Source organism: Haliotis cracherodii, unplaced genomic scaffold, assembly GCF_022045235.1.
Source record: "Haliotis cracherodii isolate W230 unplaced genomic scaffold, xgHalCrac1.p SCAF_3, whole genome shotgun sequence".
NCBI classification, from domain to species: Eukaryota; Metazoa; Mollusca; class Gastropoda; order Lepetellida; family Haliotidae; genus Haliotis; species Haliotis cracherodii.
The window spans coordinates 15523584-15647312 of record NW_027266286.1 but is presented as its reverse complement, the minus strand read 5'-3'; the positions used below and the strand labels follow the sequence as shown (position 1 = coordinate 15647312).

The window sequence follows — 123729 nt, the reverse complement described above, 5'->3', positions numbered from 1 at the left end:
TATATATACAGAACCTACGATCTCACGTCTTGCACGCCCTCCCGTCAAGCAGCGAGTGCTAACACAAGTGGGGCGCACGGTAATACTGATACACTAACGACTGATGTTCGTTCCGCCAAAAGCGGACTTAAAACACTCACATATGAGACCCATGCATGCAACACTTTGAATAACAGAGGGGAGTGTGTTCCATGCGGTGATTTCTCTCGGATTCCACACCCTCGGTAGGCATTTTTTTAATAGAAAAATACCATCTCTATTTCCTCACTTCAGAGAAATTATATCAGTGTATTTTAACATTGAATTCAATGCAAAACTGTTCGTTGTCCTGTGTGAATCTTATATGGGACAAACGTGGCCCAGTGGCCTCACCGGCTCAGCAATTAGTTGTAAAGATTTGCCTCCCTTAGACGTGTCAGGATTCGCAGCTTGTGATGTGTCTCTATTTGGCAGCACCACACCCATGTTCGTGAGTTTTACTAACGCAGGAATTTCCTGCTTTGTTTGAGCTTCACTCTTACATTGATCTAGGAATATTCACATGATTTATATCTCCTTAAATGTGTTCATCTGGACGATTTCGCCCTCAAAGGTATCGTCAGGATATAGTGGGTTTCCAAACTTTCATGGTATGTATACTAATGCAGCGTACCTAATTAATCCTCTAATGTTAATCTCATTGGCTTCATCATTATGATGTCATCCTCCCGAGGCAAGAGAGTTTAAGATAGTTAACTCATTTGCATCGGGAATGATGTTATCTTATATCCCATCGACTTTGTCATTATATTGCTATCGTTGTACATTTATTCCACCTTAGTGTGTAAAAATAATGATATATAGTAATCTATGCACTTACTCAGCATTCACCTGGTAAAGGAACAAGAAGTAGCTCTGAATTGTCGTATACAGAAGAAAAGAAGTTGCTATCTATAATAAAAAGTGTCATGCATTCATATACTAATAGTCGAATCCCGTTGTATCGAACTCGGATGTGTCAAAGCCCTGGTTGTGTCGAACTCACAATCCGATCCCGTTAAACTATACTAAACTTACTTACTCTCACTGTAGTCTCAAGGTTTCGGCATAGGTCAAACTCAAAATGTTTGGAAATACACAACCCAGCAAAAGTTACGGCGTGTTGAGCCATGCGTGTGTAGTTACGAAAAATGCTTCAGTTTTTATTGCTTATGGTTTCTGTGGCCTTGTGCCTAGATCAGACGGCAAATAGAATTAAGTCGGATGTGTCGAATCCCGGATAAGTCGAACCTTTTCTCCGTGGTCTTGTGGTAGAGCGTCCGCCCTGAGAGCGGAAGGTCCGAGGTTCGATCCCTGGCTGCGTCATACCAAATGACGTTAAAGGATGGTACTTGTTGTTACCCTGTCTGGCGGTCGGCATTAGGGGCTAAAACAAGGACTGGTCAACTCGGAGTCAGTATACTGTGTCTGAGTGGGGTATTCATGTTAAACTGCGGCATGGTATCTCAGTGAGCTAGCACTATAAATCGGCATCAGTCCGGACTAGTACAAGCAGCCACACAAACACACACACGTACATGCACGTCGCTATATAAGTGCAATAATCTTGGACGCGACGTTAAACCCCATTTCACCCCACCTCACCTGGTCCCCATACAGGAGTTCAGGGGTTCAACTGCACAGGCACATAGCATACACAAACATCCTTGCTTCCCGGATTTTAAAAGATTTTCCCCGTTTACGGCTATAACGGAAAGGGTTTTATATATGTTGTAATTAATACAGAAACACATATTATTTAATACACAATAGCTATTTAATTACACAACAGTTCCTATTTACGTGCTTGACGATATTGTAAGTTTTAGTTACAGACGAGTAAATCTTTGATACCTTATTACGACATTACTCGGAAGGGAAGATAACTCTAATTTACAGCCTTGACAAGCAGCTGCAATCTCAGGTGTACATCTCAGTGGTGAGCGTGTATTCATTCAGTTTCCTCGATTAAGATGACGATTCAGGTAGTATGTTTCACACATCGTGTCGTCGCAGATGCACAGACTGTCATTGGTAAGTGACAACCATGTAAAGTTTGAGTGCAGAATACTCGTGCAACGTAAAAAAATTGCTTGTCCACCCTGTTATCAACTTATCTACGATTCGACGACAGCTGTCGACTGACGTAGGTTTATACGTGGACAGCGAAATATTTCAATCTATTTTGATAATTTTAACCAACTATGCAAAAGATATTTGTATTTCTACATGTTCTAGATAACTTTATACAGCTCTGATAAAATATTCACGTAGGATTCAAATCATTGGTCGGTATAGCTAGTGGAAACACGTAATTTTTTTAAACATAGTACACAGTGCAGTGGTTTTCACTTTACAGTCTGGGAACATGAGGTTTGAGATCTGACACTTGTGCTGCCGTTCCTTGACCTTGACCCTGATCAGCTGACCATGGTGTCACGGGACTGTCCGGACAGCGCCATCTCCATCACCTACCGATGCATCAACATCTCATGGAGGAAAGTGGCCACAATCTTTGCAGCTTTTCTTCTCATGTTTTGGTTTTCATTTTCTGTTTTTACAGAGATGAAATTCCACAACAAGAAATGGTATCAGTTTTCCGCACCATGCAAGACGGACACTGGTGTTATGAACGACATGAAAGAGTTGGTGTTCAAAATCCACGAAACTCTCAACACTCTGTCTGTCCCTCATGCAGTGTGTTACGGAACTCTCTGGGGGACGTTACGAAATCAGCAGATCCTCCCATGGGACAACAATGTGGACTTCTGTGTGAACGCATTAGACATTATGAAACTTGACAGGCGAAAAATGGCAGATTTGTTTCGAAGAAATGGCATGATCATGTCATATAACTCCAAGCAAGGGGTGTATGAAATAAAGTATAAGAGTGCTGAAGGGTTGATCACAACGTTCCTGGCTAATATTGACGGTGAAATGTACCGGACTGGCTGGTTTCATAACATCATGTGGTTGTTCGAGAAAAAATCCATCAACTTTCCCTTACAACTTTTGGAAGCGCCATTTCCTACAGCAAAGCTTTATGGGAAGGATGTTCCAGTTCCGCATGAAAACATCGAAATACTTAAATACCTGTATCCCAGTGATTGGTGGCTAGAAGTCAAGCCGCCAGGATGTTAAGTACAGAGCTCCAGATAAGCTGCATATCTGCGTGAAATACGCATCAGAAATGCAGAAATACGCAGTAAAATATAAACCAAGCGTATCAAATACGCAACGAACATTACAGATACGCTACAAAAATAAAACGTGTGCGTATCATCAAAATATTGTGAAGTACCCTGCGTATTCGATTAGCAAATCAGCAACTTATTTTGAAATTATAAACGGGCATTCCGTCAACCTTGCCAAACTCCACGATGACAGTCACATCATGATCATTTGCCATCACACTTTCTTGTGGAAGTATCGTAGTATTTTTGAGTCCTATAAAGCTCTCGAACCCACACGACACCAGTTTGCAGGGACTAAATGAATAGTGTTTTTAAATATTTGACTTAAATACCCACATGTGTAAAAACTAGTGGGTAACAGAAATTTGAATACGCAGATAGAATTACTGATACCCAATGATTTTAAGATGCATGGGTAAAATACCCACAACACCAAAAGCTTATCTGGAGCTCTGTAAGTACCAATACTGTGTATAGTATCCAGTCCTCACCATATTGATTACTCATCAGATGAATCTCATTACCATTTTTTAATTTGAATTATTATTTGAAATTTTTCTTTGATAAATTAAGCTCGGAGTCTGTGTTGTTTGAATCGTGTAGATTATGGATTAGGTTGCTATGTTGAAACGTTTATCAGAATTTAGGCCGAGTTTGAGTTTTATATCATTGTATAGGGTTGTGTTTACTCTCAGGGCTTCAGGGCTGAAGGGTAACAGCTGAGTCTATTTCATTAATTGATTTTGTTATCTTTATGATCTTTACCATGTTCAATGTTTTCCTATTTTCTTTTGAAAATATCAGTCGATATTAATTGTTGCATTACTATATTTCTATATTTAATCTTTTATGCGATGACAGGTTCCCGGTAACCATAGTAATATGAAAGAATTGTGTTGTCCTTGACATTTTGTGAGTAGCATATGTGTCATGTGTTGTCATAATTACTTTTGATATTATTTTAACAATCTGTTATTGAACTGTTCATGGATAACAGATTGATCAGATATTTCATAAAGTGACTTAATGTTTTTCGGAGCAGTGGACAAGTGATAGCCCAATCACTGGCAGATCTATTAGGGGCATGAACCCATTTTTTGTGGAATCATACATGTTTTTTTAAACCTGAGATGTGCTGCTGATATCTGCTGACCTTTTATGTGGTGATATTTCATCTGTTTTGATACTCAAAGACTGAAATCTGTGTACTACACACACTATTTATACAGCATTAGAAATTGGCACAAGTCCTGTAGTCCTTGTCAAACTGCCTGATTGTTGAGGTAGTAGAAATTTGCCCTTTTTTAGGGTTTTGTTGTCATTATAAGGACTAGTGGACCCAAACTGTTAGTTTCTACCGCTGTTTATTTGGAAAATAATAATAAGAAGGGCAATATGAACCACGTATATGATATAGCGAAAATGGCATATTTCGCACAACGATACTCATTGATCCCTCTCGTGTGTGTGTGTGTGTGTGTGTGTGTGTGTGTGTGTGTGTGTGTGTGTGTGTGAGAGAGAGAGAGAGAGAGAGAGCTCTTGCTGACAAAATTTGGTGATAAATGTTATGAAGTCCATCTTTGAATGCGGTCATTCAAATACAAAGTTGAAGTAAACGACAAAAGTAGGCAATAATAGTCAAATGTTACGAATAAAGAATGAATGTTACAAATAAAGTCATTGTTTTCATACAAGTTATGAATTCAAAATAAAAAACAATACTGCATGGAGCAGTGACGATGACAAGCACGGATGGATTGTACGGCGGTGTGGTCTGTGTAGTAGATGAAGTAGTTGTCATTGACTGAATAATTAACAAGACACACTGATCGGATCAGTTCATGTGCTGAGCTTGTCTTCATGTAATTAATGAAGCTATGGGTCAACATGATGTTATCTAGTGCAATATCATCAGCAATATCAGATCTGGAAGACCTTAGAAACCATCTGTGATGACCTGTAAACCAACTCTGGATCAGAAAATGTCCCCAGAAATATTTTCTTACAAAGAAGTCATTGATTTCTTGTGATGATTTTTATGAGTTTTGCGCCCCATAAAAGTCTAGTGTTAAATTATCTGTATGTTCTGGTACTTACTTAATTACTGAAACAGTCCAATATGATGGGACTGATGACACTTAATATGATGCGGAACTTACTTCATGCCACAGTGGAGCAATGATATGTGTATCTGTCTCCTGGCATTATAGAGTGGCGCCTTATCACACCCAACTCACAATAATGTTAACTGATGATATTACGGTTGAACAGTACCATAAAATTACTCCCTGAAGCCACTTCTAGATGAAATAGGGATCACGGGTGGCCCAGTCGTCTAAGGCGCCGCGATTCATTGTGCAGAGTTGCTTCCCTTGGGCACGCCAGAAACCTATGATTGTGGGTTCGAATCCCGGTTCGCCCCAATTATGTTTCTAGGTTTGTCAGCACCATACCCGTGCTTGTGGGTTTCACGTCTGTGGTAAACGTCTGAGACCTGCATCACTTCTGGCTTTCCTTCCACCTTAAGCTGACACGCCGCGATATAACTGGAATACTGTTTAAGCGGCGTGAAACCCAACTCACTCACTCACTCACTCTAGATGAAATATTATCTAGAGGCAATTATATATAGAAATGTAATCTAGAGGCACTTCTATAGGTAGGATAAAGCACGTCTGAGGGTTTATATGGTATTTAAATATCATAAAAATAAAAATAAACTTAAAACAACATTTATCAACATTTTTGTTTAAAACATACTTGCCATGAACCTCAGGAAACGGGTGTAAAATATCTGTTGCTGGCGGACGGTTCTGAAAAAAGACATTCTTAAAAGCATTGTGATTTATCAGCGCCTCTATAGCCTAGTGGTACACTCACTGGGCTACAGATTCGAAGGTTGTATGTTCGATCCTCGGGAATATAAAGAAAACATTTGTCATTTGATGTTACATTTCGTTACATGTTACAATCTGAATGGAAAATGTATTAAATAAATCCCCAGGATATTATAACACATTATATAGCAAATATGCCTGGAGTATCCTATAAAGTCCTGGGGATATTATATAAAATCCCCAGGATATTATAACACATTATATAGCAAATATGCCTGGAGTATCCTATAAAGTCCTGGGGATATTATATAAAATCCCCAGGATATTATAACACATTATATAGCAAATATGCCTGGAGTATCCTATAAAGTCCTGGGGATATTCCTACATCCCTGTTTATGAGATTTAACCCGACTGGAGAGCAATAGGATGACGTCACCGGAGGTTTATAAGTAGAAATGTAATCTGAAGGCACTCTACACAGAAATATAATTTAAGGCACATTTGTATAGAAATATGTACTTGAGGGTACTAGCTATACAGAAATATTACCTGAAAGCACTTCTGACTAGAAATATTTACCGGAGGGCACTTATAAATACGGTTTGTGTGATACATTATTTGTTCAATGTTTTGGGATTCATGTATACAAAGGTTATTGTGTTTTGCAGTACTCATTATTTCTCAACGGCCCACATTTATTGACATTGAGATTTTATTTATTACTTATTTATGATATTGTTGATTTGTTTTATTCTTATTTTCTTTGACCAGGTGTGAGAGTTACAGATTTATTTCTTACCTTTTAAGTTTTACACTCACTTGTAGTGTTCCCTGTTGTGGTAGTACTGAAGTTCGTTCACTCACTCACTCACTCGATCACTCACTCGCTCACCCACTCACTCACTCACTCACTCACTCACATACTCGATCACTCACTCACATGCTCGATCACTCACTCACTCTCTCACTCACTCATACTCACTCACTCACTTACTCACTCACATACTCGATCACTCACTCACTTACTCACTCACTCGATCACTCACTCACACACCCCCTCACTCACTCACTCAATCACTCACTCACTCACTCACTCACTCACTCTTGATTCGTTGGTTATGGAAAATGACGATGTATTCATTGTATTAGAAGAAACACAGTGTACACAACTGTGAAACATCGAGGGAGCTTGTAGTGGAATGGTCCTACATATAATAATATGATGATATTATGGCTGATGAGCTTGCTTGTTTTAATTGGTGTGGCGCTATAGATTCCAATACTTGTAATAAACAAGTGCCATGTTCTGATGTTACTGGACTAGTCTCAAACCACAAGAGCTTGGTGTAAAAGTAGCTCTTGTGTCTCTGTGTCTGCTGAATCTCACATCCCCCAAGATGGGCCATCCTCATCTGTGGTATGTGTTATATAGAGGATTCATCACGAGTGTTTTTTAATATGGGAAATATCAACCGAGTCTTAGTTAGTCTGTATTTGCCGAGCCTTTGGCGAGGCAAATACCGATTAACGGGACGAGGTTGATATTTCCCATATTAAAAAACACGAGTGATGAATTCTATTTATCATTTTCACATTTTTGCTTCCAAATTAAGGAATAATTGCATTAAACATTAACATCAGCAACTTGTCGAAATCTTACGTATAGATCGTGCGTAGTGATACATATTTTCCATAGCCATGTAAACCAAAATAAACAATTCACTGAGAAAAAAAGTTCCTCGGATTATTTTAAACATAATACTTGAACAGACTTTTGCAAATAATTGAAACTTTAATAACGGTAACAACAACGATTCTGTGTAATCTGATTATATCTCTGGAGTAACTTATAATATATAGTTTCAAATCAAACCGCTCCCTCTTCCGGTTATCTAATTTGCATATCTAATTTGCATACTTATGTCATTGGGGTATGACATACATGTTTTTATGTCATAAGCTTATGTCATGGATAAATGCTTAAGTTAAATGATAAATAGAGAATCTCACCCAAGTGTCTTTTGATATCAAATATATCAACACGAGTTGATAAAAGTGGAAAAATTATGAGGCTTGCCGAGGATTTTTTCCACTTTTATCAACGAGTGTTGATATATTTGATATCAAAAGACACGAGGGTGAGATTTTATTTATCATCCAACATCATTCTTCCAGCTTTTTCAATTTGTAGACAGTAATTAGCAGTTAGCCATTAGTGATGTCATTTGATAGTGACGTCATGGTAACCAGTGACGTCACAATGGTCTGCAAAGCATTGTGATGTAATTTCATTGCAGCGATATCTACAGTGTAGATATCGCTTGATCTAATCCAAGCGATTTCTCCTGTGGGAGCCAGGTTTGGATGATAAAGTGCCATTCTATTATCAGAAATACTCTAGAACTCTGTGTTTTGTATGATGGCATGGAAATATCTCAATGATGAACCTCGGCAGCAGATAGTTCCAATATCATCTCACTGTGAATGATGATCTGAAAAGGTGTTAAGTGTTAGAAGTCCAAACAGATTATTTTAATCCTGAGTCTTCAGTGGGATCTTTTTGTACCACAAAGTGGATGCAGTGGTAGATTATTTTCCTTAGCTGTAGATAGGAATGATGGATTACTATATTCTGAGGACAACTTATGAAAACTTGCTTTTGTCTTATATTATTTTAACTTAAAGAAGAGGTGAAAATGTGTACCATGGCAATATCAGGACTATTCGTATATCTCCAAGCAGTCCGTCACATTCAGCCTCCACAACGACAAGGTTGGGTACCGGTAGTATATTTTCCACTCAAAGGAAGTTAATGAACACCCAATTCTTTCTTATTACTAAAGTTAATTAAACATGGCATAACAGATTAACTGTAATATGAAAGAATCAGGTGTTCTTAATTTCTTTTGAGTAGTATATTTAATTTGTAACAATATTACTTTACAATTGCTCTAAAAACAGCGCCTTTGTGTTCATATATTCAAAATATATCATCAGTTACAAAGCTTAAAAGCAATATTTCTGTTTGTGTTAAAAAGGTTTGGTAAGGTGACTATAGATAAATATTTATGTATATTTTAACATCTTGGTACAAACATCTTTACATCTTCCCGAGGCAAGGGTTTGAACTGACTATAAAAGTCCAGTTTCAACCCTTGCTGAACTTGGCAGGAATTTCCAGGCTCAATCCTAGCGCCACCAGTGCTTTTACGAGTTATGTCCATCTCTGTCCCTGACCAATCAGATTCCATCTCTCATATCACTTGCATTTGCTTCAAACAACATGGCAGCGCCCAGTCAAGACGATCTGATCGGTAATCAAGATCTATGTTGTAATAAAAAAGGTCTTACCCGGTGAAGTGAATCAAATCACTTGAAAACCTTGATTAAAAACATGAAACAAATTGCAAAATATCTGTCGACGCCAAGCTGGCGGTACACATGCTTTGCAATCCTGCAGTCAACCGAAATCTGCACATTTAAGTCCATGTTGTTTATGAACGGGATGTCTTGTTCATTACGTGAGTTTTATTGGACTATACATAGACTCATTAGTCCAGACAAAATGTAACTCCAGTATTCCAGCCTAGTTGGCAAGGGTGGAAACTGGACTTTTATAGTCAGTTAACTCCCTTGCCTCGGGACGATGACGTTTTCCTCAAGTGATGCATTGATGGATGAGAAAATGCAACATTCAAACAGATGCCTTTGTGGAGGAGTCTGTAGGAAAGGGGTGTGTCATTATATACCGGTATGCTTTCTTGTATTTATTCAGTTTCTTGAAACTGGGAGGTGCTATTGTTGGTGATGGGGTTATCCGATTTCTAACGGTTTTACTCATGTTGTATTGTGAAGGCTCGTTTTGGATATGCTGCTATGCAATTGTTTTATTTTGAATGTATTTTGTATGTTAAGAAAAAATTAACTCTTCTTGTTTCTGTTTTTATACTGAATAGAAGGGAGGGATCATGAATATATTTATGAAATTGTATGCTCAGTTTTCACAACAAAAATATCCCCCAAAATATTCATGATCCCGGACTTTTTTTGTTCAGTATATATCAATTAACTATTTCTTTTTACTTGGCTTTTTGAGAATAAATATCAAAATAGGTTTACACCAGATGTCTTAATCAGAATGCCAAGTGACAACCGTTACACATTCTGATTAATAGGCTTGAGAGGCATTAAAACAATCAAGTTTTTCTAAAGACTATGTATCTCAAACACAAAAATCTTGGAATTAAAGAAATCTTGATCAGAGATCAAATGGATGGCTTGCAATAACTGGCCCATTTGAACAAAACTGCCCAACATAATGGACACACTTATTGCAAAGAGAGGTAAGTAAGAGGTGTTGTTTTCTAAGCTTACACTATGAAGATGGGAGTCTTTATGTTTCATATTTTTTTGAGAGATACTCCCAAATGCTCCCTATGATGCAAAATAGCTGAAGTGGTTTGAAAATCAAAAGAATTAGTAAGTAGCTTCATAGTGTGAATTTTAAAAAGTTGAAGTGACAATTAATTATGTTTTGTTGTTGGAATGACCAAAATTTCTGCAGACAATCTTATTTCTTGCTTTACATATGAGCCCACTTAAAAGTTAAAAAATTTGAAAGAATATCAATTCAAACTGCATCTTTTACAGGTGTCTTAATTATCTCTTTGTTTGTACTTTTTCCTTTGTTTATCTTTCTTCAGAACATTTACTTCAACCCAAGATTGAAGAATTGGTCTTGCTTTATATTTAAAGTAATATATTATGAAATGGCCTGGCCTCATAAAAAGTCATTTTGTAGATAAATATAATAACATGTGCCTTACCATAAATCAACCACAAGAGAATATTTGAAATTGAATGTCCCTCCAACTTACCTATCGGGTTCCACCTCTCGCATTACAAACAAAATGGTAGTGCCCAGTCAAGGCGATCTGGTTGATAATCATGATCTATATTGTAATAAAACAGGTGTCCCTTGAGCACCTTGATGTAAAACATGAAAAGATTTGCAAAATATCTGTCGATGCTAAGTTGGCGGTACACATGCTTGGCAAATCCGTCAGTCGACCGAAATCTGCGCCTTGAAATCCATGTTGTTTGTGAACTGTATGTCTAGTTTGTCACACAATTTTGATTGGACTATGCATAGACTCCAGCCAAAATGTAACTCCAGAATTCCAGCCAAGTTTGGCAAGGGTGGAAACTGGACTTTTAGAGTCCGATAACTCCCTTGCCTCGGGAAGATGTCAAGAAACTAATTATGTATTTGTGTGGCCTTATATGATCTCTAAGACTCTAACATGGATGGATGACAAGTTCTTGATTATTAACCGCTTCTGAATTAAGTTGATGTCCATATTTACATGTATTTGTTTCTCTACGTGTGTATTATTTGACATCTGTTGAACACAAGTGTGTTCAGGTGTCATTGTATTGTCTGTTTCATGTTTTGAATACTGTTTTTTTCTATGCAGTGCTAACTCTTGCAGTGGAAGGTTTTGTCTCATGCAAAGTCTATTATTCTAACTATTTCTACATGTATATATTTTGTTGCTCACAACAGTATTTTAAGAATAAAGTACTTCAAAAAGTATGAGTTATTTTTTTATTTTGCCAGGAGAAAAGTGTGTTGCGTCCAGATTCAAAGAATTACTTTAATCAAAATCTGCAAATTCTTGTGCAAGCGACTTAAAAGTTCTATTCACAGTTAAATACCACATCCCCTTGGCATTCACAGACATGAAATGACAAACTATAATTTTAATTTTAAAACAAGACTGTATAGTGGTTGTTATACAAATAAAAAACACATCCAAACAACTGAATCAACTTTTGTGAAAGAAAAAAAAGATATTTTCATTTTCTTATGGTGATTTGAATTTATCTAGTCATTTATAATTGAATTATATCAAGAATAAATTTTCGAATTGTATGATACTATCTACAATACTATGTAAAACATATGCAGCACATCAAGCCAGTACTAAGTATGCACAAAGAAAAAAGTTAAGCACACCCCTATTTTTGAACCATGACAAATGGCACACATCATGGCATGAGATGACTGACTACAGGACCTGGGCGACATCAATGTCATCGAATAGAACAAACATTTGACATCAAATAAAGAAGATATTGGTGAGTTGTGATTGAAATTTACTGAAAAAACATCATGGTAACACAGGTACTGTTTTTGACCTCAGACAATACCTAAAAAAGGTATGGAGCTACAGGATTAAGTAAACGAGTTTCGTTTGATGTTTCATGTGAAAATGTTCCTTAAAGTCTCTACTTGACATGACACGTGAAACAGATCAGTAGCGGGTATAACCGCCACGTGCCCGGATGACACATTCCACCCTACGTGTCATTCCTCCAGTCAGACGTTGGATCTGTTGATGGGTCAACAACAACCACTCCTGACGCAATGCTGCTTCCAATTAGGGTAAATCTTATACAGGGGGATCTCGTGCCTGTATGCGCCGCCCCAGAATATCCCAAACATGTCCAAGGGGGTTCAAATCTGGGCTCATTGCTGGCCAGGGTAGAGTCGTTATTGCATTGACCCTCATGTATTCCACGACTGCATGCTAACGATGAGGCCTGACATTGTCATCCATGTACTGAGGTCGGGTAGAAAGAGGGTGGTTGTCAAAATGAGGAACGACGACTGGCCTCAAAACGTCCCGGATGTACTGATCCCCTGTTAAGTTGCCCCATATGGTGACCAAATCCAACCTGTAATCATGAGAGATACAGCCCCAAACCATTACCGAGCTCCCGCCGTATACAACAGTCGGTTTAATTTTCCTGGGGGTGTAGGCCGTGTTCCGGTGCCTCCTTACTCTCGTTCTTCCATCAGTGATGTGGAGCAGAAAGCGACTTTCGTCGGACCCATGGATCCGTCTCCAAGTTCTCTGATTCCAGTTCTGTCGCGCAATACGCCATGCTAAACGAGCAGCTTTATGGTGATCTCTCAACAAGGGACACTTTAAGACTCGTCTTGCCCTCAGTCCTGCTGCTTTCAGCCGGTTCCTGACGGTTCTGGTGCTGAAACGCCGATTGGGCAACCACAGCTGTTTCAGACGAGTACTTGTTAAAAAGGGTTCTCGGCGTATGAGACGAGGAAGGTCCCTGTCTTCGCTATGGTTCGTCACATGAGGACTTCCGGATCTGGGACGGTCCTCCACATCACCGGTCTGAGCATGTTTCTCGACGAAACGGCTTACGACCAATGGCGTACAAGACATTCCTTCGTTATGCATGCCGATTATTTGCCATCTTGTGGCGTTTGATAATCGCCTTCGTGCCATGGTCACACAATGGCATGGAATAACTGTTTAAAACCGAGCTTAAGAAAGCAATTTTAACGTTTTAACGAGGGATTCTGCAGTTGGTAACGCGAGCGCCAAATCGAGGGATTAGCCGTGGATGCTAACCGTTTTAGGATTATTAACGAGGCATACAGAAATACATAAGTAGAAATATTAGAAACATTGATATCAATATTAGCATTTTAACATTTTTAAATTTTAACCTGACATGTATAAATACTTTGCAAAGTGATGGTCAGTGGTTATTGCATGTTAATTAAGTTATAACCATGTAAGCCCAACGGTTAATTGCTGAAGAAGTTTCAAATATAACTTAAATAGAAACAGCCTAAATACTTTGTATAACTCATATTACCAATAGTCGAATACTGTAATCTAATCTGGAACAATTGTACTAAGTGCCAAGAACTACTATTGCAAACACAACAATTAGATGTCTTAAAAACCATATGTGGATCTGTTAGAGGAGTGAGTCACAGCACAATATATAATGAAACGGATCCAACATACACTCCTCAAAAAAAGAAACGCACTGGTAGATATTTTGTAAATTTATTGTACCTAATAAAGTCGATATATTTAATTTAATATCATAGATACAAATATGAAATTTTGGAGCTCGATAGTCACATGTTGTTGTTGTACAAAGGCATTGAAAACTGTTCATTGTCATGTCACATAAGGCCACAAGGTTGCGCTGAACTCGTATCTCGTGTGACCGCCCCGGGCAGCAATCGCGGCTCTGCATTTCCTCGGCACTGACTGGATAAGTGTACGAGTTTTGTCCTGCGTTGGCCAGGTGTGGGAGTGTCTGCGGCGTGTTCTGACGTTGACGTACTCGTTGATCGAGTTCATCCCGGAGGTGTTCGATTGGGTCGAGATCTGGAGATCTCGACGACCAGGGCAAAACGTTGATGCTGGCATTATGAAGGTAGTCTACCGTGACACGAGCTGTGTGCGGTGGAGCGTTGTCCTGTTTAAACAGTTACCTCTGGCGGTCAATGATTGGAAGAAGGTGAGGTTGAAGAATTTGATTCATGTAGCGATTTGCTGTCAAATTTCCCTGAACCACAACCAAGTCAGATCTCGTGGTGTAGGATATGCCCCCCCCACACACACACACACCATGACACTACCGCCACCGAATTTGTCGAATTCACGTACACAATGTGGGGCAAAACGCTCATTTCGACGACGACACGAACACGTTGTCTTCCATCTCGCCGGTGAAGAAGAAATTGTAATTCATCGCTAAACCACACTCGTCCCCAGTTTCTCAAATTCCAAGGCTGTAAGGTATAACACCAACGCAAGCGTCCCTGTCGATAGATCTGTTGCAAAACAGGGACGATAACTGGTCTCCTGGGTCGATTTCCAGTTTCGCCAAGATAGTTCCTGACAGCCTGGTCCGATATCCTCCTCAAACCCGGGATGCGTCCTGAAGTATCCGAAGCTGTGGCATTGCGATGATGTAGGTAGAACAGTCGAATGTAGCGATCTTGTGCAGGGGTAACTATTGGTCGGCCGGTTCTCGGACGGTCTGCATTGGAATTGAACTGTGTGTATCGGCCACAAAGGCGGCAAATGGTTCTGGCGTGCAACAGAAGACTGCGATTCCCCTCTTTGGATACGTCCTATGGCGATGTTCCGATCGGCAGCGCTGAGACTCGGCATTTTCGAACTTGAAAAATGTTGACAAATTGTTGGCTTATACTTGCCTTTTTATAGCCACTACCACGAGCTACAAATGCCATGACTTGCACGTGCAATTTGCTTTACTGTTTTCCTCCTCCAAGTGTGAAAACAATGCCGTTTAAGACATTGCAAATCAACAATGGCTGCGTTTTGACGCACCGTTTGTCGAATATCAGGCCACCAACATTTTCCAATAACGTATATCCAATTTATATACCGGATTTTGTGTGTGTAGTCAGGTAGTCAGGTTCAGAAAACCCGTGCGTTTCCTTTTTCGAAGAGTGTACTTCAAGTACCTATGGAAACATCATTTTTGACACCATCATTGCATGATTGGAACATGGTGGATGGCACTTTAAGATGTAACGAATTGTTATAACCATCATGTAACAAATATTATCAGCAGTGTACGAACTTTATTTCAGCGTTATGGTACTGGAAAATGCCAAATCATAGAATGTGAAATCAGACTGAATTGTAGTGACGTAAGTTTGATCGTTTTAGTGTCAATGGCCGCCTCCGTGGTCTAGTGGTAGAGCGCCCGCCCGGATAGCGAAGGTGTGGGTTCGATCCCCGGCCACGTCATACCAAAATATGGTACTTGTTGTTACCCTGTCTGGCGCTCGGCATACAGGGGCTAAATGGTCGCCTCGGGGTCAGTATACTGTGTCTGAGTAGGGTATTCATGTTAAACTGCGCCATGGTATCTCAGGGAGCTGGCACTATAAATCGGCATCTGTCGTACAAGCAGCCACTCACACACACACGTGCATGCACGTCGCTATATGTATTCAATATTCTTGGACGCGACGTAAAACCCTATTTCACCTGACCTATTCTCACCTTTTATCTTTGTAGTTGTGGTTATTATTACGAAGATAATCTTCATTATTATATTTTAATTATGAAAAAATTACGGACATAAGATCAAATTATTTCTTACATATAGAACGCTATGATGGTAAAACGGTGTGGTTCGTCCCCTGAAGCAAATATTATCTAACAGAATCTGTTCATGAATATTTTACCCTAAAAACCTAAAAAAAAGCCTTTAATGTATACAGAGACCATATATTATATGGTCTCTGATGTACATTAGACATTTCTTGTGCATTTTTATTTTTTTGATATTGTACCTTTTATCATCCACTGTGTGTTGTGATATTTTGTGTATTTTTATATCCGAGCACTCGAAATAGGCCTTATGGCTGAAGACCGATCCGTTTTGAAGAAAATAAAATATTGTTTAAACCACATGCATAAGTACCGTCACGAAAGTGATGAGAGGTACTCCTTTGTTCTCGCCTGGTACCGGGGGCACCAAATCCCATGTCATTGAACCATGTCTGAGCCCTTAGTAGTCCCGGGGACGTCAAGAGGAGTTTTCCTCCTATTAAATAGCAAATGTGGAACTCCCAGCCCGACACCCTTGGAGCTATAGCCCCACAATGCACATAGTGGTCTCTGTGCTCTGTTGCGTTGCAAAGTATTTAGTCTGCTGATATTGTGTTTTTTTAATCCCGTATTCGTCATGATTGTGATCCTTAGTTTTTAATCACCGTAACGACACACCTAAACCTCTACTACCCACATCACGTCGGTGTTTCCTCCCACATCAACCATCAGCAGGTTGAACACAACTGAAATTGTATTTAACTGGCTTCTTAATTTTTAATACCATATTGTTATCTGTTATCTTGTATAAGTGAGTGAGTTGGGTTTAACGCCGCTTTTAACAGTATTCCAGTTATATCAAATCGTGTCAGTTTAATATGGAAGGAAAGCCCGAAGTGACGCAGGTCTCAGACGTTTACCACTTCGGTGAAACCAACGAGCACGGGTATGGTGGTGACAAACCTAGAAATATAAAGAACCGGGATTAGAACCCACAGTCATAGGTTTCTCGCGTGCCCAGGGGACGCAACTCTGCACAGCGAATCGCGGCGCCTCAGACGACTGGGCCACCCGTGCCCCCTCATCTTGTATAAACATATCATCATGTATACATATTAACTCAATACACTTACTGTGTATTCTCCGGATAAAGGGGCAAGTGGTAGCCCCGAAAGGTCGTTACAAAGAATAAAAAAAGTTGTTATCTAAACAAAGTTACTTGTCCTCATGAAATGACAACCCCTGAACCCAACTAACACACCATAAATCGGGATTGTTATATATTTTGTTGACATTTATTTCCTTTTATGTTGAGGAAATTCCTAATCTCTCACACAAAATGTACACAACGAGGTGAAAAAATACACTGTATTTCACTTACATAGCACAACATATGTATTCACCATTTACGAACATTAAAAACAGAATCCATAAATCATGGGCATGTATAACAATTATAGTTTTACATATACAATACTTAACATTGGAATAAACCCGACATTAACGATCAACAAGAAATAGAACAAACGTAGCATATCAATTCGGGAATAAATTGTACAAAAGAACGATGCATTCTTTTTGTCCAAAACAAGAACTAAAACTCGCGAAATCGTGTCCACCGGAAATGCTCTTCAAAAGGTCAACAACAGCTGACATCATATGAACCGAGTCTTCTGGGATCAACAAGAAATTGAACAAACGTAGCATATAAATTCGGGAATTAATTGTACAAAAGAACGCTGTATCCATTTTGTTCAAACAGAGACCATATATCGGTATATGGTCTCTGGTTCAAAACAAGAGCTAAAACCCGCGAAATCGTATCCACCGGAAATCCCCTTCAAAAGATCACATGGCACGAGTCTTCTGCAGCACATGTACTGGGTACCCGGTGTCCCACCCGGATCAGTACCCGTACCGTTGCATGGGCTCACAGCTGTCTACTGCTTCCTTCACCTTGTAGTAGCAGCTTGTCAGCGGTTCTACATCGTCCTCTGGAAATACACGGGAGTCATTGTCACTGCATATATGTTATAGCATGAAACACCCAACTTTAAAACGTGGGCCGGACAAGCAACTCTACATACGTCCTGCCATTTAGTTCTCCACATATAATAATAGCAGTGTTTCTTGAACATAAAACGTTAAGGTCAGAGAATATCCAATCTTCGTTATCCGCCGAAACAGATTCTTTTGGGCGCAAAATGAATAGAGCGGTGAAAATTATATGAACTTATCAGTGAAAATCAGTGATGACACCAGGTGTTCGCGAAAATGGTAAGCATGTCCTGCTCTATTGGAAGCACCCGCCACTCGAACTGTTTGCATAATGAGTTTGTTGTCTGACACCTCAATAGGCACTCCTGAAGAAATTAATTGTAATGATCTAATACACGACTGGGAATTATTAATTGACCATTCATCTGACATGGCCTAATATCCATCTCCTTGAAATCCCTTTGGAAATTTTAATACGAAATAAACGAAGTTTACAAATATGGTTATAAACTAAAAAATCAATGAAAAATAAAGCTCTGTGATAAATTTCTGCGGATTTGTCTTATAAATAAGGGAGGTGTAAGATGAACGCGTCTCGAAAAAAACTCGAGAGTGGTCGATGTATGTTTGTTTGTTTGCTTGTTGTTTAACGCCACCCAGCAATATTCCAGCTAAATGACGGCGGGCTGTAAATAATCGAGTCTGGACCAGGCAAACCGGTGGTGGATATTATGGCTCAACATCTTACGCAGTGAAGCTGGCCGCCGGAACTGACCCATTGCATTTAGTTGCCTTGAAAGACAAGTATAGGGGGCAATATGCACAACTGTGTAAATATATACGTGGTCAGTGTGAAGAATGATCGACGAAGTTCCATCTTCGAACACTGCATCCCGTAGCTGTGAAATCGTTGCTGTGTACTTTTCCGCTGTTACTATCCGCTGTTACTGGGCGGTCGGGTAGCCTAGTGATTAAAGCGTTCGCTCGTCACGCCGAATACCCGGGTTTGATTCCCGACATGGGTAAAATGTGTGAAGCCCATTTCTGGTGTCCCCCGCCGTGATATTGCTGGAATATTGCTAAAAGCGGCGTAAAACCAAACGCACTCACTCACTATCCGATATGCACTGTTCGCTTATAGGCCCGTCAAGATTCCGGGGTAGAATAGGTCTTCAGCACACCATGCTTGCCGTAAAAGGTGACTATGCTTGTCGTAAAAGGCGACTAACGGGATCGGGTGGTCAGGCTCGCTGACTTGGTTGATGCATGTCATCGATCCCAATTGTGTGTCTCGATGCTCATGATTTCAATCACTGGATTATCTGGTCCAGACTCGACTATTCACAGACCGCCGTGATATAGCTTGAATATTGCTGAGTGCGGTGTTAAACAACAAACCAACCCACCAACTGTTCGCTAATATATTACTATTTTTCAGCGACCAGTGCATTTCGGATGGTAAAAGTGGCGCAGTACATAGCCACGACTGAACAGCTGAGCTGACTTTGGTGTAAAACAACATTCACTCACAATCATGAGTGATTGCACAGCAGTCCTTGTTCCCGAGGCTGTCAAGAAACACGTGCACAATGCTCACCAAAATCCTCCACGACAGAATCACTGTTCCATGGGGCGTTGAGTTCTACCATCTCGTCTGACGCCTCGAACTCCCTGTTGTTTCTCTCCTCCCATCTCTTCACGACCCTGTTCTCATCAATCACCGCCCACTTCCACTGATGTCGTGTCCCCTTCTCCACCACGGCCCGGGCCACCCACCACCCCGACCCCAGGGGGTACTCAACAGCCACCACCCCACAGAATGGATTCCACTCTCCAAGGGACGGAGTGGAGCCCAACAGTGCCAAGGCGTCCGAAGGGGTGTCGGTCTTGTAGTTTGTTGCAGCGAAGAGGAGGCATTCAGACTGCTGGAATTTACCCGGGCTGTTCCAGTCACAATCCACCGTTCCCCCGATAACCCCTAGTTCGAGTCTTCTGTTAGGGCACAGCTCCCAAACAACACGGCCTTCATTTCCAGTAACCATCGCCCATTTCCATTCATGGAAGGAATACACAGGGAGGCGTTTTTCCACTGACCAGAAATCCAGTTTCTTCAGGAATCTTGCTCTGGTTCCGTTTTCAAGTTTCCATAGCCCTAAATCTGGACTGCTGCCCACAAGCACTGGGACAATGTCGCCTGTGTTCTCAACATTCCACAGTCTGAACTCAACATATAATAGCGATTTTCCCGTCATTCTGCGAAGTGTATAAACAGCTGATTGCCTTCCACGATCTATGCCGAGGCCACAGTCTGTGACGTCATCACATTGTGACGTCATTCAATGGACCACAGAATAGCTGAACGTAAGATTGGCCAACTTTTCCAGGTTTGACGGAAATAGCCGAACGTGAAAATGCCACGCCGTGGTCTGAGCAGAATTAGCAGATGTAATGGCGAGTCGTGCAATAAGAATTAAGTATTCATATTATGGCTGCATCTTAACTATGTCCCGATGGGACTCAACCTAAAAGTACTAGAATCTTTACTTTACTAAGAGGTGAAGTGAAATTGGGTTTAACGTCGCGTCCAAGATTATTGCACTTATATAGCGACGTGCATGCACGTGTGTATGTGTGTGTGTGTGTGTGTGGCTGCTTGTACTAGTCCGGACTGATGCCGATTTATAGTGCTAGCCCACTGAGATACCATGCCGCAGTTTAACATGAATACCCCACTCAGACACAGTATACTGACTCCGAGCAGACCAGTCCTTGTTTTAGCCCCTTAATGCACAGCGCCAGACAGGGTAACAACAAGTACCATCTTTTAACGTCTTTTGGTATGACGCAGCCGGTGATCGAACTCCCGACCTTCTGCTATCCGGGTGGACGCTCTACCACTAGACCACAGAGGCGGTCACTTTACTAAGAAAGTGTTATCCAAAATATAACATTCGTTATGTGCGGCTTAGTTTGAACTACCTGACATCTTCTGTATTTTCCATTATACATAATTATTGTGCACCGGACTTCACAAACGCCGTCAATGTACGAGATAAAGACACACACACACACACACACGCACGCACGCACGCACGCACGCACGCACGCACGCACGCACACCATTTCCAAAACCATTCCCTTTAAATGCACCGTAAGACTATCGATACAGTTTGGTGAGTACTGAAATATGATTTTTGTTTGGAGAGAGAATTTTGTTACGGCTTCATACAAGCAAATCATTTTCCTATGAAAGGGGGAGCCGACATTGTTTTCAGGACATCCAGCCTTTTGGCCAACCTCGTCCCTTTCCGTAATCACAAAGAAGGTCCAATTTCACCGGAAATAGCCGATTGGGTTCAGATAAGAAATTTAGCAAGTCCAACGAACAGTATTATGTTATTTGGGTAAAACTTGAGGACAATTTTGTTTCAAAAGAATTCCTCAAAGTTTCGAAAAAGTCTATGTTAAAGTATGGCAGCTACAAGTACCGTGTCGTCAAAATATCCCTTTGTGTGATGTATCCATTGTTTTGTGTCATTCTGAAAATTTGGGTTTTTAATGCAGACAGTGAATTAGAAATAAATATATCGTATTCTCCACATTCCAAGTTGTAAACACGCATTAAAGATGACAAGAAACACACACACAAACACACACACACACACACACACACACACACACACACACACACACACACACACACACACACACACACATATTCTGAGCATTGTCACCTTCGGCTATTTCCGCCAAGCCTGGATGCCGTTGTACAAAGCGATCTTAGCACTAAGGTGATCGTAGCTCCTATACCATAACATAGACTTACGACAGTCGTAGCGCTAAGGTTGTTTTGTACAAGGGCACCCTGGACTGGTTAGTGTCGTAGGTCCTTGGACCTACACATGCACACAATGTGATGACGTCACAGACCTAGGCACAGATCCTGGCAATCTCATTAAAATCAAATCTTAGTTCTCGCTCCCGCTAAACAAAGATCTGAGGAAAGACATCCCATTACGGGTCACGTCAGACCGACCTTGCACGAACTTTGACCGGCCAATTGATTGACCAATCAGAAAGGAGCTTTCTCGTGCTGTACGGCACTAATTTCAAATTGGCGACTACGCTTCGAAACATATTTTGACAAATTCTCGATTACAAATTTGAAACCTGAACAAAAGAACAATCTGGAATGGCTAATAGATGGTATGGATTATGTGGTTTCACCCGTAACTATCGTTCAGAATACCCCGTGTTAAAGTTTTCGAGTTTGCATGATTATAAATCACATTCCAACTGTCACTTTCATAATCAGGTAAGCGAAGCTCTGATTAGTCGGATGAAAGGTCGTTCTGACGTGACCCCCAATGGGATGTCTTCAGATCTTTGTTTAGCGGTAGCGAGAACTAAGATCTGATTTTATTGAGATTGAGACCCTGGAAGACAATCAGCGGTTTATACACTTTGCAGAATGACGGAAAAATCGCTAGTATATGTTGAGTTCAAACTGTGGAATGTTGAGCACACAGGCGACATTGTCCCAGTGCTTGTGGGCAGCAGTCCAGATTTAGCGCTATGGAAACATGAAAACGGAACCAGAGCAAGATTCCTAAAGAAACTGGATTTCTGGTCGGTGGAAAAACGCCTCCCTGTGTATTCCTTCCATGAATGGAAATGGGCGATGGTTACTGGAAATGAAGGCCAAATTGTTTGGGAGCTGTGCCCTAACAGAAGACTCGAACTAGGGGTTATCGGGGGAACGGAGGATTGTGACTGGAACAGCCCGGGTAAATTCCAGCAGGCTGAATGCCTCCTCTTCGCTGCAACAAACTACAAGACCGACATCCCTTCGGACGCTTTGGCACTGTTGGGCTCCACTCCGTCCCTACGGGATAGAATTATCATTAAACCGCCCGCATGTTATCAGAAATGAGCGGGCCACTGGATAATGCCCTCATATTGCTTGACGACGAGCCATTATCACGCCCGTTGTTAGGTGACGACATAGGATAGGGATAGGTGACGTTACCAAGCTCCTCACAGCGATAGTACGTTCCCGGAGCTCTCTATACTATCGCTGACACCAGTCAAAACTCCCCACTGTGAATAGAAGGCCACAACCATGCTTGGAGTTGAACTCGCAACCGAATGACCGTTATGTGTACAAACAAGTGACGACTGTCGTGACGCCGAATACACTTATCGCTGCTAAATTACTTTCTTCGTTTGTCAATTAGAATTTCTGTTTCATTAAAACTATCATGTTATTGATATAGTAAGAATGTAAGGGAAAAGTTGGTTGATTTTCCGTTAGTCTGCAATCTCGAACCAATTTCATTATCAAAACAACAAACTAAATTTATCTGGAAAACATGGTCAGTCGTAAACCTTTTCAAACTGAAATATGATGGCATTCCCAAAGACATAAACAAAAGTATAAACGTTACTACATATGGGGTTGGAGGGCAAATTTCAAGATTCTTGAAATGGCCGCGCCCACACTGGTGGCAGCGATGTTACCGAGAGTGTAACGAAAGTGTCACGCGCTGGGAAGGAGCTTGTGACGTTACGTTGAATAGTGACGTCATCTGGTTTGTTCTATGACTTTTCCATATTTGTAAAAATGGGTCAGTGAAATGTTTCAAAAGTACATGTTTCAAAACCGATATTGTTGTTTCTTTTTATTTAATAACAAATTCCATCCATTTCAGCCATGGTAACGGTAACGCTATTTTTAAGGGCATTATCATTTGCAGAAGCCCTTCGTCGGGCATTTAATGGAAGACCTCGGGCTTCTGCAAATGATAATGCCCTGAAACATAGCGTTACCCATATATTATATGTTGATAACTAAACGGCAGGAAGTTCGGAGAGTTGCTTTTCCGGGCCACGTTTTAAAGTTGGGTGTTTCATGCTATATAGATAATCTCATCCGAGTGTCTTCTGATATCAAATATATCAACTAGTGTTGATATATTTGATATCAAAAGACACGAGGGTGAGATTTTATTTATCATCCAAAATCCTTCTTTCAACTTTTTCATTTTTTAGACAGTAATGAGCAGTTTCTAAGTGTAAAAAGTACCGATAATAGCTTTAGTAGCAGAGCCATTCGTGATGTCATTTGATTGTGACGTCATATAACAATGACGTCACAGTGGTCAGCAAGGCATTGTGATGAAATGTCATTGCAGCGATCTCTACTATGTAGATATTGCTTGATCTCACTTAAGTAATATCCCTGTGGAAGCCAGTTTGTGATGTATTCTAATGATAAAACACACATGCAGTGACAATGACTCCCGTGCATTTCCAGAGGACGATGTAGAACCGCTGACAAGCTGCTACTACAAGGGGAAGGAAGCAGTAGACAGCTGTGAGCCCATGCAATGGTACGGGTACTGATCCGGGTGGGGCACCGGGTACCCAGTACATGTGCTGCAGAAGACTCGGGCCGTGTGATGTCAGCTGTTGTTGACCTTTTGAAGAGCATTTCCGGTGGACACGATTTCGCGAGTTTTAGTTCTTGTTTTGGACAAAAAGAATGCATCGTTCTTTTGTACAATTTATTCCCGAATTGATATGCTACGTTTGTTCTATTTCTTGTTGATCGTTAATTTCGTGTTTATTCCAATGTTAAGTATTGTATATGTAAAACTATAATTGTTATACATGCCCATGATTTATGGATTCTGTGTTTAATGTTCGTCAATGGTGAACACGTGTATTGTGCTATGTACGTGGAATACGTTGTATTTCTTCACCTCGTTGTTTTCATTTTGTTTGAGAGATTAGGAATCTCCTCAACATGAAAAGATGAAATTTGAAAATTTTGGTAAGTTAATGTCAACGAAAACTATGACATTCCCGATTTATGGTGAGTTTTTTTGGCTTCAGGGCTTGTCATTTCATGAGGACAAGTAACTTTGTTTGGATAACAACTTCTTTATTCTTTGTAATGACCTTCCATGACTACCACTTGCCCTTGAGTTAATATGTATACATGATGATGTGTTTATACAAGATGGCATTCGTTTTCACACTATAAGTTGGGAGCATATGGGATTCAAACAGAGAAGTCAATTAAAATACAATTTCAGGTGTGTTACAGCCTGTTGATGGTTGGTGTGGGAGGAAACACCGGCGTGGTGCGGGTCGTAGAGATTTAGGAGTGTTACGGTGATGAGGGTACGGCTGATTCACACCATAGGACCACACTGATCCCAATGGCTAAACCTCCACACATATACACACAAGTGTCTAACACTTCACACTGATACACACAAGTGTCTCACACTTCACAGTGATACACACAAGTGTCTCACACGTCACACTGATAACCATAAGTGTCTCACACTTCACAGTGATACACACAAGTGGCTCACACTTCACACTGATACACACAAGTGGCTCACACTTCACACTGATACACACAAGTGTCTCACACTTCACATTGATACACATAAGTGGCTCACACTTCACAGTGATAACCATAAGTGGCTCACACTTCACAGTGATACACACAAGTGTCTCACACTTCACAGTGATACACACAAGTGTCTCACACTTCACACTGATACACACAAGTGTCTCACACTTCACACTGATACACAAAAGTGTCTCACACTTCAAATTGATAACCATAAGTGGCTCACACTTCACAGTGATAACCATAAGTGGCTCACACTTCACAGTGATAACCATAAGTGGCTCACACTTCACAGTGATACACACAAGTGTCTCACACTTCACAGTGATAACCATAAGTGGCTCACACTTCACAGTGATACACACAAGTGTCTAACACTTCGCATTGATACACACAAGTGTCTAACACTTCACATTGATACACACAAGTGTCTAACACTTCACATTGATACACAGAAGTGTCTAACACTTCACATTGATACACATAAGTGTCTAACACTTCACATTGATACACACAAGTGGCTCACACTTCACACTGATACACAGAAGTGTCTAACACTTCACATTGATACACATAAGTGTCTAACACTTCACATTGATACACACAAGTGGCTCACACTTCACATTGATACACATAAGTGTCTAACACTTCACATTGATACAAACAAGTGTCTAACACTTCACATTGATACACACAAGTGTCTAACACTTCACATTGATACACATAAGTGTCTAACACTTCACATTGATACACACAAGTGTCTAACACTTCACATTGATACACAAAAGTGTCTAACACTTCACATTGATACACATAAGTGTCTAACACTTCACATTGATACACACAAGTGGCTCACACTTCACATTGATACACATAAGTGTCTAACACTTCACATTGATACAAACAAGTGTCTAACACTTTACATTGATACACACACACAAGTGGCTCACACTTCACATTGATACACACAAGTGGCTCACACTTCACACTGATACACACAAGTGGCTCACACTTCACATTGATACACATAAGTGTCTAACACTTCACATTGATACACACAAGTGGCTCACACTTCACATTGATACACATAAGTGTCTAACACTTCACATTGATACAAACAAGTGTCTAACACTTTACATTGATACACACAAGTGGCTCACACTTCACATTGATACACACAAGTGGCTCACACTTCACATTGATACACACAAGTGGCTCACACTTGACGCTGATACACACAAGTGGCTCACACTTGACGCTGATACACACAAGTGGCTCACACTTCACACTGATACACACAAGTGGCTCACACTTGACGCTGATACACACAAGTGGCTCACACTTGACGCTGATACACACAAGTGTCTAACACTTCACACTGATACACACAAGTGGCTCACACTTCACACTGATACACACAAGTGGCTCACACTTGACGCTGATACACACAAGTGGCTCACACTTGACGCTGATACACACAAGTGGCTCACACTTGACGCTGATACACACAAGTGTCTAACACTTCACACTGATACACACAAGTAGCTCACACTTCACACTGATACACACAAGTGGCTCACACTTCACAGTGATAACCATAAGTGTCTAACACTTCACATTGATACACATAAGTGGCTCACACTTCACAGTGATAACCATAAGTGGCTCACAATTCACAGTGATACACACAAGTGTCTAACACTTCACAGTGATACACACAAGTGTCTCACACTTCACACTGATACACACAAGTGTCTCACACTTCACATTGATAACCATAAGTGTCTCACACTTCACAGTGAAAACCATAAGTGTCTCACACTTCACAGTGATAACCATAAGTGGCTCACACTTCACAGTGATAACCATAAGTGGCTCACAATTCACAGTGATACACACAAGTGTCTAACACTTCACAGTGATACACACAAGTGTCTCACACTTCACACTGATATACACAAGTGTCTCACACTTCACATTGATAACCATAAGTGTCTCACACTTCACAGTGATAACCATAAGTGTCTCACACTTCACAGTGATAACCATAAGTGGCTCACACTTCACAGTGATAACCATAAGTGGCTCACACTTCACAGTGATACACACAAGTGTCTCACACTTCACAGTGATAACCATAAGTGGCTCACACTTCACAGTGATACACACACGTGTCTAACACTTCACATTGATACACACAAGTGGCTCACACTTCACACTGATACACACAAGTGGCTCACACTTCACATTGATACACACAAGTGGCTCACACTTCACATTGATACACACAAATGGCTCACACTTCACACAGATACACACAAGTGGCTCACACTTCACACAGATACACACAAGTAGCTCACACTTCACACTGATACACACAAGTGGCTCACACTTCACATTGATACACACAAGTGGCTCACACTTCACATTGATACACACAAGTGGCTCACACTTCACATTGATACACACAAGTGGCTCACACTTCACACTGATACACACATGGCTCACACTTCACACAGATACACACAAGTGGCTCACACTTGACACTTATCCACACAAGTGTGGATCATTGTGGTCCTATGATGTGGATCAGTGCGGTCCTATGGTGTGGATCAGTGTGGTGTTATGATGTGGATCAGTGTTTTCCTATGGTGTGGATCAGTGTTTTCCTATGGTGTGGATCAGTGTGGTCCTATGGTGTGGATCAGTGTGATCCTATGGTGTGACTCATTTTGGTCCTATGGTGTGGATCAGTGTTTTCCTATGGTGTGGATCAGTGTGGTCCTATGATGTGGATCAGTGTTTTCCTATGGTGTGGATCAGTGTGGTCCTATGGTGTGGATCAGTGTGGTCCTATGATGTGGATCAGTGTTTTCCTAAGGTGTGGATCAGTGTGGTCCTATATTGTGGATCAGTGTGGTCCTATGGTGTGGATCAGTGTGGTCCTATGGTGTGGATCAGTGTGGTCCCATGGTGTGGATCAGTGTGGTCCTATGGTGTGAATCAGTGTGGTCCTATGGTGTGGATCAGTGTGGTCCTATGGTGTGGATCAGTGTGGTCCCATGGTGTGGATCAGTGTGGTCCTATGGTGTGGATCAGTGTGGTCCTATGGTGTGACTCGGTGTGGTCCTATGGTGTGGATCAGTGTGGTCCTATGGTGTGGATCAGTGTGGTCCTGTGGTGTGACTCAGTGTCAAGTGTGGGTCACTGGTGGAGATGAACATCAACCAATTGTGGTTGTGATACTTGATGGAAACCACTTTCATTCACTACACTGTGTAACATCCAAAAAAAAATAATACAAGGGTGTTACAATATAGAGTTTTTATTTTCTATATCTACAATCCAAAACACAGTGTTATATAGATCTGACAAGACTGCAAATGATTAATGTCTTGCTGCAGCAGTGTTTGCAAGCTTATATACAAAGAGCTATTTCCTCTTTCAGGCAAAATAGAGATGGACTTGTCTTAACCAATTTCAAGCTAGTTCATATATATTCAAGTTGCATAACTGGTACTCTGACCAATTGAGACATTTCTTCTTTCAAATTTCTGTCCTGTTACCAGCACGCAGTTCCAGAATTTTTGGCAAAGATGAGTTCATTTCTATAGGGACTGATTCAGTTACATGAAGGCAGTTCCAGAAGCTTTGGCAAAGATAAGTGCATCCCTACAAATACTCAGGAGAAAGACAGCCCGAAATGTACAGTAAAATTACACCAACGTCCATTTTGGTCTGGTCTATTTCACAGCAGTCCTAGACCGGTACAGTCAGATCAAAAGCAACAAGTCACCAGAAATGGGCTTTATCAATTGTGCCCATGTTGGGAATCGAACCCAGACGTTGTATGCAACATCATGACTACGGAGCGGTGCACATACACGAGGAAGACTCTTCCAAGAATAATCAGAGACCAGTATACATGTACTATGTCTTAACATTGGAGTCCAGCGTGTCCTCAATCTCTCCATGTACAATACTAGTCAGGACCATCATATGTTTTACCATGAGATTCAGCCATTTTCTTCCAGCTGCTCTGACCCCAGTCAGACTGAGAATGCTCGAGCAACAAAAGCAGGTTTTGTCTCTGTTACATACATGCGTGTCACAATGCAAAGGGGTGTAATATGACCATTGGTTGAGTAGGATGTTTGGTGCATGCATCATATTTAGAGTTTATGTAACTGTGCCCATGCAATACATTAGTTATCAGTTACTGGACCTACCTCGAGCAACAGCATGAAGTATTCACCTTTTGCAATGGACAATGGACGAAAACAGCATTGTGCCATTGACATTAAGGTCAGTTAGTGCTTAAAATGCCCTCTACCATCCCATGACAATATAGAAAATGGCTATGCTTGTAAATACCTACACATAGGTGTGTGATGATTTTATAGACAAACATTGCCGCAAATAATTCTGCACTATATGATAAATGGGTGCAACTCATTCAAACAGTGCATTCATACTCGGTTTCTTCACTGAGCGAAATTATGTCTTACACATGCACTCTTCTAAATTATTTTAAGAATGACATGGGATAAAGAAACTGCTACCATGACATGTTTCTGTATCACCAACAAGGAATCCAACAGATGCATGATGCTTGCTTATCTAAATTACCTGAACATACCTCTGCACCAGCTGCTATTCAGTGGTAGTCCTTGTGATTTCATTGTAGTTAATGCGGACATTAAGTGTGAGTGAGTTGGGTTTAACGCCGCTTTTAACAGTATTCCAGTTATATTGCGGCGTGTCAGCTTAATGTGGGAGGAAAGCCCGAAGTGATGCAGGTCTCAGACGTTTATCACTTCGGTGAAACCAAAGAGCACGGGTATGGTGCTGACAAACCTAGAAACATAATCGGGGCGAACTGGGATTCGAACCCACAATCATAGGTTTCTGGCGTGCCCAAGGGACGCAACTCTGCACAGCGAATCGCGGCGCCTTAGACGACTGGGCCACCCGTGCCCCCCGACATTAAGACAAGGATTTATCTAGACCTGCTCAGAGGCCGATATTTGGCTCCAAGTCTGAAGCAAATGAGAACAAAAATTCCCAATTTGAATTTACAATTCCCATTTCTAAGAATTGACAAAAATAAGGACATAATTAAAATCCAATTTTAAACAACAGTATTTGACATACTAAGCGCCCACGGCGATATTTGCTAATCCCAATAAGCACCCCTTCCGATTGATCAATGTACACAAGACTTATTTATTCGTGTATAATATGCACATGTGTGTTATATGCACCCTTAATTATGGGCAAATACATTCTGGAAAATGTATCTGTCGGGTATAATACGCACAGACTTTTCTTTTGTATCATTTCAGGCTTACAGCACAAACCACGAAATTTATGATCTTCCAACTCTGTTTTCTTTCTCACCAAAATCATATTCTGATAAGAGCCCCCTATTTCTAATTTTGAGAGTGCCCTAAGCGCTTTTTACGTCAAATATGGTATTACAATTTTTTTTGCCATTTTGTCTGGCAGGTGCACATTCTTTGGAATTCGAGATAAATCCCTGTTAAGACACAAAGATTGTATATCACAGATGTCATGCATTAACAAATAACAAGCATATATAATTGACAAAAACATTTCTGAATATACATATATTTTGATCAGGTTCATACAGTTTCTGTTGCTGATAATAATGCATTATCTCAATCTCATTAAAATCAGATCTTAGTTCTCGCTATCGCTAAACAAAAATCTGCGGACATCCCATTACGGGTCACATCAGACCGACCTTTCGCGAACTTTGACTGACCAATGGAATGACCAATCAGAGGGCAGCTTTCTCGTGCTTTACGGCACTAATTTCAAATTGGCAACTACGCTTCAAAACATATTGTGACAAATTCTCGATTACAAATTTGAAACCTGAACAAAAGAACATTCTGGAATGGCTAATAGATGGTATGGATTCTGTTGTTTCACCCGTAGCTATCGTTCAGAATACCCAGTGTTAAAGTTTTCGAGGTTGCATGATTAGAAAACACATTCCGTCTGTCACTTTCATAATCTGGTAAGAGACGCTCTGATTGGTCGGATGAAAGGTCGGTCTGACGTGACCCGTAATGGGATGTCCTGAGATCTTTATTTAGCGATAGGGAGAACTTAGATATGATTTTAATGAGATTGGCATTATCTGGGAGATGTACCACCATCGCTGGGTACCAACAACCTCACTGTGAGCAAAGGTACAGCAAGTGATACTGCACTCACATTACATGAAGATACTCGGCAATGCAATGCTGTAAAGAATATACCGTACAGGACCATAGATAAGCCAAATTTTGAGGACCAGAAAAAAGATTCTGCAGAAAAGTGTCGGCTTATGTATCAGTTACACTTTCATCGAACTCTTTTTCTGTTTGTAAAAAATCTACATCGTATCGTTTCAGTTGAATGAAAAATGCTATAACAAACTTTGTCAATGAACATGTTGAAAATGTGGAATTTGCGATTAAACATCACTAGACATGATGATTTACCATAACCGACTTATCTTTGGTCATATACGGTAGTGAAATGAAATCACGGAGTTGTTGAAGCAGTTTTCACATCACTATCAATATCAAATCCCAAACTGGTGTATTCATTGTCCAGTCATGACCTTAAATTCAGAGCTCCAGATAACTTTTTGAGCAATTGAGTTTTTACTCTGAGGTTTCTATTTTAATTGGGTTACCCCCAATGGTATTACATTTTTCATTGCATAACCAATATTTTTTCACTCATCTATTCATCACTCTATTGGGTTTTTCCCAAAATTAGTGAACATTTAAGATTTAAAAAAATAATAATGTTTTTGATGTACATAACTGTTCTAAATATATGCTTGACTCGGAAAGTATTTTAGCTTGTAACTGTGTTTCAGAAATTAGTTCCGCTGTATGCATGCCGAAAAAGCTTCATTGAGTATGTATTTGCAGGTTTTATATACATTTGAGTTTTTCGCTGAATGATGTGCTTCAGTACGCAAGTTAATTGAAAGTAATTGGGTTTTGAATATTTTTAGTGGGTATTTTATGCAGCTTATCAGTAGCTCAGCTTTCACTGAATGAACATTTTACTCTTTCTTCAGGAACTCATGGCACAGCTTAGTATTTCATGGAAGGTTGTATTGCCTTGACATGACATGGCATTCTATCATGACACATGGCCAGCAAACATGACATTCTATCATGACACATGGCCAGCCAACATGCCATTCTATCATGACACATGGCCAGCCAACATGCCATTCTATCATGACACATGGCCAGCAAACATGCCATTCTATCATGACACATGGCCAGTGAACATGCCATTCTATCATGACACATGCCTAATGAACATGACATTCTATCATGACACATGGGCAGCAAACATGCCATTCTATCATGACACATGGCCAGCCAACATGCCATTCTATCATGACACATGGCCAGCCAACATGCCATTCTATCATGACACATGGCCAGCAAACATGACATTCTATCATGACACATGACCAGCAAACATGACATTCTATCATGACACATGGTCAGCAAACATGACATTATATCATGACACATGGCCAGTGAACATGCCATTCTATCATGACACATGACCAATGAACATGACAGTCACAAGCCTCTAAAAAGCACTAAATGTATCATCTTGTGCTATTTTCCTAACCACACATAAACTTGATGTTTGTCTGTATTTTACTAAAATTGTTTCTGTCATGGATAGAATAACTATTGTGATATGAAAGAAACTCGCCTTATACACTGTGATATACGGTAGTTTAAGCACAGACATCAGATCCTGCTACATCAATGGTATGTTTGAGCTCAGTCACAACTGAAATGTTATGAATTGACCACAATGGGTACGAATACAAAGAATAACATTATAAATGCATAACAGGCTATATACAACTTTTCATATTTACATTGCAGTAACCCTAAAGTAGCATGACTATGAAATAACAAAAGCTGCTGCAAAATTAAACTACACAATGACACTATGGTTCGGGTGAGCTAAAGGACTTATTGCCCTATAAGCTTCGTATGTGTGGCCATCTGTGGTGTGTTTGTAATATTGGCATGACTGGATGGTAGTTAATAGCTGAAAGGAAGAAGAGGCCATCTAACTCACATGAAGCCATTACGGTGCAAGCATAAAGACAATACCCCTATGCTAGGCCCCCGAAAAAGGTATTGTTTCTGGTCCCTGCCCTTGTTCTGCCTTTTCATTTAACCAAGGGCAGATTACTCTAACCTGCTTTAATGACAATGAAAGTGCAGTCACACAATGGAACAGGTGCCTTTAGTCTGTATTTTTTTGAACTGACAATAAACATGTGTTCATTGACGTATCATTTTAGGTCAAACCAAAAGACCAGAGACACAATCTGTTTTTTGTGTGGCCTTACATATGTCTGAGCAAAGTTGAGGTGTGGCTCCTTGTGATTGTCTGTGCAACATGGTCGACAACTGTTCAAGGGAGTCTGGGAGTGTGGTGTGGCATAGAACCTCTGCATTTATTTGACAATCCATTCATGTTATTTAAAAGTGAACATGTCCTCAGGAGAATCCGAGACCTCCTCAGATCCCTCCAGAACACAAACTGGTGGTCCGGCCCAACTCTACACACACCAGTAATTCCAAGGTACTGCCTCCAAGACCTATTGATGCTGTCTAACAAGAAGGCATAGCTCTGTAACACTCAAGGAGAATCCCAGGCCTCCTCAGATCCCTCCAGAAAAGAAATTAGTGGTCCTAACTCTACACACACCAGTAACTCCAAGGAAATGCTTCCAAGAACTTTTGATGCAGTCTGACAAGAAGGCACAGCTCTGTAAAATCCTTTCAGTAGTGTTTGATTCAGGTCAGTATGTCCTCCCCACACACATGTTGTTCTCATCTGTCCTGCCTGGTCTCAGTGCTGGCAGTCAGCGTCATTGTCAGCATCTGCTGGATGTGCTTCAGAGGGTGCCGCTTCAGAAGTCCCGGCTGCAGGAAAAGGTTTAGCATGACATCATTACAAAAATGGCTTCAGGTTGGGTGGGGCGAGGTGAAATGGGATGAGGACAGACGGGGCTGAGGAGAGGTGGGGAGAGGAGAGGTGGGGTGAGGAAAGACGGGGTAAGGACAGGTGGGGTGAGGAGAGGTGGGGTAAGGAGAGATGGGGCGAGGAAAGAAGGAAGACAGGGAGAGGTTGGGCAAGGAAAGATGGAGCAAGGAGAGGTGGGGCGAGGAAAGATGGAGCAAGGAGTGGTGGGGCAAGGAGACACGGGGCAAGGAGAGTTGGGGCAAGGAAAGATGGGGCGAGGAAAGAAGGAAGACAGGGAGAGGTGGGGCAAGGAAAGATGGAGCAAGGAGAGGTGGGGCGAGGAAAGATGGAGCAAGGAGTGGTGGGGCAAGGAGAGACGGGGCAAGGAGAGACGGGGCAAGGAGAGGTGGGGCAAGGAGAGACGGGGCAAGGAGAGGTGGGGCAAGGAGAGTTGGGGCGAGGAGAGGTGGGTCAAGGAGAGGTGGGGCTTGGGAAAGGAGAGGTGGGTCAAGGAGAGGTGGGGTGTGGGAAAGGAGAGGTGGGGCAAGGAGAGGTTCGGCAAGGACAGATGGGGCAATTTTTTATAGTGCTAAACCAATGAGATACCATGCCATGATTATGATATGAAAACCCCATTTGAGACACATTAAGTTAGGTATTTCCCGCATATTCTCAGAATCCTCACATCGGTCACTCTACCTTATCTGTGTTGCCAAGCTACATCTATAGGGAACAACTTACTGGACACTTCCCTCTCAAAAATAACGTTGTCCAATATATGACGTCATCAAACATATTCGAATCTCCAGAAGTGACATCATGATAGAACAATGTTTTATCGTGAAATACACCATGCCTCATTCATCAATGTTCTTTGAGATATATCTGAATTACCATGTACAAATAAAGCAGGAGACCTACCTGCCAACACGCTTGAAAAATATCTGGCCACCTGACGAGGTCCTTGGCTATAGGCGGCACCTTGCCTTGAAGCTGTAAAACAGACATGGCAATTGTGTCAAACCTCAGACTAATAATAGGACAGTTAGAGTGAAAGAGTGAGTTTGGTATTACGGCGCTTTTAGCAATATCAAGACCGGGGACACCAGAAATTGGCTTCACACATTGTACCTATGTCGGGAATCGAACACTGGCCTTCAGCATGACGAGCAAATGCTATAACCACTAGCCTACCCCACCACATAGGACGGTTAGAAATAACTAAATAATCTTGAGTGTGGCGTTCTCCAGATAAAAATGATAAGCGGCCACTCTGAACACAGGACAGAGATCATTGCTGAGGACAGACCTAAGTTCAACATGCACCTATGTTGAAGTGTCTGCTCGGAGTCTGAGCTTGAGTGAAGATACTTTTTCACCAGTCCAATATTCAAGGTAGAATATGGGCGGCAGTCTGCCTGGACCAGACAAATCCATGATTGACAATACACAGGGATGCTAACCCTAATGGAGTGAGTGAGTGAGTGAGTGAGTATGGTTTTACTCTGCTTTTAGCAATATTCCAGCCATATCACAGCAGGGGACACAGGAAATGGGCTTCACACATTGTACCCATGTCGGGAATAGAACCCGGGTGTTCAGTGTGACGGAGCGAACGCTTTAACCACTAGGCTACCCGACCGCCCCTAACCCTATGGAAGCTTCAGAGTAATCAGTGGGGTGAAAAAGAGTTATAGAAACAGTCCCATGATGCAGGTTTGGGCTTCATTTTTGGTTAAGGCCTAGACAAAAGTGAAGTAACACATGGTAAAAGCTCCACACATTCATAGGGGCGGTCTGGTAGCCTTCAGATCTGATTTAAATGAGATTGTGGTACACAACAATTTGCTCTCCATGATATTTTAAGCATGTAAATAATTTCATGAAAAAAAATTGGGAAAGGGCACTGACAAAATCGGAATGTTTGGTGTCATTTTGCCACAAAGATCAACGCTAACGACAAGCAATTGACCAAGTCACTGAGTCTGACCACCCAAACCTTTAACGACCAGCATAGGGAACTATATAGGGCTGGGACGAGTCCAAATTTACTACCCGGGTACCCATCCCCCTATTACCCGACCCTACCCAGGTACCCACTGTAGGTCTCAGGTGATGTCTCAAACTGTCCGATTGGGAACTTTTTTAGCATAGCCCTGGCAACACGTTTTTTTGATACATGTATTAAACAATCTGGTCATGCATACACTGAAGTTGACTTAAGTTATATCTTTATTCAACCATATGAGAAATCAGAAGGAATGGGTGCATAGTCAGAAAGAAAAATGAACATTTGTGACTTGTAGTGTAACCATGTGGTTCCAGATAATTTTAGTCATTAGGCAATATATCACGTGACTAACCACGGGTCTGGGTAGTCCTGTGGGTACCCAGGTCCTACTCAGTACCCACCCGACCCGGGTACCCGAGTTACCCTTCCCAGCCCTAGAACTATTCTAAACCTAGCATCACTAATTACATCTGTAATAAAGGTTCCTAATTTTATTCACATTTCCTTGAACTCAAGTTTATTCTGGGTTCATTGTACAAAATGAACATTTCCTTGACAGACCACCAAGATTTGTTGCAGCCACAGGTCAGAAGACACTGCCGCTGATAATGACTAACAAGGATCCATGTCGGCGAGGTTGTACAAAATGCTGTACCTTCTTCCACACGGCGTCCCTAGTTTCGTGGCGGTAGCGGTACCAGATCTTGTGTCCCATGGTGAGTTCATGCAGCAGACAGCCACAGCCCCAGGAGTCCGACAGTGTGCAGACACTTGGCACTGGCCCCAGTAGCTGAGGGAGAGAAACATAGTCATAACTGCTGGAATAGGGTATCAGGCATGAAATACTCATATCGTTCACCAATATGACATGTCTGGTTGTATGGAAGGCAAGAAATATTGTATGGTTTTCAAGATCTGCTCCGGAAACGAGTACTACTGCCATTTTCTGTCTAAGTCGAAGTTGTTGCTATGGAAACTCGGAAAATAAATTTTTTGACAATCCCAAACTATCCAAAGGCACCAGTTTACCACTAGACCTATCAATGTGCCAAGTTTGGTGAAGAAATATTGCATGTTTTTCAAGATACGCTCCAGAAACGGGTACTACTGCCATTTTCTGTCAAAGTCAAGTCATTGCAATGAAAAAATGAAAATCATTTTATGTAAAAATCCAAAATCATCAAAAGGCAACAGTTTACCACTAGACCTATCTATGTGCCAAGTTTGGTTAAGGTATCTCTCATAATTTTTTAGTTCTGCTCCGGAAACGAAACATGACGGATGGAGAGAAGGACCGACAAACAGGACCCATTCCTGTATCCCCCTTCCACTTCGTGGCGGGGAATAACAAACTCTCTCTGACACAGACATATTATCACGAAGATGGATTTCCATGACTGGTTAAACGAGGGTCATAGGGCGTGGAGTCTTCTCACAGACTACATCCATACCCTGTCAGCTTGCTCACAGGGTTGTTCTCTTTGGGCATATAGACAAAGCATACAAACTCAGATCAGAAGGTTGGTGGTTTGAATCCCATCACAAGGCTCTCGTCAAGCTCCTTCACAGCGCATGACACTTTCGTTACACTCTCGGTAACAATGCTGCCACCAGTGTAGGTGCGGCCATTACTTGAAATTTGCCCTCTAACCCCAAATGTAGTGACGTTCATAATTTTGTTTATGTCTTTGGGAATGCCATCATAGTTAATTTTGAAACGGTTTACGAATGACCATGTTTTCCAGATGAATTAACTTTGTTGTTTGTATAATCAGATTGGTTCGATATTGCAGAATATCAACTAATTTCTCCCTTACTATATCAATGACATGATAGATTTAATGAAATAGAAATTCAAATTGACAAACAAAATAAGTAATTTAGCAGGGGAAAGTGTATCCGGCGCCACGACAGTCATCACTCGTTTGTAAACATAACGGTCATTTGGTTGCGAGTTCAACTCATAGCATGGTTGTGGCCACCTATTCACAGTGGGGAGCTTTGACTGAGCTCCCCGAACGGGCTATAGCTGTGAGGAGCTTGGGCTCTGCTATTTTATGGTCGCTACACAAGCAAATATTCAGATTTCCTTATTCAGCCTAGATGGGGTCTTTATGAAGTCACATGACCAAACCTCAGCCTCACAGTAGTTTATGGTCTAATAACTACAGTAAACTACATTTATAACAAACTGGCTTACGAACTGATGGACATAACAAATTTATTTTTTGGTCCCGGCCATTTGCTGTACATATGCTGTACATATGCTGTACATATGCTTATAACAAACTATGGCTTACAGGATAACTATGGTTAAAACAGTAGTTCACTGTATATTGAAAATGATTGGTTAAACAACCCATTGCCTTTGTGTTTGTTTCCAAAACCTAAAAACAACCTTAGGCCAGGCCCACTAACAGACACATGTTTCTTGATTGGCTGATAATAGAATGGGTGGGACTTGTGTTTCATTATTGTGCCGATCGATGTCACTTATTTCGTATTGTTATCAGCAGTTTTTTTTTGTGTTATGAGTAAAAAATCAGACTGTGCAGTTACTATTGTTGACATATTTACTTATAAGTATTGACTTCAGAGATTTACATAGAATGCACACCAGGTTTTACGTTTATACCTCCATAAATACAAAAAATATTGAAATGAATTCTTAATGGGGTCTTAAGGTTCTACTACACCAAATCAGTACCAGTTTGGACAGTGCGGTTTTCGTAGGGAGCCTTCAGTGCAGATCGAGAGATATCTGCAGGCTGTGATTGGAGGATATTCTGTAAGATTTTTATGTCTTTCAAATGTACATCCATCCAGTTATTAAAACTGACCATGTTTTTCTATATTTAGTACTGTCTTTTTCAACATGACGACTTATGCTGAATGTGACCACAGCTATTTTCAAGTAGGTGACATTTGGTGCGAAACTGGGGGTGGTGTGTTTAGCTTCCTGTACTCGGAAAAGGAGCTGGCTAAGCTAGTCATTTTTTATTTTTTTATTGCTGCTCTAAGGCCGAACTGTGCACACATGTACAGGTAATAGCTGTTGAATGCTTAGTTATTTAAAAAAAATATATAACGTTACTATAGAAATCTATGGGAAAACATTTGGTTGTGTGTAACCTTAAGGGCAATTATAGCTAAAATGGTTAGAATTATCATTAAACCACCCGCATGTTATCAGAAATGAGCGGGCCACTGTAACTTGATAATGCCCTCATATTGCTTGATGAGGGGCCATTATCACGCCCGTTGTTAGGTGACGTCATAGGATAGGGATAGGTGACATCACGTTCAATCGTGACGTCATCTGGTTTGTTCTATGACTTTTCCATATTTGTAAAAGTGGGTCAGTGACATCCGTGTTGATTACAGTAAATGTTTCAAAACCGATATTGTTGTTTCTTTTAATTTGATAACAAATTCCATCCATTTTAGCTATAATAACGGTAAAACTATTTTTCAGGGCACTATCATTTGCAGAAGCCCTCAGTCTTTTCAACAGCCCTCTTTCGTCGGGCAGTTAATGGAAGACCTCAGGATTCTGCAAATGATAATGCCCTGACAAATAGCGTTACCATTAGAGTAAAGTCCACAAGGCAACTTTGCCGATTTCAATATTTTAGGGCATACTCTCATCACAAATGCTTGACCAAAATAAAATTTGAAAAAAGTAAATAGCGTTAAAAGGATGAAAATAACCTTAATGCCAAATTCTAGGCGGGGAAACAGGTAAAATGACGAGGTCTGGGATAGAACCACCAACCTTCCTCTCTCTGGGCACACACTCTATCCATTAGACCATTAAGGCGTTCCCGGGTTTATTACCCAAAGACGGCTAAACTGTGAAATTAACGGACAGATGAACGCTCATATGATCACACAATCTCTTCTGGTCGATGAACAGTTAAGTCAAAACATTTAACCAATGGAAGATGTCTTATTGAAACTAGCAAGTTAGATCCTACCTCTGGTGGCAAGATGGCTGCAGGCAGTGCATTCTTCATCCCTCCATAGTCCACAGCGTGGGACTCGAGGTTCGCTGACACTGACAGGTTGGACACCTTGGCCACCTGACGTGTCTCATCCAGCAAAATGTTGCAAGCTGAAAACAAACATTGTTTTTTCAGCAATATGTGTAAACAAGGGTTATTTTAGTTAACTAAAATGGGAGTAGTCTCCCTTGCCCTGAAGGTTGTTATCTGCCACAGGCTTCAGCATTCATCACCACACGCGCCTTTCCGTAACCTGCGAGGAGACTCATCCCCCTGTCGGTGAATTTTATGTGCAAAAATACAACAAACCAATCAGAATGTGCGTATGATTTCAAGTTCTTCTTCAAAGAACCCTCAGAAATAATTTTTGATTTGACATATATTTTGCATCTATCAATATACCTTAGGCACAGTGAAATGTGTTCAATCATAGTGTATAATTCCGCATGTCCAGATGTGCTTTAAATTGCATCTGAAATATATATAATATATTGGGAAATATATGTGACCTATTACGCAACGAGTTGACATCTGTTTCAGGTATGCCTGTTTGCGCTAAGACGGAACCCGGTCTCAAAAATGGCAACGAGAGGGGCACGAGGTGCTATTTGGCTTGTCACAGAATAACACGAGTTGGTCACGAATTAAGCTACAGTTCTCTAGTACCACCCATTGCTACAAGAAAGTGCTTTTACATTTAGCCATTGACGTGCTCGCGTGCAAGCAGTTAAACTTTGCCTGAAAATAACCCTTTAGACTGAACATATTACTATTAGTCCTATATTACTTGTAAAGACATGAGATTGATACTAAGAAAACACAGTTGGGCACAATACCCATTGATAGCCGGCATGGAGTGGTTGTACAATTAACATACAACATGATAAACTCCCAACGCCAACTATAGCAAAACTAAGAAACCTTAAAGTTTGAAGTAAAACAACAAAGAAAGTAACAGAGGTCATCAGTAGATGACAAATCCCCTTACAATAGCATAACGCACTTCCACCCTTGTTAATTGTTACATGTACCAAGCTTGGATGAAAACTGTTTCACCGTTTTGCTCAAGATGATGACTATATCCCCCCCCATTATATGCAAGGGGGGGGAGAGCCAAGTGTAGTAAAGAGGAGGGTGAAGGATGCATAGCATTTTGGGAACCTCCTGCAAGTGTGTAACCCCGCATCAAGTTTGTGGCTACCATACTTGTTTGGTCTTCAGCAACCCATGCTTGTTGCAAGCTGCAACTCATAGGATCCGGTGGTCCACTTGGGGTAGATGTCTGTCTGTTACCGTGACAACACCCCCCTACTGACGTGTCCAGTTGATGTAGGCGATCTGTCTGTCGTGCAGTGCCAACACTCCCTACTGACCTGTCCAGTTGATGTAGGCGATCTGTCTGTCATGCAGTGCCAACACCCCCCTACTGACCTGTCCAGTTGGTGTAGACGATCTGTCTGTCGTGCAGTGCCAACACCCCCTACTGACCTGTCCAGTTGATGTAGACAATCTGTCTGTCGTGCAGTGCCAACACTCCCTACTGGCCTGTCCAGTTGATGTAGGCGATCTGTCTGTCATGCAGTGCCAACACCCCCCTACTGACCTGTCCAGTTGATGTAGGCGATCTGTCTGTCATGGAGTGCCAACACCCCCCTACTGACCTGTCCAGTTGATGTAGGCGATCTGTCTGTCATGCAGTGCCAACACCCCCCTACTGACCTGTCCAGTTGATGTAGACAATCTGTCTGTCATGCAGTGCCAACACTCCCTACTGGCCTGTCCAGTTGATGTAGGCGATCTGTCTGTCATGCAGTGCCAACACCCCCCTACTGACCTGTCCAGTTGATGTAGGCGATCTGTCTGTCATGGAGTGCCAACACCCCCCTACTGACCTGTCCAGTTGATGTAGGCGATCTGTCTGTCATGCAGTGCCAACACCCCCCTACTGACCTGTCCAGTTGATGTAGACAATCTGTCTGTCGTGCAGTGCCAACACCCCACTACTGACCTGTCCAGTTGATGTAGGCGATCTGTCTGTCGTGCAGTGCCAACACCCCCCTACTGACCTGTCCAGTTGATGTAGGCGATCTGTCTGTCGTGCAGTGCCAACACCCCCCTACTGACCTGTCCAGTTGATGTAGACAATCTGTCTGTCATGCAGTGCCAACACCCCCCTACTGACCTGTCCAGTTGATGTAGGCGATCTGTCTGTCATGGAGTGCCAACACCCCCCGGATGATCTGCTGCATATAGTTGACTGTTGTCTTCCAGGCCAGCTTTTTCTTCGTCTCTCGTAAAACCTGCCGCAGACTTCCAGCTGTAACGTGAAAGACTTCGTGTTAGAGGGAGCCAAGAGAACACACACAACCTAAATAAGTCCAACATTGACTTAACAACTTAAACGTATTGATGACTTCAGCTAGTTTCGTCAAAAGTTCGAAGAGAGTCCCTCTAAAAGATGTAAACCTGTATGACATGTTACAGTTAAAACACTCCTCCTCGGTTTAATTGAAAACGCAAAACCTTGAGCAAGGGAAAAACATGGAATTTAAAGCATCTTGACTACATTCGAGGTTGAACAAGGCCTCGTTAAAATAATAGAATGACGTCACTATAGGTTCACAAGGTAAACAAACTAACACTGTAAATATCATTCTAGGCATTGCTCCACATAACAACAGCATCTTTTGTTCCATACAGCAGACACAGTGATGTAGATTGTTTATCACAGCACTTCAAGTACACATAAATAAAGTGCTTCCCCAAAAAACTCTTATATTTAACATAAATAGGGCATGTCTCCACGTATTTGATACTATTGAGTGGAATGTGAGGTGTAAATCATTTTAATGTTCAATCTCAGTTAACTCAGGGAGTTATCTAGGCCTGCTCAGAGGCAGATATTCAGCCAAAATCTGCAGCAAATAAAGGTAAAAATTCCCAAGTTGAATTTAGAATTTCCAAATTCCTCAGAATTTATGAACAAAAGAACATAAAAACACCCAATTTTGATCAATATTACAAATATTACAGTCGTTTCGCCAAATTGTCTACCAAGGGTACTTAGTTAAGACCTGAGACAAGTCCCTGAAATGATGACTGGAGGCCAGCCCTTACCTCCCATGAACTGTGTGCAGATGAGGAGGTCCCTCCCTTGTTCCATGGCCCACAGGTGCTCCACCAGGTTAGGGTGAGACAGACTCCGCAGCTTCTCGTACACATGCCACTGGTGGTCCTGCTCCAGCAGGGGCATCTAAACACCAGTATACACCCGTTATACACCATCACAACATCTAAACACCAGTATACACCCGTTATACACCATCACAACACCAGTATACACCCGTTATACAGCATCACAACATCTAAACACCGGTATACACCCGTTATACAGCATCACAACATCTAAACACCAGTATACACCCGTTATACACCATCACAACATCTAAACACCAGGATACACCCGTTATACACCATCACAACATCTTAACACCAGTATACATCCGTTATACACCATCACAACATCTAAACACCAGCATACACCCGTTATACATCAGCACAACATCTGAACACCAGTTATACATCACCACAACATCTGAACACCAGTTATACATCACCACAACATCTGAACCCCAGTTGTACATCAGCACAACATCTGAACACCAGTTGTACATCACCACAACATCTGAACACCAGTTATACATCACCACAACATCGGAACACCAGTTATACATCACCACAACATCTGAACCCCAGTTGTACATCACCACAACATCTGAACACCAGTTATACATCACCACAACATCTGAACACCAGTTGTACATCACCACAACATCTGAACACCAGTTATACATCACCACAACATCTGAACACCAGTTGTACATCACCACAACATCTGAACACCAGTTATACATCACCACAACATCTGAACACCAGTTATACATCACCACAGCATCTGAACACCAGTTATACATCAGCACAACATCGGAACACCAGTTATACATCAGCACAACAAGTGGGAGAGCGTTGTGTTCCATACAGATATAAGCATCAGGTCCTGTACTCCTACATTTTCATGGAAGTCCCCAACACATAGAAATACAAATAAAACCATACTCCCTCATTCACTCTCCACATATGAATGCTGATTACCAAAGTTATGACCGAAAGTGAGCTGGAAGAAGCAAGGAGATGTCTTACCTTCTTCAGGACACTTGGAGCCCTAGAAGTGGGAAAGATGTCAGAAATTAGGACCACGTTGTGGGATTTACTGAGTGGCGATAACACCATCCAGTCTTCTCCTTCACGTACTGGGCTGGTGTACTGGCAGTTTGGACTCAACTGAAACATATGGATTATGTAGGTCTGCATGAATGTATTGCCACTACAGTGAGAGAGTGGCACACCACTGGGCCGGTGTACTGGCAGTTTGGACTCAACTGAAACATATGGATCATGTAGGACAGCATGAATGTATTGCCTCTACAGTGAGAGAGCCGTACTGGGCCGGTGTACTGGCAGTTTGGACTCAACTGAAATGCATGGATTATGTAGGTCTGCATGAATGTATTGCCTCTACAGTGAGAGAGTGGCACACCACTGGGCCGGTGTACTGGCAGTTCGGACTCAACTGAAACATATGGATTATGTAGGTCTGCATGAATGTATTGCCTCTACAGTGAGAGAGTGGCATACGACTGGGCCGGTGTACTGGCAGTTCGGACTCAACTGAAATGCATGGATCATGTAGGTCTGCATGAATGTATTGCCACGGTAGTGAGAGAGTGGCACACCACTGGGCCGGTGTACTGGCAGTTTGGACTCAACTGAAATATATGGATCATGTAGGTCAGCATGAATGTATTGCCACTACAGTGAGAGAGTGGCACACTACTGGGATGGTGTACTGGCAGTTCGGACTCAACTGAAATATATGGATCATGTAGGTCAGCATGAATGTATTGCCACTACAGTGAGAGAGTGGCACACTACTGGGATGGTGTACTGGCAGTTCGGACTCAACTGAAATATATGGATCATGTAGGTCAGCATGAATGTATTGCCACTACAGTGAGAGAGTGGCACACCACTGGACCGGTGTACTGGCAGTTCGGACTCAACTGAAATATATGGATCATGTAGGTCAGCATGAATGTATTGCCACGGTAGTGAGAGAGTGGCACACTACTGGGATGGTGTACTGGCAGTTCGGACTCAACTGAAATATATGGATCATGTAGGTCAGCATGAATGTATTGCCACGGTAGTGAGAGAGTGGCACACCACTGGGCCGGTGTACTGACAGTTCGGACTCAACTGAAATATATGGATCATGTAGGTCAGCATGAATGTATTGCCACTACAGTGAGAGAGTGGCACACCACTGGACCGGTGTACTGGCAGTTCGGACTCAACTGAAATATATGGATCATGTAGGTCAGCATGAATGTATTGCCACGGTAGTGAGAGAGTGGCACACTACTGGGATGGTGTACTGGCAGTTCGGACTCAACTGAAATATATGGATCATGTAGGTCAGCATGAATGTATTGCCACGGTAGTGAGAGAGTGGCACACCACTGGGCCGGTGTACTGACAGTTCGGACTCAACTGAAATATATGGATCATGTAGGTCTGCATGAATGTATTGTCACTGCAGTGAGAGAGTGGCATATGATTAAGCCTGTCATACTTTAATGTCTGAACCATTTTAGGAATAGTTTTATCTTTGGTGATACAGGGTTTCGAAGGAAGAGAATTTATGGATGTCAGCTTCTTTACAATGAGAAACCCAATGTTTCTGAATACCGGGTATGCACTTACTCGATCAGGTGAAAGGATTTCTGATAGCATTATCATTTAAAAGCACATATCAAAATGTAACATATTTGTACACAGTACTACACACAAATTTGTATGGATACTGTACTGGGACTAGTACTCAGTATCTGCTTATTGCGGCGGAGACAAAGTGAGGCATGTACTCACGCGGAGGAATCGGCCCGGCTCTGTGCTGGTGTCTGTCATCTCCAGGATGATGTCCAGCTGCTGCCGGATCCGGGAGATGGCCTCCATCGGATCCCACGGCTCCCTGCAACATCAACACACGGCATACAAACATCTAATTATATCGTGGGTCAACCATTTTGCTAATTTCTCTGTCAATTACCAATAGGTCTAAAAGGACGATTATACCCGTGAAGAAGTGGGACAGAATAGATCTTAAGCAACAATGCTTGCTGTAAAAGGCGACTATGCTTGTCTTAAGAGGCGACTAACAGGATCGGGAGGTCAGGCTTGCTGACTTGGTTCATGCATGTCATTGTATCCCAATTGCGTGGATCTATGCTCATGATGTCAGTCACTGGGATGTCTGGTCCAGGCTTGATTATTTACAGACCGCTGTCATATAGTTGGAATATTGCTGAGTGCAAGGACGATTACCATTGGTTCATGACAATGGTCTTCAGCTTAGAGACTCTTGCATGAAATCACCCCAGAGTGTGGTTTTGGGCCGCTTTTAGCAATACTGTAAAACGTGAAATTAATGCGTCTCCAAAAGAATGTGACCGCTGGCCCCTAGCCAAAAATGCGACTCAATATGAATGCGACACCCCCTCCTCTCAAGCTTCAGTGGATTTATATCTAAACAAAATGTCCTGTCAGGTTTACAGGAGAATCCTCACCTTAATCCAACCTTACATTAATCCAATCACACACCAAATAGCACCGCTTATTAGCTCTGAGTAGAGTACTTCGCTAAAACAATACATGCATGCTGGCTTGTGTTGGCCTTTGACGCAGTCGCAAAGTACAAAGACACTGTGTTGGGTGAGTGACAATTCACAGGATGTAATTAGTGTTTGAATGACATTGTTTATATACTTGTTACAAGTGCTGCTCAATAAACAGTGATGTGGAATACATAGTTGTTTGTTTTCAGCATATGTCTAAGTTGGTATTTCTGCTATCCAAAATGTCTTATTGTTGATATAAATATGATGTTTAATAATGCGAGCCAAGACCACTCGCATTTTTCGCATTCAATTGACGCTCGCGTTGATTTCAAGATTTACAGTATTCAAGCAATAGCATGTCAAGGACACAAGAAATGGGATGCACACGTTAAACCCATGTGTGGAATAGAACTTGGCCTTCGGATTTACGAGTGAGTGCTTAACCCCACTGCCCCGCAATGCTTAAGGCTACCTGCACATCAATTAGCAAGGTACAGTATGGCCAGGGACTCTTTTGGTCGGAGTAGGGGGAGGCTGGGTTTGTGTGGCAGAGACAGAAATAGTTTTGGGGCAGTGTGTCATAACATACTTTTTTTTCCTTTAAGCCAAAGATTTATTTTTTACAAATCACTGTTTTATGCAAACATATACTTTTTACAAAATCCTTTTATATGTGACTTTTTTTTAATTTTTAAAAAATCCAAACCCCTCCTCCCCGGAATATCAAAAGGTTGGTCCCTAAGTGAGTGTTACAATGGTTACAACAGTGAGAGCTACCTACACATCAATCAGCAGGGCACAGTATGGCATAGGGCACTTGATGTTGTCACATCTTTCTCCATGACATCTCAAGGCCAGCAGAATTGTTTCCTGCTCCTTGTCGAGGCTTGCCTGGAACTGGATGTTGTTCTCAAACATTGTCAGGATTTTCTTGGACTGAAAATAATCAGAGGCAATCAGCAAATGACAATCCAAACACTGTGGACCAGGAATTTGATGATATAGTATGGGAACATATATTGTTTGCTTTCCTCACATCTTCCATGATATCATTCGCAAGAAATTCCAAAGAATGAATATTGAAATGAAATGGGTCAATTCACCAAAGATTGTAAAAGGTCTCACTGTAACAGCCTCTGTCATGACATACCTTAACATAGCCTCTGTCATGACATACCTTCATACAGCCTCTTCCATGACATACATTCACACAGCCTCTTCCATGACATACCTTTGCAGTCTCTGTCATGACATACCTTCATACAGCCTCTTCCATGACATACCTTCACACAGCCTCTTCCATGCCATACCTTTGAACAGTCTCTGTCATGACATACCTTCACACAGCCTCTTCCATGACATACCTTTGAACAGTCTCTGTCATGACATACTTTCACACAGCCTCTTCCATGACATACCTTCACACAGCCTCTTCCATGACATACCTTCACACAGCCTCTTTCATGACATACCTTTGCACAGTCTCTGTCATGACATACCTTAACACAGCCTCTGTCATGACATACCTTCACACAGCCTCTTCCATGACATACCTTCGCACAGTCTCTGTCTTCACACATATCTTCTTGGCACCGTGACGCTCTCTCGAGTCTTTCCATGAGTTTATCTCTGAATCTCCAATCAACAGGCGACTTGTCATTCTTGGACACTTGATGATCAATGACCTCTTCCTGTTTCAGGGGAGATAATCCACATATCAAATGGAAATGTTTATGAATATGAAAACAGCTTACTTATTGTACTGTGACCAAAGTAATTATCAAACACCTATCCAAATTTATCAGGCTGAAATAAAATATGGTGATTGAAAATTTCAAAACAATTAATAGATCACAAGTTGAGTTTGTTGAGAGGGATCTGAGTCCACAATGTGGCTACTCCCTAACACAGCCTAGTCACAAAGTGGGGAGGGGTTCAGAGACGTACCTGGGAATCAATGTGGCTACTCCCTAACACAGCCTAGTCACAAGGTGGGGAGGGGTTCAGAGACGTACCTGGTCCTCAATGTGGCTACTCCCTAACACAGCCTAGTCACAAGGTGGGGAGGGGTTCAGAGACGTACCTGGTCCTCAATGTGGCTACTCTCTAACACAGCCTAGTCACAAGGTGGGGAGGAGTTCAGAGACATACCTGGTCCTCAATGTGGCTACTCTCTAACACAGCCTAGTCACAAGGTGGGGAGGGGTTCAGAGACGTACCTGGGAATCAATGTGGCTACTCTCTAACACAGCCTAGTCACAAGGTGGGGAGGGGTTCAGAGACGTACCTGGGAATCAATGTGGCTACTCCCTAACACAGCCTAGTCACAAGGTTGGGAGGGGTTCAGAGACGTACCTGGTCCTCAATGTGGCTACTCCCTAACACAGCCTAGTCACAAGGTGGGGAGGGGTTCAGAGACGTACCTGGGAATCAATGTGGCTACTCCCTAACACAGCCTAGTCACAAGGTGGGGAGGGGTTCAGAGACGTACCTGGGAATCAATGTGGCTACTCCCTAACACAGCCTAGTCACAAGGTTGGGAGGAGTTCAGAGACGTACCTGGGAATCAATGTGGCTACTCCCTAACACAGCCTAGTCACAAGGTGGGGAGGGGTTCAGAGACGTACCTGGTCCTCAATGTGGCTACTCCCTAACACAGCCTAGTCACAAGGTTGGGAGGAGTTCAGAGACGTACCTGGGAATCAATGTGGCTACTCTCTAACACAGCCTAGTCACAAGGTGGGGAGGGGTTCAGAGACGTACCTGGTCCTCAATGTGGCTACTCTCTAACACAGCCTAGTCACAAGGTGGGGAGGGGTTCAGAGACGTACCTGGTCCTCAATGTGGCTACTCTCTAACACAGCCTAGTCACAAGGTGGGGAGGGGTTCAGAGACGTACCTGGTCCTCAATGTGGCTACTCCCTAACACAGCCTAGTCACAAGGTGGGGAGGGGTTCAGAGACGTACCTGGTCCTCAATGTGGCTACTCCCTAACACAGCCTAGTCACAAGCCGGGGAGGGGTTCAGAGACGTACCTGGGAATCAATGTGGCTACTCCCTAACACAGCCTAGTCACAAGGTGGGGAGGGGTTCAGAGACGTACCTGGGAATCAATGTGGCTACTCCCTAACACAGCCTAGTCACAAGGTGGGGAGGGGTTCAGAGACGTACCTGGGAATCAATGTGGCTACTCCCTAACACAGCCTAGTCACAAGGTGGGGAGGGGTTCAGAGACGTACCTGGGAATCAATGTGGCTACTCCCTAACACAGCCTAGTCACAAGGTGGGGAGGGGTTCAGAGACGTACCTGGGAATCAATGTGGCTACTCCCTAACACAGCCTAGTCACAAGGTGGGGAGGGGTTCAGAGACGTACCTGGGAATCAATGTGGCTACTCCCTAACACAGCCTAGTCACAAGGTGGGGAGGGGTTCAGAGACATACCTGGTCCTCAATGTGGCTACTCCCTAACACAGCCTAGTCACAAGGTGGGGAGGGGTTCAGAGACGTACCTGGGAATCAATGTGGCTACTCCCTAACACAGCCTAGTCACAAGGTGGGGAGGGGTTCAGAGACATACCTGGTCCACAATGTGGCTACTCCCTAACACAGCCTAGTCACAAGGTGGGGAGGGGTTCAGAGACGTACCTGGGAATCAATGTGGCTACTCCCTAACACAGCCTAGTCACAAGGTGGGGAGGGGTTCAGAGACGTACCTGGGAATCAATGTGGCTACTCCCTAACACAGCCTAGTCACAAGGTGGGGAGGGGTTCAGAGACGTACCTGGGAATCAATGTGGCTACTCCCTAACACAGCCTAGTCACAAGGTTGGGAGGGGTTCAGAGACGTACCTGGGAATCAATGTGGCTACTCCCTAACACAGCCTACCCACAAAGTGGGGAGGGGTTCAGAGACGTACCTGGTCCTCAATGTGGCTACTCCCTAACACAGCCTAGTCACAAGGTGGGGAGGGGTTCAGAGACATACCTGGGCCTCAATGTTGCTACTCCTTAACACAGCCTAGTCACAAAGTGGGGAGGTGTTCAGAGACGTACCATGTCCGCAGTGTGGCTACCTCCTCACACAACCTAGCCACAAGGTGGGCAGGTGTTCAGAGACGTACCTGGTTCTCAATGTGGCTACTCCCTAACACAGTCTAGCCACAAAGTGGGGAGGGGTTCAGAGACGTACCTGGTCCTCAATGTGGCTACTCCCTAACACAGTCTAGCCACAAAGTGGGAAGGTGTTCAGAGACGTACCTGTTCTTCGATGTTGGACAGAACCGGGTAAAAAAATTTGGACCCATCAGGGCTTGACGAGTCTGAAATATTCAAGAAATCAATGACAACCACAAGACTAAAATCCATTTGTATGAATATGTATCACCCCAAAATTATCAACATAGAAAATATCATCATAGATGAGGTTTTTGAAATTCAAATTAGCTGACAAGTAGTCTCCACTTTTCATCACATGATGTCCAAAGTGAAAACTGAATCAGATCTCAGTAAGAAAGTTTCACCTATATAGATCCTGCCATTACAATGAGTAAATGTGGTTTTATGGCCACACTGTATCACTATATTTGTTTGTTTGTTTGCTTCATGTTTAACGCCGAACTCAACAAAATTCCAGCTATAAGACGGTGGTCTGTAAATAATTGAGTCTGGACCAGAGGTGAGGTTGAATGGGGTTAAACGTTGCGTCCAAGATTATTGCACTTATATAGAGACGTGCATGCACGTGTATGTGTGTGTGTGTGGCTGCTTGTACTAGTCCGGACTGATGCCGATTTATAGTGCTAGCACACTGACATACCATGCCGCAGTTTAACATGAATACCCCACTCAGACACAGTGTACTGACTCCGAGCCGACCAGTCCTTGTTTTAGCCCCTTAATGCCGAGCGCCAGACAGGGTAACAACAAGTACCATCTTTTAACGTCTTTTGGTATGACACGGCTTGGGATGGAACCCCAGACCTTCTGCTCTACCATTAGACCACGGAGGCGGTAGTCTGGACCAGACAATCAAGTGATTGATATCATGAGCATCGATCCACGCAATTGAGATACGGTGACATGCAACAACCAAGTCAACGAGCCTGACCACCCGATCCCGTAAGTCGCCTCTTACGACAAGCCTAGTCGTCTTTCACGACAAACATGGGTTGCTGAAGACTTATTCTACCCCGGGTCTGTATCACTATAACCTCAGACATGACTGTCAGTAATGAGGTTTAATACCCATAGGGGAAGAAATAACTGAGTTCATAAATATTGTATGTGCACCAGTGAAAATGTCACTTTACGTGCACTGGTGTATGTCTTATTGTTGACGTGATCTTATTGTGACACAAGGTCGGAAACTAGAACGATTTCATAGCTGGAGATTGTCGACATTATTTGACAATTGTGGTTTTCTAACATGGTGGTCTAAAAAGGAGTTCAAAAGAATTAAGAAATAATGAGTGATGTATTTTTAAATCATAGGTGAACAACCACCAATCATTCCACTTTTTGTGAGCGAGGAATCCCGCTGGGGGTCCCTCCACACACAATCACCTAACTAAGGGCAGGATCCTGTCAACTGGGTCACTTACTTGCCACACATTTGTTTTGAAGAATAGGAGACGGGGTAGAACTGTCAGATGGCACAAACATCTTGTTCATATGACTCAGAATGGTGTCCACATCTGCAGGAGTGTCATCTAGTGTCATCAGGTACTTCTGTATCAGCTCATGTGATGGCTCATTCCGGTAAATTCCAAGACTCCCTGATGCCGCAGCCTTATTTGGCAAACAATCAAATGGACATATTTTGGGGTCGTCTCTCTTCATGCAATCGTCCAGAACCTTTAAGTCATAATTTAAATGGTTGAGCAGACTTTTGTCAACGGGACTGTTTTCTTCGGAGTATCCCCCCACAGCGCCTGGGGTTAGATCTTCCGGAACTGTTCCTGAAGCTATTCCTTCTTGTGTCAAATCTGATGGTAACTGAAAGCTTCCAGTGCTTTTCTCCAGCAAATCAAAATTTGGAACATTGCCCTTGTTCTCATCTTCACAGCTGTTCTTGATGGAGTCGCCAAAACCGTCCACATATAATGAAGGATTGTTGACACGGTTTAAACTTGTAGTCACAACCATTGAATCGGACTGAAAAATACTCAAACAAGGCAACATGTCCGCTTGACCTGCACTGGTCAAAGTGTGGTTATTTTCCTCCGAGGTGAGGAACTCCTCTTGATCGACACTATTGTCTGTTATCACTGAGTCACTGAAGTTAGTTTGATCACTGAGCTGGGACTGTAGTGAGCCTTTAGAAGAGCTGCCAGTTCCGTATCCACTCGACCTGTGGCGAAAAAACTGACGAGCTTCTTCACCCTGGGGTGAGAAAAGACTCTGATTTTGACTTTTCTCTTGTGGGATGTCGTAAACTGTAGCACTTTCATGAAAACTGACCGACCTCTTCAAACTGTGCTTCGAACTTTTGCCATTGTACACTTTCCCCTCAATTTCCATTTTGTGATTGGACCCTAATGATCCCTTGTTGCCAGCTCCTGTATTTAGAATCTCCTCGGACTGAGCTCGCTGTCTCTTCCCAGAGTACAACATGGGTTCCAAGCTCTGCACAATATCTGGTGAAGGATCATCGGGTGCATTCAGAGACTGCAACAAGTCTGGCAAGTCTGGAGCACTCTGACTCAAATGTTTCACAAGTCTCTCCCTGGAAACTTTCCGTTTGGAAATGGGTGGCTGATCATCTGAAAAGACACTATCATCACGAGAGAGATTTGGTCTTGGTGAAATAACTGGTATTGACTCTCGTCGTGAGGGGTCATACTCAATAGAGCAGTACCTGTTTTTAGACTCGACAAGTGAAGCCCTCTTTGACTGGAGGTCTTCATCGGTAGAGGACCTAGACATTCGGGATGAAACAGACTCACCTCCTTTTCTTAACTCAGGGGGGTCATATTCTCGCTCCTCACCCATTTCATTAATATGTGTCAGATCATTTCCATCAGCGCCACTAGGCAAACAGCTTCTATTTTCTTCACTGTAATACTCCGATGTTTCATTGTCCGAAACCAGCATCTGTCGGTCATGTAGGTCATCCTTCAACATTTCTCTAACAGCGTCCGGAACATCAAACTGCCCTGAAGCCGGAACACCAAATTGCCCTGATGCCGGAACATCAAACTGCCCTGAAGCCGGAACATCAAAATGCCCTGAAGCCGGAACATCAAACAGCTCTGAAGCCGGAGTTGACATGGCCTTGTCATCTGACATGGCCAAACAGGGCTGAAATGTTGGCACCGGATTAGCAATGGTCTGTCTCCCAGCAATCAGGTTTCTTGCAAGTTGCTGTGGTATTTGTGTCAAGTTTCTTTGGAGGTTGCTGTTTTCAAATGAGAGGACATCTGCATCAGTTTCGTCAATGGATACGTAACTTGGAGGTCCCTCCTCCTCCGAAGCAGACATAATCCCGCTTTACATGCCGACACACTCTCTCTGTTGTACAAGGGTATGTACATCTAGTGATGGCACCATGTCATGTTGTGGACGACGGGGTCTGGCTTCTGGCTTCTCTTGTTAATGTGTGAAACTGAGCAGGATCCATTAATCTGGAAAGAAACAGTCACAGTCAGAAAGTGTTCCATCATTTTTACTTTAATAAAATCCACATTAGTCCATCATCTTCTTTATATCAGTTTCATACATAGTACATATTATCTAATTATGAGCACACTTCACATGTTATTATGAAAGTTATCAAATGTGTTCATATGTGTTCATTTCAGCAACTGTTTATTGGGTCAATAAATGTATAAATAAGTCTAACATTGGACAAAAAGGCGATTTCAGGATTCTCAGGAAATATATTTCTAATACATGTAGATAAGCAAGACTAACTCATCAGATTTTCTTAGATGTAGATAGCAACAGTACAAGTATACGGTACAAACAGTTCATGTTGGTCGTAGACTTGCTCATACTTTGATCTTCTCATTAAATAAGGCTGAAAAAAATAATAGTCTTGGTTCTCTGGCACCGCCGCATCATCATTTAAACACAAGAGTCATCAGAAAGATGACATATCCCCCCGGCAGCTGTCTGTAAAGTAACCACTAGTAAATGTGCAATTCTGTATGTAATGAGTCAACAGTTGAATGTTCTTTAAGAAGCATACATTGTTTACCCACTGAATGGTTTTCGAATTCTGGCCCGGAAACGAACCTGTTCCCCAATGAAGTCTAGGTCCAACTTCTTTCCATAAAAATTGAAAAAAAATTAAAAATTTGTAAAAAGAAAATATCAAAAGGCACCACTTCGGTATGTGCCTGACAGCTTTGCCAAGTTTCGATCAAATACACTGAATGGTTTTGGAATTCTGCCCCAGAAAAGGAAATGATTACGGACGGACGGACAGACGGCCGGCCGGCCGGACTGACAGACAGACTGGCTGATCGCTATATCCCCCCGCATTATATGCCGGGTGGATAAAAATCAAAAGAATCTTTAAATATCCTGCATCTCGAACACACAACCCTGGGGGTTAAATGCTACCATACTTAAGAACAACATGATTTCCCCAAAATAATTGTAAACAAAATTTGGCTACATACTAGCTTGAACAACCACAAAAAAAATCAACAACACCACAATGAATTCAAAAGCCATTGCCTGAAAACCATTTCTATTATTTTTTTTAGCCTAATCAGCCTTTTCCACTCATGTTTGCTATACATGGTAATTAATCATACCAGGTCCTAAACTTGCAAGTGTAAGAAATGAAAAAGGCAAGCTTTCAGACATTTAAACATGTCCGATAATGTTACAAGAATTCATTCCAAGTTTTCCTACTAATATTTCCTACTAAAAAGCCTTGCACCAAGTTCAAGGTGAAGATCTAGGGTAGAATAGGTCTTCAGCAACCCATGCTTGCCGAAAAGGGCGGCGATGCTTGTCATAAGTGGCGACTAACGGGATCAGGTGGTCAGGCTCGATGACTTGGTTGATGCATGTCATCGATCCCAATTGCGTGGATTGATACTCATGTTGTCAATCACTGGATTGTCTGGTCCAGACTGAACTATTTACACACCGCCGACATATAGCTGGAATATTGCTGAGTGCGGCGTTAAACAACAAGCAAACAAGGTGAAGCTATACTGAAATGGCTATACCCATTGTCTGTAACATATCCTCCTTCCCAATATACCACAACCTGCCTGGATGTATCAACTATCACAAAAAGACTCCATGCAGATACTCCTGAGTAATTTGCAAAAGCCACGTTTTCAAACATAACAAGACTGACATTCATTTTTAGAAAAAACATCACTTTAGCATGATTACTTGGGTATTTATGTACAGTTTCAGCTTCACAGGGTCACAGTTGTTGAAACTGTTGACATGTGTGATGGACTGACTGATAGAAATCTCTTCCAGGACATCAACATTTTAACAACAGGGGGTTCAGAGTATGTCTCAAAACTTAGGGCATTAAAGTCTCTTATCCTAAATTGAAATTTTGAACTACTTTCTTAACATACAATAAACTATGGTCATAACGAACTAAAAGTGAGCACTAATTTCTAGTTTGTTATACCGTATTCGACGTAATAAGTGCCCAGGGCGCTCTCAAAATTTGAAATAGGGGGCTCTTCGTATTAGAATAAAAATTTTGAAAAAAAAAACAGAGTTGAAAGATTGTAAATTTTGAGGTTTATGTTCACAGCCTGAAATGATACAAAATAAAAGTCTGTGTGTATTATACATGACAGATATATTTATCCAGAATTTAATTGCCCATAATTAAGGGTGCATATAACACATGAGTGCGTATTATACACGAATAATAAGTCTTATGTACATTGATCAATCGGAAGGTTGCTATATGGGATTGTTCGCTAGCCAATATATTAGCAAATATCGCCGTGGGCGCTTATTAGAGCGGGGCACTTATTACGTCGAATACAGAATCCATAGTTTGTTATGAGCATATATACAGCACAAGGCTGGGACAAAAAAAGTTGCGATGTCCGTCAGTTCGTTATAAGCGTCTTTGTTCATTATTAACATAGTTTAGTGTACTTACAATTATAATTTCGAATGTGTCCTTTTCCAGAAAATTCAAGCATTTTGCAATATCTGAAAATTTGCACTTTATCACATTTATGGCGAAATATGAAAACTAGTTCTTTTCACTGATGCCTGAATATTTTTAAGCTGTTTACAAATCTGTGCAAACCCTGGAGAATCTGCAGAGCTTGTCCGACCTGGTTCTTCCTGAATGAACACACCAGCCAGATGAATCGATATAGCTGTAATCATGACATCACATCTTCATGTATGGAGTAGCAATGTGTCCTGTACACATATGAATGATCCCCATTGTCCACAAACTGCCTACGTTTCCTTCTGTTTGATGTCTGCCAAGATTAGACAAGCCAATCTCACAGAAGTCTGAACAAATCCCACGGAAAACCAATGCTTAATGTCACTGACCCCCTCAAATCAACATACCATCTCCCACTTCTAGGAAATATATGTTCCCTAACCACTGTTTTCATAGGTTATGGGTTAGGAGTTGAGAGTTAAGATTTGTAGTCAAATCTTGTAATGGGTAAGAAATTGGTTCATTCAAAATATTAGATTATGGTCAGAAAACAAAACAAAAATATTTAAATTTTGTTTATATTTGCCGACTGCACTACTTTTGATGGATCTAACCCACTCAGCCACCAAGGCTTCCACAAAAATGAAAGTCCGACAACTGGATCTAGATCACATACTTTGTGTACCTCCCTGAGATTAGCAGGACTCCCATGGCTGAAAGCTATGAACACACAATGCCACTTAGAAAGTGGTCAAATGTAACAAATGTTATATTCAGGACAACACGTTCTTAGTTAAGTACAGATTCTAATACTTTGGGGGGGTTGAGTCCCATCCGGGATTTGAACCCACACTGCTAGAGTGAGGCACCTAATCGCCAGCACACTAAGAGAGAAACAGGTCTCAGGTTAGCAGACTTATGTTAAGTTCAAACCTTGAGTCTCAACCTATACTTTAATCTCAATTATTTAAGTGATATAAAACTTGTGTCAGAACCATAATATCCTACACTTCAATAGGACACAATATGACTTCATTGACATTTTCCCTGCATTTCTAAATTTGGACGGGAGGACATTATTAATAGTTGTGTTGAGTGCAGGGCTGGGACAGGAAACTCGGGTACTTGGGTACTTGGGTACTCGGGTACTCGGGTCGGATACTGAGAAGGCCCCGGGTAGTCGCCTCTAACGACAAGTATGGACACCTTTTACGGCAAGCATGGGTTGCTGAAGACCTATTCCACCATGGATCTTCACAGGTCTCCTCTCTAAGTGAGAGAGTGTGTTATGTATAACAACATGTTGGATGGTACAAAGATGTCGCCAGGATGCCATGCTCTGTACCATTGTGTGTGTGTGTGTGTGTGTGTGCTTGCACACACATGGGTCTGTGGTTTTGTGCGTGGGTAAGAGGACATTCAGTCAAATTAAGGGCCTTTGGTCAGTAGTCATTACTTTTTTGGCTTCGTACAAAAATCACGCAAATAGAAGAAAAGCTGTCAAGTTTGATCTAAATTGCAAAATCATCTCTATGTGAATGCGGATTGTCTGTGTGTAAGAAAACATGCGGAAAGTAGTGCTACTTTCATTTCATTTCATTTATTGCATTTCATGTTTTGCAAATACCAAATGAGCTTTTAGCATGATTACAATACAGTTCAGTTTACATTAAACAGTTTTTATGGATATTTAATGTCAATTTTTGAAGATACAAATTTGACTCTTGTTACGTCATGATATTATAAAAAATTGTTTTGCACTAAACAGACTACCCCATCAGGATCCCCTAGGATGTTTAACACTTCGTGAAACTCATGAACACAGAGTGCTGACAAAACAATAATCCTAATCTAGGATTCAAACCCAGTCCGTAGACCACAATTCTTCAATGCCTAAGACAACTGGGCCAGTCACTGGATCCTGATACTACTGGGCACAACTCTTCAGTGTCAGACAACTGGGCCAGTCACTGGATCCTGATACAACTACTGGACACAACTCTTCAGTGTCTGACAACTGGGCCAGTCACTGGATCCTGATACAACTACTGGACACAACTCTTCAGTGTCTAAGACAACTGGTCACCCATCTCTACTAAAAACTTATAAAATCTTCTCCTTAGTGAGCTGTCTGTCAAACTAGAGAGCAGTTGGTGAAATTTGTTTTCATTTAGTAGAACAAAAAAATTCAGGAAAACATAAGTGAAACTTAAACAAACTGATATCTTACGTTTTGACTGGAACGTAGTAGGTATATTATATCTAGTCAACCGGTCTAGATTGGATTGATTGGATTGAACGGATACATGGATTGACGTACCTCCTATATTAGTTTATGTCCATTGGGAATATATAAACGACCATAGAGGGTACTACAACTGATGTCATCCGAGGAATATTAGTGCAGCGATATGAGCATCCACTTGGCGACTGGAATTCGGCGCATCATAAATGTGATGTTTTTGTTTTAGAAAGAAAGTTGAAACTCAGTGTATGCTTGTAAAATATGCAACCCCTACACAGCTGAGTTTTCTGAAAAAAATGTGCATTCAACATGTGAAAATTCCATGAACATGATGAATACAGACTGTCATGTACATTTATTTCAATCATTTCAATTCATCTCTAATTGTTTTCAATAAAATAAGCAGGTTAATTTTGAAGGTAAAATGTTTCATTACTCGTACGTTCATAGTAACAATTACGAAATACATGTTGGTTACATCATACATGGACGGCATACTAGCCAACTGTCTTTTTGAGAAATAAACAAAAAGTGCATTTGCAAAGGTTTCAAAACTATTTTTTAAAGGGAGGCAAATATTTTTGTTGTAAGTGACTTGTTACCCTTTCTCAAATGTCAAGGTGAAGGTGAATGATTTTGTGAGGGTAATGGCTGTTTTTAAATATGGCATGGTGTTGTTGACGAGAAAAAAAACATGATTTGATCACCAAACAGGCCCAAAAATATTTTTTTTACATAAAGCAGTATGACTGTGAAAAACGAAAAACGAAATGTTCATGGTTGAGGGACATTGAATGGGTAGAGATGAATGAAGATGGCAGTGACTGTGTTCTGTCTCTCGTTAAAAAGCTTAAAGGGGCACTGATCTAACGCAATTCCCCGGGACTGGTTGTTGCCTTTGTTATTGTTTTTTCCCAGTGAGTACCCGGATGTATAGCAGAAATCTAGACTAGTTCGCGACCTCTGCTGCGCCATTCGTAAGCGCATTAGTCACTTTTATGGGTAGTAATAAGGGCGTATGGTCACATTGATCACGCTTACAAAGGAAATGACCTGCTAAAACAACGTCTATCGCTCATTGAAGAATTTCCCAACCATGACGTAGAGAAACAAGAACGAATCGGTTCAAATGAAGGAAAACAAAATGCAAATATCATAATTACAACCTACCAAATTTATGTGTATAAATTTTAGGCAGCTTCCTTGTTCGAGGAATGTATCCGTGAATATCCACACAAAGGAACAATATCCCATTCGTCTGCAGCTGTACAAAGAAACTTATTCGATGCCACGTGTCTCAGTAACAATCAAATATCTTAAAAGATAGATATCGTTTCGGGATATTATAACCCGTGTTCGTTTCTCAACTGATCACTTGGATTGTTTCAGGTGTTTTACATAGGTGTCTCAATGGTCGGCTGGGAACGTGACAACTATTTTCATAACGTCCACAGTTCCTAAAAAATCCATTGAGTGATAGATAACAATGATCAATCAATCAACGTATTATCAGTTAACCCTTTGAACAAAGTATGTTGTTTTTACATCGGCACTTCACGCCATGATATGAGTGTATTCCCTTTGTTTTAGTAAACCTACACATGTAAACACTCACTCTTGACATATCCACTGTGCAAGATAACTGTGGTTAATCAATCAACGTATTTCCTGTTAATCCTTTGATGACTAGGAACGATCTGTTGATTTACAAAAAAAATAAATCAACTGATCATTTACCTCTTGCTTGGCTGCCACGTGCATATTACATAACACACTTTTCACCTCACTTCAAACCTGGATTTAGATTGAATAATTACCCCAGACACAATAAATGCCAAATGGGAACCTTTGTCAGGTAATCTAAGTGGGGTTACCACTAATTGTACCTGTAATAAATTCATTAACTGAGCATCAAGTGAATGACGACAAATACACAAGTGTAGGGTTATACCAGAAAACGTGGATGACAACTAGGGAGTAGTAATCGTATTATCGACGCAAGCCGAAATCCGAAAATGCTTTCACTGCAATGATACTTTTTTTAGTATTAAACTATAACCATGTGGGGTATTTCCAAATGACGACATCCGATGAGCTCTGCTATTCTTTTTGTCTGTTTGTATAGGCTGAAGAAATTAATTAACATGCGCCCTTTGTCGAAATCTTTATAGATCACAGTTAACCAGTCAGTGTTTATGCAAAAATGCGTAAAACAAATATTGCCAAGTTTATTTAGCTGTCCTTGCAGACGGTAGCCCAGTCTCTGGTCACGCTCAGTTGCGTTGCGTTTAATCCGGGTACTCACGGGGAAAAAAACAATAACAAAGGCAACAACCAGTCCGGGGAATTGCGTTAGATCAGTGCCCCTTTAACTCAAGGGTTAATTACAGAAAATGGTGACAATAATTGAGAACATAAATCTGTATAAAATTTAATTGAGCAAGAGAAAATATTGCAGGACGAGTACAAAATAATATCTACTTGCCCTGCAGGACAAAATGGGTTTAAGAAAAAGATATTGAAGCTGTGAGATCAGTTGCAGAGTGGTCTAAACATCTGTCAAGGGGCACTTACAGGAACCGGGCACTGAACACGGAGAATATGGTTGAAAACATTTGTGACAAACAATGCAGGACTCATACAAATCAATTTTCTTTAGAATCACACACTTTTAAGCACTTTTCATGGAAGAACATTTGTGTTCAAAGACCACTAATATTCATCCAAAAGTCCATCCTGAGTGCACAATAACATACTGAAACCTAATAACACACCAGGAAGACCATAACGCATTGAAACTCCATCAATAATAATTTTCAGATTTTTTTTGGTCATATCTAGACCACATTTATTACATTCCAGCACTTTTCAAGTTCTGACATTAATATTTCAGCCCTTTTTCAGTAATTTGATGTAAAAACGGCTGAGTTAACCACCTTTCATCGGCCGTGGTTGAATTCAAACTATTTCGTTGTTCAATGTCTGTACAAACTCTGCAATGTCAAAGTGACACAATGCTCACTTCCACACAAAACCTATCAACAGTTTACATACAGTTTTATAGGTAGGACAAAAGTAGTTCTGGTGTTTGTAGAATCACTGGGTATCATGTCACACTAGTCAACATGATCAATGCACTTGGCCAATATCCAATACAGTGTGTATTGTTGAAAATGTATTGTATGTACGAGGGTTGGGACGGGTAACATGGGTAGCTCGATACTCCGTCCGGTGGGTCCTGACTAGGACTTGGTTACCCATAGGACTACCCGGACCCATGGTTCTTTTTTTTAAGTCTCAAAATTTTAGCTCATTTTGGGAAAACCCCAATGGAGTGAAGAAGTGATGAGTGAAAAAATATTGGTTACCCAATGAAAAATGTAATAACCCAAATAAAATAGAAACCTTCGAGTAAAACCTCAATTGCTCAAAAAGATATCTGGATCTCTCTCTGGTATAGTTAACTCAAGGATGTGGAAAGTCAATGACAATGCCAATTGAATTTGCCTTGACTTGTTACATGAGAGAGCTACCGTCATCATAGCCGTATTATTGCTGAGTGTGGCGTTAAACAACAAACAAACCAACCAATATGAGACAGATGGACAAACAAAAATATCAGTTTAAGTTATACAGAGACAACAATGAAACGTAGCAGATAAATTATTGTTACATAAGAATTACAGCCTTGAAAAATATAAACCTTGTCAGTGTGGTCAATCCAAACGATGGCAGTGTATGGGTGGGTGCTTCCTATTTGTGTATTTCTCTCACATTTGAGGACGTACAATGAAGCATATTGCACAACATCCTGTAAAATGTCAAGGCACCAGCTGCTCAAAATGTAGCTGTTTCATTTGGATGAATTCATTAGTCATGGAGGGAAAAGCAATGGAGATACAAAAAACATTCGGGTATTTTCCACAACACAAACTATTCATTTTTATCACCACTGCCAACAAACAATTTATTTGGGCCACATATCTTAACAAATTATTCATTTAAAAAAAAAAAATCTTCCCCTCCCCCTCATAAAAATCAAATGGATGACCCCTTTGTATTTCAAATCCTTTAATACCGGTAATACCTAATCTCAAACTAAAACAAATTTAAATCAAATTTTAAAAAAAAAGTAGGATTGTTGTGAGATATCTTTACTTGTCTGATAATTCTCATACAGATGCAGTCTTCCCGCTGGCTTTTGAAACTGAGCGTCCCAGTGGAGTGGCAACTCTAAAAATTACCAGTGCCCCCTAATTTTTGCCAGTCCCAACTTTCAACAAATAAAAAAACGTATGAAAATTATTTGGTTTTAATTCTTTCAAGTTCATGTTCAGTGAAAAGATGTCATCAACTAAAGTAACTTAGTTAGATCTATACAAACTTCAGTCACAATTTTCTCTTTGTTTTTTTAATATTTCGAGACAAAGACGCTACAAATGGATATTTAACCTAGAAATAGACAAGGGGAAAGAAACCCTAATGGCAACAGACAAGCTGACTTTAGATTTATAAGTATTTTATTTGCCGGTCCTTAGGGACTGGCAGTCACATGAATTACCAGTCCAAGCCTAATTTTACTGGTAAAAAACTGGTAATTACCGGTAAACAGGAACACTGAGATAGCTCCTCCAGTACTTTGTAATAAAGCCCTCTTAAGACATGGTTCTGATCCTTAAATACAGATTGCCGAAGATAATCTATTTAAGCTATCACTATTATTGTATCATACATTTCGCAAGAGAACAGTTCATTTGTGATGTAAATATTGATATAGTTACTTGCAGAGCATATATTAAGGTGCGCACTGAACATGATGTACCATTGGTCTTTGGGCCACAATATAAATAAACACTGTGAAAATTTTAATGCCACCCATGCTATAACCATGATAACATTTCCATGATAGTTTACTTTTCCAGTGGATCTAAAAGGGTCCTTAATCCACCTCGAGGTTTGTAAAATAAAATTGACAACATCATCAAAGATAACAGACAGCCATTAAACAAAATCTGCTGTCAGTATTTCTGAAAGAAATGTGTTTGTAAGGACTTAATACATACACATGAAAATCCCAATGAAAACAACAAAATATGAAGTCATCATAAGGAGACACTTTCTTGCCACAGTTCCGCTTCATCAATCTGGTAATGTTATAGTAGAATATGTTTACAGATGAGAGAAAATTGAAGAGTTTGTTCAAAACATAACACATAGCTAAAAACAGAATGCGAGTGTTGAACACAGCTTCTTTGAAAACATATACGAAATGTCACAACATTTAACCATAATCATGATAATCATGGCTGAATAATAACCATAATAGACAAGACGACAGAAACCCCTTGAAAGGCCATGTTAACCCCAATTTCTTCAAGATGTTTGAATCCGAGTTTTAATATGGACTCCACAGCAGCCATTTTAAAAAAACTTTTGTAGAAGCAAGAATATAACAGAGATGAGAGTGTGAGAAAATTTCATAATAATCGTAGAAAGTATTGAAATGTTCAAGTGAGATTGCTGAAATCACACGCTCCATAATTGGCTTCCAAAACAAATCTATTTATGGGCGTGGCCTAAAGATTCCGGCGCAGCGCTGACAACTGTTTTAGTTGGCTGACATGTTTGCCGCTTTTATCTTCCTTGTGATTCTCAGCCGTTATACATATCTATACTGTTTCTGCTATTTCCGATCATCTGACAAAAATAACAACATTGAATACATTGTTGAATGTGTGAAGTGACCTTTGATCTTGACATTGTGAACAATTTCAAAATAGCAATCAACTATCGGAAACTAGCGTTTTATTACTAACATCCTGGTTGGGCAATAAAGCACCAGGGCCCACTTGCACAAAGCGATCTTAGCGCTAAGACTATTGTAAGCCTATATTAAAGTATGGGAGTTAAGACCATCTTTGCACTAAGATCGCTTTGTGCAAGTGGGCCCTGCTGTCCTCGGTCCTATTCCACACAATACATGCATGTCAGGGATTAATCCCCTGAGTAAACAACTGAAGGTATCTTCAGTGTTGTTACTAAAGAACCCGTGAAGATCCGGGGTAGAATAGGAATTCAGCAACCCATGCTTGTTGTAAAAGGCGACTATACTTGTCGTAAGAGGCGACTAACGGGATCGGGTGGTCAGGCTCGCTGACTTGGTTGATGCATGTCATCTCATCCCAATTGCATGGATCGATGCTCATGATATCAATCACTGGATTGTCTGGTTCAGACTTGATTATTTACAGACTGTCGTCATATAGCTGAAATATTTCTGTGTGTGGCGTTAAACAACAAACCAACCAACCAAGCTAATTGAGTCAGTTTGTGTTAATTGCAGGCGACAATGAGAGACACTGATTCAATTTTGTAATATTTGTCATAACAATGTGACCTTTTTGATGGGGGGATAAATAATCAGTTTGCTATATATCCACAGTCACCAATCATTGCATCAGCACAAATTAGATAAACTTAGAAGAGATAGAGAGTGAGCGTGTGAAAGAAACCTTTTTGAGTCGCACTAGTCTGTCTTACAGACCCTGATACAAATATATATCAAATACAGCCCATGCAAGTCTATAATGTTTGGCAAGTCTAGATCACTGCAGTATCAAAATGAAGAGGGTCACTGGGCTCCTTTTTATTATATTTTTATTAAGATAACTGAACAACTGTTTTTTTATGTACGATATGTTCATTTCCGAGACTATATGTTAGTCTAGAGTCGCACATGATCGATACATTTACATGACAAAACATGAAACTGTAAAATTAAATTTTATTGGGGCCGACAAAATTTCAAGGATGTGAGCAGGTTTTCCTCCAAAAAAGAGGAAAACTCTAGGGGGGTCTGAAATTTATTAAACATTGGATTGGACAACATTCACCCCAAGAAATGTAAAAAGTCAATGGCAAAAGTCAATGGCAAATAAACATGATAAACAAAGTAGGCGGATGTAGTAAAATTTCGAAGTCAAATGGGACTTCTGTGCACCTGGCTACCGGTCTAGTATGGGAGCAATACTGCCATAAACTTCATTTAATTAATCTCCAGCTTATAAGACCAATACACTTTAAAACAATAAATGTCGACATTAATACATGTATATAACATAATATAATCACAGATCCCGATACTACCACAATTGTATTGCTGAAGAAGCATATGTAGATACTATATCATGCTATATAAGACCAATTTATCTTGACCTGATCAGAGACTGCTCAAAGTCTGCAGCAAACGTCTGTACAAATTAAAAAAAATGGAATTACAAATTTCCCAATTCATGTTAGACCATGTAGACAGTAGCTAATGTTAAGGCTCTGTACGGGTGACCAATTTGAGCAAAATAACCAGTTTTTACTCCGAAATGCCTGGCAAGGGCTCTTCCTTTGGAATCTTGGACAAATCTAACCACCAATGGCCAACAATATACGTTAAGACAACAAATGTAGACATTAAAATATAACATAGTAAATTGACAGATCCTGATACTACACACACTTATATAACACACACACACACGCACACATGCTCACATATACACACGCTCACACACACACACACGCTCAAACACACACTCACACACACATACACATGCTCACACCCACCCCCACACGCTCACACACACATATATATATAACAATCACACACACACACACACACACACACACACACACACACACACACACACACACACATCGTGAAAAGTAGATGATGTTGTCCAACTGCTTCCAACAGCTATGCTGGAGAACACTGGTGAACATTTCAGGAAACCTGACACTCCACATTATCGCTTCAATGAACACTGAACTGTACTAAAAATACCTCCAAGAATGTTCGCTATAAGGAACAAATGTCACCACCTCACATTGTCAATAAATGTCTTATAGAAATGTTGAATGTAAAATGATAACTATTTTTGCGAGAGTTGCAGGTTTTGTCTCAAAATGAAAAAGAAGATGTCTTTCGTCATGATATTTCCTTTAATGTTTTAATTTTCTTTACCCAAATGATTTTTCACTTTCAGAATTACATTTATTTCATCATTTACCGAATTGTTTGACAACTAAATCTGTCCCTCAAGTAATTTAAAAAAGAGCCTTTAAGAAAATTAAAACAAAGAACTCTGATTTCACTGATTCATTATTATAAAGACATAAACCGCTGTTCAATTTCATAACGCTCTACATTCAAGCTGTGTCAACAGAAGATAAGCTAGCAAGGTCACACAGCCATGGTTCCGAGAAATTCGTTTTCTCATCGACTGGTTCATTTGTTTACTTAAACCACGCCTGTAAATCATCTCAGCATATGTCTGATGTGCCACATGGATTTATCTAGTATTGATAAAACTTGTCATACAGTAATTCTCGCATAATACATCAGAAATTCTCAGAAGTGAAGCAAATGCATTAACGTAAAGGGATCATTGACGAATATCCTTCTCAAACAATATCATCACTCCTTTTTCCACTGATATAACTATAACGAGATATTCTTGTTAAACACCAACATGATCAACAGTAAACTTTGAAACAGCACCATTATCAACATTTTTAACATAATCGTTATCATTACTGTGAAACCCAACAAATATATTTCCCTTTTGCAATATAATGTGTTGCACCAACAAGAGGGCACTCAAGCAGTGCAATGGCATTCATCACTTAAACACACATATAACAATGTCATACAGACAGGAAAATCATGTTATGGATGAGAAGGTCAAGTGGTGCAAGATCATTCAGGAATATGAGATTGCAACTTCATGTTGAGGGTACAATGACCTAGCTACACTCTAAAAGAGGACAAAGGCTGAGTTGGATTCGGGTTGCTGAAAAATTACTTGGATCATCTGCTAAATCAAATTTGATGTTGAGATGTTTGTTTGTTTATTGTTTGCTTAATGCCACACTCAGCAATATTCCAGCTATATGACGGCGGTTTGTAAATAATCGAGTCTGGACCAGACAATCCAGTGATTGACATCATGAGCATCAATCCACGCAATTGGGATTGATGACATGCATCAACCAAGTCAGCAAGCCTGACCACCCGATCCTGTTAGTCGCCTCTTACGACAAGCATAGTGGCCTTTTACAGCAAGCATGGGTTGCTGAAGACCTATTCTACCCCGGATCCTCACGGGTTGATGATGAGACGAATTCAGGAGTTACTGATAACCATTTGTACATAGAGACAGAGTTGCAGCTTCACACAACACTTACCCCATGTTGGCCTAGATCAGAGTGAGTGTGAGTGAGTTGGGTTTAATGCCAATTTGAACGGTATTCCATGTAGCCTGCAACCTCGGGGTATCGTGGTACTTGTTATGTACGCTAAACGGAACCATATGCACTCAGTAACATTTATGATTATTTGTGTTCTCTGTATCAGATGTCATTTATTTTATCTAAATATACATATTTTACTGGTGAAAGTTCATTATGTACATTATTAGCGCCTAGTAAAAGCTGGGACAAGGAGATAGCTCCATCGTATTGCGGTACAGGGAAAAGTTGTGCATGGAAGTCCGAATTGGACAAAAACAGGACATAATTCTACCAACCACTAAGTATGATGAAGTCAGGCTTCAGTGATTTGTCCAGGCAAGTGCAAAGACAGCACAAGTAAACTTCTGAATGTGTTATCAGTAATAGGTATTCAATGCATATTTACCGAAAAGTAAGATCAAAATATATTTTAAAATCAACAACAAAATATCAGAAATATTTTAAGAATTTTGTTTAAAAAATAACAATAAATATATAAAATGCACCCCTAGTATGCCAAAAGTCATCTTCCCGAGGCAAGTGAGTTAACTGACTATAAAAGTCCAGTTTCCATCCTTGCCGAACTAGGCTGGGATTATGGAGTTACATTTTGGCTGGACTAACGAGTCTATGCATAGTCCAATCAAAATTGCGCACTGAAATCGAAATCCGGTTCGTAAAGTGTCATGCAGATTTCGGGCGACTGCAGGATTTGCAAAGCATGTGCACAGCTAACTCGTTGTCAACAGATATTTTCTAAATCTTTTCATGCTTTTAATCAAGGTGCTCACGTGATTTGATGCACTTAGCGATGTAAGACTCGTTTTATCACAATATAGATCTTGATTATCAATCAGATCGTCTTGACTGGGCGCCACCATTTTGTTTGAAGCAAATGCAAGTGATACGAGAGGTTGAATCTGATTGGTCAATAGGAGAGGCATAGAAAGGACATAACTTGTAATAGCCACTGGTGGCGCAACGATCGAGCCCAGGAATTCCAGCCTAGTTCGGCAAGGGTGGAAACTGGACTTTTAAAGTCAGTTAACTCTCTTGCCTCAGGAAGATGGCCAAAAGTATGTATTTGTCATTTGGCTACTGGTGAAGAACGTATTTCTAAGTATGGCATTATGACCCTTATGATCTCCTAATAAATTCTGGCGACAGAGTGGGAAACAAATGTGAGGACTACGTAACTTCCGTTACCTTTCTAGACGCCATGAACATGTAGATGATCTAGTTCAGGTGGACAGAGAAAGTTTTCTTGGGAAACTGCGGGTTATATCGTTGTCCATTGATAGATAGTGGTCAGACAATAATAAAAAGATGCCAGAAGTAAGTATCAACGCGTTACTATAACTCCTTACTTACAGCAGACGGAACATTCCGAGGAAATGGAAATTGTTTACGAAGCAAGCATTTCCTGGTTACTGATTTGTATTGATAGACAGCTGCTAAGAGGCGTGTCCCGCGTGAACTACCGGAAGTCACAAATGCAGCGATACCATGAATGCCGCTGTACCACAGGGTTCTGAGTATGGCAGAAGACTTAATTAAAGAATAATCCCTTATGTCTTGAATCACAAAACAAAATTCTATGCATCTGTGACTATGATGATTACAGAAACATCCGTGTATTCTTCATAGGTCTATCAAAAAGATTATAGCTGATCCTTGACATGTGTGTATCTTTCCCCATACTCTCCAAAATAAATGTTATACATTTTGTAATAAAGTCAAAGATCAAATGCCAATCTTTTCTTTGCCACATCATATTTGTTTACCTGTTATAGTTATCACCATATGCGATCTAGCCCTGGACTAGTGAGCCTGTTTGTAACATATCATCTTGGTACATTGCAAAGGCATGTTGCATGTCAATTACTTGCTTCCTTGAAGTTGATTACTATTATCTAAGTTTACACATTTATATTTCTGGATATGGATAGTGATAACGAACTGACTATGACATTATTATTCACACTCCTCAAAACAAAATCGCCCAATATCAAACATAATTTTAGGTGTCCATGAGTCACCAAGTTGACAAACATGGACTTAGTGAACGTCAGACATGTGATTGTTCTCAAGTCCGTTTAGAACTGGTCCAACATTGCCAAACGTGCGGCAATCATGGTCGTTAAATGATATTAAATTGGAATGACAGTACCTGAAATCTGTGCATTGGGCAGTGCCTGTAAAGTGTAAAATCAGAGAAGATCCTCCGGTGGTTTGAGGGTCCTTTACTTCGTCGATAACGTTTATTTCACGCAACCTCTCTCCTACACGGGAATTCCAGGAAATAGAAATAACTGAGGAAAGGGAAATACTTACAACATTGCCGAACTCCATTAAATGTATTGGTTAGAACTCGCGATGTCTGTGCACGGAGCTATGGAGGCTCGTCCAATCGCTGTTTGGGGATGAGCTCATAGTAGACCAATCAAATTGATTCTAACATATTTGATGAGAAGCGGCCATTTTAAAGAAGTATTTTCAAAACATTGTCTCGACATATTTATGTAAAGGTTTAAATAATGAACCTTACAAAGTGAATATATGGAATTATTCTTGATGGAAATGTAACAATCATTGTAAGTAAAACACATTTTAATGTACTGTTGAATGTGGCTATTATTTGCAAGTTAGTCTAAGTAGCTAATGGGTTTCATCTGAGTTCCGATCCCTCCCCAACTTGTCCTGCCCATTCGTACCAGCTGTCTAGACACATAGGATGTTGCCTATTGTATTTTGTTTCAATGTTTAACAAATCAATGCAACCTCACTGGCCCCTGCTGAAACATTTACAGAAGATATTAAATGCTTATGACATGTAGAATCCATCAGTCAGTCACGATTCAGTTGTTTTTACCTAGGCTAATCATGAGCAGTGATAAAGAAATATCGACCCGTGCATGTTTTGCAGTTTTAATTAAATGCATCGCAATATTTGGTCTTCTGACAGGTAAATGTGAATCCTGCCCTTTTCTGACCACACTTTTCAGGGTTGGTAATTAATACATTTCTTCACTAGTCCACCAAAATTATATGCAATAGGCCAAGAAGTGCAGGCCCGACTTGCACAAGTTATTAGTTTAAATCATAATTTCTATATTATATAAATAATATGAACATGCTGTCCCTATTTTGAAGAGACTGGTCTCCTTAAAGACTTGTGAAATCCAGATTTGCCCGGAGACCCCCATGTTGATACATTTATTGGTATCAACATGTTGTGTGTCTACTGCCTTATCTGTCTGTCCTGTCAATACTGTCAATTGCTTACAATGATGTGGAGGCACTCAAGATAGCCATATCGATTCCGACCATACAGAGGGGTCAGTAAACAGGGTAAAGCTCTGGATTTCACAAGGTTGTATTTATCTGGACTTGCCTATTTTAAAGATAGAAATTTTACTGAACACCTCAGGGTTGCTAGACCTAGTAAAGATAAAATGTTCAAAACAATGGGAAATGTGTACGAGGCTGCAGGAGTTTGTACTAGCCCCAGGTTACTCATGTTAGTAGGGCTAGTGTTAATTTGTAAACCAGCACCCATGGCCTTATCATGCAGTACAGCCTAGGAGCAAGGCTAGATATGCTACAGAGTAACCTTCTACCTATTACTGATGGTACACAAGGAGAATGTCACCTGTCCTTCCTAAACATTACTGGCTTCACACTAGTTGCTAGTTAATTTCAAACCCTGCTTTTTCAGATGTCAATTAGCAGTGTACTGAGGATCAAACTCACATTGTCAGCATGAAGCTAAACTAGGCTAATCATTTAATGTGTTAATCATGTTAATATCTAATGTTTAACGTGTTTAACTTGATGTGTATGCACAGTAGCTATTTTCCTCTGTGTAATTCAAAAACCTGAACAAATTGTAGAGATTTCTCTCAAGGTTAGAGTAACTTAAAATGCAGTATTTGGTTACTCAAATTAAATTGGATTAGTTCAATAATGGAGGTATGATAGCTTACCCATTCCATAACTTACAACTAACTCTTAGGATCGCAAAGGGGTACCTAAGGATAACCCTAAGAAACGAAAACATGGTAAGGGGGCGTTTGATTGGCATGCTGCCCAACCCTAAGTATCGTTAGGGGGTGTTTGATCCAAACAGGTACATAATCCTAGAGGGGTGCTTAATTGGAAAGGGGATCCAAGTGCTGAGGATAGATTTGGGGGTAACCTTGTCCACATGTACAAAGGCATGATGAAAGAAATAAACCCTGTCAGCAAGCTGACAAGATCTGGATGTCATCTGTGGTATGACTCTACGCCCTGCTACATACTTCCCTGTCAACAGAAGGCACGTCCTGGGCCGCATAGTAGGGCACTGAGACCTGTGATGTTCAAATTGAATATGAACATGCTCAGTCTCATACGGGCACCAATGTAGTGGCCATTAAATTGCCGAGTCCCATGATGGAATTCGAACGACAGACCTTCTGGCCACATTACCAAAGAGGTTGGCGAATGATTAGGGATGTCACGATACATCGAAATATCGATATATTGCTATTGGTAAGCACTTAAAGCCAATAAATTGATTGTTAAATCAGTTTCCGATCAACAGTATCAATTTCAGTTAGCAGCTGGTTAGGAATATCGATAGTTTCAATTGTGTTTACCATATCATGCGATTGAGTGAAATGCTGTTCAAATTTGAATTTGTTTTTCTTTTGATTATGACAGGTAGTAATTTACACATGGTCATTTTCCTATATTATTTGGGTAAAGAAAAAACAAATCTGTCATATATCAAACTTTACTTTTTATTTGTTGTCATGGTTATCACATTCAAAGGAAACTTAGTTCCAAGGTTTAATCATGTTAATTGACCTCTAAAATCCGTCTAAAATGATACACTGAAAACTATCGATATTTATCGCAATAGTTTCTTTCAATATCAATAGTTATCGCAATAGTGATTTCCAGACCAATAGTCACCCCTAGTAAGGGTGTCATCTGTGGGATGAAACTAGGGCTGGGACGGGTAACTTGGGTACTCAGGTCAGGTGGGTACTGAGTAGGACCTGGGTACCCACAGGATTACCTGCACCTGTGGTTAGTAAGTGATTTATGGCAAAACTACAAGTCACTAATCATGCTAATGTTCGGATTTCTTTCTGACTATACACCCATTCTTTCTGACTTAATATGTTTGCAATAAGATATAACTTCAGTCAACTTCAGTGTATGCATGACAAGATTGGTTTATACCTGTATCTAAATACATGTTGACAGGAGTACGGTCAAATGTTTTCCAATGGGACATTTTGTACCTATCTCTTGATACCTACAGCGGGTACCCGGGTCGGGCCGGGTAATAGGGGGTGGGTCCCCGTGTAGTAAATTTGGACTCGTCCCAGCCCTAGATGTCACCATATCCTGCTACATAGTCTATGAGTGAGTGAGTGAGTGAGTATGGTTTTACGCCGCTTTTAGCAATATTCCAGCAATATCACGGCGGGGGACACCACAAACATAGTCTATGAAGATTTTACCAATGACATGGAAAACAAATGTTAAGACAAGACTTGTGGAAGAATCCTAATGACAGCTTTCTGCTTCTTCATGTTCATTAAGTAGCGATCATTTGAAACTTAAATCTACAGGATATGGCGGAAACCTTTTTGTGAAGAGGATCACACCGAGTATGAGCAGTTAGCCGGATGACGCCCCATACCATGACAATTGTGTTATGTAATAATCTGTTAATGTATCACTGAGATAAGAATAGACACAATATGTATCGATTTCATGCTTCCCATGTACTGTGCAATGCCTCCTCTGTTCAAATGTTTATCACACGGAAGCGAGAAATTTTGACGGAATCAGTCGTATGGGCCGTAAACCGTCGTTTGGAATACCCCATGTTAACGTTTTCGAGGTTGCATGATTAGAAAACACATTCCGACTGTCACCTTAATGATCTGGTAAGCAACGCTTTGATTGGTTGGATTAAAGGTCATTCTGACATCACCAGTAATGGGATGTCCTCAGATCTTTGTTTAGCTAAGATCTGATTTAAATGAGATTGGAACACACCCCAAAATGTTCATAGTTCTTCCAGCCCATGGGATATCATTAACATTAACATTGTTAATGAAACATGATTGTGTTACTAGTTTGAATTTCAATCCCTGCAAATTTACATAATGACTAAATGCATTTTCTGTTGTTTTGCAGGCTAAACCATGAGTAGCTGGACTGCCTTCAAGTCACAGTTTGACAAACTTAAGTCCCACACTGCTTCATGTCAAGTCAAAACTGAGAAAAATGACACAGACAGTATTACTATAACAGGTGTGTAACAAATGTTTTACCCGCTATTTTCTTCATGTTTTACAGCTGTCTTAAAGTGCTCTATCTTGTTTGTCAGGTTGATGAGCATAATAGGCATGGATGACCCACGATAATATGATTATTTCAGTAATTGCCTGTTTGAGTTACCATGGCAATACTAGATTATAGTTGGCGTTATCATCACATCCTTTCTCTGCTATGCTGAAGTTGGTAGGGTGGCCTATTGGTTAAAGCATTTGTTTGTCATGCTGAAGGCCTGGGTTTGATTCCCCATATGTGTCAAATGTGTGAAGCCCATTTCTGGGGTCCCCTGGTCCTGGTAAGAATAGGTCTTCAGCAACCCATACTTGCTTTAAAAGGAGAATATGCTTGCAAGAGGCAACTAAGGTGATCGGGTGGTCAGGCTTGCTGACTTGGTTGATGCATGTCATTGTATCCCAGTTTGGTGGATCGATAGTCGTGATGTCAATCAATGGATCGTCTGGTCCAGACTCGATTATTTACAGACTGACGTCATATAGCTGGAATATTGCTGAGTGTGGCATTAAACAAACAAAAAAAACCATCTGGTGTCCCAAGGCAGCACAAAAGCATATTCTTTCACTCTCTGTTATTCTGCTGTTGTAGAACATCAAGTTGAGATGCAAGTTTTCGACTTTTGGATGATAGTTCAGTGTCAGTAGCACCATGAGATCATGTAACTTATTTAATTATTTTTGAAATACAAATTACAAAGTTGGAATCCCAATTATGATTATTCCAGATATTCCTAAGTGCCTCAGGTTTGGGTTGGCACCTCTGCCTTTGAAAATAGGAATCCATCATCCTGTCTGTGGATACAGGGATGTATCTCAGATTCCAAACTAAGTGTGTTTGACAGGCAAATTTGGAAAAAATTGTGATGTTGTTCCAAATTGGATTATTGTTTTCATGTTCTTATTTTCATAAATTCTGAGGAATTGGGGAATTTATAATTCAAATCGGGATTTTTACTGTCGTTTACTGCCTCATCATGCTCATATCTACCTGTAAGTCGGTCAAAATGTATACCTGGGATAATCTTGATAATTGATGGAATAATGTTTCGAGTTTCAGATCACACTAGTTGGATCAACCGAATAGGAGATGCTGGTAACAAGCCTGGGGATTGGTATGACTATATCAATCTAGTTAAATCACAAGTCGGAATCAAGGATGCTGTTGCAAGACACAATTTGCTGTCCTGTCTGTACGATAGGGCCTTTAAGGTAACCATAGTAACAGAACTGAAATGGTAATTCAAGATGATATTAGTCATCTCCTTACTGCATCAGCATTTGATAGTTCAAGGTCATTGATGGGCATATGGTGAAGGTGAACAACAAACTCTTGAATCTTACCATGTGCTTACTTAAAATGCTTTCACTAGAAAAGAGTTAACACTAACTTTTGCAGTCCAGACCTAATTGAAGTAACCAATCATGTTTATTGATTGTATGTTGATCTGTTGATTGTTTTCGCTGTGACTTTTTTTGGGAAGACACCAACTAGTCCACAGCTCATTTAGGACGAGTGGTTATGTACAATAACTTGATTTGGGGGAAAAGTACTTGTCCAACTAGCTTTTCACTAATCTTGGGCAAACAAACAATTAGGTTTTGTGACCACTGCTTAAGCATCTTGTGTATGTCATGATTTGTTGTGGCTCGGTCGGGTAGCCTAGTGGTTAAAGCGTTCACTCATCACGCCAATGACCCAGGTTCGATTCTCGACATTGGTACAATGTATGAATCCCACTTCTGGTGTCCCCTGCCGGATGTTGCTGGAATATTGGTAAAAGCGGCGTAAAACCACACTCACTCACTCACTCACTCACTCACTCACTCACTCACTCACTCACTCACTCACTCACTCACTCACTCACTCATGATTTGTTGCACCATTATGTGTTGATCGGAATTAATCTGGTATGGATCCATTTTTGCTTTTTGTCGTATTCATATGAAATTTCTTTTTCTCCATTGCAGGCCATATCGTCTGCAGATAACAAGAGAAATGAGACCTATGCCAAATTATTTTTAGATTATGCCCAAGTCAAGAGGTAAGTCTATAAAGCTAAGGGGAAATCTCCTTTTACTATGGTTTCAGAGACTATGAAAAGAATAAACAAATGTTCTTAGGTGATGACGTTTAAGTACTATTGCATGCAGGCTATCCATGCTTTGAAGTGTTTAGGGTGAAAATATTGAGGTGGTAAGTTTTGCTGAAGCAAAAACTAATGCTTTCTGTTTCATGTCTGCTGTTTTGCCGGTATGAAGTTTGTGACGTTATTGTTGGTTTTCAGTGAATACAGCCCTGACGAGGCTGAAGCCCTGCTGACATATGCCAGGTCAATTGTGCGCAGATTCTCCATTGTACATACTGCAGCGGCCGAGTTTGAAGTCAGACAAGGTGAGCCAAGGACACTCAGTCACTCAATGTACCATAATATGATAATAGAATAAAAAAGGCTTTTGTTCTCAACATGTTAAACTGAAGGAAATAGTGGGGCTTATTTTATTGTCATGTGACACATTTCAAGACATAGATGGGGCGGTCGGGTAGCCTAGTGGTTAAAGCTTTTGCTCATCATGCCTGAAGACCCAGGTTCGATTCCTGACATGGGTACAATGTGTGAAGCCCATTTCTGGTCCCTGTTGTGATGTTGGTGGAATATTGCTAAAAGCGGCGTAAAACCATGCTCACTCACTCACTCAAGACATAGATCACAATCATCATGAGTTCCACAACTAAAGTCTGGTGTATTTTCAGGTAATGTGTCAAAAGCCAAGAAGATTCTGGAGAAGGCACGGCTTATAGAAGCTGAACCGAAGGAGTTAGTGAGGGAGGCTCTGCGGAACTTAGAGAACGGGAAGACCAGACTGACGTCCACGGAGAGTGCTGTGCCAGGTGACTGCCTCACCATGCATTGCAGTTTAAACATGGAGTCATTTCAGTGAAGTTTAATTTTCAATTAAAGAAACCTACAGACTTACAACTTGCAAACTAACTCGCAATCGAGGCACTTGAAAAATGAGTCTGTTATTGTTGTAGGGAAAATCAGGTGGTGATCAAGGCCTGTGATTATGATTATGATCAAGGGGAAAAAATGAAAGATAAAATGTTAGGGGAAATGGCAAGTGTTACTTTTTTGCATCAATTGGCGTATTAGGCTTTTCAGCCTTAACCCTTGCTGGTTTACAACCTAGCACTGGTCTTACAGATGGGACAAAACCAAATTGCATGGTAGTTGTTTATCATCACTGTTTATAATTAAGCATGAATGTCAAGGGGTCCTACTCATACTCTAATGTTAAAGGTTACAAATTTGGGGTTTCCAATACATTCCAGTACCCTCAGAGAAGACCCAGGACAACCTTAGGTTGAACACTGATTAAGATGAGTAGATCTTACCGAATGGCGGAAGGTTTGTGATGTAAATAGGTAAAGGAGTGTATTTCTGTTACTTGGCCTTCCTTGATATTTGTTTTGGGTTCACTCTAGGAATTTTCTGGGCCCTTTATGTGAAAATTTCAAATATTCCAGAGGTACACCCACACTTGCCCATACAGCACAATGTTAAATTGCCCCATTGTATTTGAAAATGTGGGCCTTTTTTCAAATTTAGGGGTAAAATCACAAGGCCTCACCCTAGAATTATCCCTGCATGACATATTTCTGATGTGACAAGACAAGAATAAAGAATATGTGTGGTATTTGCCAACTCCAAAATTGAGGAACCTGTCCTTCTCTGTAATTCCAGCTGAGAGTAAAAGACACTGCAGTGTAGGGAGCAGCACTGTCAGTAAGGAAGCTACAGATGAGTTGCTGCCAGCCAAAGTGACCCCGTCCGAAGAGTCAGCGCAGTGAGTATACCTTCTAGTATACCTGAATACCTTCTCAGTTCTTATACCTGTCATCATTTGAGATTTCCCTCCGAGCTACTATTTGTGACGGCATAACAAAGATGGAGATTGGATGTCTCTGATGACCGTTTCTGTGTAACCATGACCTCAAATGGACTCACTGACTGCAGTCATGGATAATTTGTACGATCAACTTGTGTGATTTTTTGAACACATTTAGGCAATATTAAACCACAGAAATAGCTGTGATCCCCATTCTCTCTTTCAGTGTATTTCTGCTTAGTCAGGGCTTTCCCTTCCTGTGTGATCTTCCTAGTAGAGAATGTCAAGGCAGAATAATTAACCCTGTGGTTTTTCAGTTTTCTTTTGGAAACTAGGGAACCCCTAAGGTGTGGCTGATTGTGCTTCATCATGCCATGATGGTTTCAGTTATTGCTCATGTCGAGAGTTGAATATTTCCCCAGCACCCATGGCAGCTAGAATATTGCTGACTGCCGTAAAACAAGATTCACTCACTGTGTAACCTTATTGGTTATCCCAATAAGCAAAGACTTAAACTTAAAACAACCCATGCTTGCCGTCAAAGGCGACTAACAGGATCCGTTGGTCAGACTCGCTGTCTTGGTTGAAGCATGTCATCGATCCCAATTGCGTGGATCGATGCTCATGATATCAGTCACTGGATTGTCTTGTCCAGACTCGATTATTTACAGACCGCCGTCATATAGCTGGTATATTGCTGAGTGCGGCGTTAAACAACCAACTCAATTCAACAAGCTTATGCCTCCTCCATGGGACACCTTAACCTCATTAGCAGCCACATGTAACTTTGGCAAACAACTGAAAATAGTGATCTATAGTATATACTGATGTAACCATTTGTCTTGTTTTCCCATTGTCATCTGGAAATATTTGCTTTGACTTAAAATGCAACTCTATTTGTGAACAGATCGCACACGACATCCTGTGTTACGGGTGACGACACTCTGAATGGTAACTTGACAACTGATGCAGCCAGCCTGTCCCACCTCAAGTCAGTCATACAGAGTGCCAGTAAGGGACCGCTCCGGCACTGTCTGAGTACGCCAGAGTGTCGCCAGATGACCAAGACATCTGATTCTGTCCCTAACTGGAAGAGGTAAGCTTCTCCTTTCTGTCATTGAAGCCCTGCTAGTTGTGGCAGCCATACTTGTCTGTGGTATTCCTCCTCTTCCCCTACTCGACCACATCCACCTCCTCCTACCCTCCCACTTCCTCTTTATCCTCTTGCCCTACTCTTTTTTCTACTCCTCTACTCATCCACCTCTTCCTCCTACCTCCCACTTCCTCCTATCCTCCCACTTCCTCTTTATCCTCTTGCTCTCCTCTTTCTTATACTCCTCTACTCATCCACCACTTCCTCCTACCTCCCACTTCCTCCTACCTCCCACTTCCTCTTTATCCTTCCACTTCCTCTTTATCCTCTTGCTCTCCTCTTTCTTATACTCCTCTACTCATCCACCACTTCCTCCTACCGTCCCACTTCCTCTTTATCCTTCCACTTCCTCTTTATCCTCTTGCCCTCCTCTTTTTTCTACTCCTCTACTCATCCACTTCTTCCTCCTTCCTACCTCCCACTTCCTCCTACCTCCCACTTCCTCCTACCTCCCACTTCCTCCTACCCTCCCACTTTCTCCTACCTCCCACTTCCTCCTACCTCCCACTTTCTCCTACCTCCCACTTCCTCCTACCCTCCCACTTTCTCCTACCTCCCACTTTCTCCTACCTCCCACTTCCTCCTACCGTTCCACTTCCTCTTTATCCTTCCACTTCCTCTTTATCCTCTTGCCCTCCTCTTTCTTTTACTCCTCTACGCATCCACCACTTCCTCCTACCTCCCACTTCCTCTTATTTGTCCTCTTCCCTCTCCTCTTCTTCATACTTCATAGTGAACCATTCCAGGCAACATAAACATTTGTATATATTTGAACAGGCCTCTTGGAACATCGAAAATTGGGCTTCCGATGAGAGTGAAGAAGATGAGTCTACCATTCAGCAAGAAGGAAGATGATATTGATCTGGAGGAAGAGAAAAATATTGACAGTATCAAGCCTCTTCCCTCACATCCACAGGAGAATGGTATGTAGTGAAATACATGCAATCCCATTCAGAAAGGATATAACATAATGTTTGTTGAATGTTTAAGCATCAGGTTTAATATATTTGTTGTTGTCATCGCATTGATAAGTAAAATGTGTCAGACATGGTCATAAATGATTGGTCATGCAAACATCGGAACGTTATTACAGTGGAATATTAAACCTGTTTTCTGTTCTGTTTGATTACACTGAGCAACGATGTTACCATGGTTGAAAACGGTCATGACTTTGACATTGAAACAAATGCTGTCTATTTCAGAGACATTTGGCTCCCATGCCCACACTTCAGGTTACCTGTCAATGTCACAGAGTGATGTGACAGTTCCCATGGAAACAGATGGGAAGGCTGCTCAATCATGTGACTTCAAGGAACCAATGAAATACAGGACCCCACTGGCATCTTCCACTCACCATAACATCAAAGACAAACCCGGAAGCCAGGTGGCGCCGGCGAGCTTCATGGACTTGAGTATAGTAGAGAAGCCAAAGCTTGCCATGTCTAGTGTTGAATGTAAGAAACGTCTTGCCCCGCCTGAGTGCGCTGAGTCCGCCAGTGACCGAGAATGTGATAAGAAAAGGACTGAGAGAAAAGACAGTGATTCTAAGTGTGCTGCACAGCAAACAGATTCTTCTGTGAAGGAGCCTCCAGCGCCAAGTATTCAGCCACCCTCCCTACCTACCCCCAACATTCCCAATCAGCCTCCTGTGGGGTGAGTTATATGGACAATCTCACCCTCGTGTCATTTGATATCAAATATATCAACTCGTGTTACGATACACAAGGGTGATATTTTATTTATCTTCTGACATCATTCTTCCTACTTTTCAGTTTGTAGACAGTAATAAGCAGTGTCTAAGTGTAAAAAGTACTGCTAACAGCTTCAGTAGCAGAGCCATTAGTGATGTCATTTGATTGTGACGTCATGTTAATCAATGACGTCACAATGGTCTGCAAAGCATTGTGATGCAATTTCATTGCAGCAATATCTTCAATGTAGATATCGCTTGATCTCACCCAAGTAATATCTCCTGTGAGCCAGTTTTGGATGATAAATATGATACTCCTTATGCTTACAGTTTACTTTGAATATGTTTAGATAACTGATTGTAAGTTTCATAGGATCATGGGGTCTGGATCAACGAATAAGAAATCAGAACTTTAGGATTAGGATTTAGCATAAGAATTAGTTCAGTGTAAATATGCATTGTCATATCGAAACATTTCTGTCTTTTTTGCCATCAATTTGAATTTGGCATTGGAGCTTGTGTTGACATCTGTGTACTAATGTGTTTCATCTGCCTCTGTAGTGTTGCTGCTGTGACGAAGATGTCCACACCCTGCATGAAGAACCGTCTGGGCGAGATGGCATCACTGACTCCAAGCATGGTGAGTCATACACAGTCATGCCACTGTAGGGATTCTGGTTCAGAATGGGTACCAATGGTTCCCCTTTAGCTGGGGGCACGGGTGGCCCAGTCGTCTAAGGCACCGTGATTCGCTGTGGAGAGTTGCGTCCCTTGGGCACTTCAGAAAGCTATGATTGTGGGTTGGTTCATCCTGATTATGTTTCTAGGTTTGCCAGCACCATACCTGTGCTCGTTGGTTTCCTGCGTCACTTTGGGCTTTCCTCCCACATTAAGCTGACACGCCGCAATATAACTGGAATACTGTTAAAAGCGGCGTTGAACCCAACTCACTCACTCAGTCCCCTTTAGCATGACAAGAGCTGGCTTATGAGAATTGGGTGGTAACAATATTTGACCTAGCTGATTGTGCCGGATGTGTAACATTGTTCACACAGTCATCAATGGTCAGCCATTGTTTTTCCTGGTCCAGATTATTCACAGGCTTCCGGACCGCCTCCGTGGTCTAGTGGTAGAGCGTGTGCACGGAAAGAGGGGAAGGTTCGGGGTTCGATCCCCAACCTTGTCATGCCAAAAGACGTTAAAAGACGTTAAATGCAGCCACACAAACACACACATGTAAATGCACGTCGCTAAATAAGTGCAATAATCTAGGACGCGACGTTAAACCCCATTTCACCTCACAGGCTTCCGTGATGTGGGTGAAATTGCAGACTGGTGTAAAACAACATTCACTCACTCACTCTATCTTTTGACATTTATTAACCCTCAGTGTCAACAAGTTAATTAAATATTTGCTATTCAAAGCTGACAGGACAACTTTTGAAAGTTTGTATGATACATTTTGCTCCTACTAATTTCATTTGTTAGGCCAGTAGTTAATGCCTTGCTTGGCTGCACATGCCAACTAGGTTCCGATGCCCACATTGTTGGAATGATGAGACATGCCACTAATCAGGCTGTTCTTCCTTGCAGAGCCCTGTGGATACTGTGACAGTCAACGGTCAGCAGTACTTCATCTGGAAGCTGGTCGGACGAGGGGGCTCAGCAAAGGTACCTATATTACTGTGCCTGTGATTTGTAAAACTGTTGATACTTATTCTCATGAGTTACCATGGTTACTGTATATATGTGAATGGAAACCTTCAGCCATTGTTTTCCAAATTTCAGTTTAAAGGAAATATGGTAAGGAAACTTAAGGTATGTCAAGTGACTATTATTACATGTATTATCTGCAGGAAATATCACTCACTGATCAGAGGAGTTTTGACAGTGTGGTAGGGGAAACAAGAGCAGGCATCCCATGCTTGTTGTCAGTTAGTGTTCAATGTGTCAGTGTGGCCATCATGTCTGTATAGATATCTACATCGATTTTCCAGTATAGAATAGCTTCATTTCAGAAGGGATGTCACCATCTCCATGACTGTTAACACACTGAACACAGAAGTTGAACTCTGTTAAGAACTTGAGATCAGCAACCAATCAAATTGAAGCTGTGGTGGTGAATGGGTCCAGGGTAGTTATGGCGCTATAATACCCTTGATAACTGAGGATGGGACAGTGTTTGATGGTGTGACTCTGGGAGAATTAGTTTGAGCTGTGAAGTTGGTCATGTACTGTCATACAGGTACAATATTGTCAAGTACAGCTGCTCGTCTGTGACAACTCCATTCGCTGTGTGGTAATTGTGTTCCTCAGCTAACGTTAGATCCGCTGATCACCTGTTTGAATCCACGCTGATGCTGATTATCATCCTTGGCCTGTTGGCATGACACTCATGCATCGGTTTCACTGAAGTATTTGCCATATGACAACCTGCAGGGATGATTCCAAACTAAGTGCCTTTTGCAGAATAATTGTTTTTTTTGTTTAAATTTGCTTTTTCTCAAATTAGAGGTATTTTAACAATGCATTCAATGCAGCTCTGAAAGACGGAGCACTAAAGCCTTTTCGATCCTCTTTATTGGTCCTGTTATCAGTGAAATAGAAGTCACCTCTACAAAGACATCAACCTGGTTATCACTCTGATTACATGAATTGGGAAATGTTTCATTCCAAATCTGGAAGTTGTACTGACATTTGCTGCAGAAATGGGGCCAAATATCAGCCTCTGAGCAGGTCTAGATAGATCCCTGACTATGTGTCACTCTGGACTCTCTCTCACACACACACAGCTTACATACTGTGATAAACCTGAAATAATGTTTGAAGTGGCATAAAACTCGCCTAGATGCAGCATAGAACTCCACTCACTCACTCACTCTTGGGGCGGTCTGGTAGCCTAGTGGTTAAAGCGTTCGCTCATCATGCCTAAGACCTCTGTTCGGTTCCCGACATGGGTACAATGTGTTTAGCCAATTTCTGGTGTCTCCCGCCGTGATATTGCGGGAATATTGCAAAAAAACCGGCGTAAAACCTCACTCACTCACTCACTCACTCACTCACTCACTCACTCACTCACTCACTCACTCACTCACTCACTCACTCACTCACTCACTCACTCACTCACACTTCTTTTCTCCATATATATACAATTTACAGGGCCCATTTTTGTGTCTCCACCTTTACCCTGTGTACTATATGACAACAAAGTGACAATGTTCTACATGGTGATGCTCTGTCTGTCTGCAGGTGTACCAGGTGTTTGACACCCAGAAGAACACCAGGGCCTTGAAGTGCGTTGACCTGGAAGATGCCAATGAGGTCGTGGTCAATGGTTTCAAGAACGAGGTTCGCCTTCTGAAGAAACTTCAGTACTGCAAGAGTGTCATCAAGATGTATGATTTGTAAGTAAAACATTTGTGTTTGGTTGGACTTAAGTTCAGTAAGAATGTTATCTTCACACGCTCTCTCCTTCCCACTCACTCACTTGCACAAAAATAGTGGCTGCTTTAGGCCATTTGTATTTTTAATCTCCCGCAACATGTTTTGCGGGGAGTCCTACAGTGGACACCGCCCCGTTCGTTCGTGCAAGATGTCGTTTCTGGAGCCGATCATGAAAACCAAACAATATTTCTTCACCTATCTTGGCACATAGATAGGTCTAGTGGTGAACTAGTGCCTTTTGGTAAGACCCGTGAAGATCCAGGTTAGAATAGGTCTTCAGCAACCCATGCTTACCATAAGATGCAACTACGTTTGTTGTAAGAGAAGACTAATGGGATCGGGTGGTCAGGCTCGGTAACATGGTTGATGCATGTCATCGTATCCAAATTGTGTGGATAAACACTCGTTATTTTAATCACTGGATTGTCTGATCCAGATTTACAGATCACCATCATATAGCTGGAATATTGCTGAGTGCGGCATGAAACAACACACAAAGCCTTTTGATAGTTTGAGATTTACGTCCCGAGTATTACTTGAAAACCGTTGAAGATTTTTCCTCCAATCTTGGTATATGTATTAACCAGGGGCTGGAGTGGTGCCTTTTGCTATTATAGGTTCTGGGGGGGGATTTGTCTGATGGCTCTTGTTTTTAATGCTGAAAAGCCATGTCGATTAGCATGATTAGGTCTGGCACCGATGCTCCAGTTAAATGGTGAATGTGCCATCTTTGGTGCCATCATCTGCTTGAAGCTTTGTTTTTTCTCGAAAGACAAAGGGAGTTAAGTCTGTGTATGAAGAAACAAGGGACATGAATCTAGATTTATCATGCAGGGAATTTTGATACAACTCGTCGACTATACAATTTTGTGAAATATTAATGCAAAATAATTTTGCAGGTACGACATGTTGGCAGGGAAGAGATTTGTGTAAATTTGGATTGTTATTTATTCCAATTTTGAAGAAAATAAGGTCAGCGTATCCGTGATCCATCAAATAAGAAACTAATAGCCTTAGATAGGAATTGTAGTTATGAATATCATCTTTGCTTATTGCAGCGAGCACAATGAGGAACTCAACAAACTGTTTGTGTTGATGGACTTCGGAGAGACGGACATGGCCACGCTCTTCAAGAGCCGTATCCAGAGTGGGGAGGGGATAGAACCCCACATGATCCACTTCTACTGGAAGGAGATGCTGACAGCTGTACATGCACTCCATAAAGAAGGTACGGATGTTGCAGAGATTCACGGTAGTCAGCTAAGCATCATACAACAGATATACATCATGCTTGGTTCTCTGGTCAGTACAACCCTACATAGTTGCATAGTTCTCACCACAGGTTGGACCTTCTTTTCCTAATCTACTGGGGGGCACAGTCGCGCCACGATTCGCTGTGCAGAGTTGTGTCCCTTGGGCACGCCAGGAACCTATGATTGTGGGTTCGAATCCCGGTTCGCCCCGATTATGTTTCTAGATTTGCAGCACCATACCCGTGCTCGTGGGTTTCACTGAAGTGGTAAACGTCTGAGACCTGCATTACTTTTGGCTTTACTCCTACATTAAGCTGACGCGCCGTGATATAACTGGAATTCTGTTAAAAGTGGCGTTAAACCCAACTCACTCACTCACCTAAACTACTGAAACAAGGGGGGATTTAATGAATCTCTGTTGAGTCTACATATATTGCTAGAGATATGATTCATGTATTCATGGTTCTATCATTGTACAATCTGATTCACATGATTCAGATACCTGTTTCTTTTAATGTACAAAGGAACATCTTTTCATAGTAACCCAGGGAATTCCAGGTTAGAATAAGTTCCCAGCAAGCTATGCTGGTCGTAAGAGGCAACCAAATGAATTGTGTGGTCAGGCTTTTGACTTGGTTGATCGCTTTTTATCAAACCCTGATGACATGTATTTTTCTTACAACTGGACTCATTTATAGACAGGCGGCATCATATTTCTGGAATATTGCTTAGAGAGGGGTTAATCAACAAATAAACAAAACATTCAGGGGATATTTGTTTAAGAAATACACAACTAGCTAACTCCTCTAGAATTTATGAAACCCATGACAGAAAACAAAATGGAAAAGGTAATGTTTTCTTTCTTTTTTAAATTGAAAGTTAAGTTCTGTAAATACTGATGTTCTTTCTGTAACTTACCTTGCCTCTGCTAACATGTCCCATGTCGGATGTGGGAGGGTTGGTTGCTCAGTGGTTGAATCCTAGATTCCCCTTATTATGATTCAACAAACGTGTGCTCGGTTGATGGTTTCATCAAGTTGTAAAGGCCTAATACCTGCCTCCCCTTGGGCTTTAGGCTGAGACACCATGAAATACCTGAAATACTGCCAAGCACTACTTGCTCATGATGTATATAATGCTGAGATGTATTGTGTAGGAGTGATCCACTCTGACCTGAAATACTGCAAGACGCTACTTGTCCACGATGTATAATGCTGAGATGTATCGTGTAGGAGTGATCCACTCAGACCTGAAATACTGCTAAGCACTACTCGCTCACGATGTATAATGCTGAGATGTATTGTGTAGGTGTGATCCACTCAGACCTGAAATACTGCTTGATGCTACTGGCTCACGATGTGTAATGCTGAGATGTATCGTGTAGGAGTGATCCACTCAGACCTGAAATACTGCTAAGCACTACTCGCTCACGATGTATAATGCTGAGATGTATTGTGTAGGTGTGATCCACTCAGACCTGAAATACTGCTTGATGCTACTGGCTCACGATGTGTAATGCTGAGATGTATCGTGTAGGAGTGATCCACTCAGACCTGAAATACTGCTAAGCACTACTCGCTCACGATGTATAATGCTGAGATGTATTGTGTAGGTGTGATCCACTCAGACCTGAAATACTGCTTGATGCTACTGGCTCACGATGTGTAATGCTGAGATGTATCGTGTAGGAGTGATCCACTCAGACCTGAAATACTGCTAAGCACTACTCGCTCACGATGTATAATGCTGAGATGTATTGTGTAGGTGTGATCCACTCAGACCTGAAATACTGCTAAGCACTACTCGCTCACAATGTATAATGCTGAGATGTATTGTGTAGGTGTGATCCACTCTGACCTGAAATACTGCCAAGCACTACTTGCTCATGATGTATAATGCTGAGATGTATTGTGTAGGTGTGATCCACTCTGACCTGAAGCCAGCCAACTTCATGATGGTGGCAGGGAACCTGCGACTGATCGACTTTGGTATCGCCAATGCTGTGCAGCAGGACAAGACCAGCATCTTCCTCAACACACCCATGGGGACTCTCAACTACATGAGTCCGGAAGCCATCATGGAGTCCTTTGAAGGATCCGACGGCGGGAGTGCCAGCGACAGGGTTAAACCGACATATAAGGTGAGAAGAATAGCACGTTATTTGCCAGTGTATTTAGGCAAGAAGCTGATATTAAGTTTAACTGATGCAGTCAGCTTTGTCTCTCCCCTGCTATGAACATTCAGGGCATTAATGATTGAGTATGCATAGAAGGGTGTTCGGTTATCTCCCTTATAATCATTGGTTGTCATGGACAACATTAAACAGCCATCCTGTGAGTTAATTATTCATCAGCAGCCGCTTTGTAAAGTCAGTAGATATTGGGGGATATTTCGTTTCACTTGAGAGACTACCAATTTATGTAACCATGTTCGCTTTTTTTTTAGCATTAAATTGAAATATTCGAGAACAGCCACAATTTGGGCCACTTTTAATACCATTCTAGGTTGAATGGAAATTTAAGGTTTTTAGTTTAACAAGTATATTATATTGAGTTGACAGAGTTCAAAGTGAGTTTTGTTTGGTGTTACAGATTAGTGTTAGAAGCGACATCTGGTCGCTCGGCTGTATCCTGTACAACATGGTGTACGGCAAGACGCCCTTCCAACACATCCGCAACCAGCTGGGCAAGCTACAAGCCATCACAAACCCTCAACACAAGATAGACTTCCAAGACATAGCTAACAAGAATCTCCTAGATGTCCTAAAGGTGTGAGATAGGAAACCACTTCATTTCAGTGACCATCGCCTGCTAGTTGTGGGACTTCATATTCCCATGTTTATGAACCTGTCCTGATCTGGGTTAGAAGTGATCTTCAGTAACCCATGATTGTCGTAAGAGGCGACTAACGGGATCGGGTGGTCAGGCTCTGACCTTGTTGATGCTTGTCATCGTATCCCAATTGTGTAGATCGATGCTCATGATGTCAATCACAGGATTGTCTGATCCAGATTATTTACAGACTGCATCATATAGCTTGATTATTAATCACCAAGCAAACAAACATGTTTTTAAACATATTGCTCAAAGCAGCTAGTTCACTTTCAGGACTAGCTTGTTCTGTCACAGAATAATGGTTTAGAAAATTGGCAGACTTCTGCTTCTATCCCGGTAGAGTTTTGTTGTAAGCATGCATCATTTATCCCATATATACACTGTGCAGTAGTTGATCTCATTGAGTGCTTGTGATAGCTTCTCCTGCTTGCATAATGTGAAACTCATACAAAGAAGTGACCTGTAACGGTTTCACTTTCAAATATGTTTCAGAAATGTTTGACGAGAGACCCCAAGTCGAGACCTAACACTGATGAGCTTCTGGCCCATCCTTACTTGATGGATGACAAAGAAAAGAGCCCTGGTAATGTCATGATTTGTGTTGACGATACAGAAAGCACTGATATCAAGGCTATATGTATTTAATGTCAGTGCACGTTAAGTTTCTCAACTTTCTTCAAGTAGCTTTTTTTATACTTCTGTTAGTCCTGTGGGGATTTTAGTTCAGAATGGGTTCTGAACCACATGCTTCTTTTAAGTACTAAAATGTTTCGGATGGCCAAAATAGTTAGCTGATTGTGTCATCGTACCCTAACAACATGTTGCATTGCTCATACTATTCCGCATTGAATTACTTGGCCCATACTCAGTTGCCTAAATCTAGCCAAGATATAGCTGGAATCAGCATAAAACAATATTTCTCTTCAAGTTTGTTCAGTAGGGATGGTTCACCGATTGTACCAATCCATCGGTAGATAATTCTCACGATACGTAACAAGATACATGTAAATTTATATCGATACAAAATTTTATTGAAATCGGTATCCATTTGTCCGCGTATTGATTGATTTTTCTTTTCGAATCGAAATGTCATATTTTCTGAATTTGACACATACGAAAACTTGTTGTTTGAATAAACAGAATCAACCTTTTCTAAGTATTATTATTTTACAAAATGATCTACTGATAGTGATTAGAACACATAATTGTGAATGTGACATTAATTAAAAAGTTTGCTTCTAAATTTATGCATAAAAGGTTGGTATTGCTGTATCGAGATATGTATCGTATCTTGACCTCAAAATCGTGATACGTATCGTATCGTGGTACTTGTATCGTGACACCCCTAGTAGTTTAGTCGTTGCTGACCAGTGTCCACTGTTCTGTGTTACACAGCTCCCTTAGCCCTCACCAAGGCGATGAAGGATGCCCTGCTGCAGATCAGCAACGCCTCGCCCCGCAGTGCACAGTCTCTCACACAGGTACACAGCTCTCCATGATAATAGTCATGTTGATCATCGCATGCAGAAATAGAGCATTTAGTAAAGATAAGGTTTGATTGTAGCATTAACTGTTTTGCTGTAGATGTAACTCTCACAATTAGAATATATAATAGGATCTTTTCTGGGAGCCACTTATTTGAAAACTGTAAAATAACAGGATTACTAGATCATGCTGTGACCCGTGAAGATCTGGGGTAGAATAGGTCTTCAGCAACCCATGCTTGCCGTAAAAGGCGACTAACGGGATAGGGTGGTGAGGCTCGCTGACCTGGTTGATGCATGTCATCGATCCCAATTGCATGGATTGATGCTCATATTGTCAATCACTGGATTGTCTGGTCCAGACTCAGTTATTTACAGACTGCTGTCATATAGCTGGAATATTGCTGAGTGCGGTGTAAAACAACCCAAAAAAAACAAAAAACATGTTCAAAGTAAGGCCACAACAAGTTTAAGTTGTTGTGACATTGCTAACATGACTTTGAACATTCAACATTGTGTTTCAGGGTCTACTGCAGCAGTTGGAGACTGGAGGGAAGATTGATCTTAGTACACTGCCCAGCAAAACTCTCTCACAGGTAAAAACAAATAGGTCGACCTCAGTTTGTAGATGCATAGCTCATATTTCCACCAAGTTTTCCTGTTTGAAATTGGGGACTATTATGCATGTCATGTTTCCATGTGTATATCAGTATCCTTGATGCAAGGTACCAGCCATCTGTCACATTAGCATTAATCCTACTTCAGCTTTTCCTGTTGAGATAATGTTGCAATATGTTCTCAATGCTGTTCGGTATTCGTGAAACCTTGAATCTATATAAATAGAAAAAAGACAACTTGTCGCACCTGCCCTTGAATGACCCCAAACAAGATATTTATTTGACTTTCACATCCTTCCATGTATATTAATATGCAGCCCTTCAGATAGAGGCATACCTCATTCATGAGTATAGTGATCCCTCGCTATTGGGCTCTTCGATAAAGCGCTACCTCGGTTACTACGCACGGTATCGCATGGCTCCCAAAATTTATGTACACTTTTAATACTGAGAGTTTTACGCAGCCGTGATTGTATTGTTGTTCGTTGTTCATTTGCACATAACGCTTCTCATTGCATAATCAACCATTTATCGCTGAATGGAGTTCTAATAATCTGTTTGAAAACATCCGCGGCAAGTCCCGGAAATACAATTGTTCTACTACTTAACTTTTCACACTATACATCCTTTGATCTTAGAAGCGCATGCATGCAATAAAAGAGAACCACAAGCGAAGTTTATTTTCTTAATTAGTGGGCAATCCAATTTGAGGCGACACTGTCAACTCACATGTAGTTGCTGTCACAACACGTCGGTCATTCCTTTTGAACCAATTAATCTGGCTTGAATGTGTATCTATGATTGCATGAATGTGTATGAATGCGCATAGTGCTGGTCAAAACTCTCGTTTTCCGGATTTTAAGCAACATGACCAATCAATGCCACTGAATTACTCTGTACTTGTGTAAATGGCGAAAACATAATGGAAATTTATTTTTACACTATGAACGGTAAACAACTTGTATCATTGCAATGTGCAAGACAAGGCGAAGATCGTGAGATTGGCCGAGCGCGCTCCCCCGTCTCGGCCTCGGTTAAACGGTTCATCTTCTATAACGCCCACCAATTATTTGGACCCCATTGGTAGTGTTGTAGCGAGTGTGATCCCCGTGTCATAAAATGGATAATATAGTTTGCCTTTGATTTGGTGAAAGTCTAATTGTCATAAATTGCCAGGAATGTTAATGTGTAGTTACCAGTACTCACTGTCGTTGTGAAAAGTGATTGTAATATCATTCATGAAAGCCGACAGCCCTGTTTCATAAAGTGATGGGCAATAGAACAATCTAAGTGCTACATAACACCCATTGTTTAACAGACTTATGTCAGTTTTAATGCTAAGATTAAAATGTGACCTGGGTTTGTAGCCGGCTAGTGTTTTGTTCATTTCCACCGGCACTTGTTCATGTATTGACAGAGCCTTATATGATGTTGTGTTCCAGGACCAGCCTGTCGTACTGTCTCAAGCACCTAGACCATGTCTGGCCGGTGACCAGCCAGCTGTCAGTGTCAAGGAGAAGCCTGTCGGCATCAAGCAGGAGTCAGGGGCTGTCAAAGTACGAGCACCCCTCCAGTGTATCAACGTTCACCAGAAATAGATAATGGTCTTGTGTAAATATGTAATTACAAATGTTAAGACTCGAAATGTCAATAGCTCCCAACAACTGGGGTCTGGCAATCTATTGTACATGTGATCCAATGTATGTAGAAAATAACTTGTGGAAAATTTTAAACTTGCTTGTATGGAAAGTGCTGTCTGTGCAATTCTCTTCTGCCTGAACAACCTGCCTTGCTCTTGGTATCCTGTATTGTCTTGTCCGTCATAAAATAATGCAAAGATCATGTTTGTTTTTGTTCTCCCTGTCGAGCAAGGCTCTTGAAAAGGTTTTTGCTTATAATTAACGCAAAACCTGTTTGTGCTCAACTGGGGCCCAGTCATTTTGGGCACTGCAATTCCCTGTGGAGACTTGTCAGGAACTTTTCTCCACATCAAGCTGGCACACTGTTCAAGGCGGCTCACCTACTTGGTCATGTGATCAACCCCTTGTTTACCTGGCCCGGGCATTCAAGTGGTTGGCACAGGGCAGCCTTCATTCAATATTGGCTGGTAATACTTATCAGTTTGGGAAGTCGGTCAAGCACTTAGCAGTGTACTGTGTTTGAGTGGGGCATTCATGTTAAGACTGCAGCATGGTATCTTAGTGGGACTACATGACATGGGGGCACAGGTGGCCCAGTCGTCTCGATTCACTCTGCAGATTTGCGTCCCTTGGGCACACCAGAAACCTATGATTGTGGGTTCGAATCCTGATTATATTTCTAGGTTTATCAGCACCGTACTCGTGCTCGATGTCTGAGACCTGCATCACTTCCGGCTTTCCGCCTGGAATACTGTTATAAGCAGCGTTTAACCCAACTCACTCTCAACACCGACATAGGTTAGGGGCTAATTCATGTTGTGCTATCTTGGAATAAGTCAGCTTGCAGTAGCCATATTGTCAGTAGAACAAATGATGCTTTGTCGACTATAACACTCACAAGTGAAACGGTTAGCGAGTTAAGAATATTCTTAAGAAAATTTCGAATTTTATTAATACAGACCCTTGATTTGTACAAGTGGCCTTAAGTTTAAAAAAGTGAGCTCAAAACTTGTTTTGAGGACAGATGTCCATAAGCCACACTAATTGTAAGATGTCTACTACACAAAACAGGTTCAACACCCACCACTGGAAGACAACATATAATAATAATTAATACCCACCAGCTACATCTTCCCGAGGCAAGAGAGTTAACTGACTATAAAAGTCCAGTTTCCACCCTTGCCGAACTAGGCCTGGTATTATGGAGTTTTGGCTGGACTAACGAGTCTATGCATAATCCAATCAGAGTCGCGCACTGAAATCGAAATCCAGTTCGTAAATTGTCGTGCAGATTTCAATCGATTGCAGGATTTGCAAAGCATGTGCACCGCCAACTCGTTGTCAGCAGATATTTTCCAAATCTTTTCATGTTTTTAATCAAGGTGCTCACGTGAGTTGATGCATTTCGCAATGTAAGACTCGTTTTATCACAATATAGATCTTGAGTTTTGATTGTCCTGACTGGGCGCCACCATTTTGTGTGAAGCAAACGCAAGTGATACGAGAGGTGGAATCTGATTGGTCCATGGGAGAGGCTTAGAAGGGACGTAACTGGTAATAGTTACTGGTGGCGCTACGATTGAGCCCAGTAATTCCAGCCTAGTTCGGCAAGGGTGGAAACTGGACAGTCAGTTTACTCTCTTGCCTTGGGAAGATGACCAGCTTTGACAGATTAACTACAGTCACATAAAAAAAATGGGTGTTCTTGAACCCTTTTTTTGAGTAGTATATTACAAATATAACCAAAGCAACACCAGACCATCAAAATTTTATTTGAGGCATAAAAATTTTCAGGAGGACAATTGACGTTAGCAGAAAAGAAATACATTCACAGCAGAATATGAACACTGTTATGGACATTTTACTGCAGATAAATTTAGGAATCACCTCTAAATAAAATTGATCAAGGAATGAGTTGGGTGTTATATTATATAATATGGACAATGTTTGATACATGGGGCTTCAAGCAAGAGATTTCAAGCAAAATAACAAGGCTCACTGAGACTTATTTCTCCCTATATCAGTATTATACATCTACCGGTATATCATATATCTATATACAGCCAAGCCTTGTTAATCTGACACTCGTTAATCCGACAGTCTCGCACTCCGACACACCTTATTTGCAACAAATAACCTAAATCACTCATTAATCACTCTCGTTATTCCGACACAGTAATCCATGGTCCTCTGCCCGCGAGTACACAGCCGGTCTTTTGATGTGAGACTAGTCAGCTGGTAGCTGCATATTACAACGGCTGCGGAGATAAACTTGCTTAACGATAAACAATTAATGAACAATTAGTGTTTGTATCGTTATCTTTTGTGTAGTTTTTCTATCATGAACGTTGATACTACTTAATTTCGTTTATCCGACTATTCATATGCAACCAATCATGTCGGATTAACGGGACTTGACTGTATGCACATTCTCTCATATTTAAAAACAGTTGTAGGGAACCGTGAACTTAAACAAAAACAGATCATCAGCATGAAAATTGACAGGTTTCCTTGTCAATCAATCATTCTCATATGCTTGCAATGAAAACAAGATTTTGGGAATAATTTTGGGACATATCTGTCAAGTCTTACATCATGTACGTAGTGAGTATATTGACAAAATATGCTAAGATCTTTGACAGATCTGCCTACAGAAATGTAAGATATCTTGTTTCATAAATTCATAGTGTAATGCACTGTATGCAAAGTTTCAGTTCAGAAGCACAACAGATGTCCAATCTTGAGAAATTTAAACTTGACACCATCATACTTCTCTTTTTGAAGTGGACTGATATATGATATCTGACAAGGAGACATCTATTCATACACAAAACTACCAGTGGGTTATGATGCAGAAGTATCCACAGGCTCTAGCTCACCTGAACTTTTCAGAAATAATTCAACACATTCTATATGCATAACTGGCTAATATTAAAGTGGCCAGAAAGTACATCTTCATGGGCAGCCAGTGTTACTTTGAGGTTAAAGTCTGAAGCTGTGTTGGCGTCGGAGATCAAAACACAATCTGTATCATACGACATGTTTATTGTATGACAGTTCAAAATGATACATGGTCTGTGCCAAAAATGTTTGAGACTGGTCAGAGACTGCTCTTAGCATCATTTTCAATCACGATTAGTGTTTTTAAATGTACTATTACAGCTGAGGTGTTTAGACCAAACACAATTTCATTAGACAAGGGCTAGGGACTAGTGGCTAAAGCTGCAGACTACATGTTTTTTGTTAATTTGTTGTTTAACGCTGCACTCAGCAATATTCCAGCTATATGATGGCAGTCTGTAAATAATCGAGTCTGGACCAGACAATCCAACGATTGACATCATGAGCATTGATCGAAGCTATTGTGGGTTGTGCAGCACAAAAATAACATTCAATAAATTTTCATAATAAATGCAGAAATAGGCAAAGAAGACAATTTCAAAATGACATAAATCAAGGCCGTAGTTAACTTTTTTGACAGGGGGGGGCAATTATTTGTACAAGTATTACTTGTCCCCCAACTTGATTCAAATAAAACTGTATTCTATAACACAAATCTAGGGGGGGGCAACTGCCCTCCCGGCTGGCTACGGCACTGAAAATTCTTCGAGCACTTTTTGTGAGATCTTTCATGTCAAGTTTCAGCTTCTTAGGTTTCAGAGATTTCAACAATGTCAGTTGGAAGTTTAGCCAACGGACCACATGCTCACAACTTAAGCTCACTTGACTTTTCAGTTAGGAGAGCTTAAAACAACTGCAACAGTCAATTTTCTTTCAAATCTTCATTGCAAGGAACTAGAGGACAATTTGTATTACAGGAAAACAATTGGCAGATGTACACATATACAAAGAAAGCATCCTTATAAAGATTTATAAGTTATGACAAGACTTCTTCTATGGTTCAGCAAGAGCTATTACTACATGTCATGTGAATGTGTGTGTGTGTCAAAGCTTCTTCTGAAAGTGAAACAGACTTTTCCTGTTTTCCTGAAAACAACTGAGAAATGATGGTCCTTGTACTGTATAATATTTTGAACACATATGAAAGGAATAACTTAAACATTAACAACACAAATATATACACATCTGGGTATATACCAACAATGTGTCAGGGATACCATTGAAACAGAAGCATCCACTATAACAGCAGTAAAATCTATGTATTGAGACAAACCAAACTATTCCTTTGTGAAGCTTACTATCAGATGTCAATAAACTTAACAGTAAGTTTAAACAAGTGTAGATCTCGTTTCCAAAGTCGGCCAAACATCACCAATCATAACCATTCTCAACAAGCTTCAGATGAACTATAGAATATACTACTCAAAAGAAAGTTAAAGACTACAAGATTGTTTTATATTAGTTAATCTCAATGTCATGCCATGACATGCAATAGCACTAGCAATATGAAAGAATCAGGTGGTCTTTCCCTTTCTTTTTAGTAGCATACATATTTTTTATGACAGTATATCGCCAAGTACCCTATTTTCGAACAACACCTATTTTCAAACAGCCATACTGAAAGTGATTTTGTCAGAGGTGGAATGTCAACGAGGCTGTCGCCTGGAGAGCGCCTGTTTGACCAGTCAACATTGGGTTCATGTGAACTGTACTGTCAGAACAGTCCCTCGTCATTCAGAATTTGAGCCTGTGCCATGATGAACAGGAAGAATGGAATAGTGTGAACATAATCACTTGACAAATATTCATATATTGTGACTAGGGTTTCATACTTTCAAGTACTGTTTGAGTTTTAATGCCAACTTGCAAGAAATATGTTCAGAACGGTGTGCCAAAACACGTCTGTTCATTCATGGAAACCCCACCAAAGTACCAAACCAACTAGGTGTTCGAAACTAGTGGACATCACTTAAGTGCAGTGGAAGTTTACAGACCATGCAAATGAGGTCACGCCTCTTATTGAGAATTGTTTTTCTTTCGGTATGGAGCTGAATTCTATTGTTGCAAACATCACCTACTGGTATGTAGTATTTCCCTGGAAATATTAGCAATGCCATCTTAACTGTTCAAAAATGGGGTAGGTCAGGATATTACATTTCTTAAGATTTAAAATTCCCTGAACTTTCTCAGTGTATGTATTTACCTGCAACCTTTTCTTATTTAGATTGAGCACCTTCATTATCCTGATTACTTATTGAAAAACAAATAATTCAACAATAGATGTAAAGGCAGTCGCATCATCCCTGAGATGCATCCATTATGCCCACAATGACCCTATACTGTAAGTGAGTGAGTGAGTTGGGTTTAACGCCGCTTTTAACAGCATTCCAGTTATATTGCGGCATGTGAGCTTAATGTGGGAGGAAAGCCCGAAGTGATGCAGGTCTTGGACGTTTACCACTTCGGTGAAACCCATGAGCACGGGTATGGTGCTGACAAACCTAGAAACATAATCGGGGCGAACCGGGATTCGAACACACAATCATAGGTTTCTGGCGTGTCCAAGGGACGCAACTCTGCACAGCAAATTGCGCCGCTTTAGACGACTGGGCCACCCGTGGCCCACCCCCCACCCCCACCTTGCAGGCTCATCTCAGGATATTAGAAACAAGCATGAAATACTCACATCCCCCTCTAATATGACATGTCAGGTGTGTGCAATGCATTAGCTCCTGTGAACTATGTTCACTGGGCCTTTTTGTAAAGAAATATAGTAAGTTTTTCAAGATCTGCTCCGGAAACGAGGACTACCTCCATTTTCAAATCAAAGTAGTTGCCATGGAAACTCGAAAAATAACTTTTTTTAAAAATCCCAAACTATCAAAAGGCACCAGTTCACCACTAGACCTATCTATGTGCCAAGTATGACGAAGAAATATGGTACGGTTTTCAAGATCTGCTCCAGAAACGAGGACTACTGCTATTTTCAGTCTAAATCAAAGTCGGTGCCATGGAAACTTGAAAAATAACATTTTTAAAAATCCCAAACTATCAAAAGGCACCAGTTCACCACTAGACCTATCTATGCGCCAAGTCTTGTGAAGAAATATGGTACTTTTTTCAAGATCTGCTCCGGAAACAAGGACTACCGCCATTTTCAGTCTAAATCAAAGTCAGTGCCATGGAAACTAAAAAAATAACTTTTTTTTAAATCCCAAACTATCAAAAGGCACCAGTTCACCACTAGATCTATCTATGTGCCAAGTCTTGTGAAGAAATATGGTACTTTTTTCAAGATCTGCTCCGGAAACAAGGACTACCGCCATTTTCAGTCTAAATCAAAGTCAGTGCCATGGAAACTCGAAAAATAACTTTTTTTAAAATCCCAAACTATCAAAAGGCACCAGTTCACCACTAGATCCATCTATGTGCTAAGTATGGTGAAGAAATATGGTACGGTTTTCAAGATCTGCTCCGGAAACGAAATGTGACGGACGGACGGACGGACGGACGGCACCCATTCCTATATCCCCCTTCCACTTCGTGGCGGGGGATAATAAAATCTATTTTTGAACAGGCATATGCAATATTATACGTGGAGCCATCTTTCCTCCATTTGTAAATCAAAACACTGACGGTCACAACATCTACAGTACAGATGTAAAACAAATCTCAGGAAGCAAAAAGGATTTGGAAGAAACAAAATCTTAAATCCATTCCATACATGATCAAACAGGTCTCTTCTCAAATTAGTTGTATGTGTTCAGCAGGCGAACAGCGGTAGAACAACACTATATGAGAACATAATTACATTGGCAGATGTCTCAGCCCTCACAATCACTAATCCTCACTACAAGTATTGAAAGTAGTGGAACTGACTTAAAATAAACCAAACCCTCATGAGGGAGGGGCATTGTTAAAACTAATAACGGTATCACTATTTAAGCTTCCCCCACTGTATTCCACAATGGGTACACTTATTAAAACTAAGCAATATTTCAAGAAAAGAAGAGAAGCTATTTGACCTGCAATTTCACCTGTACAACAGTCATCGTAACACTCTTACATCCATCTTCCTGTGTCAAGGAGTCAACTGACTATGTAAGTCCAGTTTCCACCATTGCCAAACTAGGCTGGAATTTTTTATTTAGACTTCGGCTGGAATAACAAGTCTATACATAGACCAATCCAAAAATCACTAAACGAAATCAATATCCGTTTGTTAACAACATTTTGGTCGATTGCAGGAATCTGCAAAGCATGTGTACCTTCAAGTGGATGTTGACAGATATTTTCCAAATCTTTTCATGTTTTAATCAAGGTGCTCAAGGATTTGATGCACCTCGTGAGGTAAGACCCATTTAATGACAACATAGATCCTGATTATCGATCATGACTGGGCTCCATCATTCTGTATGAAGGAAATGCATGTAATGTGAGAGTTGGAATCTGATTGGTCAATTGGAGGGACATAACTTGTAATAACCACTGGTGGCGCTACGACAGAGCCATGAGATTCCAGCCAAGTCTGACAAGGGTTGAAACTGGACCATTACAGTCAGTGAACTTCCTTGGCTTACATAGAGATTCACAGAAACCTGTATTTCACCTGTAGGACACAGTCATCGTGACAGTGATTTTACATCCAGACTCACAGCAACCTATAGTCCTGAGTTTCCCACTTTGCTCCAGCGTGTCAAGATGCATGAAACTGTATCAGTTGCCCCAGCGGGTCAAGATGCATGAAACTGTATCAGTTGCCCCAGCGGGTCAAGATGCATGAAACTGTATCAGTTGCCCCAGTGTGTCAAGATGCATGAAACTGTATCAGTTGCCCCAGTGTGTCAAGATGCATGAAACTGTATCAGTTGCCCCAGTGTGTCAAGATGCACCGAACAACTCCTAGGATGAGCTCGAGTTTGAGGTGTCAATGTTCATCTGAGATGTGATATTGGTGAGTTCTTCATCGGACAGTTCATCTTCGTCTTCACAGTAGGACATTTTAGGGGAGAGTCGGAAGCCACGATTAGCGAATGACTGCAGGCGTCCGCAGCTAGCCAGGAGGAGCCCAAGGTAGGGCGGAGAAGGCTTCATCGGTCGGGAGATGTACTCGGGGTGATACTGCACACCAACAAAGTAGGGATGATCTGAAAAGTAAAACTTCACTACTGAAGCCATGAGAATGATGAAAACATACAAAGTTTTGTTTGTTTATTTATTGTTTAAAGCGGCACTCAGCAATATTCCAGCTATAAGACGGTGGTCCATAAATTATCACATCTGGAAAAGACAATCCAGTGTTATGATACAACTTCCCTGAAATCAGCAAATTAATAAATGAATTGATTTACCCCAAAACAGATAAGACTATATACATTATTATTTGTTTGTTGTTTAATGCCACAACGTCAAATCCTGTTAGTCACCTCTTATGACAAGTATGGGTTGCTGAAGACCAATTCTAACCTGGATAATCATGGTTTACATTAACAAAGCAGGGATCATCTGAAATGTAAATCTTTACTACTGAAGCTACTTCAATGTTCACCACATAAGAAAGTTGATGCTAGTGCCTTAACAACTTTGTTTCTTCATCAAATGAAAAGATGCAATTTCAAAATGGCTGCAATACTGACAACACTTAAAAAGCAGTGGTTGCAGTTGAAGAAAGTTAACATGTCAAAGTACCTGCAATACTGCTGATGTGTGAATGAAGTCCTATTCACTTACTCAATACCCACTGGTTGAATGCACGTACAAAAATACAGTTGTATTCCTTTGCACATGAGTGAACAAATGCTTCAGTTTCAAATGTGGGCCCACCTTGCACTTTTGATTAAGTTAGCAGGGTTAGCTCCCTTGTCAAACCACAGATAATGTTTCACCAAAGACACTAACAGCGCTGAGAATTCCAACTGCTAGCTGTGAACTACCACTCACCTTGTAGTTCCATGATCTCCATGCGTTCTCCATCCTCGCTGCGTCCCACAAACTTCATTCCATTTTTCTCTAGTTCCTCTACCACTTTGGGGTTTACCTACAACACAGGTGAGGTGAAATGGGGTTTAATCTCTCTCTCTCTCGGGGTTGAATCTCTCTCTCTGTGTGTGGGTGTGTGTGTGTGTGTGGGTGTGTTTGTGTGTGTGTGCGTGCGTGTGCGTGCATAATACTAGAACACTCCCTGTTACCATATCAAGTGGCATTTATCTTGCAACGTGCAAGCATGTGTGTCTCCCTGCTTGTACTAGTCCAGACTGATGCCGATTTATAGTGCTAGCTCACTGAGATACCATGCCTCAGTTTAACGTGAATACCCCACTCAGACAAAGTATACTGACTCCGATCCGACCAGTCCTTGTTTTAGCCCCTTAACCCCGGACCTATCCGCTCTACCACTAGACCACTTAGGTGGTCCTCTACAACACAGGATGGTTTTCATTATAGAGTGAAACTCACACCAGCAGGATGAAACTCAAGTGAACATAATGTCATATTCCAGGAGACAAAAAGGACCAGCAAAGAGACCTTAGTTTAGGGCGTGACACAGCTCAAGTCACAAGAACAATTTGGATTAGCAGACTCTAAGTTCGTTTTTTTCGTTAGGCAGCCAAACAGCTCCTAATCTGAATATTTTAGGAGCCAAACCTAAGTTTATAGGAGCCAACAGATATCTTAAACAGATATTGTCACCAGTTATGTTGACTTTTAGGTAGCCAAGTGGCAAGCAGTAGATAAATTTAGGTCACCAATCATAGATTTAAGTTGCACCAAAATGGTCACCACTTCGAGGGCTGAGACATAAACGTCTTACAACTGTTAGCAGATCTCATTCGACTCATTCTCAGTTGCAGTGACCTCCATGTTGACATGTTATGGAGATCTAGGCATTGCATCCAGGATACTGGACAGACTGGGAAGGTCACGATGTCAATAGAGAGGACGAATTGACTTGTGTTGTATCAAGGCAACCTTACTGGCCTACAGCCAATGAGTTTTGTTTGTTTGTTGTTTAACGCCACACACAGCAATATTCCAGCTGTCTGATGGCGGGCTGAAAAATAAACAAGTCAGGACCAGTGATTGACATGGGCATCAATCCATGCAATTCAGATTTGACGACATGCATTAACCAAGTCAGCGAGCCTGAGTACCACATCCCGTTAGTCGCCTTTACGAAAATTAGTCCCATAGTGTAGTGTAGTAATATATTGTAATATTGTCCAGGAAGACATGGACTCACCTCGTATCTATGGCGATGTCTCTCATCAACACTGTCCTTGTTATGATATAACTTCCCTGAAATTAGCAAGTTCATAAAAGAACTGATGCAAAGTTGCAAAGACTATGTACATTATCATTTGTTGAACGCCGTACTCAGCATTATTCAAGCTATGTAACAGCGGTCTGTGAAAAATTGAATCTGGACCAGACAATCCAGTGATTGAGATTATGAACATCGATCTACACAATTTGGATATGATGACATGCATCAACCATGTCAGTAAGCCAGACCACCCGATCCCGTTAGTAGCCTCTTTCGTCGAGCATGTCGCCTCTTAAGGCAAGCGAGGGTTGCTGAAGACTTATTCTATGTACATTATTAACATTATTTCAACGTCACTTTGAAGAGTATCTCAATTAGATCACAGCATATCAACTTTTCAACAATCTGAAGCTTCAAGCATTTACCTGGACAATTTATCTTTTTCGCTAAAATCTTTCTCTCTCTCTCAAGGGAGACAACTCAAGGTCTGAGGACTAACATGCAGGGATTTATCTAGGATTTCAAATAAGTGCCTTTGGCAGCAAAATTGTGAAAAAAGGTATTCAATGAAATTATATAAAATGAAGCCTATTCCTCCTTAATTGTCTTACTATCAGTGGAATACAAGTCCCTTCAACCAAGTCACGACACTATTTTTGCATGAATTAGGACAATTTTATTTCATTTGGGCTAAATATCAGCCTCTGAGCAGGACTAGCTAAATCCCTGTGCATGGGGATCATTTGGTCACATCGGCAACTGAGTATGATGCATCAATGGTTGCAGCAGGGAAAAGCCCAACTTACTAAGTAAACAGTCCTGCGACCTGAAGATAGTCTTCCTTTGTCCAAGTCTCATGGTCCCTCCCATCTGGCCCGGGTTGTGCTCCGGCATCTCGATCACCTGCAATGTCATTAAACAGGTCTCCATAACCAGAGATACAGTGCTGAGTAGGCATGCCACCTCCTATACAATACACATCGCGATGCTTTCTTCACCATATGACCACCTCCGATACAATACATATCGCGATGCTTTCTTCACCATACGACCACCTCCTATACAATACATATCGCGATGCTTTCTTCACCATATGACCACCTCCGATACAATACATATCGCGATGCTTTCTTCACCATACGACCACCTCCGATACAACACATATCGCGATGCTTTCTTCACCATATGACCACCTCCGATACAATACATATCGCGATGCTTTCTTCACCATACGACCACCTCCGATACAATACATATCGCGATGCTTTCTTCACCATACGACCACCTCCGATACAATACATATCGCGATGCTTTCTTCACCATACGACAACCTCCGATACAATACATATCGCGATGCTTTCTTCACCATACGACCACCTCCGATACAATACATATCGCGATGCTCTCTTCACCATACGACCACCTCCGATACAATACATATCGCGATGCTTTCTCCACCATACGACCACCTCCGATACAATACATATCGCGATGCTTTCTTCACCATACGACCACCTCCGATACAATACATATCGCGATGCTTTCTTCACCATACGACCACCTCCGATACAATACATATCGCGATGCTTTCTTCACCATACGACAACCTCCGATACAATACATATCGCGATGCTTTCTTCACCATACGACCACCTCCGATACAATACATATCGCGATGCTCTCTTCACCATACGACCACCTCCGATACAATACATATCGCGATGCTTTCTCCACCATACGACCACCTCCGATACAATACATATCGCGATGCTTTCTTCACCATACGACCACCTCCTATACAATACATATCGCGATGCTTTCTTCACCATACGACCACCTCCGATACAATACATATCGCGATGCTTTCTTCACCATACGACCACCTCCGATACAATACATATCGCGATGCTCTCTTCACCATACGACCACCTCCGATACAATACATATCGCGATGCTTTCTTCACCATACGACCACCTCCGATACAATACATATCGCGATGCTTTCTTCACCATACGACCACCTCTGATACAATACATATCGCGATGCTTTCTTCACCATATGACCACCTCTGATACAATACATATCGCGATGCTTTCTTCACCATATGACCACCTCTGATACAATACATATCGCGATGCTTTCTTCACCATACGACCACCTCCTATACAATACATATCGCGATGCTTTCTTCACCATATGACCACCTCTGATACAATACATATCGCGATGCTTTCCTCACCATACGACCACCTCCTATACAATACATATCGCGATGCTTTCTTCACCATATGACCACCTCTGATACAATACATATCGCGATGCTTTCCTCACCATACGACCACCTCTGATACAATACATATCGCGATGCTTTCTTCACCATATGACCACCTCTGATACAATACATATCGCGATGCTTTCTTCACCATACGACCACCTCCTATACAATACATATCGCGATGCTTTCTTCACCATATGACCACCTCTGATACAATACATATCGCGATGCTTTCCTCACCATACGACCACCTCTGATACAATACATATCGCGATGCTTTCTTCACCATATGACCACCTCTGATACAATACATATCGCGATGCTTTCCTCACCATACGACCACCTCTGATAAAATACATATCGCGATGCTTTCCTCACCATACCACCACCTCCTATACAATACATATCGCAATGCTTTCTTCACCATACGACCACCTCCTATACAATACAAATTGCGATGCTTTCCTCACCATACGACCACCTCTGATACAATACATATCGCGATGCTTTCTTCACCATACGACCACCTCCAATACAATACATATCGCGATGCTTTCTTCACCATATGACCACCTCCGATACAATACATATCGCGATGCTTTCTTCAGCATACTATACATATCGGGACACTTTGTTCATGATATGATATGTACTGCGATACTTAATTTGCAGCAATATTGCGTGAAGTCTTATATTTCAAAGGGCATAAACACTATAAAAAAGGCTGAAAATTTCTTGAAAACTTGAAAATAATTTCATATAAAACTTGAGTAACAGCATCAATTAGAAAAATACTAGAACAGAATTTAAGTCTTAATAGTCTACATTTGTGTACATTGTGCAAGGTAGATATAGCATACAAAAAATAATGAAAACAATTGTTTTTAAAATGTAGGTATTACAGTTATATTGCAGCGTGTCAACTTAATGTGGGAAGAAAGCCCGAAGTAATGTAGGTCTCAGACGTTACCACTTTGAAACCCATACGGATATGGTGCTGATAAACCTAGAAACATAATCGGGGCAAACCGGGATTCGAACCCACAATCATAGGTTTCTGGCATGCCCAAGGGAGGCAACTCTGCACAGAAAATTGCGGCACCTTGGACGACTGTGCCACCTGTGCCGCCATATATTACAGCAAGCATGACTAGCAAAGGACAAATATAAAGAACAAAGTCCACCCTGGGTGGCCATACTTACCACAGGATTGGATGTTTTTGCATTGAACTCTGTGGAGTCAGCATCCTTCCAGCCTATGACATTCCTGGAGAACTCTATGACAGCACACTGCAGCCCCAGACACACCCCTGTAGAAACATGGGGATAATGCACAACCAGCAACCACACCTCACAGCAAAATATATTTCGATTATTGCAGAAAATGTTTGGTTTCTTTATAGATTCTTCTTCCATCCCAATTAAGTGAAATACCAGAACACTCCTTGTTACCATATCAAGAGGTACCATAGACTGAGACCTCTGAGTTTTGATACATATTTATCAGTGACCCGAGAAGATCCGGGTTAGAATAGATGTCAGGCTCGCTGACTTGGTTGATGGATGTCATCGTTTCCCAATTGTGTAGATCAATGCTCATCATGTCAATCTATTGATTGTCTGGTCCAGACTCAATTATTTACAGACCGCCATCATAAAGCTTGAATATAGCTGTGTGCAACCAACCAACACATGGCTGACATCAGCAACTCATACCCAGGTAAGGGATCTTCTTCTTTCTGGCCCAGTTGGCAGCCATGATCATCCCCTCGGTGCCGCGACTACCGAAGCCTCCAGGGACGATGATGCCACTAAAAAAAACAGAATCCATGCAGGGATTTACCTAGTTCGAGGGGAATCTCAGAAGGACACTATGGGGTACAAACTGGTAGCAGGACGATACACTCTGTACCCGTGGATCGCGATTATGTACTTCTCAATACAAGTATCGATCAAACATGAAGTAAAAATTATTGATAGAAACCTGAAATGTTTTCTTTAATAACTGTTAGAACATGATAAGAACATGACTTTTTCTGAATTTGCTTCCAACTTGGGACCGAATATTGGTGTCTGAGCAGGTCTAGACACATCCCTGTACCCATTCCAAAAGGCCTCTTTTCACAGTCATAGTGAAGAAGACATCACATCATCCTAAGGTTTTGGAACCTATTCTAAGACAGATCATTAATCACCTTTGGAATCACTCATCAATTTAAAGAGTAGTTATCGATGTGAGCTTCATACAGATCTTGCAAAACAAAACGATACATTTTCAATAATTCTTAATTGGCCTACATTGTACATCTGATAAATCCTACAACCATTCATACTATAATTGTGAGAAATTGAACCTGGCTTTTCCAAGTGAATGAGTATGGTTTTACGACGCTTTTAGCAATATTCCAGCAATATTCCAGCAATATCACGGCAGGGGACACCAGAAATGGGCTTCACAAATTTGGACCCTTGTCAGGAATCAAACCTGGCGTGACGAGCGAACGCTTTAACCACTAGGCTACCAGACCGCCCCCCTGGCTCTTCTGAATGGCAAGTAGAGCCACAAAGCTATCTTAGCGCCAAGATGTTTGCAACTCCCATACATTAACATAGGCTTTAGGCAGTTGTAGCATTAAGATGATCGTAACTCCCATACTTTAACATAGGCTTACGACAGATGCAGCATTAAGATGATCGTAACTCCCATACTTTAACATAGGCTTACAACGCAGCATTAAGATGATGGTAACTCCCATACTTTAACATAGGCTTACGACACAGCATTAAGATGATCGTAACTCCCATACTTTAACATAGGCTTACGACAGTTGTAGGATTAAGATCGCTTTGTGGAACAGGGCCCAGGTGATTAAGCTAACCACGGCCCTCATTTTAAATATAAAACCTGAGTTCCTCACTTGGCCCCGACCAGCTCCCTCCAGGCCTGGTGGTAACACTGTGCATCGTCATGCTGCATGGCTGGTTCCAGATGAGCAGCCTCTATATACTGCACATCACCAGAAAAAACACTTTTGATAAACTAAGTGTATTGTAAATACAAATCACTAAGTTCATAACAAGACAAGATCCTAAAAGCTTGCACATAAATATGAAACTGTAAAATATGTAAAGAAATTTTTACCATCACATACTGTATAACAGTAAATCCTTTCAAAAATAATAATTTTGTTGACAAAATTAGATACGACACTTTGCCTATGTTTACCACATTACGATCAACATGCATCTAGTTCAAACTCACATGCATCATGGATGCATAAACTTTCCCCATCAAGTCACACGTCTTGTACCCCAGAGATGTCGCAGAGGGCAGAGTGCTTTTACACTTCTTTTTTAAGTTTTAGCAATATTCCAGCAATATCACAGCGGGGGACACCAGAAATGGGCTTCACACATTGTACCCATTGGACTTCAGAGTGACGAGCAAACACTTTGGCTACCCAACCGTCACAGCACAAGACAGAAATGCTTGTGCTAAAGTAAAGGCAATAATGAAAATGGCATGGAAAACATCTTTAAACCAGTTCCTTATGATTCTAATCGTGTCAATTTCACACTAGTATTTGTTTGTTTGTTGTTTAACGCCGCACTCAACAATCGTCCAGCTATATGATGGCGGTCTGTAAATAATCAGGTCTGGACCAGAAAATCCAGTGATTGACATCATGAGCATTGACCAACGCAATTGGGATACGATGACATGTATCAACCATGTCAGCGAGCCTGACCACCCGATCCCGTTAGTCGCCTCTTACGACAAGCATAGTCACCTTTAAAGGCAAGCATGGGTTGCTGAAGACCCATTCTAGTCCGGAATCTTAACGGGGCTTCACACTAGTACATCGCAGTTTGACCCCTGGAACATTACCAGGCTTACGAACCTTGAGATCCAGTCGGTGACTAGCAGCTAGAGCAGCATGTTTGAGAGCCTTGACAACAGACGCGTAGGAATCCTCCAACTTCGTGTACTTCCCCACCAACACTATTGTGACCTCCTTCAGCAGCCGGTCGTATCTGTCCGCTAGCTCCTTCCAGCACAACAGCAGGCGCTGGGACTGCACTCTGGGGGCCTGGAGATGGAGCCGGTTGATGAAGAAGTCAGGGACACCCTGCTGCTCCAGCAGTAAGGGAACACGGTAGATGGACGACACATCGTGTATACAGATCACCTGCAACATGCAACAAGACTGTATAACATGTATAAGAGTGAGTGAGTGAGTTGGGTTTAACGCCGCTTTTAACATTATTCCACTTATATCACGGCGTGTCAGCTTAATGTGGGAGGAAAGCCCCAAGTGATGCAGGTCTCAGACGTTTACCACTTCGGTGAAACCCACGAGCACGAGTATGGTGCTCACAAACCTAGAAACATAATCAGGGCGAACCGGGATTCGAACCCACAATCATAGGTTTCTGGCGTGTCCAAGGGACGGAACTCTACACAGCGAATTGCGGCGGCTTAGACAACTAGGCCACCCGTGCCCCCAGACTGTATAAGAGCATATAGTGGTGGCACATGATCCTGTGTGAAGATCACCGAATAGGTGAAGAGAAGTACCATTGGTCACTGAGTTCATGGAGGACAGCGTTGAGCTTGACTTATGAGAGTTTCTGGGGCTTCGGTCCTTCACACAATGAAGCACATGTTTCATGTGGTGTCTCTTAGGCAAATGAATTCGTTCGAAATATGACTTCACCCAGCAGTGAATGGGTACCTGGTAGGATGAGATGTGATTTAACCTTCTAATGCCTTAAATGCAGCTTGGTTCGTATACTCCCAAGGGAGCTGAGAATGAAAATCAGCTTGCAGGGTCAGTCAGATAATCATGCTGTGTAAGGTTACGAGGGGTGAAACGATAAAGCAAGGTCACGATACGATACATATTGTGATACACATATATTTACGGCAATCGCATGGAAACTTCTTGACAATATTTCAGGGCAGGTTCAAAAGAAAAAGCTAGCTGTAGACACATGTTTGTAGTGGCTATTTCTAGTAGTGAACTTGAAATGCTAATCACAACAACATTTTGCTGCATCTGACTTACAAAAACACTAGGGTCATTAAAAGAGTAGTAAGTATTATTTCAGCAAGTGTGTCGTCTTGTATCGATACAAAAAACGTATTAAGTATCGTATTGTCACATGAAAACTCATGATGTACTGATGTATCGTTTCACATCAAAAGGTCACATCGCACAGGATTACAGTCAGTGACCCATTTGTTTGGGTGGTGACCATGGTGATGCTGGGATGTGTTTGGGCAAAATGTTTTTAGAAGCTGGATTTTTTTTTCAAGCATATTTCCACATAAGGATCGAAGGTGAGGTGAGGTGAGGTGAGGTGAGGTGAGGTGAGGTGAGGTGAGGTGAGGTGAGGTGAAATTGGGTTTAACGTCGCATCCAAGATATATAGCCACGTGCATGCATGGCTGCTTGTACTAGGCCGGACTGATGCCGATTTATAGTGCTAGCACACTGAGATACCATGTCGCAGTTGAACATAAATACCCCACTCAGACACAGTATATTGACTTGGAGCCGACCAATCCTTGTTTCAGCCCCTTTATGCCGAACGCCAGACAGGGTAACAACAAGTACCATCTTTTAACGTCTTTTGGAATGACGCGGTTGGAGATCGAGCACTGGACCTGCTGCTCTCCAGGCGGACGCTCTACCTCTAGACCATGGAGGCGGTCATAAGGATCGAAAACAGAAGGAAGAAATGCATAGTGTGAGATAGATAAGGTGTATGGTAGCATTTTGTGATGTTATTTCTGAAGATCATTAGGCGTATGGTAGCAACTGTGGTGTCAGTTTTCAACCTGTATTACTTGTCATTTAACATATACTAAGCCAGGGATGTGAGCAGGTTTTCCCGAAAAAAGAGGAAAAGTCTAGGGGGGTCTGGGGGCATCCCCCCCCCCCCGAAATTTTTTAAACATTTGATTGCATTTTAAGCAATTTCATGCAGTTTGGACAACATTCACACCAAGAAATGTAATAAGTCAAAGGCCAAAGTCAATAAGTCAAATAAACAAGATGGCAGATGCAGCAAAATTTCGAAGTTAAATCAGTACTTTTAAAAAATCAGGTATAGCTTCCACGCACCTGGCTACCCGCCAGGTCTGGGAGCAATACTGCCATAAACTTCAACCCCCATCCCCCAGACACAAGGACAACTGTCACAAGAGTGCATTGTCTGACCCTTTCCGCATGTTGAAGCATATTGAAAAAAAACTTACCTTGTACTTTCCTTTTGATGAAAAAAACAAAACTCCATTGCAAACATAAGACATTGATACAACATATATCCCAATGTTATGGGGTTTTGGACGCTGAAGAAACATTCATAGTTTTCTCGCTAATCACATGAACAACTGTAAAACATCTCATTCACTTACAGGCTAAAAGACAACTTTATCTTAAAAGCAACCCATCATCTGAGTATGAATATTTACAATTTCTGTGTGACGCCACACCCCACGTTATAGTGCAAGTATTCGTGATAGAAAACGTATGATGTCCGAAAACCTATGCTGGTGAAAGCTCTGATCGAAAACAGGACAATCCGCTATGGTTGTCCGGTTTTCGGTCATATTTTTCGGAGTGTTTTTTTTATAAAATTTATTTAATTTTTACGCGGAAGATGATTTTATCCGAGGACTACTGTTTCGATTTCACATCCCTGCTAAGCACTGCTGTGTCCCAGTGATGGGGGCTGGGCTTTGCGAGATGTCCACCCACCTGTGCTGGCGCCACATGGCAGAACAGGGAAACCTTCTCCCTCGACTCGTTAGCAAGGGGGTTGGTACTCCTACAAACAATCTGTTGGAAAGAAAAGGATCTCATTGAATACTGCAGAAATAACTAAAACTTGTGTATCAAGAATACTTGTGTTTTCTAGAATGCCCAAGGGACACAACTCTACACAGTGAATTGCAGATCATAACCAACTTTCCTGAGGTGAATCAATTCAACTTGTTTTGTGGACGTTAATATTCCAATTGACATGAGCCAAAACAAATACACAAAAAGAAACAATGTCAGACTGGTTTTGACATTTATTTCCAGAAAGCAATATTTCCCCAACAACTAATTGCTTGGCCTCACAAAGAAATACAGTGTCAGTACATAAAGTGCAGGACCAGTTGGTGTGACGCAACTCACCAGATCCGGGGAAAGTCCCAGGCCACGTAGCTCCCTCACACTGGCCTGTGTGGGCTTCGTCTTCTGCTCCCCAGTCGTCCGCGGCTACAACATCACATGCATGAGAATTACCGTATATGACCACAGATAAGCCGAAACCTATGTTTTAACGTCTTTTGGTATGACGCGACCGGGGATCGAACCCCGGACCTTCAAAATGAGCTGGGTCCTGGTCCACAACGTCTTGCAGCGATACAACTATACAATGGTTTATTATTAGGCTTATGAATATTGTATTGTTACGATTGGAACCCTAGATAATAGTTGTAATATAGTAAGTTTGCCTTCTTCCTTTTAACTGAGACTGATAGCACCTATTCAAAGTTGGGAACACCCAGACTTAACTTATGAATCATGCTAACATGTTTTCACAGATTACGTTTTGTAAAGTACATTATCACTGGCTTCGTCTGACTGAATGACACGCAATCAGCAGTCTCACAGGATCCCTTTTTGAGTTGGCTCTTACATCAGGCAAGGGATGCTGGAGACCTATTCTGACACACAAATACCACCAGGTCACTGGCATCCCAGAATACCGTATTCGACGTAATAAGCGCCCACTGCAATATTTGCTAAGATATTGGCTAGTGAACAATCCCAATTAGCACCCCTTCCGATTGATCAATGTGAACAAGACTTATTCATTCGTGTATGATACGTGTGTTATATATGCATCCTTAATTATGGGAAATTAAATTCTGGAAAAATATATCTGTCGTATACAAACATTTCAGGCTGTCAGCATAAACCACGACATTTACGATCTTTCAACTCTGTTGTTTTTCGTCAAAATAATATTCTGATATGAGCCCCCTTTTTCTAATTTTGAGAGCGCCCTGGGCGCTTATAATGTCAAATAGGGTAAACCAGCCTTGTATCACACACAAGCAAACAGATCCCACATGATGATAAAGCATGGACCACATACAGATGCTTGGTCCTGGACTTCCCACATGGTGATACACAGATAAAGTTGGCGAGTACATCACTTCAGGCACAAGGGCAGCTTACCTGAGGGACTAAGCTGACGTGGACACAGCAAAAGTTTTCCCTCCCAACTCGAAACTGGAACTGTCGGAATGCTTCTACAAATGGCATACCTTCTATGTCTCCGATGGTGCCACCAAGCTGAAATATCACCAAGGGTCATTGAGACAATTTAAACCATTTTCATTGTCACATCTGTTTGTTCTGTAGTTTAACATTGCACGCGGGAATATTCCAGCTATATGACAGCTGTCTGTAAATAATTAAGCCTGGACCAGACAATCCAGTGATTAATATTGTGACCACACAACCCACGCTGTTGGGGTATGATGACAAGCAATCAACCAGGTCATTCCAATTGGTCGTCTCTTCAGCATCAGATATGGGCACTAGTCCTATAGTCCATGCCTAACTGCCCGTCATATGGACAAGAAAAAATTTCATTAGGACCATTGGACTAAAAAAGTAAGTTTCTATAGCTGCTCTTTGGAACAGCTTAGGTTGTTCAGAACCAGGAATCCATACAGGGTTTCATTGTCATTAAAGCTGAAACATATTAGCAAGTTTTGATTTCCAGACACCTTTGCAGGAGATGAATGAATGTGAATTGGTTAGGGTATTACTTCACTGTAACTAACTAACTAACTTATGGGCAGCAATTGCCATTGGAAAGATCAATGAGTAGACCAAGGGAGGTAACTGTCCTGTCATACCGTACTCACCTCTATTATACAAACATCTGGCGTCTTTTTGTCTCCGTCAACTGGGACCTTGGCTACTCTTTCAACCCACTCCTGGATGGCATCAGTGATATGTGGCACAACTACAGAGACAGAACAGGTCAGTGAGGTTGGTTCGTCATTTCAGAATGGGGTAACCATGGCAACATAAAACACAATTCAGAACTTGCTAAAGACACACTTCCTTCTGGAACAGGTTATGGTCGTATACAAGACGTAGAAAAGAGCGAGTGAGTCTGGCATTATGGCGCTTTTTGCAATGTTCAAGCGGTGGGGGACATCAGAAATGGGCATCACACATTGTACGCATGTCTGGATTTGAACCAGGGTCTTTGGTGTGGTGAGTGAATGCTTTAACCACTAGGCTACCCCACTGCCCCGATAGACAAGGGGTAACTAGTCAGAATAGTTGTTCATATGAAACAGCTAGAATTTGGTAGAAAACTAGTCCCCCTGGATTTTTACCAGTCTCGAACTAAAGGAGAATTGGTCGACCAAGCTATCATTAGCTGTGGTAACTGTGTCTCTCTGCTGCTCCATATAAACGTCTGAGACCTGCATCACTTTGTGCTTTCCTCCCACATTAAGCTGGAATGCCGTGATACAACTGGAATAATGTTAAAAGCAGCGTTAAACCTAACTCACTGACTGAAATCGACACCTGGTTCGTAAACTGCTGTGCGCATTTCGGTCAATTGCAGGATTTGCAAAGCATGTGTACCCACAACTTAGCGTCAACAGATATTCTGTGTTTAAGCAAGGTGCTCAAAAGATTTGATGCACTTCGCGAATTAAGACCCGTTTTATTACAATATAGATCTTGATTATCAATCAGATCGTCTTCACTGGGGGCCACCATTTTATTTGAAACAAATGCAAGTGATATGAGAGGTGGAATTTGATTGGTCAGTAGGAGGGACATAACTCAAAATAGCCACTGGTGGTGCTAAGATCAAGGCACGAAATTCCAGCCTTGTTAGCAAGGGTGGAAACTGGACTTTTACAGTTAGTTTACTCCCTTGTCTCGGAAAGACAATATTGACATGAATTGGGAAATTTTCAAATTTCATTTGGGACTATATTCTGACATTTGCAAAAAAATTGGGGCCGAAAGGCGACCTCTAGCAGGTCTAGATAAAACCCCGACTCCGTATCCCAAATACATAGTACCATTATTGGCTGTATCTTCTAAATGAAATAAAAATAATCAAATTTACAAACACATGGGTTACAGATGTTTGCCAGCTTGCCACACCCACCTTGTACAGTTTTTCCTAGATAGTCGCCTCTTCTCTCCTTGTTGATGACGTGCTGGTAGATCTTCCCTGTCGTGATGTTGTTGTCCCGATGCAATGTCACATCCAGAAATCTCTCATAGTTTCCTAGGTCAAGGTCAACTTCTCCACCATCATTAAGTACGAACACTTCACCTGCAAAAACATAGGCTTAGGAGTGAGTGAGTGCTTTTGGTTATACGCTGCTTAAACAGTAGCGGTGGGACGATACACTGATGCATCGGAGAATCGTGATTCTTATTACTTCTTGATAAAAGTATCGATCACAGTCGCACACTAAGTAAAAAATATTTATTCTCACCTTAAATGTTTGCTTAAATAACTTCCAATAAACACTAATCAGTAGTGCAAGTTAATGGTGAAAACATACATATTTTCATTTGTTGTGCCACACTTCACACTGCTCACTGTATATCATCAGTGTGCCAATCTCATTAAAATCAGATCTTAGTTCTCGCTACCGCTAAACAAAGATATGAGGACATCCCATTACGGGTCACGTCAGGCTGACCTTGCGCGAACTTTGACCGACCAATGGAATGACCAATCAGAAAGCAGCTCTCTTGTGCTTTACGGCGCTAATTTCAAATTGGCGACTACGCCTCGAAACATATTTTGACAAATTCTCGATTACAAATTTGAAACCTGAACAAAAGAACATTCTGGAATGGCTAATAGATGGTCTAGAATATATGGATTCAGTCTTTGAACCCGTAACTATTGTTCGGAATTAAAATTTTGGAGATGGCATGATTAGAAATCACATTCCGACTGTCACTTTCATAATCTGGTAAGCGATGCTCTGATTGGTCGAACGAAAGGTCGTTCTGACGTGACCCCTAATGGGATCTCCTTAGATCTTTGTTTAGCAGTAGCGAGAACTGAGGTCTGATTTTAATGAGATTGTCAGTGTGCCAGGTACTTGGCCATCCTGTCTATGGGAAAAGATGGCTTACGCATCACAGATGGATAAGAGCAGTATATTATGAAGTATTGTGAAACATATCGGATCGTGAGTAAGGTATCGTGATAAGTATCGGATCGCACAGTTGGTGTATCATCCCCGCCCTATTAAACAGTATTCCAGTTATAATATGGCGTGTCTGATTTGTGTGTGAGCAATGCCCGAAGTGATGCAGGTCTCAGATGTTTACGAGTTTGGTGAAACCCACGAGCACAGGTATGGTGCTGACAAACCAAGAAACATAAACAAGGAGAACTGGGATTCGAACCCAGAAGCATAGGTGCCTAGTGTGCTCCCCAGAGTTTATGATCCTAATTATCAATGCTTCTAATTATAGTTCTGTATGTCTTCTCTTTTTCTTCTCCATGACCACCGCCTTCGTGGTCTAGTGGTAGAACATCCGCCCTGAGAGCGGAAGGTCCGGGGGCTCGATCCCTGGTCTCGTCATACCAAATGACGTTAAAAGATGGTACTTGTTGTTACCCTGTCTGGTTCTCGGCATCAAGGGGCTAAAACAAGGACTAATATCAGACTTACCATGCTCATATGGTGAGAATGTTCCAGCATCAATGTTGATGTAGGGGTCGATCTTGATGGAGGTGACTCGCACACCGGAGGATTTGAGGATGGTACCAATGCTACTGGCTAGCACACCCTTCCCCACTCCGCTGATGACGCCACCGGTCACCAAAATATACTTCATGGCTGAACACAAGTACTTAGCCAGGACGATTCTGTCAAAATTAAAATATATCTTTCAATAATAAAACTAAACAATCTTTGGCACATCAATTTGAGTCCACAATCCTGAACTTGTCTCTTAGCATAATTTTCAATAGACTTTATTCTTATAAGATGGACCAAACTTGTTGAACTTAGTTGCAGACTGTAATAATACATCCATTAATAAAAAATAACAATTAGATTTAATTGTGTACTAAGGACACTGACATTTTATAATATTTACTAATTTTTTTAATATTTATAATATTTATCAGCTTAATCCTAAAGAGGTGCCTTGAGGCTATCCTATTCAAATCTACTTTGTAAACTCAAATTAGTGATGTGTACCAATCTTGCAGTTACTGATTAGCCTTATTTATAGAGACAATGCCCCAATTAGGTTGGTTGGTTGTTTTACGCCGCACACAGCAATATTCCAGCTATATGATGGCGATCTGTAAATAATCGAGTCTGGACCAGACAATCCAGTGATTAATATCATGAGCATCGATCCACGCAATTGGGATCGATGGCATGCATCAACCAAGTCAGTGAGCCTGACCACACAATCCTGTTAGTCGCCTTTTACGACAAGCATGGGTTGCTGAAGACCTATTCTACCCTGGAGCTTCACGGGTCTGCCCCAGTTAGGCTAGAGACCAAATATTGGAATGTGGTGTCTGGTATCACTAAATACAATTCATGGAAATGGTGTGCATGGTTTCTCTTTGATTGACTGGCACTGGAAAATGTTCACCATAATGGCATATTCACTGGCATTTATTTAGTGGACCAGGCAACATCTGAACCCCGTCACCTCTCGCAGCAATCAATAATGATGACAGAGAATCATGCCTATGATAATAAGTTGTCACAGCTGTTTCCTATGGCAATAACTATAGATCACATGAGAACCAAAAATGCACATTGAACATACCAGAACATTCACTTTGTCAAATTCTACTAGCCTATTGGGTGCCTGCTGTGGAGAGAGAATGTGTGACCAGAATCTTGCCTAACTAGATTGCTATGGTACAATACACCTTCAAATTAAATGTTCACAGAAAAAATATCTCGTCAAGCAGGTTCTGATAGGCCTACAATTTAAAGCTAATAATACGAGAAACAATGGCAAATTGTGTACAAGCTTCATGCAAGTCTAAGAAATGATATTTTTATATCGTGAAGCGTTATTTTGAACTACACAATCAAATCATCGGCGAATAAACTGATTCTTGAAAAGATTTACCAAAATCCACAGAATATGGTGCCCTACCTTCACATAGTGACACTACAAAAACATATTTGTTCGTCTAGATTATTTACCCTTATTTGTGAAGCTGGTTCGTGAGAATACTTCTCGAGGAAATCCTAAAAATAATGACAATCACACAGCGTTTTACTACGATAACTGTTACTTGTCTGACCACGTGGGTTCGCACCTCGTTTGATCTTTATTTCAATATGTCATACATGTATTCTTTAGGACACGCAAAATGGCGCCAGATTTAAGTTTTCGCACGTAAAAAAATTAATTTTCATAAAATGTGGAGACTCAAACTCAATTTCTTTAACGCAAAACAAAAATTCTGTTATAAAATAATCAAATCAACGAACCAGTATTATCACGATCGATTATTATATTGCGTAGATGCGACTGTTGCTTCTAACCCAGCATTGCCTAGTGCCACCACCAGAGAACACCAGCGCCATCTACAAACACACGGATCATGTGACCGGTCATGTGAGTCAACAGACGAGTTGTGAATGCGGGCCAGTTTTAGCCACTGGATCAGGCTACTAACGTCGATTCAGATATTAACAGACAGCGTCGTAGACAATTACAGTTTAAACAGATGATTCCTCATGCAAATTGACACCCTAGTAAGTTATTACAAAGCAGGTTTGTCTGCCAATTCAAATTTTATGGCCAACACATTATTACTTATGATGGATCGAGGACGTACATTCTATATACGTCTTTGGATGGATGCAGGAGTCTGTTTCGCGCATGACTTGTTCTCTAGTGTGTTTGTATGCGTGTCAGTGGTACGCGTTTTTGGAAATACGATACCGGTATGCACTGGTTCGTTAATCAAATGCTTCGTCTGCAGCTTGTCAGTGAGTGAGTCTGGTTTAACGCAGTTTTGAACAGTATTTAAGTAACACCATTAATGTGGAAGGAAAGCCCAAAGTGACAAAGGTCATAGACGTTTACAACTTCGGTGAAACCTAAAGGTATGGTGCTGACAAACCTAGAAACATAATCGCTGCGAACCGGGATTCGAACCCACGGACTTAAGTTTCTGGTGTGCCCAAGGGACGCACCTCTGCATATGTTCAGACTCCATGTTGCTTACATAATATTTTTTGACTGTTTGCTTGTTGTTTAACGCCGCATGTGTTGACTGACCCAGCACTAATTTAATACCTTCATTCTCGCAAAAGACAATATTTAAAGCGTAGCCTAATGTATTGTGAATCAAATAACTTCACCCCCAAATATGACTTTAAATTAATTCTAGCTCATCACTCAAATGCGCACAGGGCCGCATAGCATTGTCTATATCAGGAATAAGTCGAAATGTTGTCACAAGAATTTTGTCTCCTTGATATAGCCCAAGAAACACCTAAGGGATATCTTTGGCTATTCAAACTTTATAGATGCATTTTCAGTCGAAGTATTTTCTTACTTTGGCTAACCGGGATTCGAACCGGAGATCATACTTTTGTAGACGACGGGGCAACCCGTTTCAAACCCCCTCTTCCCCCCCCCCCCCCCCCCCCCTCCGCGTAACAACGTGTACCAGATTTATGCACTGGTTTTATTTTTATGTGTAATCACCCAATAAAGTAGGAATTTGTTCACATATACAAATCAATATAGTTTACATCTCTAGCTCATAAAACGCAGTTAAACTTACCCGTCAGAGTGATCACGTGATGCAGGCACGTGTTCGGCCTCCGAAGTACCGTTGACTATTGACACTACTCTTCTTATAGAGATCAGCACAGATATCGCAACCATTGAACCTCACACAAGTTCAATGGGGTTACATAGTCATTATCTATAACCGCGTGAACGTACGACAATAAGGCGACCAACCTTTAGCTAATCGTTCGTTGTGGTCTTTGTGAGAAATGTTAACACACCGGGTGTTCATGGTGTGCTTCAGTGTCAGGGGGCGCAACTAGGCTAATTTTAAGTGTAAGCAAAACCAATGATACGAGAGCGCGGCCTCCCTGTCCCCCCAAAACCTTTTTAAATTAGATGCTCTTAAACGCTATTTCCTGCATTTTAGAACCGTCTATGTTAGATTTTATTTGTAACAAATATTAGTAATTCAGTTTGTTAGTTGTTAAACGCCGCACTCAGCAATATTCTAGCTATATGGCGGCGGGCTGTAAATAATCGAGTCTGGACCAGAAAATCCATTATTTGATATCATGAGCATCTATCCACACAATTGGGATACGATGACGTGCATCAACCAAGTCAGCGAGCCTGACCACCCGATCCCGTTAGTCGCCTCTTACGGCAAGCATGGGTTGCTGAAGACCTATTCTACCCCGGATATCTCTATATATGAAGGTGTTTCACCAACACATTTACGATTTTCATTCAAGAATTATCATTATCTATGATGGCAAATTTAATTTAAACAAATCGATAATTTTACTTTTATATGTTATTACATGTTCATTCGTAATATGTGATGGTTATTTAAATTTTAATATTTTAACACGAGCCGACGTATGGTTATAATGAAAATAATCGTGAGAGCGCGCTTTGCTTACGTCACAATCCATCTTCCACTGAAACCGTAAAGTGCGTAAAGATTCCGATTTTCAAGTTAGACAATAAATATCATGTTCAACCGTGTAACTCGTCGCTATATGGCTGAAATAATGCCGATGCGACGTTAAATTTTAACTCTCAACCGTGTAAAGTGTAATTAATTATTTACTATACATAGGTGGTAAAGTGAGGTTTACTTTACAAATGTGCTTTCTCTAGGTGTAAAAAATACGTTTTTTTCTTAGGTGTAAGCAGTTGCTTTTCAGGTACAATGGTAGTTTCGCCCTTTAGTGTGTGCGTGTGTGCGTGCGTGCGTGTGTGTGTGTGTGTGTGTGTGTGTGTGTGTGTGTGTGTGTGTTTAGGTGGTTGGGGGACTTAACTAGTGGCTTAGCACTGAAAGGCACATAAAGGTAATTATCATCAGGTCAACGGATCATATGGCACGCTTTTTATTTTTAGACAGGTCACTGGACTCTCTTGCGCTGCGGCAGCTTTATGAGAGGCGGATTCCTTTCGCGACCTATTCCGATGAACCTACTTAAACAGGAAAAATACATGATAATCCACAATGGAATATGTTTCCTGTATTTTAAAGAACTCAAATAAAATAAATCGAAAAACAAAATGCAATTGGAAAATACAACAGCTAACTGTACGTCGTCCGGATTTTGCGAGTCTCCATTATGTTGTATATGCTGGCCTAATGCTATACCACGTGACTGTCGCTTGGAGAGCCAGAGCGTACACAATACAGGCTATGCATGTTATCGAACAGTGTCAGTGACCTCTTGAACCATTCGTCACCACTCGTTTCTTCCGTAACCTGCACGTCACCACTCGCTCCTTTCCGTAACCTGCAAGAAGACTCGTCCCCCTCTCGATGAATGTTATGTGCGAAAATACGACAAACCAATCAGAATGCGCGTATGATTTCGAGTTCCTTGTCAAATATTCCCTCAGAAATAATTTTTGATTTTATATATGTCTGGCACCGAAAAATATACCCCAAACACAGTTAAATGTGTTGAATCATACTGTATAATTCCACACGTCCCGATGTCCTTTAGATTACATCAGAAATATATATAATATATGGGGAAATATATGTGAACCATTACGCAACGAGTTGACAATTGTTTTAGGTATGCCCGTTTGCGCTAAGACGGAACCTAGTCGCAAAAATTGCCACGAGAGGGGCACGAGTCGCTATTCGGCTTGTCCCGGAATAACACGAGTTGGTCACGAATGGTCGCTTGTCCTGGAATAACACGAGTTGGTCACGAATGCTCTTGAACGGCTTCGCATAACATAACCTATGAACACAGCCCCCTTCACATACATAATCACGTGAAGATCCGGGGTAGAATAGGTCTTCCATGCTTTCCGTAAAATGCGACTATGCTCGTCGTATGAGGCGACTAATGGGATCGGGTGGTCAGGCTCGCTGACTTGGTTGATGCACTTCATCGTATCCCAATTGCGTGGATCGATGCTCATGATGTCAATCACTGGATTGTCTGGTCCAGACTTGATTATTTATAGACCGCCGTTATATATACCTAGAATATTGCTGAGTGCGGCGTTAAACAACAAACAAACCAACTAACCTATACCCGACCCTGTTACCTGCTTAAAATAAGAGGCAATCGTAAAGCATTTGCTATAGTTTGAACCCCCCACCCCACCCTCTTATCGTGCATTCCTCCACTTCTTTCTCCCCTCTTATCGTACACCCCTCCTCTTCTTTCTCCCATCTCATCGTGCATTCCTCCCCTTCTTTCTCCCCTCTTATCGTACACCCCTCCTCTTCTTTCTCCCCTCTTATCGTTCATTCCTCCTCTTCTTCCCCCCCCCCCTCTTATCGTACACCCCTCCTCTTCTTTCTCCCCTCTTATCGTACACCCCTCCTCTTCTTTCTCCCATCTCATCGTGCATTCCTCCCCTTCTTTCTCCCCTCTTATCGTACACCCTCCTCTTCTTTCTCCCCTCTTATCGTACACCCCTCCTCTTCTTTCTCCCCTCTTATCGTACACCCCTCCTCTTCTTTCTCCCATCTCATCGTGCATTCCTCCCCTTCTTTCTCCCCTCTTATCGTACACCCTCCTCTTCTTTCTCCCCTCTAATCGTACGCCCCTCCTCTTCTTTCTCCCCTCTTATCGTACACCCTCCTCTTCTTTCTCCCCTCTAATCGTACACCCCTCCTCTTCTTTCTCCCCTCTTTTCGTACACCCCTCCTCTTCCTTCTCCCCTCTTATCCTACACCCCTCCTCTTCTTTCTCCATTCTTATTGTACGTGTGTATTTATATGCGTCTGTATGTGTGTATTTACATGTGTATG

At 41.3% G+C, this 123729-nt stretch overlaps 5 protein-coding genes across 7 annotated transcripts; 2 read left to right on the top strand and 3 right to left on the bottom strand.

Annotated features, from left to right (window-relative positions):
- Positions 1 to 1958: 1958 nt before the first annotated feature.
- On the top strand, positions 1959 to 5531 carry LOC139474425 (uncharacterized). The gene is made up of 2 exons (XM_071257439.1): positions 1959 to 2052; positions 2378 to 5531. The coding sequence occupies exon 2, from the start codon at positions 2449 to 2451 to the stop codon at positions 3157 to 3159; it is 711 nt and encodes a 236-aa protein (XP_071113540.1). The 5' UTR covers positions 1959 to 2052; positions 2378 to 2448; the 3' UTR covers positions 3160 to 5531.
- Positions 5532 to 17883: 12352 nt separating this feature from the next.
- Positions 17884 to 20228, bottom strand: LOC139474832 (uncharacterized). The gene is made up of 2 exons (XM_071257980.1): positions 19574 to 20228; positions 17884 to 17972 (listed from the first exon to the last, which is right to left on the bottom strand). Exons 1-2 carry the CDS (start codon positions 20226 to 20228, stop codon positions 17884 to 17886), a joined length of 744 nt encoding a protein of 247 aa, XP_071114081.1.
- An 8534-nt stretch (positions 20229 to 28762) lies between these two features.
- LOC139473775 (uncharacterized) lies at positions 28763 to 71142 on the bottom strand. Its single transcript, XM_071256530.1, has 13 exons — positions 71022 to 71142; positions 52805 to 54826; positions 51462 to 51523; positions 48756 to 48893; positions 47984 to 48138; positions 46454 to 46556; positions 44666 to 44806; positions 43583 to 43718; positions 42648 to 42782; positions 40439 to 40575; positions 37117 to 37251; positions 35372 to 35443; positions 28763 to 34410 (listed from the first exon to the last, which is right to left on the bottom strand). Exons 2-13 carry the CDS (start codon positions 54681 to 54683, stop codon positions 34318 to 34320), a joined length of 3186 nt encoding a protein of 1061 aa, XP_071112631.1. The 5' UTR covers positions 54684 to 54826; positions 71022 to 71142; the 3' UTR covers positions 28763 to 34317.
- A 188-nt stretch (positions 71143 to 71330) lies between these two features.
- On the top strand, positions 71331 to 93383 carry LOC139474437 (dual specificity protein kinase TTK-like). The gene is made up of 20 exons (XM_071257457.1): positions 71331 to 71445; positions 75053 to 75169; positions 76265 to 76416; positions 77176 to 77249; positions 77493 to 77599; positions 77960 to 78097; positions 78951 to 79053; positions 80003 to 80191; positions 81026 to 81171; positions 81451 to 81901; positions 82500 to 82578; positions 83532 to 83609; positions 85188 to 85342; positions 86441 to 86610; positions 88552 to 88775; positions 89227 to 89403; positions 89962 to 90052; positions 90865 to 90950; positions 91478 to 91549; positions 93013 to 93383. Exons 2-20 carry the CDS (start codon positions 75061 to 75063, stop codon positions 93166 to 93168), a joined length of 2757 nt encoding a protein of 918 aa, XP_071113558.1. The 5' UTR covers positions 71331 to 71445; positions 75053 to 75060; the 3' UTR covers positions 93169 to 93383.
- Positions 93384 to 101007: 7624 nt separating this feature from the next.
- LOC139473652 (CTP synthase 1-like) lies at positions 101008 to 119305 on the bottom strand. Of its 3 annotated transcripts, XM_071256334.1 has the most exons (16): positions 119210 to 119305; positions 118919 to 118963; positions 117407 to 117603; positions 115870 to 116040; positions 114593 to 114693; positions 113895 to 114011; positions 112842 to 112925; positions 112419 to 112499; positions 109554 to 109841; positions 108570 to 108658; positions 107368 to 107462; positions 106855 to 106961; positions 104182 to 104278; positions 103352 to 103407; positions 102052 to 102148; positions 101008 to 101258 (listed from the first exon to the last, which is right to left on the bottom strand). In XM_071256334.1, exons 3-16 carry the CDS (start codon positions 117570 to 117572, stop codon positions 101014 to 101016), a joined length of 1794 nt encoding a protein of 597 aa, XP_071112435.1. In that variant the 5' UTR covers positions 117573 to 117603; positions 118919 to 118963; positions 119210 to 119305; the 3' UTR covers positions 101008 to 101013. The 3 variants fall into 3 exon arrangements, with proteins under 3 accessions (XP_071112435.1, XP_071112433.1, XP_071112434.1); XM_071256332.1 differs by lacking the exon at positions 118919 to 118963; XM_071256333.1 differs by lacking the exon at positions 119210 to 119305 and having other exon boundaries at positions 118919 to 119033.
- Between the last annotated feature and the right edge of the window lie 4424 nt (positions 119306 to 123729).

Bases quoted from the DNA above. Each gene is read 5' to 3' on its own strand.
- LOC139474425 (XM_071257439.1), top strand. From the start codon at position 2,449: ATGGTGTCACGGGACTGTCCGGACAGCGCCATCTCCATCACCTACCGA.
- LOC139474832 (XM_071257980.1), bottom strand. From the start codon at position 20,228: ATGACGGGAAAATCGCTATTATATGTTGAGTTCAGACTGTGGAATGTT. The intron at 17,973-19,573 runs GTGAGCATTGTG...GTGTATTTCCAG, and splicing joins TTCTGTCGTGGAGGATTTTG to AGGACGATGTAGAACCGCTG.
- LOC139473775 (XM_071256530.1), bottom strand. From the start codon at position 54,683: ATGTCTGCTTCGGAGGAGGAGGGACCTCCAAGTTACGTATCCATTGAC. The intron at 48,139-48,755 runs GTATGTCATGGA...GATTATTTTCAG, and splicing joins AAGACAGAGACTGTGCGAAG to TCCAAGAAAATCCTGACAAT. The intron at 42,783-43,582 runs GTAAGGGCTGGC...TTCACGTTACAG, and splicing joins CTGCACACAGTTCATGGGAG to CTGGAAGTCTGCGGCAGGTT.
- LOC139473652 (XM_071256334.1), bottom strand. From the start codon at position 117,572: ATGAAGTATATTTTGGTGACCGGTGGCGTCATCAGCGGAGTGGGGAAG. The intron at 109,842-112,418 runs GTGGGTGGACAT...TGCATGTTGCAG, and splicing joins GCCATGTGGCGCCAGCACAG to GTGATCTGTATACACGATGT. The intron at 108,659-109,553 runs GTTCGTAAGCCT...GGTGATGTGCAG, and splicing joins GTCACCGACTGGATCTCAAG to TATATAGAGGCTGCTCATCT.
- LOC139474437 (XM_071257457.1), top strand. From the start codon at position 75,061: ATGAGTAGCTGGACTGCCTTCAAGTCACAGTTTGACAAACTTAAGTCC. The intron at 80,192-81,025 runs GTAAGCTTCTCC...ATATTTGAACAG, and splicing joins TCTGTCCCTAACTGGAAGAG to GCCTCTTGGAACATCGAAAA. The intron at 91,550-93,012 runs GTAAAAACAAAT...GTTGTGTTCCAG, and splicing joins CCAGCAAAACTCTCTCACAG to GACCAGCCTGTCGTACTGTC.